This window comes from Abramis brama (assembly GCF_963993115.1).
Source record: "Abramis brama genome assembly, chromosome: 19".
Classification (NCBI taxonomy): domain Eukaryota; kingdom Metazoa; phylum Chordata; class Actinopteri; order Cypriniformes; family Leuciscidae; genus Abramis; species Abramis brama.
The window spans coordinates 2,425,952-2,570,130 of record NC_139981.1 but is presented as its reverse complement, the minus strand read 5'-3'; the positions used below and the strand labels follow the sequence as shown (position 1 = coordinate 2,570,130).

At 36.2% G+C, this 144,179-nt stretch overlaps 3 protein-coding genes across 6 annotated transcripts; 1 reads left to right on the top strand and 2 right to left on the bottom strand.

The window, feature by feature from the left end:
* Window positions 1–25,695: 25,695 nt before the first annotated feature.
* On the bottom strand, window positions 25,696–87,261 carry disc1 (DISC1 scaffold protein). Of its 3 annotated transcripts, none has more exons than XR_014603541.1 (14): window positions 86,708–87,261; window positions 73,103–73,905; window positions 72,423–72,492; window positions 69,258–69,411; window positions 67,782–67,878; window positions 66,306–66,511; window positions 61,794–61,848; window positions 56,896–56,998; window positions 55,539–55,727; window positions 47,046–47,106; window positions 35,697–38,030; window positions 34,564–34,608; window positions 31,192–31,309; window positions 25,696–26,999 (listed from the first exon to the last, which is right to left on the bottom strand). XR_014603541.1 is itself a non-coding variant. In XM_084092932.1 (14 exons), exons 1-14 carry the CDS (start codon window positions 86,799–86,801, stop codon window positions 26,815–26,817), a joined length of 2,424 nt encoding a protein of 807 aa, XP_083949058.1. In that variant the 5' UTR covers window positions 86,802–87,261; the 3' UTR covers window positions 25,696–26,814. The 3 variants fall into 3 exon arrangements, 2 of the variants coding, with proteins under 2 accessions (XP_083949058.1, XP_083949059.1); XM_084092932.1 differs by having other exon boundaries at window positions 25,696–26,990; window positions 31,174–31,309; window positions 37,796–38,030; XM_084092933.1 differs by having other exon boundaries at window positions 25,702–27,000; window positions 31,193–31,309; window positions 37,796–38,030.
* A 2,876-nt stretch (window positions 87,262–90,137) lies between these two features.
* tsnax (translin-associated factor X) lies at window positions 90,138–104,052 on the bottom strand. Its single transcript, XM_084092846.1, has 6 exons — window positions 103,724–104,052; window positions 103,502–103,594; window positions 103,295–103,409; window positions 101,650–101,780; window positions 92,611–92,720; window positions 90,138–90,772 (listed from the first exon to the last, which is right to left on the bottom strand). The coding sequence occupies exons 1-6, from the start codon at window positions 103,737–103,739 to the stop codon at window positions 90,395–90,397; spliced, it is 843 nt and encodes a 280-aa protein (XP_083948972.1). The 5' UTR covers window positions 103,740–104,052; the 3' UTR covers window positions 90,138–90,394.
* Window positions 104,053–106,619: 2,567 nt separating this feature from the next.
* On the top strand, window positions 106,620–130,475 carry egln1a (egl-9 family hypoxia-inducible factor 1a). 2 transcript variants are annotated; one of them, XM_084093977.1, is made up of 5 exons: window positions 106,620–107,515; window positions 122,242–122,361; window positions 127,086–127,222; window positions 127,317–127,384; window positions 129,835–130,475. In XM_084093977.1, the coding sequence occupies exons 1-5, from the start codon at window positions 106,901–106,903 to the stop codon at window positions 129,888–129,890; spliced, it is 996 nt and encodes a 331-aa protein (XP_083950103.1). In that variant the 5' UTR covers window positions 106,620–106,900; the 3' UTR covers window positions 129,891–130,475. The 2 variants fall into 2 exon arrangements, with proteins under 2 accessions (XP_083950103.1, XP_083950104.1); XM_084093978.1 differs by lacking the exon at window positions 122,242–122,361 and having other exon boundaries at window positions 106,651–107,515.
* The last annotated feature ends 13,704 nt before the right edge of the window (window positions 130,476–144,179 follow it).

Here is a 144,179-nt window from a genome sequence, read left to right as displayed (position 1 = left end):
TTCAGTGGATTCCTGCCAGAGTCGCTCCCATGTCGAGATTTAACACTCTCACATCATCTGAGGTACAAGACAGACAAATGAGAGGTTAAAAAAAATGATACAAGTAAACAACTAATTCAAATTAGACTAGTTTCACAATATATAATCCTGCTCTCAATGTGCATGAATCTCCAGCGCACATTTTTCCAAACACTGCACAAACAATAAAGATAACTAAATTGACAAGACAAACATATTAAGAAACGCATAATACAGTACAAACAAACATCCAAACATGCATTTTACTGCCAGGCCAAGTCGCTGTTTGGATTTAACCCACCAAATCAGTCACATGGGTCAATTTTTTGAAAATGAGATTTATACATCCTATGAAAGTTGAATAAATAAGCTTTCCACTGGTGTATGGTTAGTTAGGATAGGACAATATTTGGCCGAGATACAACTATCTGAGGGTGCAAAACAATCGAAACATTGAGAAAATCTCCTTTAAAGTTGTGTTTATGTTCATGATTGTGCTGCATTCAGACACAAAAATTAATGTTTATATATTTATGGTAGGAAATGTACAAAATATCTTCATTAAACATGATCTTTACTTAATATACTAATGATTTTTGGCATAAAAGAAAAATCGATAATTTTGACCCATACAATGTATTGTTGGCTATTGCCACAGATATACCAGTGCGACTTATGACTGGTTTTGTGATCCTGGGTCACAAATAGGCAAATGCTTTAGAGTCTATGATTGGCTCATTATTGCAGTGATTATTATGTTTCTGGCATGTTATATGTTTGGCAAAAGTTCTTCTAAGCCTGATTGATGGAGTGTGTAGCTTTTCATTTCTTAAACAACCATGTAGGAAGAAACATCATGACCATATTCCAGGATGACAATATCAAGATTCATATCAGGCTCAAACTAAGAATGGTTGAGAGGAGCATGAAGAATCATTTTCACACATGAATTGTGTCCAGACCTTAAATTCATTGACAGTCTTTGGGATGTACTGGAGGAGACTTTACAGAGTGCTGGACTCTTGCATTGTCAATACAAGATCTTTGAGCGTTAGGGTTTACAGTGTGGTAGCTCCAGAAGTAATGAAAAGATTTATCTTGAGCTCTGTCATGGAAACTAGCCTGTATAAACCTTAACTAAACAATTCAATAATCAATTAACACAGAATTTATGCCTGTATGATATTACGCTGTACCCACATTTGACCATTCGGATGTGGCGCCATCTTCTGGTCAGACGCAGGAATTCATTCGGCACACGGCTCTCACAGTGCATTATGGGTATTCTCTAGCCGTTGAGCGTAAATTGGTTGTACACTCGTTATTGCGGTGCATTGTGGGATTGAATGAGTGCACTCGATAACGTCCACTATGGTTTCAGACACCACTACAAATGTTTGTCCCCTCAATAATGCCCTGTTTAAGGGTATCGGGGGCAATTTCTGACATATTTGATATTTTGGCTCAGAAGACATTAGCTTTTGTTATTGTTGGTTCCTTAATGTATTCAGTACGAACGATGCTGAACACAATTTCTTCTCTCATCCTCTATTGTGCCTGCAGAGGAACCAGAGGAAACTGGAGATGAGCTCTTATGTCTGATTCCTCTGAGATTCCTCTCATTATCCCTCTATTTCTCTCTCTCTCTCTTCCCTCCAGCTATTTCACGTGACAATTGTGTTTTAGTGCAGCCGGAAGCACATGGCCACACCGATAAGACGTTGGCAAGAGGTGACCATGTGAAAGTGGAGCACCATCTGTCATTATCATGCTTTTTGCCTTAAAGTCACGATGAAATCAAAATTCACAAAAAAAAAGTCTAGTTTTTAATAAGATGTTTCATATAGCCTATATTTCTCATTGATTATCCTGATTCACTCAGAAAAAACATCACATTACAGACAAAAAAAGGTGCTGTGAATATTTTCATGTTGACTTTAAAAGGTAAAACAATGCACCACTAGCAGGGCCAAATGAAGCTGCAAACTATTCATCTATGTGTGTTATTTATATTTATTCACTCCATTATTGTCCCTGAACTGCATGCAAACACAAAGCAAACTTCATTTTATTGGTGAATCTTATCCAGAATAAGATGCATTCTGAATCAGACTTTATATTGTTAGTCAAAATGAATGTGAGACAAACTTATACACATTAAACTGTGATACAAGGTACTATTTCTCACAGAGAGAGATGCATTCATAATCTTTCCAATGAGCACAGGAACAATCATATAATTCATAAGACCATATTAAAGTCCAAGACCAGACCAAGAAGACTCTCAAATACATTAAAAGCATCTTCTAATGAGAGTGTGATGAGGTAAATTATACATAGCACCTTTTCTACCTCAAGACAGACCTTTAGGAAATTGAATAATTGAATAAAGCCGACACTAAGCAGTCCGTCCCTGTATACCTCTCAGAAGAATGAAAGAGCCTGGTTTGCAGTTTCCACCTTGCCATTTTCTGCTTTTAGAGGTTTTATTCTTGTCCAGTTAGTCTTTAAATAATGTGATGTGATAGAGTAACTGCGTTCATTCAGAACAGAGCAAAATTATTCTATTTATAGAGTTTAACCACAGCTGGAGCGATAGAACGAATACTGCAAAGAGACTTTTCATTTGTTCAGTATTAAATAAAGAAGAAAGTAAGCAGAAGATTCTGTTTATTTTTACTTTGAATTGAAATGTTACCAGAGTACCAAGTTATAATTACGTTTGTTTAAGCAATAATTCTTGCAAAATGAAAATTCTGTCATCATTTATCTTCAGACTTGTATGACCTTCTTTGGCTTGACTCACCAAAAAGGTTTTTTTTTAAAGCACTACAAAACACTAAATATTATTATTATTTTTTTTAATATGATAGCTTGTTTGAATTATCAATTGCATTTATGCATTTGGCAGACGCATTTATCTAAAGCAACTTACAATGCATTGAAGGTTTATGTTTTATCAGTTCATGCATATCCTGGGAATTGAACCCAAGACTTCAGCAGGAATTATACATTTTTGGGTGAAATATTCCGTTATTGTGTAAAATATAAAAAATAAATAATATAACAAACACACTAAAATAACACAGTTACGTTTATACCAAGCGGCAACTTTCCGGTCTCTGTCTTGAATCCGACACGGAAGTGACTTAAACTGCAATTCATCGACTGGCCACTAGAGACCGGCTGCAAAAGAGAGTCCCCCCATAGACCCCCATGTTAAAATGGCCAACTTTACAGCAGAAAAAAACATGTTTACAGTCTGGTGCAAAAAGTGGTTTTGGTCTATATAGCTAATTTTGCCCTTCATGAAAACTGTGAGGGGGTGAATTTTTTTAATAACTCATCCGTTTAAATTATATTAAACCTTAAAGTTCTGCATAATTAAGGGCGTGGCCACTTGAGTGACAGGTGGATTGCCGCTGATGTCACTACTAGCCGTTTGTCTGCTGTCTGTTGGCGTCACGTCACCTCAGATAATCCGCCTCTTTGCCCATTTTCATTTATCCGGGATTGACACACTGCCAAGATGGCGACGGCCGGCTCCGCCCACTTAGGGCTTCAAAAATGCTCTTCAGAAACCTAGGGGTGACGTCACAGACACTGCGTCCTTATTGTTTTACAGTCTATGGTTCACACAAACACACAATTTAACAGTCCAGAATCACCTTCTGAAGAATATGATCCCAGACAGCAACATAGAGTCAGATTCGGCCAACATCTGGTACGTGTGGAATCCATGTGTACAGATGCGGATCTGGGCCGACACTATGTTGCTGTCTGGGGTGCTTGTCCATTTTAAATTGTGAGATGAGAAACACAGAAGGCCAGTGTTTGAGGAACCACAGAGGGAATTCTGGGTCTCTTCAACATCTGAAAGCCCTTTCATGTGCCACGGACACTAGCCAGTGGGATTTACTAAATCAATCACAGTGACAGGAGTCTGTGCCGTACGGAGGAACACAACACTGCAGAACACTTACTTCGTTTCTGTACAAGCATATATCTTACACAATTGAACACCAGCAACAGTTCAACAAGTTAAGCAACAGTTCTTTGTTCTGCAGTTTATGGTAAGCAAGTTTTGTGGTTTTCAGTCCATGTCTGTAGCTTTGAGCTCAAATTTAGACATGTTTGGACACTTAAAATTTCCATTGCATTGTATACGAAATGTCAAACCAAGTTGCATCCGTACTCAAAGGATTCTAGTGCTTTTCTCAAAACTAACTTCACTTTTCTGAGCCACATTTTAAATATTTTTATCCAATTGGTCACCAAAGGTGACTTTTCATGGATGCATGAAATCAATTCTATTATATTTTCATGAATACGTTTTCACTTACAGAACAAAACTGAACATTTAAACCTCTTAACAGAAAAATACAGACCGGAAGCTAGTTAAATCACTTAATAGAACAATTTGAATCTCTTAAAGTCCCCCTGTGGTGTAAATCCAGCTTTTAATGTTGTTTATATGTCTGTGTGGTGTTTTTAATATGCTTTAAGACAAACCATGTGTAAATTCACAAGTCGACACCATTGCTGAGTATTTTCTCCTTAAAACTGCAGTGAACCAAAGACAGTCTCAAAAACACGCTTTGAAATCGCTGGTGTTTCTGACGTCACAAACTACCTTGTAACCAATCAGATCAACGTGTGATCGTCAACCAGTGGATCTCTGAGCTGAGTGAGTGAGTGGAGGCGGGGCTCATTTGCATATTCATAGAACCGCGTAAACTATTTTAAGGCATGAAGGAAATTATTCAAGGAGAAAACGTTTTTATATGTCATTTGGGTGATCAAAGATGAGTTTTAGAAGATAAAATGATTGACTACAGGGGGACTTTAACATAATACAGCCCAACATTTAAATATTTTAATTACTTTTTGAGAATTTTTTCTATCGCTTAGAACAAAACCGATCAGCATTTAAATATCTAAATTAAACAATACAGACAAATATTTAAATCTCTTCATTGCCTTGAATGCTCAGACTCAGCACTGATATATGTGCTAGACAACACTATAAATACAATATAGCTAGATCTAAATCTGGTGGATCACTTTTTATCAGCGTTATATATAGTCATATCAGCCAGCCCTAAAACTTAAAGCACACTATGACTTTCTGTAAAGCTGGTGGAACAAATTTCCAACCACAGTCTGAACATCAAACTCATCTTTCATTATTTGAACAGACCTCAAACACCCACTTGTCACACACACTCTCTAGTATATCAGGAAATGAAATGCTCATGGTCAGTTACATGAGATCGGTTCATGCGTTCTCAATCTCTGGTGTTTGGGTGGTCTATCCTCAAGAGTCGCACATTACACTTCATCTCCGCTTTGTAGTGTAAATCACTCTCACCGACCTGGGATTCTTCCCATCTCCTGATGAGGATCACAATCTAAACTGACCGACAGTCCCTCCGGTTACGGACTTCACAGACGTTGTTCTAGCGCTTTCTCAATATAACAAAGGCTGCCAGGATCTTCATCCGCCCACACTAATGAGAGTCTCTGCCTTTGAGCTCAACGCCTTTGTAGTGGGAGGAAAGATTCAGAGTTTAACTTTCAGACAGATGAATAAAACTCATTCTTCACAAGAGTACAGAGGGTCACCAGCAGTCTCAGTCTTTAAATACAGTGTTTTCTAGTGTTAGTCCTTGTTGTATCTATTGTGCATTTATCTCTTGAGGTTTAATGCTGATAAAACTACTCTAATTGCAAAAGATATATATAAAATAAATAAATTATATCATCTGGTGTAGGATTTACTTTGAACTTTCACTTAGAAATTGCTAGTACATTTAACAAATAATTACAAAGAAACGCATTGAATTAAATGTGAAATTTTGAAGTTAAAAGACATACTTAAATAATCTTTGTATGGAAGCTTGTTTCTTCCACTGAATAAAAAAAAAGAAAAGGTAATTGCAAATTTTTGCAAAATATTTTTTCTGGAAGAAAAAAAAAATTCTAGAAAAAAAGTCAGAATTGGGAGATAATATTTATATTATTTATATTATATGATTATATTGCAGTTTAACTAATTATTTGGAATATTTTGTACACTGTAAAAAATATAAATGATCAATAAATTATGACATGTTTTTACATTGCTTTATCTCATCAAAATAAGTTAAGAAGAAATTTTCTACCTTTTGTATAAGTTAAACAAGATTCAACTCATTGTTTAAGTCAGTTTAATGTAATTTAAGTTGAAATGACTTACATATCCAAGTTGATTGTACTTAATTTAAGGCAGCAACTTGTTTTCTTCTTACAGTGTAGGTTGGAAAAATATAATACATCTGTTTGCACATATTCAAGCTCAAAGCACAAGCACAGAGAGGCAGATAAACACACACGACTTTCCCTCCGGGCCAAATGTGTCTAGGGCGCATATATATTCAGTCCAGCTCACTCACAGATGTAGGTTCCCCTTTAACCCTGGAAAAAGTCAAAACATTTAAATACTTGAATGTCAAAACATACAGTTTCAAAAGTGCAGCTTTTTTAAATGAAATATAGTATGTTAAACAGTTATCTCTGAGAGATGGAGTCAGGAGCACAAAAGGTCAAAAGGAAAACGACTGCCTTTTCCCAGCTCACCCTGCAGGTCAGCGGCACAGAGACGCGTATAGCCTGAAGACAGGAGCTCTGTCTGTATTTAGGAGCCCGATGCTGAACGTACTGCACGATACGATAACTCATTAGATAATGCTTAAAGTGTGTAAAATAAACTTAAATTATCTTTAAAATATATTTAAAATTATATAACCTACATATGTGTTTCACATTCTTTTTGTGACGAGAAAACATCCCTACAACTTCTGAAAGTGAACATCAGTGTTTTACTGTAGCATAAGAAGTGTTATTTTAACATCAGTGTAAACCACGGGGTTCAGGTTATCATACATTAGGGTTATTAACAACAGAAACTGAATAATCAAATGTAAAAATAAAACTCTGCTTAGTTTTCACTGTATGAATTAAATATATACTGATTCTTATTAAAGCTACAAAAGTTATTCAGCCAAGAGCAGCGAGTGATTTTCTCTTCGTCTTTTGTTCATGACCCCAGTTATTGTAAGCTGTTGCGATATGCATTTGCGATATTCCGATAATTTCGATATATTGTGCAGCCCTAGAGCACACTGTACACACTGCTCAAACTGACATGTGGGACAGACTCTGGCAGGAAAATGAATGTGCATTGAAATGATAACAGAAACTGAAAGATATATTTAGCTCTGCTGAAAGTGCTTTGGGTGAATCTCACAAACAAGAACATGTCCCGGTGATATTTCACTACAAAAATCAAAAGAAAGCTTATTTGTATATGACCACTCATATGGTTTGCATTGTGACAGTTTTCATGACAATAAAGCACATACCTGTCCCTGTAGGCCCATTATCATCTTGCTATCTATATATAGAGTGTGGGCACGTGTGTGTGTGTGTGTGTGTGTGTGTGTGTGTGTAAATTGACCTGAACATGATTTCTAACATTCAAGTTATATTATCATATTCTTTTCCTGAAGCCAGTGTGTAACATTTCACCTGCTCCAGCTTTATAATAGACCATATCCCTGTATTATGTCCACTATTGTTCATGTACAATAGAAGGACATTCATAACTCTGTTCAACAACAGGAATCCACGGGTATAAAATTACCTCATATATCTCCATTTTACTGGATCACTTTAGAAAAGGCCATCAATTCCCGTTTTACACGAGTTCCCTCAAATGAACTGTATTTGTCTGGAGGGGTTGATCTGTAACAGTTTAACAGGACCAGCAAAACCAGCCTGACCTTTGTCAGCGGTCACTACCTGTCCTATCTATTCCTGTTTTATTTCATATCTCAGTGGATTGATGTTACATTCATCTGATTTCTCTTGGTTAAAACTCTTGGACTCCACAACTTTATTTATAGAGTGTCGGCCGGAGTGACTGCGGTCACACACACTGAGTGGCAGAAACACTGATTGGTTTTCAGAGCGAATGCCACGAAAAACACACAAAACACATCTAAAACGGGAAAGAGCTTTGAGATTGACTGTACAACTAGATTTGGCAAGAAATCAGAGGTGTATTTTTACAGACTGCCGAAAGCATCAGAACAGAGAAAAAAAATTGATCGCTGCAAACAACTGGACTGAATTATGCTGAATTTAGGGGTAAAATCATATCCTATATATTGCATTGTCATATATTGTATTGACATCTCATCAATTTAATATTTACCATTGTATATTCTGCATAATTGGATGTTTTTAAATCCAAAACTATACAAGTTTTAGGGCTGGACGATATGATGATATATATAACATCGATATAAGTGATCACCCAGATTTACACCTATATTGTATTTATTTAAAGCGTTCACAGGCAAATTGGCTTTATGTATTTCTCCGGCGTTTAAATCAGGCTCATATAAATGTCAGGAAACACGATTCCTGCTGCATGTTAATATACACGGATCACTGGATCTTTGGTAAGTTGTAAGGAACACTATATCGAGTCCAACCTTTAGTTTACACTGATAATCATTTGTTTTACTGGTGTTTTCACAGTTTTCCAGTCACACAGCAGCTCTTCTGCCACTCCGGCCGATGGGGCGTTCCTGCGGGAAAGTGACGTCAATGCATTCCCTCTATTACCAACATAGCAAATCAACAACCTTCGGATATTGTTACACAATAACAAAGTCTATCTCAGTAACTATATAACTTTAAGACAAAAGTCCAATTACACAAATGACTTGTAAAAAGCTGCGTGAATTTCTGCAAAACACATTTTGCATTTCATCTTTAGAGGGCGAGTGTGATCTTTGGGTGAACTATCATTTTAAGAGTCTTTGAGCTTAAAATAACTAAAGGGAACTTTATTTCTATGTAAATCAGCTGGAGTAAGAAACTTTGAGACAGACAGCAGAATCAGGGCACTTTGTACCATTTCCCATCTCGTATTCACCTGCTAGAAAACATCAGAGCTGGGGATGGAAATATCAATCAGCCGTCGAGTGTGTCAGGATACTCTGTCATGTGCCACCATCCGTGAGAGAGAGAGAGAGAGAGAGAGAGAGAGAGAGAGAGAGAGATGACAAATGAAAACAGATCACATTCACCAACCACTGATACAGCAAAGCAAAACCTCACCACTGCGACTGAGGAGCAACGGGAGAACACGCCATTTCAGGAAGAAAAATGGGTCTAAATGAAACTCAATAGTGCTTTAGATTCTTTAGTTAGCATTCAAAATAATCAGTTTGGTTGTTATATTATATATATAATATATATATATATATATATATATATATATGTGGAAAAAACTATTTACAGAGACTATTTACTTGTGGTTTGTGATGCTGCTGTTGTCGGATCTAACACCGCTGACTGCTTCATCTGTCAACAACAGTTTATTTGCGAACTCTCCTTTACACTGTGCCTTGTTCACAAAACAAAATGCTCTAAACATATAATCCTCCGACTCGATCCGGGACGCCATTATTAAATAAACCGTCCACTTGTTTCCGACACTGGGATCCTTCTGAAATCTGTACAGAGACGCAAACCTGCTGTTTAAACTGGACACGTCAAAGCTAACTTTCCTTTACTCTTCCATTTGTCCTGTTGTCAACAGACTAAGTATTTAGTGTAGACAGCATCAGTGATTATAATGGCTTTTATTTGCTTTTGATGCAACGTGACGCTTGCATCCAATGAAGGCCAGTGTCAGTGACTGAACGCAAGTGGGCGGGGCCTATATGCAATGATGTATAACCAAAGACTATAGAATAACATTAGACACGTTTCTTGTATTGTTTTGAATGGGGAAAAGTGCAATATGCTGAATATGGTGAAATAAGTCCCGCCTTCTAAATAAGAGCCAATCGCCGACTTGTAAAATCATCGCGTGTTAGAAACAGTCAGACACGCGAATTAGCTCATAGTCATATGCAAATGTATTTGCCCATGTGACATCACAGATTCCACAATATCCAAAGAGCCATTTTTGGAGCTTGATTAACTAAATGCTTTGTTTATAATGAGAAGGACGTTTTAAGACATTAAACTTGTAGGATGTTTTAATGGTACAAAGATGTGTCAATAGATCAAGACAAATCTGATTTCTCATGTCATGACCCCTTTAAAGAAATATTTAAAATCATTTTTAAATTGAAAAATAAATAAAACAATAAAATACTAAATTAGTAAACCATAGGCTAAATAAATAAAGGGCTCATATCATGATGTAAAAAGTAGATAGAAACTAAACCGCAGAAACGACTCATTCTAGAGGCCGAGGATGAATTTAGCATTCATAGATAATCCTTTTGGCTTTTGTTTTGCCAAAGTGCCCACTGAGAAAACCTGTGGACGGAAGGTGTATAAAAGATGAGGGGAAATGAGGGAATCCAGCGTGAATTGCCCTTCGGTTTCTCTCACACATGAACAGATGTTTCCTAACCCTCTCAGCACATTATTCTGCTGTTAATGAAGAGCAGAAATCATCCAGAAACAAACACAAACCTCCTCGCGCTTTCTGAAGATGATGTCATTCCCTGCGGAGTGATTCAGACAGACGGTCATTGATCGATGGGAAGTAATTCCTTTACTCGCAGCGAATCCCGAGGCTCGAGCCTCAGTGTGTGTGTGTGTGTGTGTGTGTGTGTCCTGCCGAGCAGCAGTAATAAGACATCTGTCCCACAGCACCTGATTTCCCCCGTTAGAATGCCAATAATGCTCTCATGACTCCCTCAGTCCGACCACTGATCTATATAGAATGACATTGTCATTATATAGATCAGTGAGTCCGACCCGTAATCGCACCTGACACACATCGCATACATATGCACATATTATATTTATAAACACAGATAAGAGCGCGGAGGGAAGTCAACATTCCTGTGTATGAAGGGCAAACGTGACGTCACAGCAGGCTAAACTCAATTCCAGAGAGATTCGAGAAAAACAACGCAACGCAAAGGATGATAACTGTAACGATAAAGTTTTAATCGTTCTGATTATACCATAAGAAAAGTGTAGTCCACACTAAAACTACACGTTTTCAGAACAATCTTTAAAGTCCACATGAAATCAAAATTGACCATATTTACTTTGTTTGCCTAAATTGATCATTTTGTGGTGAACAATTCATCCATGCAAGTCAATCCACGCAAAAAAAAAAATTGTCTTCATAATCTTTAATCAAAATCTGAAAATGCCCCTCCCCTCTGCATTGGAGGACCTTCTCTGATGACGTAGGTTTGAGGACTTGGGTTGGGAAACGCTTAACCACTCCCCTCAAACCTTAGATGGAGAGGAGGGACGCTAGAGTAAAACCCTGCCCTCTGTTCAATATTCCTTTTCACTGGGAAATACGTCACAACACTGGAGAAAAGTCGTTTGCAACTTCCGGTTCACGCGGACTTTAACTGCTGATGATGATAAAAACACTGACAGCCAATCAGAATTGTTGTTGGGAATATGTTTGATTGCATATGTCCACATGAAGTAAAGCCACTGTAAAACACTGAGTGAGTATGAGACTGTAACATGCACAGAATCATGACAGTAACAGCAGAATGAAGTGTCTGTGTGAGGATCTTCAGAAAGATCTGCTTCATGTCTCAATCACTGGGACAGATTGAGCCTGTTGACCTTTGACTTGGCAGTCTCTTGTAAGGAATAGACTTCAGTTAACTTCCTCTGACAGCAGGAAACTATTCTCACACGAGAATGACCCTGAGATTGGCTGTTATCTCTGCTCACTCAATTCAAGTGTCACATCAGGGTGAATCTCATGATAACTGGCAAAAAAAAAAAAAAAGGCCAAGTTGTATTTCTTATATATATATATATATACATATACATATACATATATATATATATATATATATATATATATATATATATACATATACATATATACATATATATATATATATATTATTATTATTATTATTTATTTATTTATTTTTTTGTATAAAGAAAATTAAACCTATTTTAAGGTTCATTTTAGGTTCATTGTGAAATTATTTTCATGCATTTGAAGCACATTTCATACATTCTTAAGAATAAAATGTAAAAAAATTTAAATAAATTGAATTTATACATCATGGTATTTTTGTTAAAACCATGCTGGTTTTAATAAAAAATCACCGTAATTTAGCAATTTTTTACTAAAACAAATTATAGTAATGAAGATTTTATGGGGGAATGTCATTCAAAATTGTCCTAAAAATGTGATCAAAAGTTTCTTATTTCAATGCAAAAAATTTAAATATATTGAAATAAGAAACTTTTGATGCAAAAAATATATTCAGTGATGCGATTCAAGATTATATTCTTGAAATAGTCTAAAATAATTAACCAATTTTTTATGCAAAATATTTTTTTCCTTTCCCTCAGTATTACTAATGCACATAGGCTACTGTAAGTGTGTATTGTGCAGTATTATATATATATATACAAAAATGGATGTTCTGTCAATCATTTCTGAGATTGGATCTTTCTTCTGTGACCAGCGGTCCGCACTAAAGTGTCTCTAAAGCCCACAGTCATGAGACAGGAGAGATGCATCAGCAGATTTCATCTCATTTCTACAAAAGAAGGTCAGTGAAAAAGCGAACAGACACTTCAGATTCATCCAGCATCTATAAACACGAGCAGAAGCGTGGAGGATCTCAACACTGATGCACAGACTGCCCTATGGGGACGCTGTCAACACTATTAAAGCACACATTACCTCATGTGTCATTCAGTGACAGCCTCACATCCTATTGTCTTCAGAGCCTTTAAAGAATAAACCAAATTTATTCTCACTCATAAGAGAAACAGAGAGAGAGAGAGGGTTACAGTGTTCAATTCACAAGCAATGCACTCTTCATTTTGCATAAAGAGCAAGCAATTATCAACCTTCTGTTATAATATCACATTACAACATGCACCAATGCACATCGTGTTTGTACCAACATTGTTATATTATGTTTAATAGTATATATTTTGTGTTATATAAAAGTTTACCAGCATATCATATACATGAGCAGAAGTTGGATATAACTTTATAAGGTTAGTGAGCAATTTTATCAGACATGATAATATTTACATCTTGATGCCATACTTTTGAAAATGTGTGTATGCTCATCTTTTGATACTGTGTACTTCCATAAGTGCACTAATGTAACCATCAAAATCATAATCCTTTAATATATTTTACTATTTTAAAATCCATTCTGTGTAAAACTTGAGTCTCATGAGTGAACGCATGTAAGCCTGGGGCACAAAAACCAGTCAAGAAGAGGTTAAAACAGGGTTAACATGGCAGATTAAGGTCATGTGTTGCAGATTAAAGATTTAATAGATGCAGCCTCTATATAACCTTTGGAAAGTGCGGCTTAAACCATACTTTAAATGTATAAATAGTGTATGCTTTTGTCTTTATAGGATTTGAATGAAATTGCAAAATATGTAAAGCAAATCCCGCAGGCTGATATCTAGAGTTTTATAACGGCATGATTTGATTTGATCTACATAGATGAGCATTTTAATCATTTCCAACGGGAAACTGGAGAAAACTAAATGAGGAGCCCAAATGAATGAAGTACAGAGTCATTATGCATTTAAGAGTAATCAGCCATTACAGCGGTCCCTATAGTGAGCGTCTGCTGAAGTGTGTTAGACTGAGCCACTGTTGAGAACAGTAATGAACTGCTGCAGGTTATTAACTGAACAAAAATTAATAAATGGAAACATATTTGTTGCTGCACATCAAGGCTACAAGACATTATGGGACACAGCATAGAAAACCAGTTAGAAAATGTGAAAACACGTTTCCTAATATCTTGAGACTGACGAGGTGGGTGGAATAAGGGTCAGTTCACACAACTGAGAACTATTGTAAGTTAAGGCAACCATTTAAAAGATGCCTTTATCCAAAGTGATATAATTACTGTCTGCGTGATGTAATTTTTGCCATCAGTCCGTGAACAATAGCGCATTTCCACCACAGAAGGAGAAAAAAATAATGCTTTTGTAAATCGAAATTATGACATACTAAGGGGACGTTTACACAACACTGTTAAAAAAAAACGTAAAACTATTATGCGTTTTGACCGTTCATTTACAAAACAATAGCGGTTTGAGGGCCTGAAAACAAACTTTTGAAATAGGTTTTAAAGTTTTTGAAAACGATTCCAGACGTTTATAGGTGCGCAGTGTTTCTTTACAAAGTGACATCGCCATCTACTGACCTGGAAGCAGAATACAGCGATTTTAGTCGTTTTCGCTGATCCATGTTAACGGGGATCGTTTTGACAATGTTGTAGTCTGTATGCAACACTTTTCAAAAACGCAAAAGGAAAAACATTTCCTTTTTTTTTTTTTTGGTACATCATTGTCATGAAAAAGTACCCTTAGTCAAAATTATGACTTATAGTCATAATTATTAATTAAAAAGTTTACCATAAAAAGTCGAAATTATGCTATTAAAAAGTCAAAATTATTACACTCTAAAATCATGAGATAAAAAGTCTAAATTTTCAAAGACTTTAACTTAAGTCATTTATTTATTTATTTTTATTACAGGGACAGTGCATATTAATAAATATTTCTGTCAATATGCCAGAATTAGCCAAAAGGCTATTTTTCATCTGCAGTCCCTAGACAGATAGTAAAAAGTCACCCTAAAAGGGAGTAAAATTACATATTTACATAACAATATTTTTGTTATGAAGTCATGATTTCAACTTTTTATCTCATAATTTTTATGTCATCATTATTAGTATACATCAAACCACGATCACACTATTCTTTGAGCATGTGCAATTTCTAGGACACTGCAATGGTCATGATACACGTCTTTTAAATTCATCAGTTTTATGTTCATTCAGATATTCAAAGTTTGACATCCATGGTTTGATTTTGATACTTTTGAAGTGAAAAGAGATTCCATGCTTACGAAAAGTTTACCCAATAGGGGCATCATTTACAAAGAAAACCAGATCGGGCCCAGAATAGACCCCTGTGGAACACCGCTATACTACAAGACAGATTGTGGATAACCTTGACCAACATTAACATTAACAAATCTGAAACAAAACATCTGGGCACATCAGTGATGGGTCATTCATGAACGATCCATTCATTGCGTCTGTCACGTGACAAATGAACGAAAGACTCGGAAGGTAAAGTAATTATTTATGTTCCCTGTAAATTATTTTTGACTGCATTACAGTATAATGATTTCTTAATTCAGAATATGATCAAGATTGCGCAGGTGGATGTGTTCAGGGAATTTGGCTGTTAAAAGTAGAACATTTAAAGCCCTTTGAATGAACGAAATGACTCGAAAAAAGATTAGTTCATTTTGATGAACGAGACCGAACAAGAGAGTCCCAAATAATAAATCCCAAAATGTATAAATATAAGATCTACTCTACTGCAAAAAGACGTCACGTTGTGATGTATTGTTATTCTATTGGTCACACGTCTTCACATGGTTCGAATGTACAGGTCAGAGTTCACCAAACTTGAACTTTGGAATGCAGAAAATTCCACAACTTATGAATGCAAGTCAATGGAACGAAACATGTTGTGAGCCTTTACAGTAGCCTACACTGAGTAACCTGGAAATCCAGAGTTCTTGCGAGAGCACAAGTTGAATTTGCTCAGCGAGTTACTCTGGTGTTGTCGAGTAATGATGCTCATTAAATATGCCCCTTTGGCCGGTACAATGAACGAGTTAGACTTGGCTTTTTATTTAAAACAGGAACAGAAGACGCCGCTCGAATGGTTGCTTTGCAAGAAGGGCGTTTTTGCTGTTTTGCCGACCAGATACGGCAAGAGTCTAATCTACCAGTGAGCTCCGCTGGTAGCTAAGCGTATGAGGCTTGTTGTTGTGATTGGTCGTAGTGTTATCCAATGGCGTGCAGTGAGATTTTCAAATGCATGCTTGGTGCCGCCCCTCGAGCCGGCCGAGTTTCATCAGTCGACGCCAGACCATTAATCTTTTAAATTTAGGTCTGGATTTCCAGGCTATACATTGAGTGCCTTAAGGGCAAAAAGGTGATAGTTCCCAACAGCTAAATGCACACTGTAAGTACATCACCACCTCCTCTACACAATGGACGATAGAATTGCAGACGGATGACTGTCCCTGGTTTCTGATGCAGCAGGTTTCAGCATCATCTCCTCCATCAAAGGCAAAGATCATTTCAGTTTTAGGTTCCATCCCTCCAGGAAGTGAATCACCATCTGTGGTTTTCCCACCCCTTCTTCACTGTCTCTCTCTCTTTCTCTCTCATCTTTCCTCCAGCTATGATCTGTCTGGCTGTGATGTGGTCACAGTGCGCCGTCTCTCACTGTCTATCCTACAAATTTTCTTGGGTGGAATCTCACGAAACCTGTCTTTTCCACATCATTTCACAGCAAAATATTATGCTTAAAGAATCCTATTAAGTTTTTGTGCATTTTGCATTTAATGCAGTTAAGCATTTTACCCATCAAACACCATAATGCAAAAAAACAAAAACAAAAAAACATTCCAAAAACAAACCTCATTCTCATTAATATAATGTGAAAAAAACAATGACTCATTGAAGGTGAAGTGCAAAAATAATGAACACGCCCCCTGCCTGCCATTGGTCAGCCAAACAGATAGTCCTGCCCAAAGCCAGAAGTTGACAGGTCTGAATGTTGAAACACAAATTATATTGTATTGTTTATTTATTAAGCACTATTTTAAACAACAGTCCGTTGACCAAAGTGCTGTACAATTTTACAAACCACATACAAAGTCAATCCCAGCCATAAAAGACAGAAATAAAAACCTACAAACAACATAAAATAAATAAATAAAACCCCTCATGTGCAATACACAGCCAGTTATGATTACCCTGCCTCTATATGCGAATGCGAGGAAATATTATTTTAACTTGCGCTTAAAACACTTAGCTTGGGTGCCAATCTGAGAAAAAGAGGAAAATCATTCCATAGTTAAGGAGCTGCTGCTGCAAATGCTCCATCTCCACCCGTTTTCTGTTTGGTCCTAGGAATCGTTAAAGCCAGCTGGTCAGCTGACCTTAAAGACCGTTTCGGCTCATATTTCTAAATCAATTCCTTCAAATACTGAGGAGCCAAATTAGCGATTCAACAAAAACTCTACTTGCTTCTTGTGCTTCTGCAGAGGGAAATACACCTGCATATCATCTGTGTAGAAGTGAAAAGAGATTATATGCATATGGAAAATTGACCCTAAGGGCAGCTTTTACAAAGAAAACAAAATCGGGCCCAGAATAGACCCCTGTGGTACCCAGCTAAACTGGTGCAAAAAATGTTTATTTCTTCATTAAATATGATAAAGGTGAGAATTTGAAAGATTAGTATAGTTGAACATATAATTTTGTGAACACAAACCAGCCTAAATATTGTTTGGATGGTGTATATTGCGTGTTTTCTTATGGCAACCTGCTGCACTTAAAAGCCTTTGCCTGTGAGCGATAGATTCAATATCACATCATGCAAAAAAGATTAACGCCGCAACGCTTCAGCGACTGAAGATTCACAAAAGCCAAGAGTCAACTCGAGCCCCTCTGGTGTTGACCAGGCCTGCCAGTCCCACTTATCGTCCCCGAGAGCGCTTGCACTGAGAGATTTTCTCGTTTTCTCCTGGTGCGCCTGTGAACATCTGCCCGGCACTTTAAAGCTCTTAAAGCGGAGCTTGTGATTTCACTCCCTCCTGACTGCGGTTATGGACCTGTGAGCTAGAAAATAGCTGAAGGTCAGCATGTCCTCAACACTTCAGCTTTAATGATGAGGATCACGGTACAGGGTCCAGACGTCCAGCTGAGGCGCAGGATTGAGTGGATGATGCTTCAGCAGATGGAGAGGTTGGGTGGTGTTGATCTAGGATGTAAAACAGCACAGTTAATTATTATCATCATTTGCTAACAATGAGCAAAAAATATCATCTTCTAGAATGAGACAAATGACAAATGGATAAATACTAACCTGAGATAATCAGAGATGAGAAGGCACAGCCCACTTGTTGAAAAAATTCACTTTGCTCTTTGGACATGGTCCCGTAGTAATTTTTGAAGTACTGCAGAGTACCATGCAACATGATGGTTTGCAAATGTTCAAAAGTTTGGGATCGGCAAGATTTTTAATGTTTTTGAAAGAAGTCTCTTTTGCTCAGCAAGGCTGCATTTATTTGATTAAAAATACTGTAAAAAAAAACAGTAATATTTTAAAATATTATTACAATTTAAATAACTGTTTTCTGTTTGAGTACACTGAAAAAAATTTGGAGTAGGATTTACTTGAAAAAAGCTAGGCAACTTTTTCCACTCAGAAAATGCTAGTAAATTTACAAAGATTTGCCAAGTAAAAACCTAAACATATTTATCAGTAGCTTTAATTAGAAATCTTTACGTTAAATTTACTTGGAATATGGAATTAAGTAAACTTTACTTAACCTAGTTAAGTGAAAGTAACAAAGAAAATAAGTAATTTTAACTTGGCTAGTTAAAGGTTGATTAATATCAATTTAGTTGAAATTTCCTTTGCATTACATTTGACTCAAACAATAATATTGAATTATACCAGTCATATATAGTATGTGCTTTACTTAGATTATCTAAGTAATTTATACTACATCATGTCAGATGTTAAGCATCATGTGAATGCAAAGACCTCAATACTTGGTAGACAATACACAATGACGGTAACATTTGATGGATCATTTTTGTGTTTGAATGTGTCATTTTGAGCAGAAAATTTACTCGAAATGTCACAAAATGGCAAGTTACTAATCCTGACAACAAAAGCAATGATAAAACAGTGTAAATACAGCTGGAAACCAGTGAAAAATGAACCTCATTCATTATTCAAGGTCCAGTGCATGATGGGAACCCCAGTATCAGAAAAGTTGAGTAATTTTTACTTAATTTTATTGAGTTGATATTTACGCTTTCATTTCTACTCGCTTGAATTAAGTACTGATATGGAATTTACTTAGTTTTTTTAATTCTTGCCTGAACTAACTTTTTCATGTAAATTACATTGTTTTTTTTTTCAGTAGTATTTACTTCACCAAAAAATCATTTTTTACAGTGTACATTTTAAAATGTAATGTATTCCTGCGATCAAAGCTTCTTTTTTTTTTGAAAAATTTTCAGCATCATTACTCCAGTCTTCAGTGTCACACGATCCATGAATATAGTTGAAAAGAGCAGAACATAATAAATTGTCACTTCTGATCAATTCAGTGTGTCCTTGCTAAATAAAGGTATTATTCTGCAGTTTTGCACAGGCTAGCACCACTCATTTTCTTCAGAAAATGTGAAAATCTATAAATGTAAGCTTTTTGAAATGTTTCGGACGTTCAGATTCTCTCATTCAGAAGATAAACATGCTTGACTGTTTCATCATTGAACCTGCCTGTTTTAAAAAGAGTTTCAGCATAATCCTGGAACAGAATTGAATGCTTGTGAATATTTGCTTTAATGCACCATAATACTTAAAAATCCTCTTCATTTAATCCATCTCACCTCCAGAGACAAAAGGCCTTGTGGAATCTCCCCGGGCCACACATGATGCTCAGCGTGAGACGGTGACGTGCGAATCCCCCTGTAGTTTATTCTCCTGCGGCTCGCACATCTGAGCTGTCAAAGGTCAGCGTCCTCATCCATCAGCCATCGATCGGCCTCCTCCGGTGCGTGTGATCCGGCCCTGTCGTGAGAGACGCTGATGTTTCAGACCAAACCCAAGGTGAGCTGAAGGCTGTTTGGGTTTTTGTTAGAGATAAAACTGAGTGAACGACTCAATGCTGACTGAAGAACTGTCAAAACAAAAGCTGTGTCTCTGTACAGCCAGATATTAATCATATGAGCAGGGCTGCCAACTTTTGAGTTTAGCTTGGAGTGAGATTTTTTCTTGGGGTGGTATGTAAAAACAAATATTGCATCACAATAAGTGTAATTGTGATTGTCAAAACATTTGGTAACTAAATGGAATTTTATGAAGTTTAGTGACAACATGTTACAATGACTGGTAGGATACAGTTTTTATTATTGCTTGACAAAAATTTCAAGATTTCAATTCCATTCTTGTGATTTGATTCCGATTTTGATTCAATATTGACTTATTTGGATACATGTTTATTTTAAATGTTATTTAAAAAAATAATCTCACCTAATGCTGTAAACAGAGGGCCCAATCTGCTGGTATTATTAAAGGTTAAAAATAACAAATTAAATTAAATATAATGCAGTTTTTGTTATAATAACAATTATTTAATGACATAAGTAAAAATATAATAAATATGTAATATAGTTCTCAGCAAAATCTCCTCTCTAGCTATTTTTTCTATTCAATTAACATGCTATGGTCATTAAATGGCTTTCCTGAGGTAAATGTAACGTTATGTGACATAATTGTTCTCCTGCTGTTATATTGACCTCTTTCCGTGGTTGAAAAACACTTATTGGTTGATATTATGTATACTTTCGGTAAGTTGTACTGCATCTTTAAATAAAAAAGTAACAGATGATCGGTTCACGTGCACTTGAACTGAGGCGCTCAGCGATCTGTCACGTCACATTTACAAGCGGCAAACGTATTTTTGTCTGAATTTCGTAATAAAATTGATGGAATCTAAGAGCTGAGAATTAGTTTAATATTAAAAGTACCTCTTTGCTCCGCAATTTTTCTGTGCGTGAGAAAATGGATGTGTGGCGTGAGAGCGTGGGAAAAGTGTCAATTGCGTGAGTCTCACGCTCAATGCGTGAGAGTTGGCAGCCCTGTATGAGTGTCTGAATCAAACCACTGCATCGGTTTCAAACTGCATACTAGCTACTAGTTTTAAAAGAAAGCAGTATGTATGCATACTGAAATTTCCATGTTCATTGAAAACTCAGATCATCTACATTTGCCAAAATGTGTGCAGTATACAACAATGCACACTGCATGAGATACGGTCTCCTGCAATGTAGTGCACTTATAAGTTGTTCTATATAACCTATATAGAAAAGTTTCTGTATAGAACCTTTTTTTCTAAGAGTGAATTGCATTGTAGAATACAGTTTCTCATGCATATAGTTTATAATTAAACTTTTAATTTTGTGCATTGAGTGTACTATTTTTCAAAAATAGCAGGCAGTATACAGTGGAAGTATTTATTTCTGAGCATAGCCATGTTTGACAGTGACTTCTTTGAATATATTATTCCTAACTCAACTTTTGCAGTCCAATCAAATCCTAAGGAACTTTCACACAAAAGTGGAATATAAAAACAAAATAACACATTATAATATAAGTCTGTAACCCGTTTATCTCTGAGATCAGAACTGGAGGCTTGCTTAAACGTGCAACATAATGAGGGCATGTGAGGAGGAATTATTGATTATTGATGCATATTTCATGTAATACAGCATACAGTGCATTATAAAACACATTAGGTCTATTAGTTCCGGTTAATACAGTGTTTAAGCCGAACTAAAATACACAACACACACATACCCACTCACCCACACACTCACCCACACACACACTTATACTGTCATGTGGTTCAAACTGATTCATAATGAAGTGCATGATGCTTCAGGAAACATGTTGCTTTAGCTTATTTTGATTAAGCATAAAAAAGCCTATAAATCACCTGAAAAAATCTCTTAAAACTACATTCCGTGACACAATATAATAGTATTTGCAAAATAATAGGGGTTTGCCAGAACTATCTGTTGTATGTATAGGCCTATGTATACACTATAAATATATGAACATGCATTATCAATCGATCTGTCTGTGCAGTGGAAAGAAGATCTTGAAACCATTGATATTCTCTGATATAAAATACACCAATAATCTCATCAGAGCAGTTTTATTATGAAGCAGTGAAGCTCTCGGCGTATTCATACCTCACACTCCTCACAGACAGCATTGCCAAGTCCATACAGCGATCAACAGCGCGGTAAAACATGTGACTGATCCATGACGACTCAACACAACAACATCTATGAATGTACAAGCATCTGCATCACGTCCTCTGACAAACATGTTAAGCGTTATCCTCAGCAGACGTCGAGACTGACTGTCACACACACTCAGTGTCACAGGTCATTCACACAGATCTGACCAAACACACCGGACATGTGATACTGACCTCATGGTTTTATGATTTAAAACACTTAAAATGGACTGAAACATCAAAAGGCCTTTGAAATAATACAGTTTAATGAATGCAAAGGATACATAAATTAAATAGTAGGCCTTAATATCACATTTATTTCACACAATATTTAGACGTAAAATTTAATATTTGAAACCTGAAAATGTGCATCGTTGACAAGGCTGCTGTTTGATTTAGGAAACATTTCAATCGTGGTTTAGACCTTATCTGTTTATGTGCTGAAATGGAGTCTATTGAAACTCTTAAAAACAGGGGCGAACTCATTTGGGAGCTCATATTAGTCAAATAAAAAAAGGTTTTGAAAAGGTTTGAATTTGTGATTGAAACTAAAAATATACATAAAATAAGTTCTTTCTTGTCTTCCCTCCATTTTGAAAGGGTTCCAATGATGTCACTTCCTGTGTGAAACAATTGGAATGTTTCATTTCTTTTTAAAAGGGGGCCATCAAGTGCTAACAGGAATACATGGAAAGTATGGATATATATATACACACACACACATTTTCATTTTTTTTTTTAAATGAATTGTGTTTCATAATTGTTAAACAATTATTAAATTGTGCATAAATAAATAAATAAATAAAAACGTTTTATTGCAGTTTCTATTATGGCAATGTACACTACCTTTCAAAAGTTTGGTGTCAGTAATATATAAATAAATATAAGTTTATTTACTATTATCACAGTTTCCATAAAAATCTGAAGCAGCACAACTGTTTTCAACATTGATAATAATCAGAAATGTTTCTTGAGCATTAAATCATATTAGAATGATTTCTGAAGGATCATGTGACACTGAAGACTGGAGTAATGATGCTGAAAATTCAGCTTTGATCACAGGAATAAATGACATTTTAACATATATTCACATAGAAAACAGTTATTTTAAATTGTAATAATATTTCACAATATTACTGTTTTTTCTGTGCTTTTGATCATAAATGCAGCCTTGGTGAGCAGAAAAACTTTCAAAAACATTGAAAAACCTTACAGACTTCAAACTTTTGAATGGCAGCCTAATGTATAGCCTGTGTGTATAGCTTAACAGCTGCACTGAGAGATAAATAAATCAGTTTTATTAACAGGAAGCAGCTGTAATGAGCCTTAAAAATCCACAGGATCCCAGAGATGTGAAGGTGAAAGGAAGTAAACGGTAAAACATCTAGTGGTGAAACAATGGCAGTGAAAGTCCTGCAGCTTTGAGCCATATTTACAGGCAGCCTGTCACATCTCATCCAGGCCTAAAGAGTGTGAGTGTGAGTGTGTGTGTGTGTGTGTGTGTGTGTGTGTGTGTGTGTGTGGCAGACAGCACTGCTCCCACCGGTATTGTGCTCATAATTAAGTGTGATTTCCACTGGCAGAATGACGGAATAAGAATGAGGGGAAACCATTAATGTTCTCTCGTTCATCACTCGCTCATGTCCTCTTTTCATCTCACACTTTCACTGACGGCTGTTTAAGACCTTCTGAACGCTCATTAAGCCCTCGGACACTTTCTCTTCAAATTAAATGGACATTTAAATGTTGTTTTTCCTTCAAATGTTTGATGAGTCACAACCAGGGCCTGTCAAGAAATTAATGTTTGTCCAGAAATGGACAATTTGACTAGTTCAATTCACTCCTAATAGAAAATCTAAATATTCTGGTTCCTAATTTTAAAGGTGAAGTGTGTCATTTATGAGCCACAGGGTTATTGTTATATAAAACTAAACCTAAAAAAAAAAATCATTAAATGAAATAAAGCTGAAATTAATATTAAATATTAGACAAAAAAAATGAACTTAAAACAAATGTTGCATTGTAACTGAATCAAGTTGAAGTACTAAATTACTAAAACTCAAATAAAAATAAAGCCAAATAGAAATACTTTAAAAAAAAAAAAAAAAAACTACTAAAAATGGCAAAAGCACATAGCACAACTTGAAATAAAATTAAAATGCAAACTAAATAAGAAAATATTTATAAATAATAGTATATAAATAATGATAAAATAACAATTCACAGCAAGTCACAGAATTGCAAATGTGTTCAAACAGGTTTTCCAAAGTCTTGATCTCCCATTGGTCGAACTAATGGGTAGCCCCGCCCCCAACTCACATCATTGGTAGAGACAATGTTGCTTGAGGTTCAGATTTTTTTATCAACTGATGGATTCCAGTGTAGTATTTGTATCCGCATATTAAACTGAAAATGTAAAATTGTATTTGCATATTAAATTTAGAATGCATTTTAACATTTACAAAAGTGATGCAGAATAGAAGGGAAACCTGTTTGGAAATAATGCTTTTAACGGCACTTTAAAACATCAGACGTAGCCTACATTTAGACATGAAATGATTCGATAAACACGTCAACTTTAAATCAATCATATAAGGTTTACAGACAGACACGTCAGAAGTATACTTTTCCTTCAGTGCATAAATGTAAAATAATAAGCAGCTCTTCACGTCTCCCACAAACCAGCCATTTCCATAGTGAAGGGCGAAACTAATCCACCTGAGCAGCGGCAACGTGAACAAAGATTCAATTAGGAGACAAGATTGTGCCCGTCCTGAACGCTAAAGATGAGCTGAAGCATGAGCTCCGCTGTCTGGATCATTATTCTGCTGGATCTCGCGCTCAGTGTTCAGCTTAAGACAAGCAGAGCAATGCGAGTGTGATCTGATCAAAATTAACATGCCAACGGAGTGCTAAACAGAGCTGTGCATCGTTCAGAACTCACCCGATTTGTTTGATTTCTTTTAATTGCAATTTATTAATTCTTCTTCCTGTCATTTCAATTCAACATCAACAACTCAACAGTGCCCTTATTATGCTATTTTAAAGGTTCATAATTTAGTTTTAGAGTCCTACTACAGGTTTACATACATTCAAACACATTAATTTTCTCATTATAAACACTGCAGCATCATCTCTTTACTCAAAGAGTGTGAAAACGGTTCGTTCGAAGATTCAGTCTCTCTAAACCCCTCCTTATGGCGAGCTCCTCTGCTCTGATTGGTCAGACGGCCCAGTCTGCTGTGATTGGTCGAATGCTTACAGCGTGAGTCGGAAACCAAATGCCCATTACTATATCTGAATTTGAGCTTTTCCTCACAGTGATATGAACTGTAAGTCTTTGAAGTGCAGCAATATGGATTTGCATATTGAAAGGTAATAATCAAAAAAGCATGATTGGGGCACTTTCAATTTTACCTGGTTTAAACCCTGTTTTATTGCTGTAATCTGACATTTCTGAATGAAACAGGACATGAGGAAAATTTTCAATGTCCAAAAAAATTCTCATGGATAAAATCAAGTCCCGCCCTCATTTTTGCACTAACTGAAGGGCTTTTTAGTCAGAAACTCATGTTATACAAATAGGCGGTACATGTCTTTTCAAGATGAATTTGTTTAAGATGACTTGTTTTCAAATTGTGCGGTCTGGTGTCCTATTTTACAAATAATAATAAAAAAAATACAAAAGCATTTTTGCAGAGGGTATATAATGTATTTAAAAAAAAAAAAATTTGAATATGACATGCAAACACATTCATGTGATTAGTACAAACAAACAAATGACATTTTCACAACAATGACAAAAACAGCTTACATCTGAAAAGTGCTTTGTTAAAAAACTTCAAGAAATTAAGTAAAAAAAAACTTAAAAAGCACCTGTTTCTTTTTTAAATAACGAGACAATATAAAATAGTCTAAAAAAGGCACTTGATGCCACATGACCCTCATAATTCACACAGAATCAGCAGGGCTGAAATACAGTCGTTGAACACGCCTGAAGTGAAGCTTCACACTTCAACAACAGCTCAAGTCAAAGCACCACATACTTCTGTCATGAACCTGAAAACACTCTTCAGAGTTCAATCGTACGCCACAAATGAGTTACTTAAACTCAGTCCTGCCTGGGAAGGTTACATTTCGCTCTTTCTGATTTTGCCTTTTGGTGTCTGTTGGTCTTTAAATCTACATTTGGTCCCACACAGATTTTCATGTATATGGTTGTTTTTGAAATAATAATGATATATCAAAGCAATTTAAATAAATAAATAAGATGCCATGCTTTTGAAATATACTGAAATAACTGGAAGCTCCAAAATCAGGCCTTTTTTTTTGGATGCAGAAGCAAAGAAACGGCTGAAATAGAGTACATTAAATAACTGCACTAACTCATTAGAATACAAATAAAATAGTGGTTGGCAACACTGACAGGAATTACATTTTGTATTTTAAGGCAACTGTGGAAACAAGATTCACATGGTTAGTGGTCCTAATAAAGAAAAAAAAAAAAGATTTTGTTAACATTTACGCACTCACATGTCATTCCAAATACATTTGCATGAAAAAAAAATCTAAGATTTTGCTTTCCAACAAAAGTGGATGGGACTAAAAATGCACCTTAGAGTAAACGTAAATGCTTTAGGAATGACGAGTAAATGAACCGATGATGTTTTAATTTTTAGATGATCTATTCCCTTTAAGTGCTAGAGCTCAGTGCAACATAATAGTATGGACAACAGACTTTCACAGGCAACATCAACATAAAATACACAAACCAAAGACACTGGACACAATATAAATATAATTCATGAGTGTGTTCAGATTTCCCAGCTGTCACTGAAGTAATGCTCCTCTTCTAGGGCTTCATCTTCAACCTGTTCTTCTTCTCCATCACTAAACTTCTCTTCATCCTCCTCCTCCTCCTCCTCCTCCTCCTCCTTCAGCTGTGACAGCATGGTTTGAAGAGTGGCCTTCACTTCTTGAACCTCTTTCTCTAAGGACAGTGGGCATTAGTTAAAGAAGACGTGACCAAACATCATCTACTCATTCACTAGTAGAATCACAAATGCTCAAACAGAATCCATAATACAGTTTCATTTGAAGTGTAAGAATGATAGACTGACCCTCGCATAAGCAATTCAAATGAAAGACATTTAACAGTCTGCAAAATAAAATAAAAGTCTCTCTGTACCATACATATACCATTATATAAAAAATTAAAAGATATAATTTTAATTTTGTATATAATGGTATATGTATGGTACAGGGTATATGCATTATCACAATATTTGTATTAAAATAATTTATTTGAAAAAATTATTTTACCCAAGATTAATAGGTGTGGGACAAAACCTAATTTTAGAGCCAGAGTTAGACAAAGCACAATCACGACCCATCTTAGAAAGACTTTCATTATGTTTGGCCCGACCACCCGACTCCGATATTACAATTATATGATCACGACGGTCGTCCCTCTCCACTTATAACTCAAAAGCTCAGTTCATCTCCTGACGGACCCGCTCACTTCAAGCAATCTCGCCTAAATAATTCATGCTCATTTTATGAGAACGAGGAGACCCTCATCAGCGCTGGATTGTTTAAGTCGTCGGAGTGGGACCGAGTGTCCGGTATAAGTGGCGAATCAAAGGGACTCTTGTGGCAGATGGGGCCTGACGGGCACGTTTTGCTCTCCAAATGGCCCCAGATTGTCCTCATTCATAATTAACCAGCCGTTAAAGAGCACTTCATGAATTATGAAAGAGGAACGGTAAGATCTCCCTCCGGCTGAAGGGACGGATCTAATGAAGTTCCTCAGGCTCAAACCTCGGCTTATTACGTGTTTATCTGCTCATCTGTCTGCTTAACCAGTGCAATCAAACAAGCTTCATGTGTTCCTCAAGTTACTGTTTTTGATCATGTTTACATGCACAGTACGCTGATAACTCACAAAAATCAGCTTATTGAAATAACCTGTTGTCTGGGTTTAAATGCAAATCAATAACCTGACAACACCAGTAAACCGCATTTACAAGACTTTATTAATAAATCAGGTTATTTCCCAGTAGTGATGTCAAAACTAGCGATTCACTGATATAAATATTTTGGCCGATACCGATAATTCTTTATATTTGAAAGCCGATAACCGATATATTGGCCGATAAATGTAAAACATTTTTGAGAGCCTGATTACAACAACAAATGTCTCACCATTAACCCTAAAACCGTATTCTGGACAAATGTGGGCAAAATAATTTTGATTTATTTTTAAAAAATACTTCCCTTGATCTGAGCGGTACAAGACTTGGCCACTTTTCCTAAGTTTGCCTCCTGAACACACACAATTTTTTTTGACTCAATTCTACAATGTTAAGTGGGTGAAAAAAAAAAATCCTTAATCTTGTATTTGGGTCAAAAATGGGCACCCATAGAAATGAATGGGAAAAACTGTAATTTAGAGCATTCTTCTTGTTTTTTTGTAAAAATAAATCAATAGATCCAATACAATGCATATCTAACATACACACAAATGAAGGGCTGATCCTGTACAACATTCTCATCATGGCAAAAACTCACACTCAAAAAAAATAAGCATAATTTACATAGAAAATATGGTACTTTTTGAAGTAAATAAATTCAAAAATACCCCCAAAATAAAAAAACACACCATAAATGGATAGACAAAATTTTATCGAAGACAGTGATATAACATTTATAATAAATAAAAAATAGGATCACATCTGAGTCCTCTGTGCCCACATTTGTCCACAATTACAGAATTAAGGGCTATAAAGTGAATACGGTTTGAGGGCTACACGCCATGTCCTAAACACAAAATTATAATGTTCTCATTATAATATTATATAGCTTTTATGACAGCACTTGTTGCACTTAACTATCTTTTCCTTTTTTGAAGTGATTCCAATCATATTTCAAGCAGTTCAAAACCATCATGTTGAACAGTGTGCATCGAAGTGTCTCAGCTGGAGGAAATAATCCATTATTTATCGACTTTAATATATCAGCCAAATTATCTTAAAGAGTGTGATCGAGAAAGATTGAGTTTGCAATATATCTCCTCCCTTACTGCAAAACACTCGCTCTGTCTGGATGCGCTTAAATCCACAGTAAGGACACGTTCCTGTCACATATCACACACGCGCACTTCAATAAACCGACAGAAAGCAGGCTTATGCGTTTACAAGCTAGGCGAAATCGGGTTTATCGACTATCGGTTTATGCTTGAGACGTTTATGACTTTACTCTGATAAGCATTTTCGGCTTATTAAGAACGTGCATGTAAACATCATATACATTAAGCATAAAATAACTAAAAGTAGTGCCCATTAATGTCTAATGTAAAACCTTGATCCTGAAGCAGAACGAGAAATGCTCAAATCAATCTCCTCTATATTGTTTCCTCAGTGAAAGAAAAAGCACGGATCCACTCGGCAGAAATATGAAGATGTCAGAGCGATGACAGCGCACTATGTCATAACCTTTCCCTTCATCTCACGCTTTAATCTCACTGGAGAGTGACGGGCGGACTAGGCTCTCTCCATTCCCCTTTTCCGTCTGTCGCTTCCTTTCAACCTTTGCTGAGCTCAGAATTTCTCTAATAACTAAAAGCAGTTCCTTTTCTTATCCCTCATATTCAATAGCTCTCAAAAAAGAAAAGAAATGGCCAGTGATGCATTCAGGATTATCCTTAATTCCCGTCCAGAGGGAGAGCATCGTGTGCTGTCAAACGAGACGAGTTTTAAAGCGTCACATTAAGGGCTCTAATGAGCGTATGAGACGTGTTCCTGTGGCTGTAAGTGACGGAGGAATGATGGAGTCGCTGAGAACATGAGAATGAAGCGCACAGATCATTTCATTCCAGTCTGACAACCAATAAGAGTGACCTGAAGAAACCCACAAAGACACATCTGTAATGAGTGCGGAATAATGAGTTCAGGTTTCTAGGGGCATTGCTAGATTGTTCAAGGTGGTTGCTAGGGCATTGCTAGAATGTTCTGAGTGGTTGCTAGGGCGTTACTAGGGTTTTTTGGGTGGATCCGATCGTGAAAAGACCAGGTGTAAATGCCTTCCAAAAACGCTTTCGAGAAATCCGATCACACAAACCACTTCAGGAGTTTTGTCTGAGACGCATTCCAGATATATATATATATATATATATATATATATATATATATATATATATATTTTTTTTTTTTTTTTTTTTGAAATTGAGATTTATACATAGCTTTCCATTGATGTATGGTTTGTTATGATAGGACAATATTTGGTCGAGATACAACTATTGAAAATCTGGAATCTGAGGGTGCAAAAAAATCGAAACATTGAGAAAATCTCCTTTAAAGTTGTTCATTTATGTTCACGATTGTGCTGCATTCACTCACAAAAATAAATGTTTTATATATTTACGGTAGGAAATTTACAAAATATCTTCATTAAACATGATCTTTACTTAATATCCTAATGATTTTTGGCATAAAAGAAAAATTGATAGTTTTGACCCATACAATGTATTAGAGGTATACAAATATACTCGTGCGACTTGTGACTGGTTTTGTGATCCAGGGTCACATATATAAATATTTACCTACCATTATAGTAATAAACGCAACTTTCACACGCATCTGATTGGCATATAAACTGTGCGCTCCTATCTCAGTGTTGCTGTTAAATTGAGGATGTTTTCAGCAAACAGTTTGCTTCGTACAATCAGATTAACGAGTTAAACGGCAAATGTTATTCAACTGAACTGTGTATATGCATTTACACACATTATGTTCTTCGTCTGTGCAATAAATGCACATTCTGAATGAGCGTGGTTTAATAGCGTATTCAACAGCTTGTGTAAAATTAATGTTATGAGCCATTACAGGGGTGGCCAAAATTATGATTTAAAATCTGTGAGAGCCAGAAATGTATCTTCACATTTACAGGAAAGTTGCATATTACAGGTAGACTACTTTCTTCACCCTGATGACAGCGCTACTGCAACACGCATGCTTTCATTGGCGTGTACATTAAATTTGAATATAGCGCGGGAATTGAAGATAGGGTTTATATTCGTTTTGCGGAGACACATTTATGAGGCCAAGTGTAAACAGAACCATTTTAACAAATCAGATATCTATCCTATCAGTAAAAATCCTATCATGCACGCACACCTAGCTTTGTAAGGATATGAGTGAGGTCCTTGTCATGGTTGTCTATGGCGGACTGAAGCTGGTCTTCCAGGTAATGCAGTCGATTACTGATGAGTTCACAGCGCTCCGTCAGCTCTGAAGTCTCTCCACACAGATCCTGAGACACAAAACACACCCACAATCAGCAGGAGATCATCAAACCTGCAATACACTGTTGCTCACACACATCTTTAGTTGGTCAAGTGTGGCCAAGGCCTAAAATTAACACTCGCCAAGAGCCAAATGCGAGTAAAAACTGTTGTTGGCGAATATATGAAACTGAGTCAATTCTAACAATTCTAACAATGCAAAGTTGTGAGAACTTAGGTTTATTTTTTTTTATTTCCAGTAAATCATTTTAGTGCTTCAACTTAAGATGATTTCAGTTGATTGCCAAGGCAAGCTTCTCAACTAATATTTGTTTATATTTTATTTTATTTGAGCTTTATTTCAGTTAACAGAAATGATTTTAATAGTTTTAGTTAATGATAATAACCCTGTTAAAGATATTAATAAATACCTTAAGAGTAAATCAATAATACTAAAATAACAATGATTTGTATGTTTTGGGTAACACTTTACAATAAGATTCATTAGTTAACTACCTTAGTTAACAAGAACTAAGAATGAACAATACTTCTACAGCATTTATTAATCTTAGTTAATATTGATTTCAACATTTACTAATACGTTATTAAAATCAAGGTTGTATTGGTTAACATTAGTTAATGCAGTGAACTAACAACGAACAGCTGTATTTTTATTAACTAACATTAACAAAGATTAATAAATACTGTAACATGTATTGACCATTGTTAGTTCATTGTTAGTTAATACATTAACTAATGTTAACTAATGAACCTTATTGTAAAGTGTTGCCATGTTTTGTAAACATACACAAGGGATAAAATAGATTGCGATGCTTTCCATATGATCTTTTTACAAGCAACTGAGAAAAGCATGCGCTAACGGGGTCAGCCATGAAAAATAGTGAAACTATCCTTAATCTCTATTTGCAAATCTCAAACAAAGTGAAGCATAAAATGATCATGTTAAAACCGTCAACGTCTGTCAGCTCCTCTTCCCCAGTTCCCCTCATAAGACTCCAGAACTGACAGGCTGTACCTCCGTGATGCTCTAATGACTTCACTCAACAGTTTAGCATGAGGCAGGTAACTGGGACAGGTCCACACGGCCGGGTCTGTCCCAATTCCATCAAACCGTGATTCACTGTTTTCCTCCCGCGCTCAGAGTCAGGGAGCGTCTTAAGGTGGTCGACTGACTCACGTCTGCTCATTTCCCTCAGGAATGGCCTCGTGTCGGCTGTAATGAGGTCTTCGTCTATTTTTAGACCCACCACACCAGCTAATGAAACACCTTTTATAGATGCTAACATCACACTGTGGGCGAATTAAAACACTTTTGAGTGAGGCTGGGCTGGAGTCTCCGGGGACAAATTCAAGAACAACATCCACAGAAAGCTGTGAGATACAGTTATTGAGACCTAATGGAAATCACGCTGGGCGTATGCGTTTTTAAAGGTCACCACGATCTCTTTATAGCGTCTAAAAGGACGGCGACACACTCGAATGCATATAGACTGCAAAAATTGCACCTTTGTGATAATCATGAGAGGCATATTACTCAGGAAATCGTTCACGAAGGGAAGATCAATATAATTCTGATCCTATCAAACGCACTATTCCTACTTACGAAGAGATTATTTAACACTGAGACGCTTAAAGGGATAGTTCATCCAAAAAATGAAAATTCTGTCATTATTTACTCACCCTCAAGCATGAAGTTCTTTCTTCTGCTGAACATAAAGGAAGATATTTTGAAGAATGTCGGCAACCAAACAGTCGCTGATCCGCATTGACTTCCATTGTGTAGAAGAAAAAAATAAAATACTATGGAAGTCAATGGGGACCAAACACTGTTTGGTTACTAACATTCCTCAAAATATCTTTGTAATATCTTCAGTATAAGATATTAATATAGGTTTTGTGATAGAAATATTTATTGTAATGGGTATTTTCAACACTAAATGTACGGAGAAATGCAGACTAAGGATGCTCAGGTCAAAGGCCATATATACACCAAAAAGTGCTTAACACGGTAGAACTAACAGTCGTATGATTAGCTTAGATCATTACAAACCAATCCCCAGAACAAATCACAGTGAAGAAGATTTGAGTGACATTGATTTTTACTCAACTGTATGATTTAAATGTACATGTATCTTTCTATTCAGGAAACTCACTTGTTTAGTTTAGTTTTGGTTTAGTATTGTATTTTAAGTATTCAGGTAATTCAGGGAATTACCTCAAGATACTGTAGTTATTATTTTTAACAACTGCAAGTTGTTTAAATTGTCCGTGGTGAAGAAGTCAGATTAAGTAGGTTGGTATTCGGTATAAAGAATTTCCACGACAGTTTGAAACAACTTGACGGTGAGTAAATTATGACAAAATGACACACAATTTGTTTTTGTTTTTAATCATTTAAAAAAAAAAAGACATTTTCGTTAACAAATGCATCCTGAATGTTCGATTTTGGGGAATCACTTGTTAATATGATTGTTTAGATCAGAGTTAAAGAATCATTCCAATTATAAATATATATGCATATATTATTGTGATTAGATAATTACATGTTCATTTGTATGTGGGCATTTATTATGCTTGTTTATTTTTTGCTCCCCCCCCCCCAATCAATCTGATTGTACTGTGCTTGAGATGCTTGTGCTTTTCTTTAAAGGAACACGCCGATTTTTTGGGGCTTCTCAGGCGCTGCGAGTAAATCACTCCGCCCAAGTAGCAGTGCTTCGCCTTCTGAGAATATAGTTCCCAGTATGTATACGGTTAGAAGATGGCTGAGTCTCATGTGATCTTGTTATTTGTACACGCTGTGACTATACAAATCACAACATGTAAATAGGAAAATGTTGGCGTTATTTTGTCACTTATTGGGAGCAGTATGCTAGCTGGAGCCATTTACCTCCAGTCTTTGTGCTAAGCTAGGCTAGCGGTGGGTGCGTCAGACAGAGTTACGGCACGCACGGAGATGAGAAGGGTATGTATGGACTAATCTAACTCTGGGGGATACGGTGAATAAGCTAAAGTCCCAAAAAGTCGGTGTGTTCCTTTAATAAAAAATAAAAAAAAACAGAAAAATCATTCCGAACCCTTATGAGCTTCTTTCTTACAAGTGATTAAAAAAAAAAAGGGGTCGTAAAGGTGGAAGATTGACTTAATGTACCATAAAAAGCCCACACTACTTATAAAGTTATATTCTGAAACAATTTGATAACATTGTGTGTCTTTAACACAGAGTAAACACTGAGATGACAGACTGAAGTCTTTCACTCACCTCAGGAGACTCGTCCTCCAAACAGAAGAGAAACTCCTCTAATTTCTGCAAGAGACAGGAGGACAAATGATTCACTTTAGCAGAAGATTAAAACAAAACAATAAACCTCATCTATTATTAAAAAGCACTCAGCGCACTGACATTACGGGAAGTGCGCAATAACTCGTCATTACGGCTGACAAGAAGAAAAATAATTGAATGGGTTCGGCCCATCTGTGTGGTAATGATTGCATTCAGGATTTGTGTGCTAAAGCAGAGACAATAATTAGCACAGTGGCAGATATATTAGTTCAACTCGAGCTGATGGGAGGCGACCTCAGTAAAACACATTACAGCTTCATTTCTCATAGATTTAGATTTAAATGACACAATATTAATTATCATCTCCTGTCAGCAGGGAGCAATATTAAAGTGGAGACCACTGCCTCTTATTAGAGTCTGACTTTTAAATCATATTTTGTTTGTCAGAAAGTCATTGGTATATTGCCAAATAAATATATTCATAAGAAACATAGCACTGAAAAAAAATTTATACAGACTTATATAAATATAAAAGTGTGTCCAATAGCACAAATACAATAATAAATGAAATTTGTAAATTATAGTAAATAGAAATAATTCATATTTATACATATTTAATATAATTTACTACTGGGCTGAGAAGAAGGAGAAGAAGAAGGAGAATTTTACAATATTTAATTATTATTACTTTATTATTATTATTATATTAAATTATATTTAATTACATTATTATTGAATCTTATTTACAGTAATACATATATGTGTCCAATAGATAATAGTCCAATAATAATAATATTAAATATTTAATTATGTAACATATTTATATATTTTACAATATTTAATAACAATACTTATACTATATTATAATTGTATATATTATATATTATTGTATTACATTACATTACATTAAATTATATTATTATTAATTGCAATTATTATTTGCAAGAGTGTCCAATAGATAATAGTCCAATAAATACAGTAATAATAATATACTGTTATTATATTCATATTTATTGGATTTTTACGTAAATAATATTGAAATAACATCAATAATATGCTGTGCAGGCGTTATGGAGGATGAAAGCGGAGAGGAAAACAGTGTGTCTCCTCACCTGGAGTCCTGGAGGAGTGTTAGGAGGAGTGGCTGATCTTCAACAGACAAAAGACAGAAAGAGAAAGAGAGACACAGCCATGCACTTACAGACAATAGAGCCCTGCTGAGCCGAAACATATCACAACCAGTTAGAGAAAGTTATGAACAAGAAGGGCAGAGAACGGAGGAGAAAAAGAAAAGAGTGGAAATTAGAGTCATTCAGAAAATGGATGGTTTTTATGGAAATGAAAGGAGTCGAAGGAACAGGGTTTCTATTTGTAGACGTTTCTCATTTTGTCTTTCATAAAGAACAGTCATTTTCCAGTGTGAGTTGGTGCTGTACTCTTCAGGTTAAAATCAGTCCAAGATGACGTGCATATATAAAACTGTCCAAACTACACAAATTATGTTCATTATAACACTAACTAAAAAAAAGTATGGTTTTAAATCACAGTACCATGCCATTATTATCAATACCATCACTGCTGGTTAACATTAACCCTATAACGCCTACTGTATTATATTTGATACGAATATTTCTAAGGCCTCTGAATTATCAATATTATCAAACAATCTACTGCATGCCTTCTGTCGGTTGATTGATAGTTTACACTTTTAGTATAATTGTACAAACGTCCGCCTTCAGCTCGTGCTTCACAGGTCTTTTTGCTGTGAAATCTTTACTGATTTTATCAAGTAAACGTAAGAATCACTATATGATAATGTTAGTAATATTTCAAGATGAACACTTACTGGACTGAATAACTTATTATCCATACATAATTTTTTTTTAGAAAAATGTAAGTATTAAATATGATCATAAGGCTTTTGAGGAAGGTTTATTTGTTAATCTCTCAATCATCGTTATATTGCATTGCATTGTGTTTTAAAACTACAGATCAAAAACCAACCATTTAAATATCATCTTACTAAGACATATTATTGTCAGATATAGTGATGACTGATTTTTCTATCATTTTACGCAAGTATTTTCTATGCTGTTATAAAGACCTCAATGATTTACATTACAGGCAATAGAATTTCATCTTATTTTGTGGCCAAAATAAATACCAGCATCTGCATATTCTTGCTCAGTTTGGGCCTCTGAATAAAATTGAGCCATTTTTTCATCCACATTATATCATACTATAGATATAGATTTTGTCTAAAGGTTCAACAAACGGTTCCATTAAAAATTGACTATTATTTCATATGTAAGACAACTGAAGCAGCCTATAGTGAAGTCAGTGACAGTCGATAAATACAAATAATTTCAGAGGTGGAGTAAGTTAAACATTTTGATGAAAGTTTACAAAGACAAACATTTTTAGACCATGAACATGTATTAAAGGGATGGTTGATTATGATTTCACTTTTTTAACTTTAGTTAGTGTGTAATGTTGCTGTTTGAGCATAAACAACATCTGCAAAGTTACGACGCTCAAAGTTCAAAGCAAAGGGAGATATTTTATTTGAAAGAAATTGTTTTTTAAGGACTACAACAAACGGCTGGTAGAGACTACATGACATTCCTCCCGGGTTAGTGACATCACCAACCCCAGAATTGACATAAACCCCGCCCCCTGAACACGATTTATAGATTATCAAGACAGAATATGCTAATCAATGACTGGAAGATACTACACAAACTACATAAATTCATCAACTAACCATTCAGAAATGTCCTGTTGCTTCTACATGTTGTCACTTCTTGAGTCTCTCCATCTTTCTGACTCCGGTTTGAACATAAAAGGCTGAACAGTTTCTGAAATTTTCAGTGCATGTCTGTGTGAGGTAATCGGAGTTGCAAACACACGAGCTCTTGAAGCTCCGCCCCCTGTGCTGGGAGCAGCAGCTCATTTGCATTTAAAGGGACAGACACAAAACGGTCCGTTTTTTCTCACCCTCAAAAAGTGACAAATTTAACATGCTATAGAAAATATCTGTGGGGTATTTTGAGCTAAAACTTCACACACACACTCTGGGGACATCAGAGACTTATTTTACATCTTGTGAAAGAGGCATTATACCACCCCTTTAAAGAAAGCAAATTTTGAAGTTTCATGTTTGATTGTTAAAAGCACAATGGGGTGTGTGTGTGTGTGTGTGTGGCTTTACCTTAGTGAACTCTGAGTGCTGTAGATCAGCCTCAGGACACCAGCGCCCCCCCAGAGCCGTCAGCATGGCACAGTCCGCCTCCTCTTCAGTGATCAACACAACATCTGGACCCGGTCCAGGCGTCGAGGGGAGATCCTCCGCTTCTGAGACGCTGGGCTGATCCAGGCCTTTCAGGAGAAGATGACAAGCCTCCAAATCTGCCTCCCAAATGTGTTCCAGCGCTGGACATCCACAGCTACAGTGAGAAATACAATAAATTACACTTGCTTTGATGCTTTACCTTTATATGCAACGACATTCACACACATCTAAGTCTGAATTAAGTGCACTAATACTTTTTGGGGGTGAGTGTAACTAAGGACAAATCTCTAAAACAGAGGAACTTAATTTATCTGAGCACCTGTCAAAGCTGATGTATCAAACTATTGGAGTCTTTCCATTTCCAAAAATAAGACTGAAAGTTCATGTATATTCATGAAATGAGACATTACTTCTTTGCCAATGGCTTTGCAGCGTCTTTTAACTATAAGTTTTTTTTTGACGCAAGGCAGAGAAGATGCTCCACTTTTAATATTAGATGTCCACTAAAGTTTGTTTGTTTTTTAAAAGAAATTAATACTTTTATTTAGCAAGGATACACTGAACTGATCAAAAGTGACAGTACAGACATTTATGTAATGTTACAAATATTTCTATTTCAAATAAATGTTGTTCTTTTGGACTTTCTATTAATCAAAGAATCCTGAAAAATAAAATGCATCACAGTTTCCACATAAATCTGAAGCAGCAACTGTTTTCAACATTGATAATAATCAGAAATGTTTCTTGAGCATCAAATCATCATATTACAGTGAGGAAAATAAGTATTTGAACACCCTGCTATTTTGCACGTTCTCCCGCTTAGAAATCATGGAGGGGTCTGAAATTGTCATCGTAGGTGCATGTCCACTGTGAGAGACATAATCTAAAAAAAAAAATCCAGAAATCACAATGTATGATTTTTTAACTATTTATTTGTATGATACAGCTGCAAATAAGTATTTGAACACCTGAGAAAATCAATGTTAATATTTGGTACAGTAGCCTTTGTTTGCAATTACAGAGGTCAAACGTTTCCTGTAGTTTTTCACCAGGTTTGCACACACTGCAGGAGGGATTTTGGCCCACTCCTCCACACAGATCTTCTCTAGATCAGTCAGGTGTCTGGGCTGTCGCTGAGAAACACGGAGTTTGAGCTCCCTCCAAAGATTCTCTATTGGGTTTAGGTCTGGAGACTGGCTAGGCCACGCCAGAACCTTGATATGCTTCTTACAGAGCCACTCCTTGGTTATCCTGGCTGTGTGCTTCGGGTCATTGTCATGTTGGAAGACCCAGCCTCGACCCATCTTCAATGCTCTAACTGAGGGAAGGAGGTTGTTCCCCAAAATCTCGCAATACATGGCCCCGGTCATCCTCTCCTTAATACAGTGCAGTCGCCCTGTCCCATGTGCAGAAAAACACCCCCAAAGCATGATGCTACCACCCCCATGCTTCACAGTAGGGATGGTGTTCTTGGGATGGTACTCATCATTCTTCTTCCTCCAAACACGTTTAGCGGAATTATGACCAAAAAGTTCTATTTTGGTCTCATCTGACCACATGACTTTCTCCCATGACTCCTCTGGATCATACAAATGGTCATTGGCAAACTTAAGACGGGCCTTGACATGTGCTGGTTTAAGCAGGGGAACCTTCCGTGCCATGCATGATTTCAAACCATGACGTCTTAGTTGCTCCAACAGTGGACCTTTTTTCACCAAGCTGCTTGGCAATTTCCCCGTAGCCCTTTCCAGCCTTGTGGAGGTGTACAATTTTATCTCTAGTGTCTTTGGACAGCTCTTTGGTCTTGGCCATGTTAGTAGTTGGATTCTTACTGATTGTATGGGGTGGACAGGTGTCTTTATGCAGCTAACGACCTCAAACAGGTGCATCTAATTTAGGATAATAAATGGAGTGGAGGTGGACATTTTAAAGGCAGACTAACAGGTCTTTGAGGGTCAGAATTCTAGCTGATAGACAGGTGTTCAAATACTTATTTGCAGCTGTATCATACAAATAAATAGTTAAAAAATCATATATTGTGATTTCTGGATTTTTTTTATTTAGATTATGTCTCTCACAGTGGACATGCACCTACGATGACAATTTCAGACCCCTCCATGATTTCCAAGTGGGAGAACTTGCAAAATAGCAGGGTGTTCAAATACTTATTTTCCTCACTGTAGAATGATTTCTGAAGGATCATGTGACACTGAAGACTGGAGTAATGATGCTGAAAATTCAGCTTTGATCACATGAATAAATTACACTTTAACATATATTCACACAGAAAACAGTTATTTTAAATTGTTTTTTTTTTTATCAAATAAATTCAGCCTTAATGAACACTTCTTTCAAAAACATTAAAAAACTCAAAATAGCAGTAGAGTATAAAAAACAAGATTGCATGAGCAACTATCCAATGAGGAAAAACCTGGGGCGAATAATCCCATTTGATAACATTTAAGAGAATTGTTCAGAGCTAGAAGGTTTCTAATTTAATGTCATGCTATAGTTTTCCCTTGTTCAGACTTGGCAGATAATAATAAAAAAAACATTTCATTAGCCCTTTTCGGACAGGACTAGTTTAACATGGAGAGGAGGGGTAACGTAATAATTACCAGAGCTTCTCAATGATTTTAGTCCCGTCCGAATGTGCATCTCAGTGATCATGTCGGACAATGTCAATGAAGATTACGGCGACTTTTACCTTCAGTAAAAAGGTCTGGAAAAATGACCTCAGGTAATACTAATCCCGTGCGAATAGACCCGCTGTAAAAATGTACGTAAATATTTCATCATTTCCTGTTTAAAAGTAGTTTTCCGCGGTTTTTCAAGTATGGAGACGCTTGAAGAAGCATCAGTTGCGTTCGAGACGCTGGGACGAGTCTGTGGCAAAACTCAAGTGTTTCACACACACTATTCACATCAGAAAGAAGATCGAAAGCACTTGTTAGAGGCACGAAACATCTTTTAGCGTTAGCTAAGTGCCTATTACCAACACAATCCAATCTGAAGTTAATTGATACATCGTTCGACCGGAAATAACTGTTTTATAAATATAGGTTATATGTGTTTGCGCACGTGATATCAGGAAGCAGCGTAATACACACATGACGACAGGAGAGACGGCAGTGAGTAAATGGAGTTACTCTCCCACTTCTGCTAGTTTTACTGAGATATCTTTTCCCGTGCGAATTGGCCATTCATATTACAGACGTCCTGTGGTAAAATTACATTACTCCATCTACCCTTGTAAAGTTAATCCCGTCCAAATAGGGCTATAGACTACCATATATCATGGTCCCTCATTATTTTCAGAGTGACTCTTTTGGCTTCAATGTCATATATGTCACTATATAAAGACACTAAAGCTCGCTGCCGTCTCCTATAATCCATGAAACTGGAGTTCGGCTCTTCTGTGGGCAAACTCATACGGAGAGAACAATAATTACAGTCTTCACACCCACTGTCTCCAGAGACAGACAGCTTCCTAAAGCGACAACAGACAACACTGTACTCTGTCCAGAAACCCCATCAAAACTCTTTGCTCCTCCCGGTGGCTTTATCACGCTGCCACACAAACCTACAGAGATTCATTTACGTGTTTGTGTTTGGTTTCATGCATCATGAAGGGCAGAGAAAGTAAAGTAAATGTGCATAAAGGATCTCTCCATGACTCACAATGGATTCCAGTAGAATTTGACATGTTAGAATGTTGTAAAAATGTTGGATTACAACAGAAATTGATGTTAGAATATTGATAAGGTTGGATCCCAATTGAAGCTGACGTTAGAATGTTGCTAAATGTTCAATGTCATTAGAATTTGATGTGTTAGAATGCTGTTAAAATGTTGGATTCCAACAGAATTTGACATGTTAGAATGTTGCTAAAATGTTGGATTCCAATAGAAATTGATGTCAGAATGTTGTTAATGTCGGGTTACAATAGAATTTGACGTTAGAATGTTGCCAAATGTTCAATGTCAATATAATTTGACGTGTTGGGCTGCTGTTAAAATGTTGGAACAGAATTTGATGTTAGAGCCTGCTGGATACAATTGTGAATTTAATAAAAACGGTATACTATTTTTAGTGATACTTTATCAAATGCTTTAGTAAAGCAGGCCCTTGATGGTTCTCACCAGATGATTTTTATTGTATTTATGTATTAAAGAAACGAAAATGTTGGCACCACAAAAAAAAACATCTATCATCTCTCTGCATTTTCCGACACCAGTCAGTGCTAAAAAAAGAGACAGATAACTTAATTTTAACACCTCAGGAAGAGACACGTGTGTGTGGGTGTGGGTGGGCCATGGAAGGAACAAGCAGGTAAGCAGCATATACTAGGGCTGTGCCGGTACACTTGGCACCAAAACTTGTGCCGGTAAACTTGATACACCAAACACTTCTTTTTTTTGCATGTGAACGCTGCTTTACGAGAACATTATGACACGAGTGAAGCACAAAGCTTTGATTACAAAAGAAGTAATAGGTTATCAACAATTAAATGTTAGATCGCAGCCATGAAAACATTTGGATTCATGCTGAATGAGAGAGGTACGCGAGTCCATAAATTTAAGCTTTGTATTCTGTTTTGCAATCAGGTCACCCGATCATCAGCGAATTTAACAGTATTGCATTAGTTATTCCACTGGACATGGGATCTCTTGTTTCTTTTCCCAAATCTTCACTCACGTCTCGCCCGTTTTCACAGGGAATTATAAACGTTTCTTCCTTTTGGTTCGCATTTAATTAGGGCTATTACATTCGCATTAATTCTTTCCTGTGGTAAAGTAGAAAAAAACCCCGCTGTGTGACAGATTCCTTTTTGCTTGCACGTCAAATTCTATTTAACACAGTTTGTGCTTGTGTATATATATATATAGTCAAAAGATTGGAATCATTACGATTTTTTTTTACGTTTTTGAAAGACACTTAATATTTTTGTGGAAACCGTGATGCATTTTTTCATGATTCTTTGACATACCCAAAGTTTTTACATGATAAATGTATCACGGTTTCCACAAAAATATAAAGCAGCAACTGTTTTCAACATTGATAATAATCATAAATGTTTCTTGAGCATCAAATCATCATATTAGAATGATTTCTGAAGGATCATGTGACACTGAAGACTGGAGTAATGATGCTGAAAATTCAGCTTTGATCACAGGAATAAATTACACTTTACAATATATTCACATAGAAGACAGTTATTTTAAATGGTAATATTATTTCACAATTTTACTGTTTTCAAATAAATGCAGCCATAAAATGAACAATCCTTCAACAAATTAATATAGTTCATAAACAACTTGCAGTATAGAATAGGTGTTAATCTGCAAACTAAGACGGCTTTGACTGTGGTTCATCCAATTCGAATTTTAAGTAAAAAATGTTGTTTTATAAGAAGAATTGCTCTTTTCATACATAGTGACCAGAGGCTCCAAAATGACAAAAAAAAGGGTACTTTTAGGTGTTTTTTTTTTTTTTTCTGAAAGCTTGACAGTGTCAATCCCCATGTACGTTCAATGAATGAAAACGAGCAGTCCCACCAGAAGAAAGAAAGTCATACAGGTTTGGAACGACATATGAGTGAGCAAATGGAATATTTTCATTTTTAGGCGAGCTATTCTTTTATTATTCCCATTTGTGCCACAGGAAAGAGAGAGAGAGAGAGCTAGTGAGTTTGGTCCATTTATTTGTAGCTGGGCGAACAAAAGAAACCCTCGTCGGGTTGAGTATGACCGGCGGCTAATGCCTGCCTGCTTTTTGGAGTCGGGTTTCCATGGTGAGTAACAAGGAGAACAATCACTCTGGGTAAAATAAAATTGAAGGAAAGCGAGAAGAGAGGGTTTTCTGGAGACAGTCCCGTGCCACAGCCCCTCCTCTTCAGCTCGTACAGTAATAACCTTGGCAAGAGACAGCGCTTCTGGCATCCGAGCATGTGCTATTCCAAAGGAGCGAACGGTAAACCATATGCCATGCTTCCCTCCAGATGGACGCCCATAGTGTTTTATTGAAATGTAATGAATGCTACATTTCTACGGTTGAGTACAGCAACTAATAACTCATTCAATTATGCCAATTTGTGTGGCATTTAGGTTGAGAGAGATGCTAAATAAAAGCTTTGCAGCTGGAGCATGGTCAGAGCGAAGGAAAGTCTAACCTTTTATTACTATGCGGTGGACAGTAACAAAGTACATTTACTTGAGTACTGTACTTTTTGAGTATCTGTACCTTACTTGAGTATTATTTTTAGTGATGTACCGAAATGAAAATTCTGGGCCGAAACCGAAAATTTAGGATGCTCTTGGCCGAAAACCGAAACTGAAGCCGAAAATGGCTTCTTATAAAAACGTATATATACTGCTTGAATTTAATGGATCTGAAATGAAAAATCACAATATAATAATCAAATTTTATTAACAGTTACATAACAAAACATAAAATATTTTTAACAATAAATATAAATAATAATACCAAATAATATTATTCTTCAAGTTTTATGTTCCATCAAATAAAAAATTTTTTTAAAGTTGTGCAAAAAAAATCCACAATTTTGGAGATTTTTGCAGAACAAATGTTACATATTGCAACTTTGGTGTCCTCTCGTATAGGGCTGTCACTTTTGTGAAAAATAAATCCTGTTCGATTTTTGAGACATAGGCAAAGTGTTCATTGAATCGTTAGTAAATTGCCTATATTTGGCGTTGATCCGTTTTCAACGCCAAATATAGGCAAATCCACGGACAACTAAACAGGCATTAGGACGACCGTAAAGAGGGCGCACAAGTCAGCAATGTGGACTGCCATAACATCAATGAAAAGCATTACTGAAGGCTACATATTATGCACTATATTATGCAGAAATAGGCTGTGTGTGTGTGTGTGTCAGAACCTGCAGTTGCTGAGTGACGCGCGTTCGCTGCGAGCGTATACTGTAGTGACGAGCTGGACGCGCTCCGAGAGAAGGCCGTTAAAATCGATTCCCTATTTTCGTTTTCGAAACTTGTGTTGGCTGGTCCGATCGATTGTGCAATAAGTGACAGCCCTTTGACATGCTTAATCTTTGATAGGCAGACGCGTGATAACAGCTCGACCGTGAGTGAAACCTAAGCGCTTGCGCACGGATGGGAGGGGCGAGTGACATTCATTTTCGGTTAAACGTTTTCGGCTGTTTTTTTTTTTATTTCGGCCCGAAACCGATAATGCCATTTCGGCCGAAAATTTTCGGCGGCCGAAATTTCGGTGCACCCCTAATTATTTTTTCTGGAAACTTTTTACTTTAACTTCACTACATTTGAAAGAGAAATATCGTACTTTTTACTCCACTACATTTCTGACAAGGTCATTGAGTAGAAAGAAGTAACGTCAGTCAGGGGATGATTTTGGTTTTAGGGGTTGCATTTTGGTTGGAAATGAAAGCCGGGTTGACGTTAGTACCCGACTGATGTTGGTATCTGACGTCAACACGATTTTTATTTTCAACCACAATTCAACGCCTGTCCAACATTGGAGATTAATGTCAATCTGACGTTGGATTCTGACAACCTGATTTTAATTTTCAACGTTGGGTTTGGTCTTCTACATGCAAATTTTGTCATTGTTTTGGAGCACACTAGCTTATAGATAACAGTAATGCTAACATTTTCATACTAAAAGCCAAAAAACTTTAAATGGGGCACTATTTGAGGGAACAGCCATTTGGGTGTCCGAAACCATTGTGGACGTTATTGAGTGACTTATTCAATCTCGCATTCAATCCCACTACTGGAAATACATTTGATATTAATATGAGGGTATGCAGGCATAGATTCAGGCATAAGGTACTGTAAGTATTACATACAGCAATGCAACAATAATAAAACAATGCATTGACATATACTTTTTACTTTCGATACTTAAGTACTTTTAAAAACGAGTACTTCTGTACTTTTACTTAAGTAAAAATCGGCCTTTACAACTTTTACTTGTAACAGAGTAATATTTGACTAGTAGTATCTGTACTTTCACTCAAGTAAGGAAGTTGTGTACTTTGTCCAGTATGCTTGAAATGTACAGCTTCTGGTCGCCACTTATGCAGACTTAATATTAAAAGGGCGAAAATAATAGGGCGGGATTGTGTTCCTATTTTCACATTAATTAAACCAGAGGTTCTCAAACGGCTTTGCTTCAGGTCGCAGATTTTACACTGGAAATCAAATGACGACCCAAAAAATGTTAACGTATCGAACTAAATGATAATGTACTTAAATTATTAATAATGCAGTTAAAGGATTAGTTCACTTCAGAATTAAAATTTCCTGATAATTTCCTGTAAATCCTAGAAAGTTTTCCTCAAAAACCTTAATTTCTTTTCAACTGAAGAAAGAAAGACATGAACATCTTGGATGAAAAGTAAATTATCAGGAAGTTTTCATTCTGAAGTGAACTACTCCTTTAAATGCATTAGTCCAGCAATATAGTATATTTAGCCTATATGTCTAAAAAAAAGTGGAAAATATTTGTAATATTATGTCTATATATAATAGAACTGTTAAATATCTATAAGTCTATAGAGTCTATTTATATAGTTTCAGTTGTTATTTGCATTTAGCATTATTTTTATAGATTTTTTGCATTATATATGTCAAGCACATCTTGGTTTATCTAAAACAACAGCAACAGCAACAACATTATTAATATTTCAGATAAACCCACCACGGAATGGAATGTAAAAAACTAAAAAGAAGAACTGTGATTGGTCGCTTCACATGTCAATTTCATTCTAAGTGGGCGGAGCTTGTTCAGAATCACCTGCAAGTGGCTCTAGAGCTCTAAACAAAATTATTAAAAACAGCAAAAAAGTGCTGACAACAAATACACATTTCTGTTAGACAATTTATTGAAGTGGCAGCTCACATCTCAATTTTTTCGTTTCATTTCATCTTAATTTGGAAATGTCACTTTGGACACATGAAGATGAGCTTATCAGGAACGGACTGATGCAGTCAGTGTGGACCTGAATGATTTAATACGCTGAAACATCCAGAGAGACAGGACTGAAATAAGGCCAGACAGTGTGAACTGTTGAAATAATAAGGAAAAATCACCCGAGGGACGAGACGAGGGGCTGTTTGTGTGAAAGAGTGTGAGAGATGGCGAGATGAGAAATATCCAGTACCTGTGAAGTCTGTCCTCCAGAAGCTCAATATACTTCAGAGTGTTTTCTCTTACACTGCGCTCTGTTGAGGGGAAAGAAAATAATGTACATCAAGGAGAGATGCTGGCAAATCATACATATTCATGTCCGGTCAAGACTCTTGAAAACTTATCCAGGTCACATTTCAATAACAACTAAACCTTTTCCCTTCAGATTCTCATCACTGTGAATGGTGTAGACATTGGATTTTTTATTTTGTTTGTGACATTTAAAAAAACAAGACAGAAGAACATATGCTATATATATATATATATATATATATATATATATATATATATATTTATATTTATAGGATATATAGCCTACTTTCGTCTATATATCCTAATGGCTAAAATTCAGGAGGAAAAAATTAATTTCATAGAGAAATCAGAAGCAATATTGGTATCGGTGATACTGGCCTTCATTCATTAAAAGATGCCATTAAACAAATATTTAAAGTATAGGCTACTATCTTTATGTTGTTTCTATGCTAATTTGGAGATTAAATGTTAAAATATTACAATATAAAAATATATAAAAAACTTTCATGTTAGGTTTTATTAATCACGATTAATTACAGAAAATATATATAAATATATATATACACACACAAACTTTCAAATAATAGAACAATTAGATTTTTTGTATCAAAGTTTAATAATTGGGTGCAAAAGTGCTTGCTTGATGAATGAAAATGCAAAATATCTTAATGGTCCTTAAAACAGGTTTTAGGCTTTCTTTCTTTATGCAAAATTGGGTTACACTTTATTTTAAGGTGTCATTGTTGCAGTGTAATTATATATTTAAGTACTGAGTAATATTAATTAACTACATGTACTTACTATAGGGTTAGTGTAGGATTAGGATTTGGTTGAGGGTTAGTTCCATGTAATTATGCATAATTTACTGTTATTACTATGATAAGTACATGTAACATATGCAACAAGGACACTGTAAAATAAAGTGTTACCCAAAATTGTATTTACGTTTGCTTTTTTGGATGAAATATCACACAATATCACACAATCATTAATCATCACTGTTAAAAATTAAATAAATAAATGTGCATGTTTAATGTCAACCACCGTCTCATTGACTCTACTGTTCCTGTTTGTGTCCTGATTTTAAAGCGTCGAGCACAATGTCCACTGGTGTGTGAACATTGATCCTGACAGTGTCTTATTCAAACTGCGTTATCTTCCTAATCCAAGTCCAACTCAAGACACAGCCAGAGAGAAAAATCTGTGAATTTTACCCCTGATTCAGTCTGAACCTGATCTGATGACAGACACGAATTCAGATTTAATCACTGAAATGTGCTCTAATGCCGCCACCGGTCCATATATACATCACCCTCGTGATAGAGCCTAGCTTTCCCACAGACGAGCCGGTCAACATCTTTACAGTGAGAGATCTAGCTTTCCCACAGACGAGCCGGTCAACATCTTTACAGTGAGAGATCTAGCTTTCCCACAGACGAGCCGGTCAACATCTTTACAGTGAGAGATCTAGCTTTCCCACAGACGAGCCGGTCAACATCTTTACTGTGAGAGATGCTGTGTGCAACATACTGTGAGGATCTTCAACAGCAGACCACAGGCAGATGGTGATAGTGGCACATAGTGAAGAAGTGTTGCATGCATTTAGTTTTTCTTGGATGGTAAATAATGCAGCAATCTGTTAAGAGTGGGAAATGGTGTGAGAATGAAAAATATAACAAGTCGAGGCCTAGCAGTTTGTGCACATGCATCAGCTTTGAGAAGATCCGCAGGTTCAGATTCAGCCTGAATGATCGAGACCTGATGATCCAGAGCTGAGGGAAAACCTCTAATCAACAGGGTCTCTGCAGAGATTTTAATATCAATTTAAGACCTACACAAGTACAATTCATTTAATGACAATTCATAAAATGTATTTAATTTTGAATCAGAATTATTTTAGTATAATTGTGATACTATTATAGTTTTTATTCATATTTTGAATGTTTTATTTTATGTTTTCCGATTTAATTTTAGCTAGTTTTAGTAATTTATTTTTTGTGTTTTTGTCTTTTTATAATATGTCTACACAGTTTTTATTTTAGTTTTAGTTATTTTAGTACTTCAAGTCAAACTAAATGAAAATGAGAAATGTTGTACTGATAACTAGCTGAAATAGAATAATTTGAAGACTTTTTTCATATTTTATTTTAGTTAACGTTTATTTATTTCAAGAAACAAAACTCAAGTTTACTGCTTTGGTTTTAGTCAACGATAACAACCCTGTACTGTATGTCCATCCAGAACAACTTATCTCAAAATAAATGTTGTATCTTAGCTTCTTTTACTTTATTAAACAGTCATCTGCAAAACAGGGTGATTGCAAGTATAAAATACTCGAGACATGTTTTATTCAATATACAAATGTGCATTAAAATGGTGTTTGGTTTATGTACTAATATAATAATACATATGAATAATAGACTCTTCCTGTAACGGGACGATCCAGAGAGAATCTATACAAGTTCTTGCTAAACTAAATGCCAGATTTAATTGTGTAACCAAAATACCAATAATATCCAGAATAAGAAAAAAGATTTTATACATAATGCAGGATTTTAATTATAAACAAGCCTGAAATATGCCAGGACTCTTATTTTGAAATGTCATTGATGCTCATTCAGAGATATAAACACTGTCATATTGGATCAACAGTAGATCATAATAAACAGCTTAGCATAAATAATTGCACACTATTAATTGTTTGCAAACTGTTCTGAAACCATAAGCCTGTGGAAAGTGCAACATCACCATGATCTGACTTTGAACATGCAGCGCTCAGTTATTTAACTGGTTCAGTTCACATTATCAGGCCGTATTGCACATTTTGCAAACATTATCCCATGCAAACAACATTTACATACTGTACACAATATGCATACTACACAAATAATATTAGTATGGTAGTATGCTATTCTGAACATCATCATCATTAATAAAAACATGCATAACTTCAACCAGAAGTAGAGCAACAGAAAGCTGCTACACCTTTCCTGCAATAAGAGCTAATTAAGCTGACAAACGGAAAACACCAGATCAGCGTGTCTCTTTTTCTTGCTTTCAGGAGCTGATCTTCTTGCATGATTAGGAAGGTATGCTCAGATGTGACAAAAAGCGAAACGACTTCATTAATTAGCACTTTTCTGACAACTTCACTATCATGCCGTGAACACAAACAGAAGCATTCTGCTAATGCATCTGAAGGACGCTCGTGAGCTAATGAACGCAAAAAGTGCATGCATTTATTCAGAGAAAGATGGTAATTGTTTGCCATGTGTAAAAGAACACAAAGCCTCTTTTACACCATTAATATGCCTCAAAAGCAGACGATACACCTGTTTCAATGCAGATGCGTGGGCATGAAATGCTAGTGCAATAGGGCATAAGAGGAATAGTCTGCTGTTTTAATTGAGTCAGAGACGGCTGTGATTAATGGGCCTCTGTCTGTGTTTCTGAGTCTCAGCACAACGGCACGGAGAGAGAGAAGCACAAAAGCATCTTAGTCAGCACTCGTAGAGTATCTAAACTTGACCTGCTGAGGGCAACTGCACTAACAGGGTATCTGCACAATTTTTAAAGTCAAATTTAAGGCTTTTTAAGACCTGAAGAAATCAAAATTAATACCGTACATTAGGGGTGCGCAATATTGACAAAAATGTGTCTAGATATTTTCAAAGTTTTGTTGATGATAATTAGATGATATTTTACTGATTGTGTTTTTGTACTGGTACCCTGGTTGGTTTAGGCCTGTTGTTGACAGCAGACCCACGAAGATATTCATATTTTTTATATTCTATGCAGTGGTCAGTTCACAGTAGTGACCGAAATTAACATTTTTATTAAGGGGCAATATTTGCCACCTTAAATTGATTTCCAGTGGCATTTTCACCTATATAGTATATTTATAAGTATATTTATGCATAGTGTGGCCTCTTTCCTACTTTATACATTCTAATTATCCAGGCTAGCACTCTTAAAGTTTAATAGTATATGTATTGAGTGAAGCCTGCTCCTATCCTCACTCACCTATATATGGTCTATTGTTTCTAAACGTATTTAGAGGTATGCATCACCTTTTATGTCAAATTCTAACATTCAAACTAAATTATATTAGAATAACACAGTACCAATGTCAAAATAAATCATTAAATTAAAATCCATCCTTGCAGTGCAGAGGTGGCACAGAAGCGGCATCAAAACTGGCATTAGCCTACTATATTTACACTTCATTTACAATTGAATAAATAAAGCTATTCAATATTTAAATATTGTAAACATTGTTCATTCGTGTTTATTTACTATTAGCTAGTAGAGATGATCGGGTCACGTGCCGCTAGGGATCAATTACAAACGCCAAAACGGTATTTATTGTTTGAATTTCGTAATAAAATTGACAGAATCTGAGAGCTGAGATTTTTTTTCATATCATAACTAACCTGCTCTGTCTAGTCTGTTGGTCTCCATGTCCTCTTTGCTTCGCGATTTTTCTGTGCGTGAGAAAATGGATGTGTGGCGTGAGAGCGTGTGAAAAGTGTCAATTGCGTGAGTCTCACGGTGAATGCGTGAGAGTTGGCAGCTCTGTTATTATATTTTGGCTTAATTCTATTTGTTATTCAGATTTTACCTCAAATATTACCTTTGAATTGGAACAACATAATGAGAAGTAATTGGGATGTTAATGCTACAGTAGAAGTTCTTGAATATGTGAACTTGCAAATGCAAGTTGCAATCGGCCTCAGCGATCTAACATCGCTTTTGTGTTGCATTATGAATTGCATTTGGACACATTTCGTAATGCACATCACATGAAATCTAGCGAGTGCAACATGCTTTTATCATTATACATAATGACCTTTTCAAACATAAAGCGTCTCATCAGCAATGCATTGGGTTTAGGTTTGTCTGTCATCTCTTGAAGTCATTTGTCTTGTGAGGTAGATGTTGGACGATCAGGTTTCTGTATATATTTACTGCACAAAGGTCTTCTCCTGTTGTTTATTTAGTTAAAGACTCATTTCCTCACTAGCTTCCAGAAAGAGGAAGACGACATGATCACAGCACACAGACAGACTGAGAAGAACAGACTTGGGGTCAGTTGCAGAAACACAGTCAATATGTTATGACTGTGTCTTAAGAACTATAGTTCTTTTCGGATTCAAATTAGACCAATCTATGTTTATTTATGCATCTGACATAAGTTGACAAATCTTTAAAAAAACAAGAAAAAAAAGATGACTAACTTTTCAGACTAGTCTTAAGCAGTTAAACCAACCAGCTACTGTCCTGAACTACTCGACTAGTCAGGCTTGTGTTAGTTTGGAAGCTTATTGTGTGTTGTGTATACATTTTAACTCTTAACTCATAATCTAAGTTTACGTAAATTCTAAGTTCCCCATCTTACACCCGGTGTTTTTTGCTATTTTCAGTCCGACGCAGTTATCATTTTCACGTCCTGAGCCACGTTGTTTAAATAGCAAATGCATTTGCGCCCATTTGTGCGCCCATGGGCATGCTGGTCTGAGAACGAGGTGTGTTCTGGTGCATTGTTGGCGCGTTGCTATTTTGAGGAACAGAAATAGACTTCTCCACTGACCAACTGAAACCTGGTCTAAAGTCAATGGCACAATATTTTTGTTATTTAAAGAGCGCGTTAGTAATGTGCGCCTATAGGTGGGTCCACAACGTGCGTACACTCTGCTTATTAAACACACAGGGACGCACAGCACGACAGCAGCACACAAAACATGCCAAATATTTAAAATAAAAGGATTACAATGTAAAAGATTATTATTGTGTCCATAAAGATATGATGGAATCCGGCTTGTCCCGTAGATTGTCTGCTTGCGCACTTTTACCTCGTGCACGAGCAGATCCGTTTGCGCTCTGGAGACGCATTCGGTCTTTCCACTATCAAATTCCGTCATGTGAATAGCGAATCTGCCATGGCGCGAGCGCAACTGGAATTTAAAGGGAATGGGAGATGAGACTCTGGTTTAACACACGCAAATCCCAAAACACACACATTACTCATTAAGAGAATAGGGACAACCCTTGTAGACCATGCGCTTGGCGCGCCGACCATTTTTCCCCATTATTAAACTAGCAAAAGTGGATTCGGACACGCCCTAAGTCAACTTGTGCCCTACGCTTTAGACCATGTGCTTAGATCGTTAAAATAGGGCTGCAATAATTTTACAGAAATGTCACCACAGGCACTTTTTCCCCCCAGTTAGCCTGAATTTTAGAGATGTATGACTAACATGCACTGATCACCATTGAATTTACAATGTGCACAAAGACAAATCTGCATACTAAAGTACAATTACAATTACAAGTACAATTCCCTTACTAAAAAGTACTGTGGTAGAGTGATGGTAATAAAATAGTACTTCGATATTCAAAAATTTGTATTTAAATTGAATTCCAGGATGCATGTGCAAGTCTGCAAATGTGCAAATGACCTTGGTACAACCAATGCCCAATAAGTCCAAAAAAATGAATCATATTTATCAAAAAGAAGTTTTATTTGAGCTTTTTCCGCTCCATTTAGGAATTCCTTTCTGAAAGTGAGATGAAAACAACATCTCTTTGTTTGTGCACAAGCTGGGACAAAGACTCATGTTTAAAAATACCATTTAATATGTGGAAATATATTCCTAATTACGCAAGTATACCAACCCAACCGCAAACTACAACCCCGACGTGACAGGTGACGCACGCAAACCCTTTTTCTTATGCCCAAAACAGTGATTTGATGGCAGGTATGTGGCAAATATGTGTGTCAGCATGTTATTACCCCGGTTGGAAGACAAGCTAATAAGACCCTATCAGGAGCAGCCCGTTCATGTCAAAGATCTTTTGTGTTCTGTATCATATTCAGCCGCTTTGCATATTTAGCATCAACGCTCAGCCTATCATTAGCTCACAGTCTCTCTCATCCCAGCACAAAGACACAGACCAGCCGAGCTCTTTGTTGAGCAAAATGTGTGTGTGTGTCAAATTAAGCAGACGAGTGTAATCCCTGTAACGGGCAGGGCGAGAGCTGGCGAGATTCCCGTTGGCTGTCAGCCGGCTTCTCCTACTGTTGTTGGACGTGTAGAGAACCGAATAAATGAAAGACCACCGCCCGCAATCTCCATCCTGCACAAATCCTCATGGGAGGACAGAACGTCACAGATCTGAATGTGCATCTGGTCATTATCGCAAACTATAGTTAGACGATACCGGAACAAGACCAGTGCGTTACCAGTGGATTTACACTAGTGACGGGAGCCAGACATTTAGACAGCTTTCCATTTTTTAACCATTAAACACTGGATGAATTTCACAAAACATGTCAACACTGAGTCTAGATCATATTGCACCTCAAAAAAAGAAAAGAAAAGGAAATTATAATTTGCATGAAGAAATTGAAGCCTATTTTAGGATAATTAACATATAAAAACATATAAATGAACTAATATAAGTATTCATACATTATTTATTCATGGGATATCTTGTACACTGAATTTAATTTATGCTGATTTTACATAAAAAGTCTGAATAGGATGATCTGCATTAATCTAAAAAAAGATGAAATTATATTTTGCATAATAAAAAAGAAGCCTCTAGCAGGATCATTAACATTATTGAACAAAGCTAAATAAATACATATATAAATTAATAAAAACAGTACATCAATATAAATTAAAATTATATGATTCATACATTATAGTAGTATTTATACACTGAATGTAATTTATGCTACTTTTTCAATAAAAAGGATGATTTTCATTAATATAAAAAATAATTTTATTCATTATTCATAATGAAAATAAAGCCTCTTACAGGATCATTAACATTATTTAGTATAAAGCTAAATAAATAAAGTACATAAATAAATGTTTCAATATAAGTAAAAAGAAATATATATATATACACACACAATAAAACTTAAAATTCTGTATAAATATCATACATTATAATAGTGTTTGTACACTAAAAATAATTTAAGCAGATTTTAAATAATACATTTATTGGATTTTTAGTGAAACATTTATAAAGATTTTCTTTATGAACATTAAACTATTATGTATATATTATAAATATTTCTATCCAATTAATTTTGTTTTGAAATATGATCAGTTTTTTGTGAGATTCACCCGGCTGTGTTTAATTCAACATAATCAATAACAAAAGAGCTGTTTTTTATTTTATACTCGCACAATATGGACTCAATGTCAAAGGATTTTGTTTGAAAACACAGTTCAGAGAGACACTGTGTGAGGAATAGAGATATCCACTCTATATAAATCAATAGTGAAACCTACAAAACTTGAACACGTTTTCAGCCGAAACACATGAAGAAATGGCTCCCCCCTGTGTCAGCGAATCTTCAAGGTCTGGGTTCTCATGAATAGAGTCTCTCCTTCGTGTGGTGTGTGTGAGTGTTGCTCACCGTACTGGGCTTCTCTCTCCTGCAGCTCCAGTTTGATGTGGTTGTGTTGCTCCTTCATGCGGGTCAGATCGAGTCCACTTCCAGTGCTCAGCGCCTGCAGTTTCTTCAGCAGCGCCTCCAGACGATCCCTCTCTCCGTACACACTCCTGATTTCTGCCTTCAGTTCTTTCGCACTGCTGAAGTCATTTCCTGCAGCAAGAACAAAACACAGATGCATCTACGTGAACATCATAACAGTTGGAAAAGTTCAGAACGCCACCAGAAAGTAATAGTGATTTCGATAGGCAACTTTGACGTCATATTGAGTGCACTATGATTTGGGACACTCATCACAAACTCACACACTATATAATACAGATAACATGCAAATCGGGATTGGATGGATGGATGGATGGATGGATGGATGGAACGATAGATAGAACGATAGAACGACAGATGGATAGGTAGATGGATGGATAAATGAATGGATAATTGGATGGATGGATGGATGGAACAATAGATGGATGGATGGACGGATGGAATGATGGATGGATGGAACGATAGATAGAACGATAGAACGATAGATAGATAGATAGATAGATAGATAGATAGATGGATAGATTGATGGATAGATAGATGGATAGATAGATAGATGGATAGATGGATGGATCGATGGATGGATAGAACGATGGATGGATGGATGGATGGATGGATGGATGGATGGATGGATGGATGGATGGATGGATGGATGGATGGATGGATGGATGGATGGATGGATGGATGGAATGATGGATGGATGGATGGATGGACGATAGATGGAACGATAGATAGATAGATGGATGGATGGATGGATAGATAGAACGATGGATGGATGAATGGATAGATGGATGGACAGAGTAATGATGGATGGATGGATGGAACGATAGATGGAACGATAGATAGATAGATAGATAGATAGATAGATAGATAGATAGATAGATAGATAGATAGATAGATAGATAGATGGATAATGGATAGATGGATGGATGGATGGATGGATGGATGGATGGATGGATGGATAATGGATAGATAGAATGATGGATGGATGGATGGATGATGGATGGATGGATAAATGGATGGATGGATGATAGAACGATGAATGGATGGAACGATAGATAGAACGATAGATAATAATAATAGGTAATAATATTTCACTGTTTTAACCGCATGTTTGCTCAAATAAGCGCTGGTGAGCAGAAGAGACTCTTGAACGGTATAAAGGCAGAGCGATCAGTCATGAGTCTGCAGAAACACCACAGCGCAGGACAGAGAGTTTGAGTCCGGTCATGACGAGCACAGAGTGACAGGGACAGTGAGTTCAGTGCAGGACAGGCTCTACCTGAGATGGCCGAGAGCTTCGCCTCATGCAGGACCAGCAGCTGCGCTTCACTCTCGCTGACCTTACGCCGCACACGACCCGACAACCTCTGACCCATCACCACCTGAACCAAGACAAACAGAAGACATCACACACCTGGAGGACAAGAGCAGCCACGCAAAGTTACGAATAACGCTAACACTTTACAACAAGATTCTTTAGCTAACATTAGTTAGCATGAGCTACACTTATACAGCATTTATTAATCTTTGTTCATGTTAATTTCAACATTTACTAATACTTTATTAAAATCCTGTTAACATTAGTTAATGCACTGTGAACTAACATGAACAAACAATGAACAGCTGGATTTTTATGAACTAATGTTAACAAAGATGAACAGATACAGTCACAAATGTATTGCTCATGGTTAGTTCATGTTAGTTAATACATTAACTAATGAACCTTATTGTAAAGTGTTACCCAAATAACATTAAATTACGTTGAAAATACGAAATATGACGCATTTTTCATTTAATTTCACATCATCAATACTGAATGATAATGTACGACAGCTGTTAATATTCCGATATTTAGATTTTAGGGTCTCAAATAATGTGTGACTCAGTCTTTCCTAAGAAGGATGAGAGTGTCTTGCCTCTAATTCATATTTATAATATCTAAAATAAAGTTGTATATAGGCCACATAAACTTTTTCTGTTAGGAGAATTTCTTGAATAAAATAAAAATAAAAATCTAAAATACAACATACAATTTGTTCCATATAAAGTTTATTTGTTAAGAGTAAAAGAAAAAGTAAAAAAAAAAAAATGTAAAAAAAAAAAATTAAAATCTTGAATACAACACATCTGTGCCACATAAATTATTTTGTTAGGAGAACATCTTGTGAAAAATAAATAATGATAATAAAATAACATCATAACATTCATTTGTGCCAAATAAAATGTTTTGTTAATAGAATATCTTATAAAATAAAATAAAAATATGTTGTATTTTATTTTATTTAAGATATTCTCTTAAAAAGTTTGTGGCACAAATTTATGTTGTATGTAGGATTTTTATTATTTTATTTATTTTTTTCATTTATGTTTTATTTGATTTAAGATACTCTTTAAAAAAAAAATGGCACAAATGTATGTATTGTATTTAATATATTTTAATTTAATTTAATTTATTTATTGTATTTTTTTATTTGACTTTACTTTTCGGTAATAAAATAAAATAAAAAACATTTGTGCCACATAAAATGTTTTGTTAAAAGAATATCTAATAAAATAAAATGTGACAAATGTATGTTGTATTTTATTTTATTTTGTTATTTTATTTTATTTAAGATATTCTCTTAAAGTTTATGTGGCACAGATTTATGTTCTATGTAGGATTTTTTGTTTTATTTATTTTTTCATTTATGTAAGGCACAAATGTATGTGTTGTATTTAATTTGTTTTATTTTATTTATTTTGTTTTTTATTTTATTTTACTTTTCGGTAAGCGACTAAATAAAAAAAAAATAAATAAAAATAAAAATAAATGGAAAAATAAAAATAAAAAAAATAAAAAATAAAATAGCATTCACCGAACATGCCACAGAACATTCTGGAAGTCTGTAATCATGGACCAGATGCCACACTAGAGACACAACGGACCTCCCGACGTGAGAGTGGTTGTGAGACGCAGCCAGACGTGCCGAAGCTGTGCATCAGATAATGGCAGACCAGAGGGCAAAGTCACACTGTGCCATTTTTCAGGCAGCTCAGATCCAACCCGCGGTGCCAACACACACTCTCTGAGCCCGAGGCTCACACTGCAGCCACACCGATCCCACTGACACCAGCTCACACACACACACACACTGAGAGCTAAATGACAATTTCCCATGCTGCTCACAGGAGGAAAGCAGCTAATTTTGTCTCAGATTGTGGTGGGAGAGCTGACAGAAGTTAACTAACCAAACTCTCACACATCACAATTTATTGCAACAGGAACTGACACCAGAACCATAGTAATGCGACTTGTATAATGCAATTAAAAGTGCACGCATTTGTATTTGTCCCGAATGAGAGTTTAGTTGTATACTGTATTTCACTTTAAACAGGATTGCCGTTTATAAAAAAATGTGTTTACAATGAATGCCTCAATAATTTATGTTTGTTTTATACTTTTTCATTTCTGTTCTGAAAACCATTACATTTAAAGGATTTGTTGTGGAGCAGGGGCGGCGCTAGGGCTGGGCTAAGGGGGCTTAAGCCCAGAATGTTTTTAGTAAAGCCCCAAATATTTTGTTACCTTGTCTTTCTCATAGAGCAAAACAATTAATCAGAAAAACAAATGTGAATAAGATTACAGCAGCCGCGATTACCTAATCATGAAAAGTGCATATTACAGTTTTATTTATATTTTTCCCTTTGCATTAAAGGTACTTACGACGTGCTTTTGCAGCGCTGAGCATTGTAGCCAATCACAGACATGTCTGTTGAACGCATCGGCCAATCAGAGGCGTTTAAATGAGTCGCTGTGCTGAAGATGTGTTTTGCGCGAGCTCACCGAGTTCTATACTTTTGCAAACCTGTCATTATTACTGGCAATAAACTTAAGATGCAAATAAGAGATTAACTGCAATATACTTGATATTCTTGATGCTGCTCTGATGCATTACGCACCGCTCTGTTTGTTGTTAGGAAGACTAAAAGTTCAGCGGTCTCGCTCATCAATGTCAAAATGATTAAAGAAGTGAACGAATGCCTGGTAAAATGTAAGTAGATAAACATTTAATATTTCACTGTTTTACAATAGAAATGTTCAACTACCGACAGTATCCGGTGACGCAAATTACTCAACTTATTTTATTTATTTATTAAATTGTGCCTTTTTGAATTGACAATATGCTATAATTTCCTTGATTCATTTAGAGAGAACGCATGCATAATTAAAAATAAAATATTATTTGCAAATAGTTACAATTATTTCACTAATACAATAAGCCTTTCTTTTTCTTTATTCCCTTAAATCACTAATTAATTCCTTTAAATTAAAATACCCAATTTTAGTTTGGGCTAAAGCCCCGAATATCCACTGACCTTAGAACCGCCCCTGTTGTGGAGTGAGGGGAACTAAAATGCATGTTTCTAGAGTTTATAATGCTTGTAACCATTTTGTTTATTTACATTATTTATGAATATGTAATAATAAAATGTGACTTATTCACCAATGCAATTTTCTCTCAAGAATGCATCTTATAGTCCGGATAATACAGTATATGCTGCAAAAAAGTTTTTTTTTAAATGCATTTTTACATTGTACTATGCTACATTGTTGTCATATGAACTTATTATGTTGCTTGTCCAATTATCAGAATGGTTATTTTGCATTTTTAATAAAATTTTATGAAAATAAAAAAAATAATGATCAATATAATCAAATATTGAGTCACTTGACAATCATGGCTGAGATAATTTACTGTTCTTTTAATCACACTGGAAATGAAAGGTGAAGTCGAGTGCATTGCGTTGTGAGATACAGTATATCATCTAAATCTAATGAGGTTTATGCTTAAAACAAGTGCATTAATCTGGCATTCGTGCATTATGAGGTTGTGAATGAAACATCTCACCCAAATTGCACACAATATCTGTAATATTTCATGCAACTAACAGGACTGTTCTTTATGACCTACTGTATAATTACGTGACATTGGCCTCGTTTACACTGTCAGTGAAATGTGACCCAATTCCGATTTTTTGCTCGTATGTGACACAGATCGGATATGTTCTATGACAGTGTAAACGGATAAAAAACGCATGCATTCGGATATTTCAAGATCGGTTTCAGGCCTCATGCATATGTGGAAATAAATCAGATATAAATCAGATATGTGCCAATGCGACTGTCATGTAAACAGGCAGATTGGATTTTCTGAGAAACACACCCAGATTAGCTTCGGTTAAACAGGCGTATGATAATTTGGGTAAATGTGTAATCTAGATTTATGCCTATTTTTTCACATCTTCATGGACACAACAATGATTTCCCTCGTGTGGTAATATTTTTCCTTGTAATTATGTATGGTTTGCAAAAATGGGAACTGCTGCGTCTGTGTAGATGAGAGAATCAAAGTGTATCCGCGTTGTGCACACGCTACATTATGGCCAAGCATGCGCCCTTAAAATAGCATCTGAATAACGCGCCGCTGACTTTAGACGAGGTTTCTCCTGGTCTGTGGTGGAATTGTTTTCTGAAACTGCAAAATAGCACCAGGGAACGTTTGCGCCGGAACACGCCTCCTCTTTGCGCTGAACCGCCCCCGGGAGCGCAAGTTCATTCCCTAATTTACCGACGTGCGTCTGTGGAGGGAAAAGTCCGCTGTGCGCGGGTGCAAAATAGGAATGATACATGCATCCGTGTACAAAGTCAATTGCGCTGGGTGCAAGATAGGGCCCAACATATCAAAGGTTGGCTTGCTCATCCTAAAATTTCAGACCCACTGCTTCTCATTAAAGCCCGCCACAATATGTTCCCACCAGTCCTGAGATCTCTCTCGCACACAATAACAGAAGCATGCGCAGACTGCAATGATGGCACTTTTCGTCCTCCTCCGCCTCATAATCATGGTGATTTTTGGCGAACTTCGCATATATCGCAGAGCTAGCATCAATCATATTTTGCGTTCGTCCATCTGTGCAAGATAATTTAACCCTTTAAGTATGTGCGATGTTTCAGATAGTATGGCAAGTGTAAACACATGAATCGGATATGGGTCACAATTGAAAGAACGTGTAAACGGACGGTCAAAAAAAAATCAGAATTGGGCATCAAGACCTGCAGTGTAAGCGAGGCCATTAACACTTATTAAAGATAGTGTTGACTGGTTCGATTAATATGTGATTAATATGTGGACTTACTTTAGCCGTTGCCTCTTTGATGGACAAACTCAGCGTTCGCTCCTGCTCCTGAAGTCTGAAAGGTAAATAAACCATGTAAATAATGCTGACAATAATGAGATGTGAACAATAAAGTCATACATTTTACCATAAAAAAATCATGCCAAACAGTAATAATGGTACTTCATTTATCAACACCACTAATAAATACAAGCAAGCAATATTGTATAACAGGTTGTGAGTGTTTAAATTGTGATTAAACAAATGCATAAAGCGCCCCCTGCTGGTTATATACAGATCCCTCTTTAGATTAATAAGTGGATATGATTTCAGTAACATCTCAGACTGAGAAAAGGTCTAAAATGTCAGCTTTTTCTCATCAGGAGCCTTGAGAGGTTCTTCTTAAACATTACGCACAGGTTTTGGATAGAAACCACACGAGGATCTGTAAAGCCTGAAAGCAATAAAAATTCATAACCACGCTGAAAAGTGCGTCTCATTTCCAGAAGGCACGGGTAAAAATACAATAAAAGAGAGATGAAGGGAGAGAGGATTGCACGAGCAAAAATAGCACTGAAGAGTCCATGTGGACTCAGCTGCTTCTCCTCAAAACTCACTTTAAATCGGCCCTCACTGCAGGAGAAAATAAATCAATCTCTCAGCAGGGTTTGTTTAGCTCAGCTCAATGTTATGACCTCAATCTGCACCGTACCTCCGATAAATCTACATACGCATCAAAATCAATCTGTGAGAGACCAAACAGAGTCAGGCAAACTAGAGTTCAATATTTCTCTGCTCAAAGGCAGAAGTTTTGATGCCCTTCATTTTTCACCAGAAACTGAACCCACTGAAGACGAGATTCAACTGAAGCACGTCGATCTCAAAGTGTCAGGGTGTCAGAGTGTCACATCTGATGCTGTGACGGGACTGTACACATTCATTTGCTTTAAAATATCAGCTTTCGGTTTCTGTTCTGCCCTGACCTGACGGACAGAAGACAGAAATGATACAAAAAGTTACAGAAAGAGGTCAATAAGAAGAGAGATTTTAATATTAATACAAACTGATGGCATTACAAAGGTATCAGATTATGTACTCGAACTTCCACTTATAATTATAATTAATTATATTAATAATAATAGTAAATCATGAAATCAATGGTAAATCATAAATAATCATTATTGTTATTATCATCATCACCATCATCATCATAATAATAAAAATAATACATCTAATAATACATTTAATACATAATAATCATAATTAAAATTTAAATATATTAAACATATTATAATATATTTTAATACATTATATTAGATATAATTATTATATATAATAATAATAAAAAATAATAGTAGAAGTAGTAGTAAATCAATAGTAAATCAGAGTAAATAATTATTTATTAGTGTTAAATGGTTAAAATGTCTAATAATAATAATAATAATAATAATAATATCTATAACAATAATAATAATAATAATAATAATAATAATAATAAATCAATTGTAAATCATAAATGATTATAAGTGATATTTTTATCATCATCATCATCAATAATAAATCATCATCAATAATAAAAAATAATCACCAATCAATTAAATCACTATAATAATAATAATAATAATAATAATAATAATAATAATAATAATATCTATAACAATAATAATAATAATAATAATAATAAATCAATTGTAAATCATAATAAATGATTAAGTGATATTATTATCATCATCATCAATAATAAATCATCATCAATAATAAAAAAGAATCACCAATCAATTAAATCACTATAATAATAATAATAATAATAATAATAATAATAATAAACAATAATGATTTTGTTGTTATCAATAACACCAAGAGTAATAAGTTTTATTATTGAAATTATTATTATTTCTGTTGTTGTTGCTGCTTTGTTATTATTAACATTAATAACAATATTAATAAAATAAATTATTATTATTATTATTATTATTATTATTAATTTATTTTCTAAACCTGTAAGATTTGCTGAAAATCATCACTCCCCTGTAGCTTGCAAACCTCATTTACATCTGCACTTTTTCAAACATGGTGCCTTCAAATGAATTGTGGTCTTGTCCGTTAGCGACGTGACAAGTTTGATAGTGTGTAAATGTTCATCCCATAATGACTCCAGACTCCAGTAAGTGAACGCTATGCTGAACTTCCAGAAGTGCGAGTAAATAAACGAATCCCTAAAAGAGGGTTTCATGCACACACATTACATTTTATGTAAATAGCTGTTCCTTGTGGAAGATATTTTATCTTTAAGATGTGTGTGACCATCATATAACAGTAAAAGAGCACACACAATCCTTATTCTATTATGGAATTGTATTTGAATGGTAAAGAGTGTTGGCACGTGACCGGAGGGCCTCCACTCAAGGACACAATATGATGAACAAGTCTAAAAATGTCCCACATATGGGTGAAAACACCATCATTGGCCTAGAAAGATAACATTCTGGGAGTCAAGGCTATAAAGGAGGAAGGATCACGGTCACACTCTGAAGCCAATCTGTGTGACTGTACGACTGCTGAACACTTCTTGCAAGAAAATAAACCTCATCAAAGACAATTGCTATATGTTTGTGTCTTATTCAGTGATATAATTTTGTTTGTCATCCACTTTTTACACATTTGGCAGGTCCCAGGGTTCCCACACCTTGGTTAACTTCAAATTCAAGGACCTTTCAAGGACTTTCCAGGTCCAAAACCCTCAAATTCAAGGACTTAATGTGGGAACACATTTGTTGTCCAACAACAAACGTTCAGGTTCCATCGTAGTAGTTTTGTGCGAGCATGAACGTCATGGCAACGTACAACTCACGCGGGAAACACTTAACGTAACGCGTAATTGTGCGTAACTAACGTGAATCAAGCAAGCTAGTGTGCATAGGCCACGAAGTGTTGACGAAATAACAGATTAGCGGACCAGAGGGAATAATATGGAATTTTTTTTCACTATGTATGTTTATCTTCAAAAACTTTCCAGGGCCTTGAATTCTTTTTTCTAGATTCACAAACTTTCAAGGACTAGTGATGCGCGGATCGCGGTTATGTTCGCGGATCGCGCGGGTCAAGTAATAAAAATAACATTCTGATTAATTTTGGTCGGGTCACGGGTGGATATGATAAATCATTATTAACGAAAATATTAACTACATTCTCTTAAATGTCTAAAATGTAATTTTTTTCCCGCCAGGCAGACAGGCACTAATTTGCACTCTCTTTAAGATCTACGCTGCGCGGGGTCCGCTTTTTTAAGCAGAAACAGCAGGTCTGTGAGTGAAGTAAAAAAGAAGAATTAAAAACAAAACAAAAGGAAGGAAAGAAAGAAAGAAAAGTACCGTGTGGGAGCGTTTTAGCGAAGTGGTTAACGAGGATGAATCAAGTGCTGGGTATGTAATATGCAACTAGGGCTGTCACTTTTGTGAAAAATCCTGTTCGATTTTTGAGACATAAGTGTTCATAGAATCAATTGTAAAATCGATTTTCCATGTCTAAAGACGTTTCTATTTTAAACGCCAAGTATGGGCAAATCCACAGACAACTAACAGGCATTAGGACGAACGTAAAGAGGGCGCTTGAGACGCGCACAAGTCAGCAATATTCCTGATGATTTACTGGCGTGAAGTTTCATGCACTCTCGAAAAACAATAAGCAGAGTAGACTGCCATAACATCAGTGAAAAACATTACCTCAGTCTTAAACATGCCTGCGTTTACAATTAGAAATGTCAAACAAATTTCGCCTACGTAGGCGATTGTAGACCGTAGCCCGAATCTGTATCTGTATGCACGAGACTGTCTGAATACCGGCAGAATTCACATTTTTGTAGTAAAAAGAGACACATTATGCAGAGGTATAATTTGCTGTTATGTGTGTGTGTCAGAGCCTGCAGTTGCTGTGTGACGTGCGCTCGCTGCGGGCGTATCGTGACGAGCTGGACGCGCTCCGAGAGAAGGCCGGTAAAATCGATTCCCTGTTTTCGTTTTCGAAACTTGTGTTGGTTGGTCCGAACGATTGTGCAATCGATTTTCGAACGTAAAGTGACAGCCCTATATGCAACGGCTGTGAAGTGTTTGTGTGCGGGCGCTTGTGTGTGTGTGTTCGCCTGTTCGCAGTGACAGATTCCGGTTTAAGTTTCAAGGGAGTAAAGTCTGTTTATGCCATTAAGAAAATGAAATTCTGTCAAATAAATGTTGTTTTAAAGAAATGTTCATTTACAGTAAAAGCAGTGCTCATTCATCAGTGTATTATGTTACCATTAGAGATGCGCGCATCAACCGTCGCAGAGTCCACTGTTGAAGGTGATGATCATCCATTTATCATCACGCGTGACAACAAAAAAGAATAATTGTAATTTGACCGTCGGGTGCGGATCGGGATACTTAAATCAGAGAGATTTATTGGTGCGGGTGGATGATTTGTTTTTGGCTGCGGATTGGGAGCTCATCCGCGCATCTCTATCAAGGACCTGTGGGAACCCTGAGGTCCGCTTCCCCTCACCTGATGATCGCTGCTGGTGGAGACAGGCTGATCTGCGGCCGATGTTCAGAGGTGATCATGTCCTCCAGCGCTCGAGCCATCAGACGCAGCTGAGCCGAATCACAGGCTCTCAGGACGGGCTCCTCCAGCTCCTCCAGCTCCTCCTCCACAGCTCTGCTCTGCTCCTGCAGCTCCTCCAGCCTCCGCTGAAGCTCACACATCTCCTTCTGTACACACACAACACACATATAAACTTACAACCGGTCTTTGTTGTCTACTGGATTAGGTTTTCATGCTTGAACGATCATTATTTTCCCCATATTCTCCATTGTTGCAGCTCCTCTCTTCCCAGTCTGTCAGTGACGCTCTGGGGTGTGTTTCCCAAAAGCATCGTTAGCCAACTATGGTCGCAAGTTCCGCCGTTATCAGCAGTTCAACAAGTCGGTGTTTCCCAAAACCATCGTTCTAACAAACATTCGCAAACAGCTTCGCAAAGTTGTGTGTTTGGAACGACAGCTCTCGACCTGCGGTTAGAAGCAGAGTTTCTTGTTTGCATGACATGTGGACTCAAAAATCCTTATCTTGAGCAAAATAATCAAGCTGATATTCAGTACAATCTGTGTCTTTTAGAATACATACAAATGTCATTTACGTCTTTTAGTTTGTCAAGAGATTTAAAGCACCGTTTTTGAAGAGTGCGCATGTGCGAATGTGCTCTACTATGTAAGAACGAGCCTATGATTGAATTTGGAAATAAAGCAAAATAACTTAACTAAAAAATAACTGAGAAAAATGAGAAATAGTCCTCAGATGCCATGTTCGTCATTTATAGCAAAACATCTAGCATTAATTAGATCTCAAACAGACTCATTAAAAGAAGTTATTACTCCATGACCTGCGTGACGTCATTAACCAACGTGGTTGAACGACCACTTTCCTGTCTCTATGAAGCCCCTCCTTCTGAAAGCACACTGTGCTCTGATTGGTCGGCTGGATCAGTGTGTTGTGATTGGTCGAGCCCTTCGAGCGTGTTTGGGAAATGTCCCGCCCCTTACCATAACCGGCAGTTTAACACACTACTAACTAACTCAACCAGGCCCCGCCCCTTTATTCTGCGCATTAATTATTTAAATGAGGAATATTGTGACGTGTTCGCTCCCGGAAGAAACTCAAGACTACAATGGAGGCGTTTCAGGGAGTTCAGAAACACTGACACTGATATAGAGAAGAACTGCTGGAGGAAACCTTTTTCAACATTACACACTAAAGTTGAACATGGAAAAAAAACACATAACAAATCCTCTTTAATAGTATGAGTCTAGATCCATAGTCCGACTAAAAGCACAGTAAACATTCAAGCAACAAAAGCTTATTAGTGCATATGTACTGCAATACGTTAAACAGCAATACAAACTTCTTATTCAAGCAATAAGTTAATATGCATATGTTATGCTCTTAATAATCATATATCAGTGATGATCATATATGTGTGTTCACCTGAATCCTCTGTTTTTTCTCTAACAGTTTCTCCCGTGTTTGAGGTCGGATCTGAGAGCTTCCTGATGCCTGATCGTCACTCGCTTCACCGTTTTGCCTGTTTGAAAAAATGCATTTATGATCACTCACGGAAAAACGTGACTAGAAATGTCTTGTTAACGTTAACTAAAACTATTTAAAATAATGTATGATAACTGAAATGAAGCTGAAATAAAATAAAATTGAAATATTACATGAAAAACAAACTTTAAAAACATAAAATTAGAAATAATTAGAAATGAGAAAATGGCAACTAACTGAAATAAAATAGACTGAAGTGCTGAAATTACTAAAACTTAATTAAAATATATTTTTTTAACTAATAAAAATGACAAAAGCACAACAAAATTGCTAAAATGTAAACTAAAATGAAATATACTGTAAATATATATACTGTCTAATTCAAAATGATACATTATAATATATTTAAATAATATATAAATATATTAAATATTATAATATATTTTAATTAGTTATATTTAATATGCATTAAATTATGAATAATAATAATACTAAATAATTCTTTATTATAAAACTGTATTATGAAAACTGTAAATATAAAAATAAAAGCAAACTGAAAATATGAATAATTACTATAATAGCATATAAATAATACTAAAATAACACTGAATCTGTGTCACTTCTAGTCAGTGTCTCATTGATTATAATTAAGTGTCTCTGAGCTACAGCCGCCAAACTATACAAAGATAAACATATGGAAACAATACGTAACAGGAAGTGCTTTTCAGACACTGACGCCACTCCTGTTTGCTTTCCTGTTTAAAAGGCTTATTTCTGGAGCTGAGATCATCTAACCAGCCTTCAAATACAATATACTGAAGCATACTGTAGTATTACAGAACATCTAGTCAGATTAGAAATCAGAATTTAACTGAGAAGAATGGATTACATTCATATCCGAGTGTAAATATATAGAAAATACTATGTTTAGATCTGATGGAATTAATACTTTTACTCAGCAAAGATGCATTAAATTGATCAAAAGAAACAGTAAACATTTATAATGTTACAAAATATATCTATTTCAGATAAATCTTTTCATCAAAGAATCCTGAAAAATAAAAATGTATCTGTTTTCACAAAAATTGTCAACATTAATAATAATAATAATCATAAATGTTTCTTGAGCATCAAATCATCACATTAATATGATTTCTGATGGATCATGTGACACTGAAGACTGGAGTAATGATGCTGAAAATTCAGCTTGAAATAATCAAGATTATTAATTAATTAAAGATTATTTAATTAATTTGAAATAATATTAAATTTTTTGATCAAGCAAATGCAGCCTTGATGAGCAGAAGAGACATTCAAAAACATTACCATTACTAAACATTTGAACAGTTAGGAAAGTTCTCAGAACAGATAAGCTCTCGATGAATGAAGGTATAATGTGTTTTGATGTGTCCAGACCTGCAGTGCGTGTGTGTCCTGTGGATGGCGCTGTGCACCGCTGTCCTGAGACGCTCCAGAAATCCAGTGACCTCAGGGTGTCTGGACGGGAGACCGGGCTTAAGTGTCGCTCTCTCTCTCCGCAGTTCCTCTAGTTTCTTCCCAAAACGCTCGGCTGAACACACAAACAAAAAAGCCTTTCAGAAATCTTTCTTTGATGGAGTAAAGCACGAGCCAGACACAAATGTACATCCGTTTCCAGTCCAGTTCCAGTTCAAACTCAAAACAAAAAATACGAAAATATCTTGCGTCAAAATAATTTATTCATAACAAACACAGAGGTATCTTAGAGTTCATATAAGTTATAAAAACTTTATTTCGGAATGTTCTCTGAACGTTTAAAATGTCCATTTTTTTTGTTTGGTTTTGTGAACATTAAGGAAACATTCCATTTTGTCATTTTCCAAACATTATTGGAATGTTACTTTTGAATGTTCTCTGAACATTCTGAAACAAATAGCAACATTTAAAAAAATGTTAGCCAAACTTTTTGTCTAAATACAAAATATATATGTTGCTTTATGTTATGTAATTTTACTTTGTAAAGCACTTAGCTTAGCCATGTTTAAATATCCTACATAAATAACTTTGACTTGCTATTTAATCTCAAAAACTAGCCAAATATCATAATTAAAATCGAGCTGTCAGATTTATTCATCTATTATTGATTACAACTCAATCTTCCACAAAAAAGAGCCACATTTAAGCACGTAAACCCTAATCTACAAGTAATACTCTGCAGGAAGTGTGTGTGTGTGTGTGTGTGTGTGTGTGTGTGTGTGTGTGTGTGTGTGTGTGTGTGTGTGTGTGTGTGTGTGTGTGTGTGTGTGTGTGTGTGTGTGTGTGTGTGTGTGTGTCAGTAGAAGCCAGCACAAAACAAAACAAACACAACTGACCCACTTTACACACACACACACACACACACACACACACACACACAGATCAGGGATCAGACCAGGTCTGGGAAAAGTCAGGGTTAGTTATGTAAGTCACAAGGTTTGTCAGGCTCTAAGGATGGGGAAAAGGCTTCCAGCTGACTAATGTAGGTCAATCATCTGATCTGATCAAATAGAAGTAGTTTTACAAGATCACACGCCGAAGACTATGGGACTCTTTTAAGTACAGTAACTAATGAAGCATAGTATACAGAAATTAAGACTAAAATAAGTCGTGACACACTGATTCTGCATGAAGACTGTGCTGATGATGACCAGAAGATGGCGCGGTTTCACAATGAATCGCAGAACTTATGAAGTTATGGACTATAAATAATGTATAATGTACAGTGCTGTCTAATACTGTTCAAAAATAGCCTGTGAAACAGCACACATGCAAAGATAAACATTTCAAATGTGATACTACTCAGAAAAAAATGCAGTGCACAATATAAAATACTTTAAATGATTTAAACAGATAAAAATATGCAGGATTATATTATGTACGTAAAAAACATTAGTAAAAAAGGGCTTTCACTGTAAGAGACATGAACAAAACAGAATTAAGTCGTTTATCGATATTATTTGAATGACAATTAATCGTAAGCACAAAATTCACGATTGTGACAGGCCTAAATATTCTTGCTAAATATAGTGAGCAATCACAAGTTAATGTTTTTGGTCTGGTTTGAGGTCACCATTGCTGAGTTATGACAATCAGCCGGGAGTGTTTGGTGTGTTTGCTCAACACATTAATGTGTTGAAACAGTTTTTGTCTTCTGTCATCAGCTGTGGACTTATTTGGACATACAGTAAATTCATAGATACAGTATGGAGTAGGATCGTCCTTTAAAATGTGAAGCAATGGCTTCAATTTCTTTTGATAGAGCATTAAAGGTGCAGTAAGTGATTTCTGAGAAACACTGCTGATATATTTGAAATCAACTCAAACAAACACACCCCTGCCTTCATTGCTCCGCCCCTAAAATGTACAAACACGCAATGCAAGAGTTGATGTCTCTTTATCATAGCAGAAGCAAAGCAAAATAAAGCTTCGCAAGGAAGAACAAAAAATTAACATACAGTCCACGAGTACAAGCCAGCAAGAGGTCGCTGTTAGTCCCCAGCAGCACACACTCAAAACCAATCTTACGTACTGAGCAGAAAAAAAACGTTTTCCATTTTCAGCTCTTGCCTGATCATTACCCTTCTTTTTCCAGTGATGTTCCTTTGACCTTTACCCTTTTGTGATGTCTCTCATACTTCTCTTTCTACAGCATTTCTTCAAATCTCCCTCTTGTTCACTCTCTCTCGCTCCTCCCCCATCATGAATGGACAAGCCCCTTACCGCTGACTGGCTCACTCTGTCCCTCCCCCATCATGAATGGACACGCCCCTTACTGTGTATTGGCTCACTCTGTCCCTCCCCATCATGAATGGACACGCCCCTTACCGCTGATTGGCTCCCTCTGTCCCTCCCCCATCATGAATGGACACGCCCCGTACTGCTGATTGGCTCACTCTGTCCCTCCCCATCATGAATGGACACGCCCCTTACCGCTGACTGGCTCACTCTGTCCCTCCCCAATCATGAATGGACACGCCCCCTACTGCTGACTGGCTCACTCTGTCCCTCCCCCATCATGAATGGACACGCCCCTTACTGTGTATTGGCTCACTCTGTCCCTCCCCATCATGAATGGACACGCCCCTTACCGCTGATTGGCTCCCTCTGTCCCTCCCCATCATGAATGGACACGCCCCTTGCCGCTGATTGGCTCCCTCTGTCCCTCCCCCATCATGAATGGACACACCCCCTACTGCTGATTGGCTCACTCTGTCCCTCCTCCATCATGAATGGACACGCCCCCTACTGCTGATTGGCACACTCTCTCTCCTCCCCCATTATGAGTGGACTCACCCTCTACTACTGATTGGCTTACTCTCTATCCTCCCAATCATTAATGGACACGCCCCCTACTGCTGATTAGCTAGTTCGTTGTGGCACTCTGTCCGATCTACTTACAACAGCATTTCACAGAAATCACTGCATCTTTAATTATATTTTAGAATAAGTATCAATTCTGTTTCAGTATTCACACTAAATATACACATACTATTAGCTAGAGAAACAAACTTTCATTATAATAATAATAAATCTAACAAGCACTGAGCATCTAAAATGTCTGACCTGTGTCATAGTCGTCGTCCAAAACCGCTTTGTGCTGTAATCTCTGAAGCTTCATCATTATGGACTCGATCTAAAGAGGGAAAACATTGTAAAACATTTAAAAAAAATTATAGATTGTAAGTGAAGACAGTTAAGTGTCACTTACAGTCAAATAAAAATGACTGTATCATATTTTTTATATATACAGAAATTAAAGCCTCTAAATGATCAGCATGATCAAAAACTGTTGCACTACATGCCTTGTGTCGTCTGACTTTTTTTTAGCAAGTAAAAGGCCTTTTTTGCAGTGTTATGAGCAATAGTTGATTTAGCAAACAATGAAATATTAATCCTCCTGTAAAATGTAGACATAATTATGGAGATATCTTTTTTTTTTAATAACAGTATTAGACATTTTATGTGTAACAATATTTGACTATTTATGTCCTAATTTATTACTAATTATTGCACTGTTTTTATTCCACTGCATTGTCTGTTCTAGTTTTTTATTGCTATTGTGCAATTTTTTGCCGAAGCTGCTTAGACATACACTCTAGTTTCTAATGTTTTATTGGTCAATGTTTTTATCTTGTGTTTTGACCGGGAACTTAGTACTTAAGTTTCGTTCCTTCATGTAAAAATGTGTTTGGAATGACAATAAAAGACCCTTGAACTCATACAGTGTTGTGTCGTACTGGTACCTTGGTGTTCGTGCGATTGTTCTGCAGACAGTCTTGCAGAACATCTTCGCACTTCTTTTTCAGGCCGTCCCGACTCTGTTCTGCGGACGCGGTGGCGCTCTCGTATCCAGAGGTGACCGACGAGGCCGAGGTCGAGTCTGACGAGTCAATCGAGAGCGAAGACGTGACTTCGGTGTCCAGAGAGCCAGAGTCTGAATCCTGGATGTTTTCTTTTGCGTAAGACGTCATGGAAGACGAGGTCTGCATGTCCAGGTCTGCTAGCCACAGATCTCGGTCCAATAACAGCCCTTTATATTGCACTGACTGACCAATCGAGCCCGGCAAATGTCTTAATGCGAAAACCTCAGGTCCTGATTGGCTAATTGGAACAGAGCTGATCTCTGATTGGCTGAAGTGAGCGTGAGGTTTTAAAACACCTGAGTTTGATGTTTCAGACTTCAGTTTGTCCACTGATGTCGATTCAGTTTGTTTGTTTGTGCTCGCATCTAAAAAATCACTGGTTTCTAATGACTGCTGAATGAAACTGAAGCTGGAATTGAAAATGTCGCATGATTGCGTTAGAGGACTTTCCTCTGTGTCACGCAAACGGTGAGTTTTGGAAGAATCCGAAGAGTTGTCTCCCTCGAAAGCATCTTTATGGCATTTAGAGGCGCTCTTTTGAGCGCTCTCATCAGTAGACGAGCTAATAGGAGTTTTTGAATGTCCTTGTTCAGAATCACATGGCGTTCTGGCAGCTTCGACCTGGCTAAGCGGCTCTGACCGTCTGAAACTCCACTTGTGACGGCTTCCTGACGCTGATGCACCTGTTGAGAACAGATTGCTGGTTAAACCTCTAAGTCTGGATAATAAACCATGAGAGGAACTTGGACATCTGACATGCAAAGTTTCACAATGGTATTTTTGTAAACAAATAATGACCCATGACAGCTGCTGTCACGTGGTTCAGCTGTAAAATCTCCCTGTGATCAGCGTGTCAAATGCAATACAGCTGCTGAAAAATGACTACTAATGGGCACATCAGGAGACGAATATATAGCATTAAATATTGAACTTTTTTACATTTAAATGTAATTTTTTGTGCATTTTACACTTTAATTTTACACAAAACTTTAATGTAATTTTAAAAAATATAAAAGTATTTTAATTTAAAACGGGCACATCAGGAAATGCACAATTAAAAACAAACTAAGAGTTTATTATATTGCATATCATTAAATATTGTACTTTTTTTACATTTAAATGTCATTTTTTGTGCATTTTACACTTTAATTTTACACAAAACTTTAATGTAATTTAAAAAAAATATAAAAATATTTTAATTTAAAACTAACGGGCACATCAGGAAATGCACAATTAAAAACAACAGAGTTTAATAAATTGCATATCAATAAATATTGTACTTTTTTATTATTTATTTATTTATTTTTAAATTGTACATTTTTGTACATTTTACACTTTAATTTTACACAAAACTTTAATGTATTTTTTTTTTAAATAGTTGAAATTAAAATTGAATGGAAATTAAAATAAAACTCTTAAAAATCAACTTTAAGAGTCTAATAAATTGCATTTAAATAAATATTGTAAATACTTTATTAATTAATTTACTTATTTATTTTTTAAAATTGTACATTTTTGTACAGTTTATTTACACTTTAATTTTACACATAAACTTAAATGTTTATTGTTTTTTAAATAGCACATCAGGTAATGCACAATAAAAAGTGTTAAGAGTTGAATAAATTCCATATCAGTAAATATTGTACCTTTTTACTTTTTTTCCATTTAAAATATATATATATTTTTTTTCCATTTTACACTTAAATTTTATACAAAACTACCATTGTAGCAGATGTTTACATCTGCCACAGATATATTAGTGCTGGACAACGATTAGTCGCGATTTAAAGTTTGTGTTTACATAATATAATATGTGTGTGTACGGTGTATAATTAATTTGTACATATAAATACACACATATGCATGTATATATTTAAGAAATATTTGCTTGTATATACTGTATATATATTTTTTTTGCTATGGAGTTTTAAAAAGAACCATAACTTTAAAATTAATATTAAATATAAATATTAAACCAATAATAAAAAATAAAAATAAAAATAATATATATATATATATATATATATATATATATATATATATATATATATATAAATTAAATTAGTATTATTTGCAGGAACCCTAAAGAGTTTTAGGAGTTTTATAATAAATTACACAATACATTAATAGTTTACACTTCTGAACAATGAAACATTCCTCTGGCTGAGTAAAACTGACTGCAAGATTAGCTGAAATGAGTTAATGAGTTCAAATGCATAAACAACAAGCCATCAGAAAATTACAAGCCCCAAAAACATCAAAGAGACACAAGTATAAAACCAAAACCTCCACACGTCAAGTCAATGAAACACACTGGTCTGTTGTTCTGGAAGGGGACGGATCAGTGGAAACACTCTCAAATGAACTCTTTGTCTGCAGCTCTGATTGGCTCTTCATTTAAACGCGTTTCCCACAATGCCTCTCTGCAACGAATGCAGGATCCGTCCCGTGTGTAGAGTGAGAACAGCTGCAGTGCCGTTAAACGAGTCTCTCGCTGATCTTTCAAACATAAACACACAAACTCACGAGGGAGAAATAACAGCGATTCACAGGAGTGTGAGAACCGAGAGCTCAGACTAGACCATCACTGAGACAAAACCTGACCTCCGAAAAAGAGGAGGAATAGAAAGTTTGTGTCACTGATTTCTATTTTTCATGTAAGATTTTATATTTGGCCACTTCTTAATGATAGAAATGCTACAACCACTGTAATTTCTTGAACAAGAAAATGTGGACATCAAAACATGCAAACTCAAAACGAGAGTTTAAACTTTTATTTTGAAATCGCGATAAATTAACAGATCGCATATTTAGAAACATATTGATGTATATTCTCCTGCATTGGTGTGTAGATTATTGTTAGAAATCTGATGAAATGGCGCACGTTGCGTTCAGCATTCGTATTTACTTCCGAGTTGCAAAATAAGGTGGATAGTCTGAACATGTGTGGAAGTCTTAAATATGTAAGGCAAGAAAAATTAAGCCGAATACTCTGTTTATCTTCTTTCTTTCACCATAAATTACGCTGAGCTAATGAAGAGCAGATGAAGAATGTTTTCTAGAGAGAAAAGAGGAGCTGCTCGAGTGACGTTATCAAGCAGTCGACCACAGCAGAGATTAACTAAGCCTTTGTGTCACCCGACCCCTTTTGACAAGGTATTTACTTGAAGCCCCCACAAGATCTTAAAGGGATATTTCACCGCTGGAAAGATGAGTGTGTATTTAAATTGGGTCATTTATTTAGTAGAAATGTGAAATTATTTTAGAAGTTGGTGTCTTCTAGACTGAGGAAAGCCAGAAAATGTATTTTTGCCTCATGTGGATGAAAGACAACAACTCCCAGAATGCACTTGCTTCGCTGCCCTATGAGGACACGCCCAAGCCACGCCTACCGGTTACAGAGGGCAGTATCAGGGGAAATAATACAACTAGGCGACTAGTTGTCACGAGAACAGATTTAGATCAGGCATAATACTGGGGTCCTAAGCTGGGACTCATCTCTATACACACCGACACTATGATGCTGTCTGGGACCCCAGTGCTAAAGTATTGGTTCACCTAAAAATGATTTCCCCTCATTCTGTGGAACATTAAAGATGATATTTAGAATGAAGAATAGCAGCATAAATGAAAAAATACAGTGGAAAACATCTTTGAAATGACCGTACAAATGCGAGCAAATCACTGTTCACAACCGCACTCCAATTGACCGTTCGCAAAGACCCGCCCCCTTTAGTTACTGTTGCTATGTCCAACAAGCCACGCCTCTCTCACGCCACACATGTTCTCACGCAGTGAAACACACATTGCGGAGCAGAGAGGACACTGACAACACACTGACACACAGGACAGACCAGGGTACTTTTGATATGAAACAAAGTCTCAAATTTGGTCATTTTTTAAAGGTCCCGTATTATGCCCCTTTTGTAAAAATAAGTCTCTGATGTCCCCAGAGTGTGTATGTGAAGTTTCAGCTCAAAATACCCAACAGATCATTTTTTACAGCATGTTTAAATTGTCATTTTTTGGGGCTCAGAAAAACGCGCTGTTTTAGTGTGTGCCCTTTAAATGCAAATGAGCTGCTGCTGGACGACCCAGGGGGCGGAGCTTCATGAGCTCACGCTCAGTCTCTCAGGACAATTTCATCTCACGGAAGATGATAATATCAGAAACTCTCAGTAACGGTGTTCATTTCGAGTCGGACAATAATGCCTACAGAGTCAGAGTGCTGTATAGAGATGGAACAGGTATAGTTTAGTAGTTTAATTACGGTTATTATAACGTATTTGTCATCTGCTTGTATGTATCCATTATTAATAGCCTACAAGTCTGCTGTTTCGGATCAGGTCCGAATGATGATCAAACATATACTGATGAGTTTAATAAAGTTTATTGTACATCACACAAAAGATGAAGCGTCAGTTTTACTTCAGAAAATCACCGTAAGAGCTGAATAAACACAGTAAGTTATAAGTGCGCAAGTACATAAACGAATTTCGGTAGAGTTGAGGGAGCATTCCTGTGGGCGGAGGTTAGTCAAAAAACGGTTCTAGTGACGTCATTAAAGAAGGCAGTAGAGGGATGTAGTCCAAACGGGCCATTCGATGTGGGCGACTTCTGTTAAATAAAATATCTCGCTTGGCATTGAACTTTGAGCTTTATAATTTTACAGATATTATTTATGCTCTAACAGCAACATTACACACTAACTAAAGTTTGAAACATGGGATCACGAAGAACAGGACCTTTAAAGAAATTTAAACAATAAATACAGTTTTGTGGCTCTTTAAAGTGTCTGACAGATCGCTGTAGAGCCTCAGTTAAAGCTGCTTGTGAACCGATCATCTCTTCCTTCTAGATAATTTATAGCATCAAATAAACATGAATGAACATCAGAAGGAATGTTGTTTTAAAGGGGAACTTGGCAACTATTTCAACTTAATAAAACCATTTAGAAATCATTTGGATGGTTAAATAACCTGTTCTGGTGAGAATGGTGACTTTCCCCGCTCCCCCCAGTGGAAAACCAACCTTGCAACAACATGGGGACTAACGTCCCGGTAAGTTGGAAATAGGAAGTCTCGTGAGAAGCGAGAACGAGCGAGAAACACAAACTGCTTTACGGCAATTCAACATAAACACACACGCCATATGATACTGTGTATGATGCATTACACACCTCGGTAGACATAGCTCCATGCGATAAAGTTGGCCGGCTCCTGTAATAACAAATGCACATGAGCAGCGGTAGAAAGGGGGAGGAGGCCGTCGCAAGTGTGATTATTTTACTACAGTATTGTGAAATATACGGCCCACAGCTGTAGGGGGAGCTCGCTGAGAAAACACGTGACAACAAAAGGGAAAATCAGTGAAGAAATGGCTAGAGTTGCCATGTTCCCCTTTAAAGGTGCCTTGTGTAATGTCCGCCAAAAAATCAATTCATACTCCACATTCCATACCAGATGGGGGCAGTATACCTCCAGAAAGTGAGTTGGTCTACTCTAGCCCTTGTATGGTGTTCGGGTCTGTTGGACCCGTTTTCATTTTTTATCAAAAGAAAAATGATACAATTAATTATTTTTTCAAGCTGAGACTCATTGGCCTTGGCTCATTTTCTGTGAGGAATATATATCAGAACACATTTTCAATGAAAACACACTGTACACCCCCCCTACACATTTATATTACACACAGGATGTTCGGGTCCACTGGATATAATCCTTGTGTATAATGACATGGGTATTACAACGTAAACATGGTTTATGACGACATCTGTGTCCTCATACTAAAACATACTAATTGGTGTTTTTTGAAATTCAAAAAATGCCAAAAGTTTTCTGTGATTGGTAGGTTTAGGGGTAGGGTTAGTGTAGGGGGATAGATTATACAGTTTGTACATTAGAAAAACCATTATGCCTATGGAGAGTCCCTGTAAACCACATATCCAAGTGAGTGTGTGTGCATGTGTGTGTGTGTGGGTGGGTGTGTGTTTTGTGTGTGTCTGTGTGTGTGTTGTGTGTGTGTTGTGGGTGTGTGTATGTGTGTGCATGAGTGTGTGTGTGTGTGCGTGTGAGAGAGAGATTGTGTGTAAGTGTGAAAGAGTGCAAGAGTGAGTTTTGTGTTTCTACTCCTGCCATTCCCACACGAGGTTGCAATTCTTAAATGTGATCTAACAAAGGTAAAGAGAAAATATTCACCATATATGCTGTTTATATTGCTTGTAATTGGGATGAAGTAAACATCTGTTGAGTATTTTAACATTACATTTTTGATTGTGTTGAATTAAAAACCCAAAAATGCAGCGGGTCCACCAGACCCACGAACACTGGCTGAGTAACAAAAATATGAACACCACACAAGGGCTAGAGTAACAACCGAGAAACGGCATAGTCTCTATGCTCCGCCCCTACCTTCACAACGACCCTAGAGCCATAGCCGAAGCCGAGCCAACTCCTAATACATACAACCGGCGTAGCGTCATAGAACGTCTCTGAAATGGTTCACGCCCACTTTTAGGGGAAAACAATCCGGCGAGCGCCATACACAGTAACGGATTGAGGACGTGTACTAACCCTTACAAACATGTAATTTGTATTTAAACATTTTTTTCACACAGTAGGCTACCCCTATTATGTATTTGTATTTATTTATTTTTTTTCCACATAATATTTTTTATTTTATTTTAAATACATTTCCATGTATTTATGCCCTCTGCCTGCCATCATCATCAATATCTTGCTGTTATGGAAATATCATGAATTACGGATGACGCTATCGAAAGCTAAATCAGGCTAGTTGTATAGCTGGACAGAAAAGTGCACTCAGTAGCTACTCTAAATATAAAGACACAATATTATACATTTAAAGATGTTTACTTCTTAAAACCGAAGTAAAATCATTCACTGGCTACCTGGTGACTCGATGAGGTACGAGTAAATGTCCTGGTAAACCACTTGGTGGGGTTGTTAGACCAATTTGACGCTGGTAGAATGAAACGGGATATGTTTTTAAGTTGCCCAAATGAAGTTTATAAATGTATCGTTCACGCTCTATGAAAGGCAGGGTGGACATATAATTACTCGACATATTTTATCTAAGTGATTTCTGAAGTTATACACGTCTGCCGGCTGTGTACGGACGTTGTTTTGTGCCGCTATTTTGTATTGAAGTCTATGGGAAGTCTGGCTTGTTTTCCCCTAAAAAGGGGCGGTTACAAAATTGACAGTTAAGTTCCCGGATGCGCCGGTTGTATGTATAGAGGACGTTTTGACTCCAGAGGAACGTTGGTTGATGTCAAGTGATTTTGAAATGACATCTTCAAGCTACTCCCCTTCACCTTTACCAGTGAATATGTTCATATTCGTTTTGTTCATATTACATTTTTATTGTTAGTTTGAATTACATTAATTTGACAGACAGCATTCGCTGATGTTGACCAAGCTAGCGCCAACGTAACCAGAGCTGCCAACTCTACGCATTCACCGTGAGACACGCAATTTACACTTTTCACACGCTCTCACGTCACACATCAATTTTCTCACGCACAGAAAAATCGTGAAGCAAAGAGGACACGGAGACCGACAGACTAGACAGAGCAGGTTAGTTATGATATAAAAAAATCTCAGCTCTCAGATTCTGTCAATTTTATTACGCAATTCAAACAATAAATACAGTTTTGGCGCTTGTAAATGCTTCAGCCTTTCTTCCGCTCTCTTCCCTGAACTGAAACGTAGTAGTGGGCTGTACTTTCCACATGATTGACATCAGGTTCAAGTACGCCCACAAGCCGTGCGAGTTATTCGTGTATTGCAGTTTGGCTGGTGGTTATGTTGCCCGCATACCGCCTCCCATGGCCGAAACTGGTATTACGACACCTGTCGGGCTGTGGCTAGTAATTTAGCATGCTAATTCAGGTTGATATCTCTGCAGCACTATAACTTATCATTTTTTTAATTACATCATCGCCTTATTTCTTCTCATTCTTTTGATGCGTGTAGCTCATTTTTTGGATATTTTTACCTCAATTCTTACACATGGCACCTTTAAGGTGAGACACAGCAGGCAAAAACATTGTTTGTTTTTTTTACTGGTCAATTTTGAGATTTTTGGATATTTGTCTTCAATAACATGTCTTCTTTCAGACTTGTGGTGAAAAAAAGTCTGAAATACACATTTAGGTCTTTATTTTACTACACTTTGTCTGTTTGCGTCTGTAGATTTCTCATAAATTCAACAAAAGTTGTCGTTGTAAATCCTCCCGCTGCTCCGCGATCGCTGTCTGCACCCTGTCATCACACGCAACGCTGGAAAGCTCTCTCTCTCCTGTACAATGCTGTCGGATCCAAATATGGTCATTTCCTTTTTATCAGCAACCAATCGTGAAAGTAAAAGGGCTGAATGCGTAATCTCATTGGCTGATGATAAATCTTTAAAGCCCGTTTTCTCAAAATGACTTTTCTCTCATTCTCCAAGTCAGAAATCTCCACTTCAGTAGCACCGATATACACCAAACTTCCCAGTCTTGTACCTAGTTATATTATGAAGACATTTACAGAGGGATTTGTAAATATATTATTCCTAGCCTGATTTACATAACATTTTATTCCAAAAAACATGGCGAAAATCATTTTTTAAGGCTATTGACAGTATTTTCTGATTTACAGGATAAAACTAGATATCCATAAATCCCTCTGTAATTTTTTTCCCATCTAATATGTGAGCACAATGAAAAAATAATTTTGAACCTTGCTTTATCCAATACTCAGATTTAGTTTTTTTTTTAATATATGCAAATTAGTGCATATTTAATTAGATAGTGCCTAATTTGCATATTTAAACATTAAATGACAGAAAACTTGTAATACATTTTTTTCTCATCTTAATGTAGGTAATCAACTGGGAAAGTTTCATGGTGATATCTGCTAGTTAAATTTTTTTACCCTATTCACCTGTAGTGTCTCGCCTTAACCGCGGAAAGACGTCAGTACACTCGTTTTTCAAGTTGAAATCCTCCGACATTAATCTACTAACTCTCCTGACCGCTTTGGCGGATTCAGCGGATGGCGGATAATGATTGGTCAGATCACCTGTCAATCAAACTCCCTGTGAAGGGTCAATTACAACCACAACTGAGACTCAGCATCCACCATCTGTCATGAACACTGTCTAGTTCAGCTCGTAGACGGCTAACAGTGATACACATGACAGAGAACACTAAAGGTCTGCTCTCCCCTCAAAAGGGAAGGAAACGGTCAAAAGTCTCTGTAAAGACACATGCTTGTTACAATTCCCTAAGAGAAAAGATGAAACAATCAAGAAGATGAAAAAAAAGGAAGTATATGGGAAATATCTGTGTGGTTTGTTTATAAAAGTGTCTACAAAAACAACTAGAATATCTGGTGCCCAAGCAAAAGTCAAAGGTACTTTACATCTTTGCTCAAGTAAAAAGAATTCAACTTGTGGTTAATTCGGGTCAAGTCAAAATTTATACAATACAGTTTCAAAGCAACTTCACATTAATAAAAAAATTATAATAATAACAGTGTTAATGTTGTAAAACTCATAAATTATGAAACATTCTATATCAGCTACACTGTAATAAAAAATAAAAAATGTATTTCAAACTTAAAAACTCTAGTTTAATCAAATTGGCTATACTTTACACTGACTTAAAAATATTTTAATTTCATGGTGGCACATCAGGAAATTCACAATAAAAACAACTAAGAGTTTAATAAATTGCATATCAATAAATATTGTACTTTATTATTATTTATTTATTTATTTTTAAATTGTACATTTTTGTACATTTTACACTTTAATTTTACACAAAACTTTAATGTATTTTTTTTAAATAGTTGAAATTAAAATTGAACGGAGATTAAAATAAAACTCTTAAAAATCAGCTTTAAGAGTCTAATAAATTCCATTTCAATAAATATTATAATACATTATTAATTAATTTACTTTTTTTTTTTAAATTGTACATTTTTTTACATTTTATTTACACTTTAATTTTACACATAAATGTTTTTTTTTTAATAGCACATCAGGAAATGCACAATAAAAAGAGTTGAATAAATTCCATATTAGTAAATATTGTACCTTTTTACTTTTTTCCATTTTAATTTAAATATATATGAATAGTTGAAATTGCTTAAATTATTTTGCCGAGTTAAAGTAATGTAAAAGCATGTCACCATGACTTACTGTTCATTTTACAGTGTAAATTAAGCTCAATATAAGTAAAATACATCTCAATTAAGTTCAGCGTTGTTTCAATTCAGTTCAATAACTCTCTTGATGTTGCAACATTTAACATCTCTGGTCTGGACGTTTTTCACCCGTTTTATGGTCAATCAGGTGAAAATGGTGCATCTAATCAGTTTTAATTAAGTAACAACACATCTTTTCTCAACTAGACACATGAACTGAGGAATCATTCGTGTCTGGAGCATAAAAAGGTTTGATCAGTTCCTCAAAGTATATGAAAAACACCAAGTATGTGCAACAGTAACAGATGTTTGACTTTACAAACACCATTAATAATTACTGACAAACAATTTAAACACCACACACAGCCTTCAATCAATATTGGCATAATAAAAAAGCCAGTTTTCAAGTGGCCCTGAGAGAAACATGTGTGTTTACCTTTGTCGATTAGAGAGTCTCTCTCCAAACACACTTCTGCTTTGCTCAGCCTCCCATTGGCCGCTCACGAGCGCTTCAAAGTTCACACACACAAACACACACACACACACACACACACGACTGAATGCTGAGGAGCTCGTAAAGAGGAAAAAGGAATGTGTGAGGAATCCGCTTCAGATCCTCGTCTGGAGACGCTTCACCACACTCACACACGCTTGTATATCGTGACTCTTCCAGTGACGGCAGAGCGTTTGAGGAAGTGAGAGTTCGATGGACAAGTCTTTTCCTCTCTGCCTTTTAACACCACAGTTAAGACGAGAGTGAGAGAAAGCTCAGCTCTCTGTGTGCCCACAACAACATGATGTTCACACCAGAGCTGTCATCAGGGAAGTGCTTTTGTGTCTATGTGGTGTTTTTAATATGCTTTAAGACAAATCATGTGTAAATTCATAAGTCGACAGCATTGCTGAGTATTTTCTCCTTAAAACTGCAGTGAACCAAAGACAGTCTCAAAAACACGCTTTGAAATCGCTGGTGTTTCTGACATCACAAACTACCTTGTAACCAATCAGATCAACGTGTGATCGTCAACCAGTGGATCTCTGAGCTGAGTGAGTGAGTGGAGGCGGGGCTCATTTGCATATTCATAGTACCGCGCATACTAAATGAGGCAAGGGTGTCGCGTTACATACTATATATTTTAAGAAGAAAAAAAACATTTGGGCTAAATATGTCATTTTGGTGATCAAAGATTAGTTTTACTTTTAAGGGATACAATTATTGACTTACAGGGGGACTTTAAGGTCAAATGAAAATTAGAAATGTTGCCTTTGCCACTAAGTGAAATAGTTGAAATCTGAAGTACTAAAATTACTAACCGAAATAAAAATAAAACTGAAATTAAAATACAGTTATACTAAAATAACACTGGTTCACACCTCTGCAGAAATGTTGGCGGATCTTATGGATGATGGATGGATGGAGATAGGAATGTTTTCTGGTGTAGTTTGTTAAGTTAGGGACTCGAGCTCAGGGGAATTTGACAAACAAAAGAAACCCTTCGTATTGCATTTAAATTTAGCAGCTGCAGTTCTGCTGAAGTTCTGGCAAAGGTTTCGACGCACTTCCTGTTCACTCAGAGAGACACAAGCCAGCTGAAAATGACTACACACACACACACACACACTAGACTATGTGGACTAAGGAAACTATTTGAACAGAGACAGATCTGATGATAAAGGAGCACAAGAACTATGAAAATGTATCTAAACAACAGTTATTCTGTCATCATTCACCTTCATGTCGTTCCAAACCCATATTATGTGTGAAATGAATGATGCCAAATGCCATTGTTTTTCACTAATCTCATAACCAATTCCGTTACAGCAAGAATTAAACCTTTTCTGCTTTCGTTCAATGGAAAAGAGCAGCGGGAACTTCTACTAAATACTTTCTTTTGTGTTTCACGGAAGAAGAAAAATCACTCTGGAATGACATGAGGAAGTGAAAAATGAAAAAATGATAATATTTTTATTTTTGGATGCACTTTTCTTTAAAAATCTTCCATGCAACTTAATGTTTCACTCCGATGAACAGATAAAGATGCTCAAACTGGCCTGAATCATGCATGTAAGAACAGAACAGAGATTTTGACAGATTGACAACATCCATAAGTAGCTTCACACTGACTCTAATAACGATGGATATTACAAACGCTCATGCTCAGTCTTGTAAGTATTTATTACTATCCAGATTGTGACATTGCAAAGCTGATAGTACAAGTCTAGAATCTTTTAAACGTCTTTTAGGCGTTTGCTCAGGTTTCTCTCCCACATCTTGATCTTGTATTCTGCGAGTTTCGAGTTTCTCTAGAGCCGCCTGCCTGTGGGTCCCATCAATATTACGTCTGAAAGCGAGATCTGAATTGCAAAGGGCTGTTATGATTGGAGGGGATCTCCTGAAAACCCTTCTAGCCTTTTGATGGATGTCTAAAAATAATTCAACCACTAAACCACCGGCTGCTCCATCCTAATGCATTCTGACACTGTTTGTTGAACTTTGATGTGGGAAGAGATTGTGGCTAGAAGAATAAAAGAAAATAATGTGTTCCCAAAAGATCATATTGCACATTAGAAATATCAATACATAAAGTTTGTACAGTTACTGTATCAGATGATAACAGCATGGTGTTTTATATATACCATGGTGTTTAATGAATTACCATGGTATATGTCAAACAGCAACAATATGGCGTTCAAAAACATGGTATAATCATCATGGGACATAATACACCATCACAACATGCACATTACACATGCTACTTAAAGCAAACATTTACATCATATCATGTCCAATAAAACTTAAAAAAAAATGCTGGGTTGTTTCAACTAATGTTTGGGTCAAATATGGACAAATCCAACTGTTGGGTTTAAAAATGTAATTTAAATATTTAGACCAAAGGTTGGGTTTAAAAATTGTATTTAAATATTTAAACCAATTGAGTTTGTCTATATTTGACCCAACCATGGGTTAAAACCCCCAGCTTTGTAGAGTGTAATATAATGATACTTTTTTGTCAGTGTTTCAATTTATTACATGTTATTAGATGAATGATTACCATGTACTGATTCACACCGAAATTACTAGTAAATTTCACTAATTATTACAAAGATATGACAGTAACACAACACGAATTAAACGTGAAATTTTGAAGTAGACAGACTAAAATACTATTTTCTTGTAAAACTTACTCCAATAACCATTGTTTTATTTTTACCAAGCTGTTTTCGTGCAGTGCCGATGTACATCAAGAAATACCATGGTATTTTGTCTTACCTGCTCTCACATCGCACTGGTAACAAGTGGATTCAGTGTCCGTAATGTGTGTTTTTGAGTTGTTATCCACTCTTATCATTCCTGCGAACATCATGTTGGTTTAAACCCGGTAAATCCACGGCACTAGTGCGATAAGTTAAACTCCCAACGCCGCGCGCGCGCGTGTCATCCTCCGGTGCGCGGCGCGTGCGCTTTTGCGCGTGAACCCGACGCCGTTCACTTTCCCAGAGAAATACGAAATTTTACTTCACACTTTCCACATAACAATAGTCCGCAGATAGCAGGGTTGTCAAATATGAAATCTCAATCGATGCTTGAAGAGAAACAGATCCACACAAAAAAATGGCGAGTTTCCTGTGAGAGGAAAACGCCGAAGGGAAGCCTGAAGAAAGTTCGCGGTTGTGTCCCTCTGATTAATGCGTATCAAATACCTCAAGGTTCTTTATTTTATTTCCCTTTTCCGGGTGAAAAACAGAGCCACGGCACATGGTTGTCAACAATCAGACGAGAGCCGGATAACAGCCGCACTTTGTGCCGTTATGTGGCGCGTGAAGGAGTTCCAGTGACGTCAGCTGGAATTTGACTCCTCTGATTCACACTAAAGCAAAACTCCCATCAACTTCATGAACTGGACGGGCTTCAAATGCCTGAATAATGTCATTACAAAACATCAAACAGGCATTTATTGTCCTGCAAAACAAAACAGAAGTGTGAACAAACAATATACAATATCTGAAATGCACCTGATCCTCTGTTAGGACACGTGTGAACTTGACTAAAAAAACAAGATGAAGAAAAATGAAGTTAGTGAAGAGAAAAGATCCTGCAAACACTTGATTTGATATTTTATCAATGACATTCACGCACTGTAAAACGTGTAAAATCCTGCTGAAACTGTACACCGTTTAGATTTAACAGGACAATAAATGTCAAATCTATGCTATATATATATTCAACAAGACAATACATACTAAAATATTGTTTGTCAAAAGACATTTCCGGAAAGTCCCTGTGTTATTATGTTGGTTGTCAGTGGGCCTAAACATTCTCAAAGCAGATTTTAATCAACAGTTCAAGCTGTGTCTGGGTTGAACATGTTCTCTTAAAGGGATAGTTCATCCAAAAATCATCATTTACTCACCAAGTTGTTCTAAAACTTTTAGGTAATTGAATAATCAAACGTAAAATAACATTGCATATTTTAATTTATATTTCACTGTATGCATTAAATATAAATTAATAATCTGTGTTAAAGCTACTAAAGTTATTAAGTCAAGATCAGTGAGTGCATGATTTTTTTCTTTTGTTCTTTGATTGACTTAACAGTCATGTATAGGCCATTTTAGGCTGCTGTCACTTTAGTAAACGTACTAATATATAATTTACGAACTGGAATAATAAGCAGTCTGGAATAATAAGCCATCTGATCCGTTTCCCAGGCGTAATGCGGACACACAGAGTGCTCCTGTTGTGTGTCTTTCTCTCTCTCAGCTGAACTGGGCTGTGTTAGTCTCGGTCAGATGAACAGAGCCGCTCTTTGTGTTGTGCTGTATAGACGGTGGAAAGGCCTGTGCTTGTCTCATAATGGTTTAATTGAGCTAAACCCATCAGAGTGTCAGAATCAAAGTCTCTTACAGACGCAGCTAAATCAAATTAACATCTGATCTTGTGACTTTAAGTCCCAATGTGAACCAGTGAACCAGCAAACGACGGCTCTTCTGTGGTCAGTGTGAGTGATGTACTGTAAAGGAGAATATCTGACATTTTCCAGATTACAATAAACACTAAACACACAGAATAAGATTTTGAGGTGCAAGATTAAGGATTTTCATGACTTTCACCTTTGACTTTTGCTGACACTTAGACTTAGACAGACTTTATTGTCATTCAACTGCACATTTTACACTATACAGTTGAGCGAAATTTCGTTGCAAGGCTCCGAGCATAAAAAAGGCAATATAAATATAAGTATGAACAATATAAAAATATATGCAATATAAAATTAACAATTCGGAAACAATTATGACTAGTACAAATATCTATAGCAGCAGGATGTATTGCAGTAAAAAAGACAGATAAATGGACAATATAACATACACTATCAGTAAAAAAATTTTTTTTTTTATAATGACTATTTTGCACATTTTATAACTTTTATTCTGAAGTCATTGAAACTATGAAGTATGGTATAGGCCTGCCGTATATGAACTACCCATCTAAAAGGGAACAAAACATTATTTATACATAATTCATGGAACTTTATTTTTCTGAAATGCTTTAGTTCATCTAACATTTATTAAATGCTTGTTTCAGAGAACCTTCAAAAGTATTTTTTTTTTTTTTTTTGCAAAATTCTAAAATGAAATGTTCCCTTGCATAACCAAGAAACATTATTTATTTATTTTTAAACTGGACGTTTTGAACGTTCAAAGAACATTCAGAAATAGCGTTTTCAGAACTTAATAAGAAAGTTAGCGAAACAGTGTTTTAGATCATGTTTTTGTTTTGTATAGTGTCAAAAATGTAAAGCTTTTTTATATTTACATTGTCTATATTCCAGCTCCAGGACTGCTTATTTAAAAAAAATCATCTTGACTTGAGACCTGAACATGTATTTACCTGTCATACTTTGATATTTGCATCCCTGCATCTCTTCTGAACTGTAGTCGTCCCTGTAATCGCTTGATGTAGCCACTGTGTGTCAGTGTTGTACAGCTTCATAAATCTCGAGCTCTCATGTGGGAGTCGAGTCGAAATGTTCAGAGAGAAAACACTAAAGCCTGAGAGAATATTATAGAGATCAACGATGTTAACAGCTGAATGACTTTTTTTTTAATGAGATTTTCTTTTTCATTCATTAATGTCCATTCATTTCAGAGGCTCAATTTGGAAATCAATTTGTGTCCTCAATATCAAACTAACATTTTAGTAGGAAAACTGTTAGTAAAAAACTGTTTCTCGAGTAAAAATTAGTGCCGTGAATGCCGTCAAATCGATTAATTGCGATTAATCGCACCTAACATAAAAGTTTGTTTATATATTATATGTGTGTATGCATATAAATATATATTGTGGATTGATTTATATGTGTATTCCACATGTACCAGATGTGGGCCGGATCTGGGCCAACACTATGTTGCTTGGGTGTATATATGTGTGTGTGTGTGTATATACACATATATATATATATATATATATATATATATATATATATATATATATATATATACACACACACACACACACACACACACACACACACACACACATATTATATAAACAAACTCGATTTGATCGATTTGACAGCTCTAGTAAAAATCAATAAAAAAAACCTAAGTGCAGATTGTATTTGAGAAATAAATAACTAACCCCTTATAAAATGGTCACCCTGATGTGATCAGTTGAGATGTAGTTAAACATAAGGGCTGAGTTTGTACGAAAAACAAGTTTTATTGACAACCGTGATAAACATGTTTATAGCTTTCAGGTTGAAATGAAAGAACAACAGAACAATCATCTTGCAATTAATATGAAAGATGACAGCTCAAAATTGAGGAACAAGGCATGATAACAACATGCAACCATTGAAACAAATACAGATTGACAGAGAGAGATATGACCTTAAACTAAAAATACTCTCACAATATGCCCAGTCTATAGTGCAACATGCACATTCATCTCCATATCTCACGGCATCGCATCATCCGGGTCCAAGTGCGCCGCCCTGCTGGAGAAGACGTCGGCTAGCATGTGTTTGGGAATCTCTGATCCGCGCACGCGCAGGGTGTAGCACGCGTCCTCCACCTTTCCCAGGCTCTGCCGAAGCGTGTGCAGTTTCTTGGACACCTCGTAGGGCCCCGTGTTCCCGATGAAGGAGAAGCCGTCGTGGATTTCCCTCAGGAATCCGCTGAGGAGGAACGGCGTGTCCATGTCTCCGTTGCCCACACTGCTAATGCACATGCGCATCAGCTCGCCCGTCAGGTCCGCGATGCCCAGCAGGTAATCGGTCGGCGTTATCTGGAAGGTCAGAACGCACGGACCGGGACACGTGACCTCATCTACAGCCTTCAGCAAAGAGACGAGGAAACAGTGAATATCTACTGTCAAATATGCCATAGGAGACTGATCAATCTAGCAAAGAAACAACAGTACACTCAAACCATAGACGAGGCTTAAAGGGTTAGTTTACCCAAAAATGAAAGTTCTGTCAGTAATTACTCTCCCTCATGTTGTTCCAACCCCGTAAGACTTTCGTTCATCTTCAGAACACAAATTAAGATATTTTTGATTAAATCTGAGAGCTGTCTCACTCCTCCGCAGCGCTTCTGGGTTGTACATCAGAACGGAGGCTCACTATTGGCCAGCATCACACACATGACCAGCGTCGGCCAATAGTGAGCCTCCGTTCTGACGTACAACCCAGAAGCGCTGCGCTGTTACACTACGTGAACTCACTCAGAGAAACACAGAAGAAAATGAAGAGTTGAACAAAGTCGTTATTTTTGTTTGTTTTTTGCACACTAAAAGTATTCTCGTTGCTTGATAAACTTAAGGTTGAGCCACTGTAGACACTTGGACTATTTTAAACATTGTCTTTACTAACTTTCTGGGCCGGCAAGTTTCAATAAGAGAGAAGCCTATGGAGGAGTGAGACAGCTCTCAGATTTAATCAAAAATATCTTAATTTGTGTTCTGAAGATGAACGAGAGTCTTACGGGGTTGGAACAACATGAGGGAGAGTAATTACTGACAGAACTTTCATTTTTGGGTGAACTAACCCTTTAAGTCTAAAATGCATGTTTGAGCTGTTTTAACTGAAAGCAACATATCTTAAAATATATCAGTGCCATTGTTTGTCTCCAGATGTCACCACAGTCATGTGTGTTTTTTTCTACGGCACGTTTATAAAAGCCACTTAAATGCCCTAATTGAACTAAGGCCTAATCCTGGCTTAATCTAATCCCTGTGTGTGAAAACAGGCCAAAAAGATTTATGTATTGAATTACATATACAATATTTCCATCCATTTGGATTACATAATCCATAACACATTAAACTAATACGTTTAATGTGATGCATATTTGTCAATCATACATAAATTAAACAGATAAGATTTCTGAAGTTGTGCTTATAAACTGAATGTATTTTAAATACACAATAACCAGGTTTTGTATAATCAATAAATCCATTCAGTTTTAATCCCATTCATTTGAACTAACTGAATATTGCTTGATCCACAGCTACTCATATATTAACCATATTAATACTTTTTTTTAACTGAATAAATGTAGTTGTTTTCACAATGAACATATGCTGATTTGAAGCAATTTGAGTACATGCGTTTTGAAAATATGATTATTTATTAATAATAAACTATGCCATGATTTTTTTAGTGCAGAAATCTGACCTGTTTTATTTAGGCATGACTGACAAATATGCATGACATTTTGTGCATTAGTTTATGTTAAAACTGTGTAATCCAAAAGGATCGAAATTTTATATGCAAATACATCTAATACATTTTAAATTTAGGACAAAATATGTTTTGAGTGTAGCGATGCTTGCCGTAGCAAACACCATTATATAAAAGAGTTTATTCACAAACTAAATACCTAAAAACTATAAATGCACAGGCCACACATTTTCCCTCAAACTAAACCAATGCATCTAAAAATACCTCCGAGAATTATTTACAGAGAGACGTGCAAAGCAGTCAGCCCTCATGACTTTCTAAAAATAACAGCAAAAGATGGAGTGATTGTCACCGATCTGATAAACCTGCTGAATGTGCTCTTGAAAACGTAGCCCGTCTATTCGAGCAAGACAACATTAAGGAGGTCATGTTTATATAAGGAGAGATGCGTAAAAGTGTTTCAGGTTGACTTTAGGGTGCGATATCATACCTTGTTTTCCCTCATGAAGACCAGCCGAGCGTTGATCTCCTCCAGGCTGATCAGTGTGCGATGCCGGATGAAGTGATGGAAGGACACGGCCTCCACATACTCCTGAATCCCTGAAAATACAGAAAACAAAGACGCTCTGTCCATTACTGCGCTCCTTCAACTCAAAGCTTTCATTTGATCATTTCACAACATCATTACACTTCAAAAAGCCAGAGCCCTGATCTTGTACCTCACAATAGTCTAGTAAATCTCTGTGTATCTTCTACATTTTGTTTCATAATCTTAAAGGCACACTGTGAAGGAATTGTGTTTTTGTCAAACAGCGACCCCTAGAGTCGCTATGGAATACTTGCACTGTCGTAAATACCGTAAATACGTAAATTTACTGGCCACTTCATGCGTTTTCTCAGATCGGATTTCTGATTTATCAAAACAATTCCATTTACACCTGGTCACATAAATGTGACCGCAATAAGAGAGAGCGGCAACAGCCCTGGTAAGATCACTTCATTTCTTTACTTTTAATGATGATGATTGTGTGTTAAGCGTCTGCGATTTACTTTCACTTTGATTTGCGATAGTTTGCACGTTGTCTTGATGAATATGCTCAGTTGCTCATCTGCGGTGATGCGTGTTCCAGTAGCGTCGTCATATCTGGCAATAACATATAGCCTATAACACGCTCTCACACGTTTTTATTTTTAGCATTTTTGGGAGGAGTACAATTTACATATGTGGTTTCAACAACCGGATGCATTTACACTTGTCCAGTTTCGTCTGGAATGCGTCTCAGACCTCCTCCTGAAGTGGTTTGAGCGGTCGGATTCAAATCCGTCTTGAATGCGTTTCGGAGGACATTTACACCTGGTCTTTTCACGATCAGATAGCTATCCGATCTGAGAAAACGCATGAAGTGGCCAGGTGTAAACAGCCCCCATGACAAAAACATACGCACGAAAGCCGAAAACAAACGCTGGTTGGCCTCTCACGTCCATAGACAGTATATAAACGCTCACGTCCAAATTTGAGGAAGTGATGGGGGAAGTGACGTATGCCGTAAAGCAGTCGAATTTCGTAGTTTTTTTTGTGCTCGGGTTACTACCCGAACCCCGCAGTTACGTAGTGCCAGTAAAAGCGATACAGACCCCGTCAGGCTATGGCAGACCTGTCATTCAACCTATTGTAAGTCAATGTACCATCACAAGGGTCTTGGAAATATATTATGAAGGTTGAAAAGTTTCACAGTGTGCCTTTAAATAAGTACAGAGATTTACACTGCAGGTCAACAAATTGGCATCAGTTTTGTTTTGTTTTTGAAAGAAGTCTCTTATACTCACCAAGGCTGCATTTATTTGATCCAAAATAGAGTCAAAAGTTGTGAAATATTATTATAATTTAAAACAGCTGAATTTATAGTAAAGTGTAATTTATTCCTGTGATCAAAGCTGAATTTTCAGCATCATTACTCCAGTCTTCAGTGTCACATGATCCTTCAGAAATCATTCTAATATGATGATTTGATGCTCAAGAAACATTTCTGATTATTATCAATGTAATATTTTTGTAGAAATGTCGATCATTTTTTTAAGGATTCTTTGATGAATAGAGTTCAGAAGAACAGCGAAATCTTTTGTAACATTATAAATGTCTTAATTGTTCATTTTAATGTATCCTTGCTGAATAAAAGTATTAGTTTCTTTGGTTTTTGCTGAAGCTCAAACATGCTGCGAAACATGAGAATGAACACGTCAAGCGAACATGCTTGAACTGATGTGTGAGTTGATGAATGTTTGTATGTGAATAAAAGCCTAAATTAAACCTGTTCATCATATAAAGCGATCGACTCTTCAGAAAATTTGGACTGAACCGCTCAATTCATATGGATTAGTTTTACGATCTCTTTATGAACTTTTTGAAGCGTCAGTGTCAGTTGCGTAGCTGTCAAAAGAGGGACAGAAAACAATCAGATTTCATCAAAAAGATCTTCATTTGTGTTCCAAAGATGAACAAAAGTCTTACAGGTTTGGATTATTTAAGGTTTTGGAGTAAATAATGATAGAATTTTCATTTTTGGGTGAACTATCCCTTTAAGACACTGTTAGTGTATATTTATTTTCCAACTATGGGCTGTTCACACTGAACTGCGCCCCTTTTCCATTGTTTTTCAATGTAAACATGTTTGACCGTATGACCCGTTTGGCGTTCCATAGACGGTCGCACTCAACGGGTCTCTAGACCTCCAGCTTTTATTTCATTCCACCAGAGAATGTCTAATAAAGGGAGAACTTCCACTCTCAGTAAACTTCCGGCTTCTGAACTGGTTGCAGTTACACTCTGACTCCATATGAGGGCGCTGAGGTCTATGGCGCTATACCCCTCAAAATCCACTTTTCTCAAGATATAATTTTTTGTCTAGTAAGTTGAATGTTGTATTCGAAAGGAGATGCAAAGAAATTACACACTGCAGGGTGTTAGATTTTTTTAGAGTCACTTATTTGCTTTAAAAAGTCTTTTAAAATGTCAATGATGTCATACACATCGTACGACCAGAGATACTGCTTTACGGCAATCCTTCAGTCACTCTGGTGCTTTCGCGCTCTGCACCTTCTTTTCTTTCGAGGCATCGACAACACAGCTGACACAGGCAAACACACGTGCTAGAAGAGTTTTTGTTTTGTTGTTTTAAAAGACCACGCCGAAAATACACACACACACACACTATGCCATCAAGCGGTATCTCTGGTCGTAATCAGTCCTTCACTGACCAATCAGCGTTCATTAGCAGAATGCTAGCGTGTTATGGGCAACAACAACTCAACCTGTAAGAAATCGAAAGGACATAAGTACTCGTTCATTCAACTTTCGACCTATAACCCATGTTGAACTTGCAAAACCTACAATCAAATCTGAGATTTCTCAATGGCAATCGGGTGAAAGAGACAAATTTAGCCGTCTAGCACCATAGACTCCCATTCATTCTGCACTCATGGGCGATCGCCCCCAGTGGAACTCTGGTGGAACTACAACCAAAATTCGGTACAATAGGACTTAATAGGGAGTGGCCAGGCTCTCCGTAGACGGGCTCTGGTTAAACTGACCTGAGTCTCGCGTTTTTAACAGCAAAACGTGTTGAACCCTAAGATGTCGTAATGTGAAGTTATTTTCAGGCATTTAAACAGCCTCAGTCAGTAGATGATGTTTAACTGGGCTGAGCGACTGACCGCTGTATTTGTGTCCAGATCTTGTGTAAACACCAGGACAATAATGACAGGACGGAAGACTTTGTGATTAAGCTTTACTTTCGGAGTGGCAATTAACATCAAAGACGTTCTTATCTGTCGCTCCCCGGGCACCGATTTGCATGCAGTGTGACAATTTTCAACATAAAAATGAAAACAAAAACCTAATTTGAGTCTCGCCCGAAAACGCACAGTTCTTCATGATGCAGTGCGCGTGAACGAGAGCAGTGCTCGCGGTTCCCAGACAAGCTGAAATCCTGAAGGTTTTGTTGTCTTCTCTCAGGCTCAGAAGGAAGTGAGATAGCGTTATCAAGCATGAGATTGGAGACTCCCTCTGCAAGACATTTCTTTGGAGGTTAATTTGACAGAACTGTCACCTTACTGGATGTAAACACACTGAGGCTAAAAGTCAAAATCACTAACTAGAGCAAGACTTAAAGTTGCAACACTTGTTCATCTGTTAGAATCTCAAACGTAGGGGATTTCTGACTCCTGGGTTTATTATAATTAATATTATATTATTATATATATTATTATATATATATACAGTGAGGAAAATAAGTATTTGAACACCCTGCTATTTTGCAAGTTCTCCCACTTGGAAATCATGGAGGGGTCTGAAATTGTCATCGTAGGTGCATGTCCACTGTGAGAGACATAATCTAAATAAAAAAAATGCAGATATCACAATGTATGATTTTTTAACTATTTATTTGTATGATACAGCTGCAAATAAGTATTTGAACACCTGTCTATCAGCTAGAATTCTGACCCTCAAAGACCTGTTAGTCTGCCTTTAAAATGTCCACCTCCACTCCATTTATTATCCTAAATTAGATGCACCTGTTTGAGGTCGTTAGCTGCATAAAGACACCTGTCCACCCCATACAATCAGTAAGAATCCAACTACTAACATGGCCAAGACCAAAGAGCTGTCCAAAGACACTAGAGACAAAATTGTACACCTCCACAAGGCTGGAAAGGGCTACGGGGAAATTGCCAAGCAGCTTGGTGAAAAAAGGTCCACTGTTGGAGCAATCATTAGAAAATGGAAGAAGCTAAACATGACTGTCAATCTCCCTCGGACTGGGGCTCCATGCAAGATCTCACCTCGTGGGGTCTCAATGATCCTAAGAAAGGTGAGAAATCAGCCCAGAACTACACGGGAGGAGCTGGTCAATGACCTGAATAGAGCTGGGACCACCGTTTCCAAGGTTACTGTTGGTAATACACTAAGACGTCATGGTTTGAAATCATGCATGGCACGGAAGGTTCCCCTGCTTAAACCAGCACATATCAAGGCCCGTCTTAAGTTTGCCAATGACCATTTGGATGATCCAGAGGAGTCATGGGAGAAAGTCATGTGGTCAGATGAGACCAAAATAGAACTTTTTGGTCATAATTCCACTAAACGTGTTTGGAGGAAGAAGAATGATGAGTACCATCCCAAGAACACCATCCCTACTGTGAAGCATGGGGGTGGTAGCATCATGCTTTGGGGGTGTTTTTCTGCACATGGGACAGGGCGACTGCACTGTATTAAGGAGAGGATGACCGGGGCCATGTATTGCGAGATTTTGGGGAACAACCTCCTTCCCTCAGTTAGAGCATTGAAGATGGGTCGAGGCTGGGTCTTCCAACATGACAATGACCCGAAGCACACAGCCAGGATAACCAAGGAGTGGCTCTGTAAGAAGCATATCAAGGTTCTGGCGTGGCCTAGCCAGTCTCCAGACCTAAACCCAATAGAGAATCTTTGGAGGGAGCTCAAACTCCGTGTTTCTCAGCGACAGCCCAGACACCTGACTGATCTAGAGAAGATCTGTGTGGAGGAGTGGGCCAAAATCCCTCCTGCAGTGTGTGCAAACCTGGTGAAAAACTACAGGAAACGTTTGACCTCTGTAATTGCAAACAAAGGCTACTGTACCAAATATTAACATTGATTTTCTCAGGTGTTCAAATACTTATTTGCAGCTGTATCATACAAATAAATAGTTAAAAAAATCATACATTGTGATTTCTTGTTTGTTTTTTTTAGATTATGTCTCTCACAGTGGACATGCACCTACGATGACAATTTCAGACCCCTCCATGATTTCTAAGTGGGAGAACTTGCAAAATAGCAGGGTGTTCAAATATTTTCCTCACTGTATATATATATATATATATATATATTACAAATCAGGGTTATTATAGTTAACTAAAACTAAAAGCATAAAAAAATGTTGCTTGAAATAAAAAGAAATGGAAAAACTTTTGGAGCCAAGGCAACATTTCTCATTTTTATTTTCAGATTTAGTAAAATAACTAAAACTCGAAATTAAGTTTTAGTTTTTAAAAATGAATAAAAACTACACTTTTTTTTAAAACTAATAAAAGTTACAAAACCCGAAATATAAACATAAAAATATTAATAAAAACTATAATAGTATCTGAATGATACTGAATGACACTACTGTTCAAAAGTTTTGTGTATTTTATTACATTATGGCATCTTATTTTAGAAAGCTGTACAAACTCACAGTAGTAGAAGTGTATTTTTTGGGAGTAGAGGAAAAGAGATCGTGTTAATCTGTTAATCATCCAAGAAGATGAGGACAATCTCAAAATGTTGGACTAAGTGATCAGTTAATCAATAGCATCCGACTTATCTTTCATCCTTTGATTTTTAGCTATCATACTTATGTTTTGTTTTGGAAAGCACAAAGCAATTCACATACACAACCGTTAAAAAATAGATTTATAGGAGAAGCTTATATACAGTATGTATATTAAGTATAAGTGTAAATAATTTATTAATTAATAAAAGGCAAAAATTGGAAGAAACAAAAACAACAACATACACAACAAGCAACAGAAAAAAAAAGTTAATAGCTTTATAAGATCTCAAAATTCAAAATATCGTTTAAACTGAATATTTGCAAATATTGTATTGTGAGATGGACGTGATTAACAGACGGACGCTGACAAAACTACTACACCATCAAACAAGACCTTAAGATAATAACCCAACCAGAAACCATCTCTGTCCAGGTTTAACACCACTGACCTCTTCATCTCTGACGGTCAAGAATTAAACGCTCAAGGCCTTTTGCCACAATAACAGAGCTGCATTATATATGGTCCATCTCTGAACCCAGATCAGACGCTGATGAACTGTGCCAGTGTGTCTTGTGTACCCTTCACCAAGCTTTCTGAGCCAAGAGGAAACAGATAATTAGGCTTTCAGTGAGCCAAACACTGGAGACATAGAGTGTGTTTGTGTGTGTCAGTGAATGGAGATGACGGTCTAAACGCTGTGCTATGCAGGAGTTTGATGCCAGGCATGAAAGAAAAGCGCCGTTTCTAATACGGGCATTGGGTTATCTTCATTTCTATCAGGTACAGTGTGTGGAGAAACACTCGTAATCGAGCAGAAAAGACACGGTTCACATGCTGAATAAAATGTGCATTTGTAGAAGAGAAAAAAGACAGGAAATTCTTCATGCAAACATGCCGTCATCAAAAAAAATATATAATAATATTGCTGCTTAAATAGACAGTACCAAGACTATAGGAGAAATAAAATAAGCGAATGATTTAATGGTGCCTCTCTATGATGCTGATAATTTGGTCCAACTTATAAGTCCTAATTATGCATTATGATTATATTGAGCACATTTATTTTAGCACATTTTAAGTATTTTGGTATAGTAGTAGCAACTGAGTCTATTTTTTTTGCATCAAATAAAAACCAGACAAAATATAGAAAGAAATTCAGATGTTTTACATGTACACAAAAATTCTAAAGCTTTTTTTTTTTGGTCAAATCTTCCTAAACAAGTCCTTAAGTGATCTTACTAAATAAAACGCTGTGTTACTTGCATTAAAATTAGGACAGTCCAGTCCAAAAAAATTGTTTAATAGAAAGAGGGATCTTGCAGAACATGCAAAAAATCTTTGCCTTTTCAGCAGAAATGCATGTGCAAGTCTTAAAAGTGTATTTTTTGGTTGTAATAAAACAGATGCATTTGAAAAAAAAAACTTTAATGTAATATTTCTTTCCATTTTCACAAAAAAGGATGGATTTACATTTCTAGGAAGTAGGATTTACATTGAAACAATTTTCACTTTTCAAATTGCTAGTAAATTTCACTAATAATTACAAAGAAAGGGCAAGTAACACACTGAAATGAAGTAGAAAGCCTGAAATAGTATTTTCTATTTCATTTTCATATCTAAATCATTGTTCTCGGTGTAAATCCTAACAAAAATACTATGTTGCTTAATGCTACTACAACAAAAAGAAAGAGAAAATGTGCATTATTTGTGCTTTATTTATGGGAAAATATTAATTATAGTTCCCAGAATGCAAACAAACTAACCAGCATTCACAATTAAAATTGAACTATGGGCAATACCAGTTTATTTCCACTATTATTCTTAAATCAACACATGAAATCTGTGCTTAAAGTTAATGCTGATTACAGTATTTATAGTGTCATTTGAGTGCACTCGACTCATAAATCTGATGATTGACATGACTTTGAAGCAGCTTATGTAACAATTAATTGAGTATTCAGTTGATTACAGAAGGTCATGTTATTATCATATTACCTGTTCATGCACAGCGTGAACTTACTGGATGCAATTAGTGTCAAATTTACCCCCAAGTAGCTTTAATGGGTTTTGTGCAAAAACAAGCCCATTAAACACGACCACAGACTCTCTCAACGCTTGGACCCGAGGTCGAGCGACGTCTGCTTGCCCCTCACAAACCAATAAAGCTCTTCAAACAAAAAGAAAAATAGAAACCTAATTGACAGGATCTGACCTCGGTCACGTCGCTAGAAAGACCCCGATGATTTCTCTGCGACCATAATCTAAAAATGACTTCCCCTTACCGTTAGATAACCGCAGAATTTGGTAGGTCCCCTCCCTCCCTTATCCACACTTTCCTCAGAAGTTTGCAGACATTGTGTCTGCCCTCGCTCCTCTTATGAAAGACAAAAATAATAATGGCTGGAAAAGCATGGTGACCTTTTTTGGAAAGATTTTTGGATCATGTTGACCATGAATATGTAACAAATAGATATAAATGTAACAAATTAGTATTATTATTACTAATTATTAAGCAAGATGAGATATTACGTAATACGTAGTGGCGTAAAGTGCAGACCAACAACACAGGTTTGAGCAGAGAGACCCAAAAGTCTTCAACACTGTGATGATGATGATGGCAAGATTTGCATATAAAAACGCATGTTAAACTCATGAAAGTATCATAAGAACCAGATATTAGACTAAATGTTGTCATTTTATGATCCACATCAGGTCTTATAAGACTAGCACAGAATTACTTAATCTAAATTATATAATAATAGTCCTGTCAAATTGATTAATCGCAGTTAGTCGCATCTAACATAAAAGTTTGTGTAACGTTTATATAATATATGTATGCATACATATATGTGCACACACACATATTATATAAACACTTATAAAAACTTTTATGTTAGATACAACTAATTGCGAGTAATCGATTTGACAGGACTATATAATATATATATATTAGTGTTCAAAAAATAATTGAGAGGTACAATCAGGGTTATTATCATTACCACCACTTATGTTAACTGAAATAAAGCTGAAATAAAATAAAATATAAATATTAGTTTTAAATAAAAAAAACTTTAAACAAAAATTTTGAAATGTTGCCTTGGCAATAAACTGAAGTAAGTTGAAGTTGAAGCACTAAAACTAAATGGAATTAAATAAAAACTAAAACTGAGATGAACGTTCGGCTGTCCACTGACAGTACCTGGTGTAATTGCTCGGTGGAACTGGTGTAAATCTTCTCCTCTCAGTTCTTCTGCGATCTGTCCGATCTTCTGCCTCACGCTGTCCAGTTTCACATCTGCCTCGTTCAGGATCTCCTCCACATCTGGAACACTGTAAATAAGCATGAGTGTGTGTTTCGTTTTCAGTTAAGGCACTTCGCAGATGCTCTTATCCGTGAAAAACTCACAGTATAAGTCACATACAAAATCTAAAGTTACTTTGTACTATGATGAAGGCTTTCCTTTGGCTTATTTTCCTTTTTATCAATTATCAGATTCTAAGTCAACCAATTTATTAAAACACAAACAATTCTATCTATCTATCTATCTATCTATCTATCTATCTATCTATCTATCTATCTATCTGTCTATCTATCTGTCTGTCTATCTATCTATCTATCTATCTATCTATCTATCTATCTATCTATCTATCTATCTATCCTTCTGTCCATCTATCTATCTATCCATCTATCCTTCTGTCTATCTATCTATCTATCTATCTATCTATCTATCTATCTATCTATCTATCTATCTATCTATCTATCTATCCTTCTGTCTATCTATCTATCTATCCTTCTGTCTATCTATCCATCTATCCTTCTATCCATCTATCCTTCTGTCTATCTATCTATCTATCTATCTATCTATCTATCTATCTATCTATCCTTCTGTCTATCTATCTATCTGTCTATCTATCTATCTATCCATCTATCCTTCTGTCTATCTATCTATCTATCTATCTATCTATCTATCTTTCTGTCTATCTATCTATCTATCTTTCTATCTATCTATCTATCCATCTATCCTTCTGTCTATCTATCTATCTATCTATCTATCTATCCTTCTGTCTATCTATCTATCTATCTATCTATCTATCTATCTATCTATCTATCCTTCTGTCCATCTATCTATCTATCCATCTATCCTTCTGTCTATCTATCTATCTATCTATCTATCTATCTATCTATCTGTCTATCTATCTATCTATCCATCTATCCTTCTGTCTATCTATCTATCTATCTATCTATCTATCTATCCTTCTGTCTATCTATCTATCTATCTATCTATCTATCTATCTATCTATCTATTCATTCCTACTAACTGTAAAGTATTTCACTACCTATTCACTTTATTTGACTATTTTCTCAAATATATGTGACCCAGGATCACAAAACCAGTCATGGGTATATCTGTGGCAATAGCCAACAATACATTGTATGGGTCAAAATTATTGATTTTTCTTTTATGCCAAAAATCATTAGGATATTAAGTAAAGATCATGTTCCATGAAGATAATTTATAAATTTCCTACCGTAAATATATGAAACATTTATTTTTGTGAGTGAATCGCGAACATAAATGCACAACTTTAAAGGAGATTTTCTCAATATTTTGATTTTTTTGCACCCTCAGATTCCAGATTTTCAATAGTTGTATCTCGGCCAAATATTGTCCTATCCTAACAAACCATACATCAATGTAAAGCTTATTTATAGCTTTCAGGTGATGTATACATCTCAATTTAAGAAAATTGACCCATGTGACTGGTTTTGTGGTCCAGGATCACATAATTATGTATAAAGAATATATATCATGTACATAAGCAAGCTCTTGAATGGATCTCACCTGGTCACCCTGTGCAGGAGGAATATGGTCCGTTTGCTCTCAATGGTGATATCTCGACTGCTTTTCACCAAACGCTCATATTTATCATGCTTGGTGTCCAGTTCTTGCTGGAATACTGTCGGAGAAACCAGTAAATAAATCAGATTCATTAATCTGGTGTCGTTAACACATGATGCTGCGCACACACACACACACACACACACTCACCTTTGAAAGCAGCAATGACAGCTGAATCTGGGTTCACACAGTCCTCGGACTTCTGTCCGACTTCTGTCCTTCGTCTTCGGCCGCATCCCTCGTCTAAGACGAACATTAAAAACATATATTTACATAAATGAGAACATAACTCACCGTCACGGCAATCTATGAGCAAACGAATCTTAGTACGAGGATTTCTGCATGAAAATCAAAGACGTCGTCAGGCTTTACCTTCTCGTTTACTCATCTCTGTAGTAACGTGTTTTTCACTGGACACGTGAACTGTTCAGTTATGTACAGTAAACTCTTTTATTTTACCAGCTGATTGTGATTTTAGTGCGTGTAAATCCAGCTGAACGCCTTTATCGTGGGTTTACACGTGTGCCTGTGTGATTACGTACTTCCGCAAATATTAAACCTAGAAACAACTTATTTTATAAATGTGTAATCAAACCGTGCATTCGTTATAAAAACAGCGATTTACGTCCGACTCGGTTTAATTTGAACGCTGGCACGCACACGGACTTCCATTGTTTACACGGGACCTGCGCGTGTTGATTGCGTGTTGCCGCAAGACATTCTGGGTAATGTAGTTTAACCTGGTCCATTGACTTCCGAGGTTATTTTTAGTCCAGTAGTAAAAGTGATCTTCTTTAAATGATTTAGGTGCTCAAATTTCGTTTAAATCATTTAGAAAGCGTATATTTTCATAACTGTTTTTATGTCAAAGTAATTTTTATATTATTTTCTTATAAACGACATTAAAATAAATTAAAATAATTGAAAGTAAACTAAATGAAATGAAAATAAATTGAATTAAATGAAAAGAAAATAAATTAAATTTAAGAAATTAAATGAAAAATGAAAAGAAATTAAATGAAAAAAGAGTGAATGAATGAACGAACGAATGAACAAACAAACAAACAAACTAGTGAATAAAAATGAATGAATGAATGAATGAATGACAAGGTGTAGATTTTTACAAAAAAGTATTGTAGTGGTACAATTGTACATTGTTTCATATTCATATACAATGATATTTACATAATGTTTCCTTTACTATCACTACTCTCATGGTCATGGCACAGGATAAAACAAATTGAGAGAGAGAGGGAGAGGGAGAGAGAGAGAGAGAGAGAAAGAGAGAGAGAGAGAAAGAGAGAGAGAGCTCCTTTGATTGCACATATACAGTATATCAGATTACAGTTCTTCCTCCTGAACTTCAGCCTGGAGGATTGATGCCAACTGTGTACGTGCCACCTAGAGCCTCCTCACTGTCTGAACGAGTGCCAGCGAGCTCCTATAGGGGGCAGTGGACAACAAAATAAACATCATGATACTACATTTATGTGCATTTTATTGAAATCCCATATATTTGCTTGGTTAGCAACTTGAACAAATGTGACGTGGTCATTTAGATCACAGGTTTTCAGTCTGTTAGATGCCACGGACCCCCAAATATTATAGCCTAATATCATAAATATGTGTAAAATATGCTATTTATTTTCTATTTTGTTGTGTTTTTTCTTCTATAGTGCTGTGTTGTTAGATGTAGACCTATTATTTATTTGTTTAAATATTTAATTTATTATTTAATATTGTAATCAAAGTTTTTATCTATTTAGCCTACTTTAATTTTATTATTATTATTATTATTATATTTTTTTATCTGTTTTTCTCTAAAGTTTTCCACGGACCCCCAGCACTTGGCCGGACCCCAGTTTGAAACCCCTGATTTAGACCGATTTCTTTTTGCCCAGAACTGAGAATATGCACTTAATACTACAACCAATTTACATGAATGACACTGCAAAACAATGCATTGAAAATAGATCCGCTGTCTCTAAAAAACCAATTAGTTTTTCATTAACTCTGCTTTTTTGAGTGTTATAGTAACTTGTTTACTAACTAGTAAGAGTATCTAGTATGAAATAGGCTTACCACTTACCACTATATGCTGATTAAATGGATAGTTCACCCAAAAATAAAAATTCTGTCACTAATTACTCCCCCTAATGTTGTTCCAAACCCGTAAGAAATCTTCAGAACACAAATGAAGATATTTTTGATGAAATCTGAGAGCTTTCTGTCCCTCCATTGACAGCTACGCAACTACCACTTTGACGCTTCATAAAGTTCATAAAAAGATCGTAAAACGAATCCATATGAATTGAGCGGTTCAGTCCAAATCTTCTGAAGAGATTCTATCGCTTTATATGATGAACAGATTTCATTAAGACTTTTATTCACATATAAAAATTGATCAGGGAACATAAAAAGAAGCTCAACCGAACCTGCTTGACACACGAGAATGAATCTCATTGGCTCTTGCAGAAGCTCAAACGTGATGCGTAACACGAGAATGAATCTCATTGGTTCTCACACTCAATCGACCATGCTTGAGCTTGTGTTTACCACAACTGATGTGAGTTGATGAATGTTGCCTGTTCATCACTTAAGCGATCGAGTATCTTCAGAAAATTGTGACTAAACCGTTCAATTCATATGGATTCGTTTTACAATCTCTTTATTATCTTTTTGAAGCTCAAAGTGGTAGTTGCGTAGCTGTCAATGGAGGGACAGAAAGCTCTCAGATTTCATCAAAAAGATCTTCATTTGTCTTCCGAAGATGAACGAAAGTCTTACGGGTTTGGAACAACATGAGGGTGTGTAATAAATGACAGAATTTTATAATATAATAATATATAATAAATATATTTCAGATTATGTTTATTAATTAATTTCAGCAGGTCGAGTTAAATTCAGTTCATTTAAATGCAAAAGCAATAAAAGTAATTGTCATTTTGGCATCTCATTTTAGTGACGGCACAGATAAAACTGAATTCGCTTCATTTAAACGAATCGGCTCATGCGGACCCCCGTCGAGCAGAACTAAAACCCGAAGCCTTTGTCTTAGTAGACTCAAAGCCTTGCTAATTAGGCCACCTATACTACTAACAAAGACATTAACATTTTAAAATCCTTCTGAATGCGACAGATGTTGAGCGAACACAGTAATTCAATTTCCAACTTATCCCGCTTTCAGCGTGTGTGAATGTGAATGAAACAAGGCGGGGCATATTTATCAGGTCTGTACCCCTTGACCACGCCCCTCCTGTCTGACGTCAGAGGTTTGGTTTGTACTGGCGACGTGCAGCAGAACGCACACCAATACAACCACGCGCATGAGGAGCGCGCCTGCGGGATGGAGCGCGCGCGGCACGATCCCAAACCCATCCGTTTATTTAACGGAGAAAGGGTGAAAATACTTGTATGATGAAACGGATACGATTGTTGGTTTGCGTTTGTTGAGGCTGACACGTTGTGCGTGGATCAACGTGAAAGTTATCCGCAGGAACGCGTGGGGAAGGACACGATTTAAAGGGCCAGCAGCGCGCAAACGAGAACATGGAGCGATGCCCTACTGTTTTGGATCCAGACCGGGATAAACAGTATTGCGAGCTGTGTGGCAAGATGGAAAACCTTTTAAAGTGCGGTCGGTGCCGGATCTCCTTCTACTGCAGCAAAGAACATCAGAAACAGCACTGGAAAAAACATAAACTCACCTGCAGAGAGGCTGAAAAGACCCAGATTGAGGCACAAACTCCACAGCTGCAGGAGAAACCAGCTGATCCAACACTGTTCACCAGAAGTGAAAGCTCAGAAACTGACAGCAGCAACACACAACACAAACCCCAAACACTAAAACTGGCCACTGAGTACATAATCCCGTGTATGAACAAACATGGCATTTGTGTCGTGGACAACTTTCTGGGTGAAGACATCGGACTGTCCATTTTAGATGATGTGAAAGCTCTCCATCAGGCTGGTAAATTCACTAACGGACAGCTGGTGAGTCAGAAAAGTGACTCTTCTAAGGACATAAGGGGGGATAAAATCACTTGGATCGAGGGGAAGGAGCCTGGATGCGAGAAGATCTGCTTCTTAATGAGTCGCATGGATGACCTGGTCAGGAATTGCAATGGAAATCTGGGAAACTACACTATTAATGGAAGGACTAAAGTAAGTATGTGTCAAGGATGCTTTACTAACACGGCTCCTCATGTCATCGTGGTTTTGAAGGCTTCACGCATCGTCCGTTCAATCTGCTAATAGCCGGTTTTGTTGAAACTTATGCATTTGGATTTTTATTATTTTGTATTGGTGTTTTTTCAGTGGATGATGCAGGGTGGCCAATGGCTGATATAAGATGAAGATGCATCTGCTCCATCTTAATTATGTCCAGGTTTTCCAGTTACTAGCCACTCAGCATTTTCACTGGCCACAATTTTGACATCGATATACCATGGGGAAAAACTGCCATATATATATATTTATTAATATCTCATAATTTGGGCGCAGGTTTATTAACCTGACGCACTGATCCATTATACATGCATTTTCTTTCTCAACTGTTTACGTTCACTTAAAACATAACTGAGTGTGTTGAATACTCACCAACTCAGCATTTTGACATTATTTTGTGTGCATTTGAATGTTTAAGCGCAATAAGCAGCGAAAAAGACTCAATTTAGTGCTGAGAGGCTTTATATGCGCGCGAACTTTCGGTGTGTGAGCACAAAATCTGCAGGAATAAGTAAAATTATGCACAATACGTGCAATCCCTTGCCGAAATTCAAGCCCTGTAACACCAACAATATTCATCCAGAGCAAATGCAACGAGTGAGTGAGGAGAGGCGGGTTTGTGTGTCACTCGCATTCGGAGAGATGAGAGAGAGAGAGAGAGAGAGAGAGAGAGAGAGCGAGAGAGAGAGAGAGAGAGAAAGTGAAGCAAGTGCAGCGTTTCAGATATTTCAGTATTGATATTGAAAAATCTATATTTTTGACAACACTACATTGCACTTAGTTTATTATTTTAGATGCCTTAAATATATTATATTTTATATATATATATATATATATAATATCGAAACTATAAAACAACACAAATGGAAGGATGGGGACTGTGCAAATATTTATGGTGAAAACACTTTCCAGTTCCAGCTCGACACACCGTGAACATGTTCTCAACCGACTTCATGAGGTGCATTCTGGGAAGTTGATGTGTGCTGCACATATATGATGATTTTCCTTCTCTTGCACACGCTTGCTTGATTAACAAAAGCCAGAATTTCAATATCATCTGATAAATGCTTAAATATTGGCTTGTTCAATCAGTCTGTTACCATTTCGTATGGATACTTTTTGACTTATACTGTTGGATGTCTTATTACTGAGTAATTATAGTGAAAACGACATGTGAGCTGGAATTATTTTGGTTAAATTCAGTGCGTCATTTCCAGAGTAACTGCATCCTTGCAATTTCTTTTTGGCAAGTGATTTATTCCTTTATTTTTGGGTTGGGTAGGAAAATGATACTTTCAGCACAGAAAATTACAGTGAATATTTATATTCAGATTTTTATGTTACCCTCGTACAGTGGTGTAGTTGAGCAGTTTGCACACTTTAAAGATGATCACTGCAACATAAGCAGTGATGGCAGTTACCTAACCTGAAAAACCTTTGTGCATTAGCTGGAATATTGTGGTGCATGTGGCATTTGTTGTGCCTTTTAGAGTAACACTTTCGCTTTTTCTTTGTCATTTGAAAAACTGCCTGTAACATTAATAACAAGGTCGTAGATTTGATTGCAGGGAGTGCATGATTTGATATAATAAACGCAGAACAGAAACAGAAAGTCTAAATCAGTCCCCGTTTCTGTGTATGTTCTACCTCCGAACTTGCCATGACAGTCGATGCAACAAAAAAAAGAACAAAAAAACCCAAACGATTATTTCTCAGATAAAGCAGTTTGGAAGTCAAACTTGTGCAAGTCTTTTATTTTTTCTATGCTCTCATGATGATATTCTAACACTCTAAAGTCTAAACACACTTGACTGAATTTGTTTTTCACGGTCATAAAAAAATTCATACATGATTGTGCTTAAATACCTCAATATTATCACATCTAACATATATATATATATATATGAAGAGTTCATCTGAAATTTTCTTCTAGAATGATAATTTTTATCAAGCTTATATTTAAGTTCAGCAATTTCACTTAAATGGCAGTGAAAATGACCTATTAATTGTCATTTAAGTGAAATATACCTAACTTAAATATACAAGCTTGATAAAAATTATAATTCTAGAAGAAAATTTCAGATGGCACTTAGAGGCTTTTGCATCTGAACTCTTCATATATATATATATATATATGCATACACACACACACACACACACACATACTGTATATGCATACACACGTACATACATACACAAACTTTTATGTTAGATGCATTTGAAAGCACTAATATAAACATGTTTTTTAATGCATGAGTTGGAGAGGATAGTAAAGAAAAAGCAACACCTTCAGCAGTTTAAAAGCATGTTTTGATCACCACATGATTACATTTCTGTAAGAGTTTGATGACTTCACTTTTATTGTAAACTGTGGCAAAGAGCAAGAATAAAGTGAGTGGGTGTTAAGGCCACATTTGCATTAGTATGTCGCTGTTTTTAGTGCATCTGAGCCTCTTGCTGGCCTCAGTTTAGCTTTGGCCTTGCGTGTGACCTCAGATCTCACTGTCCCTGAGCATATCAGAGCGACTGACCCGTAAGACCCACAGACACGGAGTAAACCCCGCTAAACCCTCCCTCTCTTTCATATTCAACCGTTACATCAAGTTACCTTGATGTTTAGTGTCTCTGCTTACTACAGTTTCCTTTGCGCTGCTGTGAAGTCCCTCGAAGTAAACACACAATTAAGTTTTGCTGCTGTACCGAGCTCTTTCATAGATCTGGTGATGCTGTCTTTTTCTCTGTAATTTAACATTTACTTAATAAAGTCAGGTTTCCATGACACATTTTTTATGCACATTTATAATATGTGACCCTGGATCACAAAAGTAGTCACGAGTCGCACGGGTTTATCTGTGGCAATAGCCAACAATACATTGTATGGGTCAAAATGATAGATTTTTCTTTTATGGCAAAAATCATTAGGATATTAAGTAAAGATCATGTTCCATGAAGATATTTTGTAAATTTCCTACCGTAAATATATAAAACATTTATTTTTGTGAGTGAATGCAGCACAATCGCCAACATAAATGAACAACTTTAAAGGAGATTTTCTCAATGTTTCGATTTTTTTGCACCCTCAGATTCCAGATTTTCAATAGTTGTATCTCGACCAAATATTGTCCTATCATAACAAACCATACATCAGTGGAAAGCTTATTTATAGCTTTCAGATGATGTATAAATCTCAATTTAAGAAAATTGACCCATGTGACTGGTTTTGTGGTCCAGGGTCACAAACAGACAAACCCAACAGTTTTAAACCCAATGATTGGGTTTGTCCATTTTTGACTCAAACAAGTGTTGAAACAACCCAGCATTTTTTGTAGAAATGTTTTCTTTTTTCTTTTCTTTTTTACAATGCATATAGTTTTAAAGCAGCTTTGAAAATGCCTGTTTCAACGTTACAAGTGCATGTTCTTTAACTTGGCAAAGTAAAGAGATTAAAACATCTGTCATCTTTAGCTTTGCCAAATCACAGTTTTCTAATCCGTTTAAGTGTAAAATATTACGTGCTAATGTTGTTCTCATGCTTTGCCTTGTTTTCCAAGGACGGCACAACTATTTGTGTCTTCTCGCTCTCTGCTCTTTGACCATGAATGTCTCATCATTCATGAGTCTGATCTTACACTGCACGTCTTAGCCAACTTCATGCATTTTGTTACAGAAATATCAACCCTGCAATGACTTACAAGTAGCTTCATCAATGAAGCATTATTTTTCCATGCTTATGAACATATAGCACTCATTTCTCAAAAATATATACCGATAAGTGATAGATGGACATTTTTTACAGTGTAGTCGTCCAAATGATTTGTTCGCTGAAGTATTTTTGTGTGAGAAACATATTGATTTTTAGGTCATTATTCACTGATAGTCAAATCTCTTTTAAACTTGAATGACCCTTTGAGTACGAGACACACGAGAACCAGCGGTGTTGGACGTTATTGACTTCATAACTGAAGCAAACGTTCATTAAAACTTCTCCTTTTGAATTCCACAGAAGAAAGAATGCATACGGGGTTAAAACGTCATGAGCTTATAGTTAATGTTGCCGACAGCCAGTCCTTTACTGTAACGTGACCTGCTTTAATGGTATGCAGCTTTACAATAGCCTCTCTGTGTACACACTTCATTGTGTGTGTGTGTGTGTGTGTGTGTGTGTGTGTGTGTGTGTATGTGTGTGTGTGTGTGTGTGGATCTATGCAAACAATGCTTATGGAGAGAGTCCTGCTTTTACCGACTTTTGACCCAATTTTGCAACAAGTCATGTGGATTTGGCTTTTTTCTGTGTGTGGCTGCATTAAGACCAATCTAACAACAGTCAATGAAGGAAAAAAAAAAGAGGAAGACTTTTAATCACGCAATCCTCTTTAGTGACACTGATGGTCGAAGAACCTTTAAAGGCACACTATGTAAGATTTTTGGATCAAAATATTCAAAAACCACTTGAACAATGCTATATATTTATTTTGTTGATTTGTGTACTTACATTATCCCAAATGTTTCTAAGAATGTTTAAATACAGAGAAATAAGCGGTTTTAACATATCAATGACATCATACCCACGTTACCCTCGATTTACGGTTATATTTGGTAGAAACCTTGGAAACACCAAAGACGCTTAAATATGTTTTATCAGATGGGTGAGCAACTATTACATTCATCGACAGAAAACAAATCATTGTGTTATACAGCTCAACACAGTTTGTTTGAATCTCGTTTTCTTGATTTACCGCGAGTACCATGTTTTACCATACACTCAACCCAAATTTGGGTCAAATATGTAATATGTATATATAATTTTTAAGTTAAAGTTTTTAACCCAATGGTTGGGTTTGTCCATATTTGAGCCAAATTTTGGTTAAAACACTGCATTTTTTAGAGGGTACCTAATATTGCTCTAGCTCACTGTAGTGTGTAACAAGTGTAGACAGAGTAACAGAGTAGCATTATAACATCTTTCAACACACTCAGATTCATCTAATGATAAATGATAAAACAGTGCTGCGTTATCCAACATACGTATGACTGGAAGAAGCAGAAGTCTGTGGTGTAATAAAAGCTCAACTGTGTGTCGCACTCGTCTCTCATTAGCAATCGCTCCAGCGGCCTCGTTCCTCTCCAACGATTTTCGTAACGTTAATAAATCTTTAATACATTACCGGTCATCCATGAATATAATTTCATCCCCGAGTCCATCGTATTCTCCACCGGCTGTAGAGGCGAAGACAAAAACTCAGAAGATTCTGCAAGGCGTCATCAAGCTACACCTTTGTTTTGAGTGAGCGACCTCTAGTGGTGAAAAGTTACATAATGTGCTTTTAACATCCACGGAATCTTTACATTCCACAAAAGGTTCTTTATAGTGATGATGACAGTTTGAAATGTTCTTCGGAATCTTTGGGGAACCAAAAATGGTTCTTCTATGGAGAATCCATTACTTCAACAAGCTCTTTATATCTGCATTAAATTATTACATTGTTTAATATATTTTTAGCTAACTGTGATTTTGTATATGTACATTTCTGAAATGCATAACTTAGAAAGTTTCCTCTGATAACAGATCACTCTAAATTGTAATTTGAACTCATGCATTTTCTGTAAAGCTGCTTTGAAACGATGTGTATTGTGAAAAGCGCTATACAAATAAATGTGAATTGAATTGAACTGCTGCGCAAACCTGCTTTAGGAACCTTTATTTTTAAGAGTGTGGGTTTGGTGATCTAATGCATTGTTTAAATGTCTTTTGCATGTTAAGCTGTTTGGTTGTGAGTTCCCGAGGCAGAGATCCAAGATCCGTCTTGAGAAAAGAGTGTGTTGTTCTGGCAGTTTGCAGCTGTAGAGGCGAATAGGAAAAGAGGATGCCGGAGGTGCTGGTGTCATGGGAATGCCAAACATCTTAAAGCATAATCACTCAACTTTCTCCAGTTAATAAAAAGGTAGAGCCAAAGCCCTTCTGACTTAATGTCTAGACGTCTGCGAAATGCTTATCACAAGATCACATACATGTGCGGTTAACAGAACCAAGGGTTTCTGAGAGAAATGGCATGCTTACAGTTGTTGCTGGTGTCTTATGGTTGATTAAATATGAGCAGTATTCAGTGTTGGAGTCTCAAGAGCCAACATTATCATTGCCTGGGTCTCAAAATATTACTTTATTTGTCTAGGTCTGGGGTTATGATCTCAGACAGCACATTTCCTGAGTGTTAGAGGAGTTAATTATGTTGGCAAGAATTCATTGGCTCTGAACTGATCAGTGGCTCAGATTTGGCTCATTTCATTTCTTCTACCCTTTTTTCTGTTTTTTTCTTTCTTTCTAGAACACACATAGACGATCATTATTTGTATATGCACCACCACTGTGATGCACATCAGTGTAATATTGTTTTCATTTTTTCATGACAACTAATGAAATTAAGTTCAAATGTTCAAATTTGTAGCATAAACACCAATTTTTAAGTTCATTACTCAAAAACTGAAACAAATTTGGTGTAGAAACAACTTTCGCTCAGAAATTGCTAATAAATGTCAACAAACAATAACAAAGACATTTAAGTTAAATGTGAAATTTGACATAGAAAAACTTAAATAATATTAACTTGTAAAATGTTTTATTTTTCAAGGTTCTAAATTTTATGGTACTAAATCTTTGTGCACAGACCTGAAAATGAAATTTCCAACTTAAACTGTCATAAATCTTGAATTGTTGGTCTCTTTTTTTTTTTTTATGACGACACTTGTTTTTGGAAAAAAAAAGTTTTAAAATGTGAACTTTTTACGTTTATTGTTATAAAAACATTTTGAAAAGGTTTTTGTATGAAATATATATTTTCCAAAACACGTTTACTCTAAAACTGCGTGAAAATCAAAACCATAAATCTAAACAAGTTGTGTTCCAAATTTGTGATTGATATCTTAAAAAATGAGCTTTCAGTCAGATTTTGTTTGGGCGCAGTACCGAACGCTTCCACTAGATGAAATGTTCCCCATTTCCAATGCACTTATTTTTGAATGTGACGATTTGTTTCTTTCAGGGCCATTTAACCTTTTCGAATAATGTCCATGATTTTTTGTGTGTGTTCACATAAAGTGCCAAAACCTTTACCAAGTTTCAAACCAATGCATAAGTTCCATGCATTAGTCAAAAATGACAAAGAGCACCCGAGGGTTAAAAGGTTATTAACCAGTCATATTTTGGGGTTAGGACTGTGTTCAGGGTCTTGACCAACAATTTTCCCTCTGATTTCCGGGATAGATGACGGTTAGGGATTGTATGATACTAAAGTTGTTCCAGGATTATGGGTTATTCTCACTTTGAATCTCTGGTGTTTGCTTTCTTCATCCTCCTTTTCCTCCTGCTTTGGACAATATTCTGTCCCGAGGGTCTGTGTATTTGATATCATCACTCTAAAATATATCTAACACATATATCTATCAATCATTAAAGGGATAGAGATAGTTAACCCAAAAATGAATTCTTCAAAATATCTTTCAGTTCAGCAGAAGAAAATAAGTTAAAGTAAGACAGATTTTCCATTTTTAGGTGAACTATCCCTTCAAGCCCTAAGGCTCAGTTTCTTTTCCTCAAGCCTCCAAGTTTTGTCCAAAAAAAAAAAAAAAATGATGCAAATAATATGCATAAGTTTTTATGCATCATTTAACTAAATAAATAAACTAATAAAGTTACTGTTATTTGTTTTATACAAGGAAATTTACAAGATTCTGAAAATGTATGCAGTGCCCTCGCTGACTTTTGAGTGCTAAGGTTCTCAGTTTATTTGTGCATTTATTATTATTACGTTTACATGATTTATTTTTGGAGTTTTGTTTGAGTCAGCGAAGGTTACTGAGCGTGTGCTTCGTATCGGACACAAAAATAAACAGTGGCGCGAGTCTCCGACTCTGTCAAACTTCTCTTATCAAACAATCAAACAAAATATTATTGTTTCAATAATCAGTTGTTTTGGAGGAGCCTAAAAGCTTTGATTGTCCATAAAATGGTTTATTGGCAAAACAAATGCCCTTTTTCATCTGGCAGCTGTTTTTCAGATTAATAATGTCGAGTCATATTCGTTTCATTTGTTGAACAGTGACACGTCCTCATTTATTTGCTGGTAGAGTTTGGTTCAACCAATGCGTGTAACAAGTCGAGTTTGAATGTGGCTTTGAGTTTAACAAGTCTTCCAAATGCATATATCATATATGTGAAGGATTTGTGCAGACTTGATAATGATGAGTTGTTGTTGTTTTTTCTTTTTACATTAAGTAAGTCAGTGTTTGTTCAATAAGATATTTTCCTATAACATTTCAAGGCTGTCAGAGACGTCAATGACAGCGTTTCCCGCAGAACTGCACCATGCAACAATTTTAACTCTAACCACATTTGCTATGAAAATTAATGCAATTTGGAATAAAACTATGCATGTCTAGATACACTTTAAGGCGTATCATGACTTGGAAACAAAGGATATGCTGAGAAAAAAGTATTTTTTCTGCAATGCAATTAAATGTAACTTGACACCCTTGCCTCATTTAGTATACGTGGTTCTATGAATATGCAAATGAGCCCCGCCTCCACTCACTCACTCAGCTCAGAGATCCACTGGTTGACGATCACACGTTGATCTGATTGGTTACAAGGTAGTTTGTGACGTCAGAAACACCAGCGATTTCAAAGCGTGTTTTTGAGACTGTCTTTGGTTCACTGCAGTTTTAAGGAGAAAATACTCAGCAATGGTGTCGACTTATGAATTTACACATGGTTTGTCTTAAAGCATATTAAAAACGCCACATAAACAACATTGAAAGCTTGATTGTTTTACCACAGGGTTATTTGGGGAACCAAAAATGGCCGCTCTACATAGATCTGTCCGTGTGAACACGCTTCAGTAATGAGGGATCCTGCTGTTGGGGTTTTTATGGATCGTAGGGCAGGAACTCTGTTAATATTCGGACATAGTTCTGAAGCGGCTGGAATGTAAACAAAAGCCCTCAGCGTCCGGATCGCCTGTTAATGAGGCCGTCGAGGAACGCGGAAGAATGACAGCGCTAGTATACAGCAACGGCCTCTACACACACACAAACACACTTACAGTAAGGCTGAGGCGTACGCTATCTCACACACACATCTACTGTACGAGAGCCAGCTGCTGAAAAGCTCCGGCACGCTCACCAGCGTGAGTCAGAACTCAAGCATTGAAGACGAGGAAGCCTGATCTGAAGAGCATGAAGCCCGTGGACATGCATTGGCATTTCATGAGGGGCAAAAGAACCTCGTTTGTAGAGTAAAATTGCTTTCTTATTGAATGCATTACTTGGAAAAATAAGTACCTTACCAAATGCATAATTAATGCATGTTGAATGAATGAAATATTGATTTGAGCTGCAGTATAAAATGTAGTCTAGGGGAGACCAGGGGCAGATGTAACATTTGACTTCTAAATTGTATCCGAATATTTCAAAAGGTTTTTGTGTAATAACAACATGACCAAAATTTGTTACAATTGTTTGACCAATCAGAATCAAGTATTTCAGACTTTAATGCGAGTTTAGAAAAAGCACACTGAATTTGTTGATTAAGCTATTCTTTTTTAGTCATTTAAAAAGTATTAAACTCGTAAAAAGTATTTTTTTAAAAAAGTTGCATCAACTTGGATGTTTAAGTCATTTCAACTTAAATTAGGCTTAAACTGACTGATAAGCGAAATGTCTTGTATTTGTTGATTTAGGTTTTTATATATATATATATATTCACCCGATTTATGTATATGTTAATACTTTCTAAATAATTAAAAATACATCTTTTTAAAAAAATCATTAAGTAAAAATGGTATTTGTTGATTTGGTGTTTTTTATATTAACTCCAAAAAATAAAATCTTGTTTTGTGTAAATTTAAACTAATTAAGGGAAAAAAATGGAATTGTAAATTAAGCTATTATTTTTAATCACTTACTGAAATTTGGTGATTTTCTTTTTTAAATTTAGCCTAAGTCCATATTTAAATTATTAAATATACCCAAGTAATTAATATCATATTTTTAAAAAATGCATATTTTAAATCATTTTAAAGTGATGATGATTCATGAAGTGTGTATCCGTTCACACACACACTATCTGCTGAACTTGTCTTCGGCTCCTTTTGTTTTCAGGAGTTTTTACGGGAAGTGTGTGTGGAAAGACATGATGGTCCGTGTGTTTTTGTTTAGTCATTTGGTTTTGAAGTGAAACCCCTCCCACACACACTCGCCCCGTAACTGACCCACGCCGAGAAGAATAGATTTCAGCAACACTGACCTAAAGCTGGGATTTATGAGCACTGTTTCTTTAGCACTAGTGTCCTGTTCTTCTGTGTGCCGGACCGCACACTTTCTTACGCAGTGACAAATACAGTCAAACCAAAATGTATTCAGACACATCTCTCACATTATCACAGTTTATTCACTATAGTTTAGAAAATGGTAATAAAACGCCAAGAATCAGTTGATATTTCACTGGTTTTGTCCATCCTTCTGTTAGATTGTCTCACACATGAATTATGTTGAATATCTGTCAGCTGTTAAATTTAACTACACAATTAGATAATACCAGTTTAGCTCAACCAATTACCAAGCAATGCTTCATTTTGTTCAGTCTGTGTGTAAAAAGAGCATTAGCAATTAAAGAAAAAACACACAAGCAAAACATGATCAGCTCAAAGTGTCGGAATCATTTTTGGTCCCAAATTTTTATACATTTTACTGGTAGTCACTGTATGAAGAATTTTTGGGTATAATATGTCACAGTTTACTTTATTTTGCTATCCTCACTTACATAAATGAACTATAGAGTCCTGCACACACTAGTAAAAAAATATTTGAAAAAAATATCTGGTGTCTGAATATTTTTTGGTTTGACTGTGTGTTTACCCATCTTGAGCCCATCTCGAGACGGGGGGGGGGGGGGGGGGGGGGGGGGGACAAAGAGAAAGAGAAAGAGAGAGCGAGAGGGTGGGGGAGAGAGTGAGTGAGAGAAAGAGAGAGAGAGAGAGCGAGAGAGAGTCCCTCACGCACTGCACGTAGCAGGATCATTAAAACACAGCTTCCTCTGGCTTCAGGCCAACAGCATCCGGGGTTCACATCAGTTCATCTCTGTTTCTCTCACACATGAGGTGGAGGTTTGGCCTCAGATCGAGTCTTCCGTGAGGGTTGAAGCACGACATGTTGTGACGCTCAGGAAAGGATTGCCAGGGTCCAGCCCTCAGACCTCCTGCAGTGTGTGAGACTCGATCTGCACCCATGCTATCCAAACCTATAGGCCAATGCAGTTACTTCTTTACTGACTTAAAATGATTGAATTAAAAAACATATTGTATAACAAAATATATATTTTTATATTTAAGTAAAATGATTTCCTCTAATTAGTAACAAAAATTTGTAAAAAAAAGTATTTATTAATTAATCATTAAAAAGTGAAATGTTATGAAATTAAATTAAACTTGACTTATACATTCAAAAAGTAAATTAAATAGATAGATTTTTCTTGATAAAATTGTATATATTGTACACATTATTTTACTTTTTTATTTATTTTTGCATAATCACCTAAATAATTAAAATCTATAAAAATAACATGTATTTTTAATCATTTAAAAATAATTAAATTTTTTATTGAATATTTATTTATTTTAATAAAAAAATGTTTAAAGTGTATTTTTAATTATTTAAAATTCAATAAACTAATTACATTTTTTTTTAAATATATCAAAATTGTAAAGTATTTTTACATTTTGGTAGTATTTGAACAGGCTTAAATTTATTTATTTATTTATTTTATTATATTTTAGTGTTAAATATTTGTATTGAATTTAGTTTTTTTTTTATTCACCCGAATAATTAAAATAATAATAATAATTTAAAATATTTTTTAATTGTAAAATATTTATACATTTTGGTAATATTTGTATATGGGCTTAAATTTATTAAATTAAAAAAGTTTATTATAATTATTATTTTAGGGGAAATTATTCACCCAAATAACTGAAAAGTAAAAAAGTAAGGACTTTCTAAGTCTGGTTTGTAATAGTGAGATCAACTGATAACATGTAAGCCAAGATAACGTAAAAAAAAATGTTTTGTTAAGAAGCAATTCTTGTGTTTTTACTCAAGCAAATCTGATCAAATGCCTTCATGGGTTCAGAAGAAAAGCGTTTTATTAATGTTCACTCAATCTTAAATCCTTCCATATTGTAAACAAGGGACATAAGAGCAGAAGTGAAGGAAACTGAGATGGATGTTTTCATTCTGCAGGACTGGGATGTTTGTTGCTATAATAATGTGTAGAATGTGGAAAACTTGCGTCATTTCTGTTGTGAGACTTTGACAATGCTGGTTTGGGCTGAAAACATCCCTCTCAACACGTTCACATCATCACATCTGTCCCAGTATTTGAACTGAACGCCACATCCCTCCATATGACCATATGAAGCTTTGCTTTTAACCTAAACCACTTCATCTGAAGTCCACATCTTGAAGGGATAGTTCACCCAAAAATGAAAATTAGCTCATGATTTAAAAAAACTCCTACTTTAATCTGTGGACTCAGTTATTTAACCCACACTTCAAACGCAGGCGCCATCCTGCAATCCAGTCTGCAACCGAGCACAACACTGACTCAGTATCAGCGCTATTCCTGAGTTAAAACTCTTCACAAAACTACAAAACAGTGATGCACATCCTGTGCTCTTGAGTTTAAAGGGATCGTTCACCCAAAAATGAAAATTATCTCATGATTTACTCATCCTCAAGACATCCTAGGTGTATATGACTTTCTTCTTATATTAAAACATGTCCTGGCTCTTCCAAGCTTTATAATGGCTGTTTCTGTTTTGAAGTCCATAAAAGTGACTCTATCCATGATAAAAGTGCATCTATCCATCATAAAAGTGCATCTATCCATCATAAAAGTGCATTCATCCATCATAAAAGTGCATTCATCCATCATAAAAGTGCATCTATCCATCATAACATAAAAGTGCATCTATCCATTATAAAAGTGCATCTATCCATCATAAAAGTGACTCTATCCATGATAAAAGTGCATCTATCCATGATAAAAGTGCATCTATCCATGATAAAAGTGCATCTATCCATTATAAAAGTGCATCTATCCATCATAAAAGTGACTCTATCCATGATAAAAGTGCATCTATCCATGATAAAAGTGCATCTATCCATTATAAAAGTGCATCTATCCATGATAAAAGTGCATCTATCCATGATAAAAGTGCATCTATCCATGATAAAAGTGCATCTATCCATCATAAAAGTGCATTCATCCATCATAAAAGTGCATCTATCCATCATAACATAAAAGTGCATCTATCCATTATAAAAGTGCATCTATCCATCATAAAAGTGCATCTATCCATCATAAAAGTGACTCTATCCATGATAAAAGTGCATCTATCCATCATAAAAGTGCATCTATCCATCATAAAAGTGCATCTATCCATCATAAAAGTGCATCTATCCATCATGACATAAAAGTGCATCTATCCATCATAAAAGTGCATTCATCCATCATAAAAGTGACTCTATCCATCATACTATCCATCATAAAAGTGACTCTATCCATGATAAAAGTGCATCTATCCATGATAAAAGTGCATCTATCCATGATAAAAGTGACTCTATCCATGATAAAAGTGCATCTATCCATCATAAAAGTGCATTCATCCATCATAAAAGTGCATCTATCCATCATAACATAAAAGTGCATCTATCCATCATAAAAGTGCATCTATCCATTATAAAAGTGCATCTATCCATCATAAAAGTGCATCTATCCATCATAAAAGTGACTCTATCCATGATAAAAGTGCATCTATCCATGATAAAAGTGCATCTATCCATCATAAAAGTGCATCTATCCATCATAAAAGTGCATTCATCCATCATAAAAGTGCATCTATCCATCATAACATAAAAGTGCATCTATCCATCATAAAAGTGCATTCATCCATCATAAAAGTGACTCTATCCATAATAAAAGTGCATCTATCCATGATAAAAGTGTATCTATTCATCATAAAAGTGCATATATCCATCATAAAAGTGCATCTATCCATCATAAAAGTGCATCTATCATCATAAAAGTGCATCTGTCCATCATCATAAAAGTGCATCTGTCCATCATAAAAGTGCATCTGTCCATCATAAAAGTGCTTCTATCCATCCATGGATATATGTTATGATGGATAGATGCACTTTTATGTTATGACGGACAGATGCACTTTTATCATGGATAGATGCACTTGTATATTATGACGGACAGATGCACTTTTATGATGGATAGATGCACTTTTATTATGAATAGATGCACTTGTATGGACTTCAAAACAGAAACAGCCATTCACTGCCATTATAAAGCTTGGAAGAGCCAGGACATTTTTGAATATAACTCTGATTGTATTCGTCTGAAAGAAGAAAGTCATATACACCTAGGATGGCTTCAGGGTGAGTAAATCATTTTTTTGGTGAACTATCCCTTTAAGAGTTTGTGTCATTAGGGGCGCACAATCTATTGTAACTATTTTCATTAATGTTGCATTTATGATATTTCAGATCTCAATACTGATGCTTGCATATCAAAATTCTGACTATTTACTCTGTTTTGTTGACAGGCAATGGTGGCGTGTTACCCGGCTAAAGGCACTGGATACGTGCGCCATGTGGACAACCCAAATGGCGATGGGAGATGCGTCACATGCATATATTACCTTAATAAGAATTGGGATGCCAAGGTAAGTGAATCATCTGTAATTCATTGCATCCTATTCTTTTTTTATGATACATAAAATATAACAAAAAATTATACAAAAGGAATACATTGATAGAGCGTGGGTTACAATACAGATAACAATAATCAAAACAGAGAAAAAATAAATTAATAATAATCATTTTTTTAAACAATTATGAAAATAATGAGGTATATACAAATGCAAGTGCACAGAAGACCAGAAAGACGCATATACCTAAGGTGTGTGTATTCATCCATCCCAATACCATTGCATCCTATTCTGAAGAGTTTGATATGAAAGATTGTCTGGCTTTGCCATGTTTAAAGCATGCTTTATCTGTATAAGCGCTACAGAAAGTTGACATGACTCTGACAGTCGGCATGAATGGCGAGCGACTGCATACGTGCCAGTAGGCCTGCTTCATTTCGGCCTAATCCCATTAACCTCAGAGATTGTAATCTCCAGAGAAAACCAGGAGGAGAGTTACTGAAACCGCTTACCGAGTCAGGGAAATGAGGCACGAGACTCATTACACTGGAAAACGACTCGCACATGAACCGTGCAATTAATGCATTATACCTTTTAAATGTGCTTTTTAAAGATTGCATAAATGTCCTGTCGCACAATGCTTTTGTATACCATGCTCGTTGACTATAGTTCGATTTCATACATAAAATCCACCATATTTACCTTTAGTTGCTTGGTTTTGACTCTAACCTGCTGCCTTGGTCCTGTTTTCCTCTGATGGTCTTTTTCAAGAATAGATTTTCAGAAAGCACAAATTATGTTGCATAGCAAAGATAATACTTATAGTTAGTTGCTCCTATACAACTACAGATATTATGGATCTTGAATTTGCTTTAAAATATTTTTTCCCCTTTTCCTCCTTTAAATTACATATACTCATTTCCAGTTTATGTAATTTAATAAGTTAATATTTTATTTGTGAAATACTTGAAATATTCTAAATCTTGTAACAGCTTCTGGGTTGTATGTCAGAACGGAGGCTCACTATTGGCCAGCATCACACACATGACCAAGCGTCGGCCAATAGTAAGCCTCCGTTCTGACGTACAACCCAGAAGCGCTGCGCTGTTACACTACGTGAACTCACTCAGAGAAACACAGAAGAAAATGAAGAGTTGAATAAAGTCGTTATTTTTGCACACTAAAAGTATTCTCGTCGCTTGATAAACTTAAGGTTGAGCCACTGTAGTCACTTGGACTATTTTAAACATTGTCTTTACTAACTTTCTGGGCCGGCAAGTTTCAATAACAGAGAAGCCTATGGAGGAGTGAGACAGCTCTCAGATTTCATCAGAAATATCTTAATTTGTGTTCTGAAGATGAATGAGAGTCTTACGGGGTTGGAACAACATGAGGGCGAGTAATTACTGACAGAACTTTCATTTTTGGGTGAACTAACCCTTTAATAAGCTTCTTCAGCCTTTTGGCATCTCCAGCTTTAACCCCGGCACACTACGGCGTAAAACAGGGCACTATCAACGACACACTGATAGAACATGTGAAGCATCTTGCTACACACTTTGAAGGACCTGAGTCTTCTCAAGAAGTAGAGTCTCTGGCCATTTTTATAGATTGTTCCGGTGATTTTTGTCCAGTCAAGTCTGTCATCGATGTGGATCCCCAAATACCGATAGGACTCCACTGTCTCAATAGCCCTATTCGGACTGGACTAGTTTAACATGGAGAGGAAGGGTAAAGCAATTATTACCAGAGCTTCTCTGTGATTTTAGTAAATAAACTCCTGATGTACTTACAGACTTTCCAATGCCTCGTTTTATGAGTACAGAACCTATTTGTACTACTGTAGAAGTTTGGTGCCAATCTGGGCATTATTAGTGGGGTAATTTACGAAATACATCCTTGGATCCATTAGCGCCTGCACTAAGCCATCCGGCTGATCTCTCTAAATAAGCTCTAACTTTAATAATGTTCAACCAAGGGAATAAAGGCTTCTGGGGGTGTTTGGCTCGAGGTCATGGTGCAAAGGACCCTAGGTTGATTTTACTCCGAACCATCCCTTTAATGCTCTGTGAACTAACATGAACAATCAATGAACAGCTGTATTTTTATTAACTAACATTAACAAAGATAAACAAATACTGTAACAAATGTATTGCTCATGGTTAGTTCATGTTAGTTAATACATTAACTAAATGTTAACTAATGAATCTTATTGTAAAGATCTTACTGACCCCAAACTTTTAAACTTGTAGTGTACGTTGGTTAAGTGACGTTAAATAATGTTTTTGACTTGAATAAAACCAGTTCATTTAGATGTTACCACTTTTTTCAGTGTAGAAAAAATAGCTGACATCACAGCATTTTAAAGTGTACTTCCCTGATGATTTTGCACTTTTGTGCTTGAATGCGCATGCATTGGTGAGCAGTGTGAAGCGTGTGCTCAGCTCCCTGGAGAGAGAGAGAGTGTGTGCATGTGAGCAGTGTGTCGTTCGTGTGAAAGGTTCATATTCTCGCACCCTCGGCGTACAGGTCTTTATCCAGCATCTGGTCTTTTCCTCTCATCCCTGTTCAGGAAGGCCTCGCTCCGCTGTGTTTCCTATCCTAGCCTCCTCCAGACCTGGCCTCTCATTGTTTGTGTCGCTCTGGTATTTTCGCTAATGGAATTTATCATTATCACTAAAAAAGCTCCAGTCACGCACTGCTGAGTCGACTTTATTGTCAGTAGTCACGTTAGCATGATATTATGCGAGTTTATGATTCATAACGGCATCAGAGGAAAATCACATTTATATGGAAAGGGATGATTTATTGTTTCAGAGGGAACATTTTACACCCTAGCAACCACCCAGAACACCCTAGCAAACGCCTAGCAACCAGAAAACAATAGCAACTGATTAGCAACACGCTTGCAACTGCATAGTAACACCCTAGCAATCATCTATCTTCAAGCTCTTAAAACTAACTCAAACTTTCTGGTCGGGCTTTCTTAAACCAAAATACAGTTAGTTGAGATTGTATTTTTTAACCACCCAGAACACCCTAGCAACCATCCAGAAAACCATAGCAACATTGTAGCAACCACCTAGAATACCATAGTAACCACAGAGCAACACCTTAGCAACTGCATAGTAACACCCTAGCAATCATCTATCTTCAAGCTCTTACAAACAAACTCAGGTCAGGCTTTCTTAAACCAAAATACAGTTAGTTGAGATTGTATTTTTTAACCACCCAGAACACCCTAGCAACCATCCAGAAAACCATAGCAACACTGTGGCAACCACCTAGAATACCATAGTAACCACAGAGCAACACCCTAGCAACTGCATAGTAACACCCTAGCAATCTATCTTCAAGCTCTTAAAACTAACTCAAACTTTCTGGTCAGGCTTTCTTAAACCAAAATAAAGTTAGTTGATATTGTATTTTTTAACCACCCAGAACACAGTAGCAACCATCCAGAAAACCATAGCATCTGAATAGCAACACTGCAGCAACCACCTAGAACACCACAGTAACCACAGAGCAACACCCTAGCAACCACCCAGAACACCCTAGCAAACGCCTAGCAACTATCCAGAAAACCATAGCAATTGCATAGCAACACTGTAGCAACCACCTAGAACACCATAGTAACCACAGAGCAACACCCTAGCAACCACCCAGAACACCCTAGCAAACGCCTAGCAACCATCCAGAAAACCATAGCAATTGCATAGCAACACTGTAGCAACCACCTAGAATACCATAGTAACCACTGAGCAACACCCTAGCAACTGCATAGTAACACCCCTAGCAATCATGTATCTTCAAGCTCTTACAAACGAACTCAAACTTTCTGGTCAGGCTTTCTCGAGCCAAAATACAGTTAGTTGAGATTGTATTTCTTCAGAGGTGGACAAAGTACACAACTTCCTTACTTGAGTGAAAGTACAGATACTACTGGTCAAATATTACTCCGTTACAAGTAAAAGTTGTAAAGACCGATTCTTACTTAAGTAAAAGTACAGAAGTACTCGTTTTTAAAAGTACTTAAGTATCAAAAGTAAAAAGTAAATGTCAATGCATTGTTTTATTATTGTTGCATTGTTGAATGTAATACTTACAGTCCCTTATGCCTCTGAATCTATGCCTGCCTACCCTCATATCAATATCACATTTACCGTATTTCTAGAACACAGTTCCAGTAGTGGGATTGAATGTGAGATTGAATAAGTGCACTCAATAACGTCTACAATGGTTTTGGACACCCAAATGGCTGTCCCCTCAAATAGTGCCCTTGGCTTAGTTTTTTGGCTTTGACGTCAACCCGACTTACATTTCCAACCAAAATCCAACGTCTGTCCGGCGTCGGGTTCTGACGTAAATCTGATGTCGGGTTTTGGCGTAAATCTGATGTCGGGTTTTGGCGTAAATCTGACGTCGGGTTCTGACGTCAACCCGACTTTCATTTCCAAACCACAATCATCCCCTGACTGATGTTACTACTTTCTACTCAAGGACCTTGACAGAAATGTAGTGGAGTAAAAAGTATGATATTTGTCTTTCAAATGTAGTGAAGTTAAAGTAAAAAGTTTCCAAAAAAGATAATACTCAAGTAAAGTACAGATACTCAAAAAGTGTACTTAAGTACAGTACTCAAGTAAATGTACTTTGTTACTGTCCACCTCTGTATTTCTTATGTACCTTTTGTCTATAACTAAAGCTCATAAGTGATTGATGTTATTCTGTGTCTTTAGGATCACGGAGGCATACTGCGGATATTTCCAGAGGGAAAAGCCCAGTTTGCGGACATCGAACCCAAATTTGACCGCTTGCTTTTATTCTGGTCTGACAGACGAAACCCTCACGAGGTCCAGCCTGCGTACGCTACAAGGTATTCATGCACAAACACACACACACATGCATTTTCATCTTTGTCTAGTCATTTTTTCCCCTTTATAACTCATAAACTTCTCCTGTGTTTATAGATATGCCATTACCGTGTGGTATTTTGATGCTGATGAGCGGGCGAGAGCTAAAGAGAAGTACCTCACAGGTAATTTCACCCAAAAATAAAACCTGTAATTATTCGCTCACCCTGAAGTCGTTCCAAACCTGTATGCTGTTATTAAAGAGGATGTATGAGCAGCATATCTTTTAAATATAACAACAGTTCAGAGTCAGCACGTCTGTCGAGCTCCAAAAAGGACCATATTGTTTTTGTACTATGAGTCTGTACAGTTGTAAAGTCTTCTGAAGTCATATGATAGATTTGTGTGAGGAACAGACTGAAATTGAATTCGTTATTCTCACAATATCTTCCTCTCTGCCTTCAAATCTTGTTCTCTATCCTGAATATTCAAACTGAGAACATGATTTGGTGTGAAAATCAATTTCAAGTGCCATAAGTCTTTAATATTATTAACCCTCTGGTGCTCTTCGGTAATTTTTGACTGAAAAATTCAACTTTTTTTGTATTTTTTACTTTATCAGAATGGTATGAAACTTGGTAAAGGCTTTGGCGCTTGCTGTTTGATCACACACACAAAAATCATGGTCATGATTCAAAAAGGTTAAATATTCCTGAAAAAAATAGTCACACTTGTATTGTTCGCGGTCAAAAATAAGCGCATTTCATCTAGTGGAAGCGTTTGGTACTGCGGCCAAACAAATGGCTTTGATTTTCTCGCAGTTTTAGAGTAAAACATGTTTTGGAAAATATATATTTAATATAAAAATTTAAAATAGTATGCATTTTTCATCACAAACATAAAATGATATAACTTTAAGTTCTCTTTATTTCACTTCAGCAATAATCTGTCAAGTGTCGTCTTTAAAAAGAGACCAAACTTCAGTCTGTGATCCAAAGAATTCAAGATTTACGACAGTTTACGACATTATAACTACTGCATAAATATAATTTAGTACGATAAAATCCCCTAAAAATACAAAATATTAAATAAAAAGATTATAGCATGACCATATTCTACATCCCTTAATCATCCAATATCTAAACTTAACAACTACCTTCCTAACTATTAATAAGCAGTAATTAGGAGTTTATTGAGGTAAAAGTCGTAGTTAATAGTGAGAATTGGACCCTAATCTAAAGTGTGACCAGAAATGTTTTCAGTGATTTTTGACCGCCAAGCGAAGAGCACCAGAGGGTTAAAAATGTGTTGAATATTTTTTAAGTGTATTGCGTAGTTGTGCTTGGAGTCAGTTGTTTTATTTGCAATAATAGTGCAATGAAACATGCCAAATTGTGTCGATATCATTTTTGGCCAGGCTGTCATTCAAAGAAATTATGAACACATGCAACAACAAGGGAGAACCAACGAAATATTAATATCTAATTATGTTGTAGTCAATGTATGCTTTTTCCAGTGAGCTTTTTTTTTTTTTTATCTACATTATTTTTCTTCTTCTTTTTCTTCTTCTTCTTCTTCTTATTATTATTATTGCATAGTAAAATAAAACCTGTAGCTCTACCTGGCTTCTTTGCCAAATAATTTTGTCAGATAAATACCGTAACCAAGTTTAGTGTTTTGTTCTTCCCTCATTTAAAATAATTTGCTCATATTTTGATGGTTTAATCAAACTTGTAAAGTCATTAAAAACAAATATCCCCTCCGGACGCCCTTTTAGCCTCTACTGTATGTTATTTGAGAGCTTTGAGGATAGAAGATTATCAGGAAATAATTACTTAAATTTCCTCACAGAAAGCATCATGTGCTCATTTAGTTAGAAGATAAAAGAGTGGTATAATGCCCTTTTCACAAGATGTAAAATAAGTCTCTGATGTCCCCAGAGTGTGTGTGAAGTTTTAGCTCAAAATACCCCGCAGATATTTTTATATAGCATGTTAAAGTTGTCACTTATTGAGGGTGAGCAAAAACGCACCATTTTTGTGTCTGTTCCTTTAAATGCAAATGAGCTGCTGCTCCCGGTACAGGGGGCGGAGCTACAAGAGCCTGTGTCCTTTTACCTCACACACACATGCACTGAAAATTTCAATGTTTATGTTGAAACCTAAGTCAGACAATGATGGAGAGACTCAAGAAGAAGTGACAACATGTAGAAGCAACAGGACATTTCTGAATGGTTAGTTGATGAATTTATGTAGTTTATGTGTAGTATCTTCTAGTCATTGATTAGCATATTCTGTCTTGATAATCTATAAATCGCGTTCAGGGGGCGGGGTTTATGTAAATTCTAGGGTTGGTGATGTCACTAACCCGGGAGGAATGTGGTGTAGTCTCTACCAGCCGTTTGTTGTCGTCCTTAAAAAGCGATTTCTTTAAAAGCAAATATCTCCCTTTGCTTTGAACTTTGAGCGTCGTAACTTTGCAGATGTTGTTTATGCTCAAACAGCAACATTACACACTAACTATAGTTAAAAAAGTATAATCATAATCAACCATCCCTTTAAAATAGAAATTGTGTCAAACTCTGAGGGTAAATGTAAAGGGTAAATTCTTTCCTCCTGGTTTTCTTTTTGTAAAGGTGCTGGTGAAAAAGGAGTGAAGGTGGAGCTAAACAAGCCGTCTGAACCAAGCTAATCAAAGTGCCATTAATCCAGACTTTTCCTGGTTACATGCTGCGTGGAAAAAGAAGAAGAGGGATTCGGAAAAGGCAGCGGGTGTCCGTGACGAAGCAAGAGAAGGAGAGGAGGATTGAATTAATAGAGATTAAAGCTCTGCAGAATTCAACCACAGTTCCTGGAAAACCAGCTAACTTTGAATATGACGACTGAATTTTACTTTTAAAAAGGTACAGTATTCTGGATTTCATTCTCATGTGACTGGAGTCACAGTGCTTCGGAGGAATGTTTCAAATGTTAAAAGGAGAAATCAATTTTTTTTGGCTTTTGGATCTGGGACGAGTTTCTGCATTTCGACCTGATCTTTATGAATCAAGTCGCACATCTATGCATGATCTTTCTCATAACCACTGATCAGATTGTCTGTTCGTACTGAAATGCACCCAGTGCCAGCGAGGTAGTGGACTTTCGGCATGTGTATTCTGGCAGATGCATCATGGGAATGTCATCTGCAATCCTACAGCTTAACTTTGTTACATGCACAGGGCCATGACCTGCAAGTTATTGTTTAAATTCATCAAAATAAAAGCCTGTTTGCATTTTACACATTGTTGCATTTGTAAATATTAATTTTGTAATATGTGATTTTGCTTATTTTTCCTGCTGTCGGTTATACTCGTGTGCTTGAACGCTTAAATATTTGATATTTCACCATCTGCTGCTGCACAATAACAGCTCTTTACTAATCAAAATACAAAATATTAATTTCAGATCAAAATCAACAAAGTTGGTGTTTTAAATATGGAATAAATGACAGAATATTAACTGGCCAGATTTTTGTAACCATCTTCAGCATTTAATAGGCTGATGTACACAAAAACGTGAGATTCACTGAGACTTTATATGCCTCATCTTATCTCGGCTCTTTTACGGGTCTTTAGGGAAATGAGGAACAACAGATGGAAATGGCCAAACTCTGCCGCCTTGTGGCAAACACAGTATGTACATTCATAAATCAGGTGAGAAAATCTACAGCCATGGTAAAATACCCCGTGATAACAGATATCTAGGTTTTAATTTGTATTTTTAGTTATAAAAGATAGTAAGTAATTTAAGAATTCCTAAACATTGAACAAATGCAGTCTATCTAAAAGTAATATTCAGGTAAAAATATTACATGAATAAAGTAATCGATTGTAAAACAAATCATTCCATCACAATTGGATATCTGAAAAATAATTTATTTTCTTTTTTGACAATTCAGATTAAAGCTATAATATGTAAGATTTTTGTAATAAAATATCCCCAAAATCACTTGCACAGTGTGATATATTTTCTGCAGTTGTGTACTTACAATATCCCAAAAGTTCCCAAAGATTTTTAATTTCAGAGAAATTCCAATTTTAAATAAAGGCCCGTCCCTGTTCACTTGTCGCCTGTCAATGACGTAATATCTGTGTTATCCCTGGTTTCCGCTCGTACTGCCATAGTAACCATGGCGACAGACGTGGACAACTGCGTTACGTCACTCTTGCATGTACTTTATTAGACAGGTGAGCAAATTTACATAAAACTAATCAATGTTATACAGCTCAACATGATGAAATGTTAGAATATGATCAGTATGTTATTCTAATGTTGATCTCGCTCACTGCTAGTCTCATACAGACAAACTAACACATAGAATAACATTATAACTTTCAACACACTCAAATGCAGTTTAGTGTGATAGTGTAGAGCAAGTTAAACAGCGCTGCGTTACCTCACAAGTTTAATTCGTCTAATAAACTGACCTGTGTGAGTATTATTCAGCACTAGCGGGTAAGTTAGTTCGGTAGAATGAAATGTCCTCATTCCTTTATATCCGCGGGACTCGCGTGTGGCGCTGATATCAGTCTTTCATTAGCACTCGCGCCCTGCTTCACACCAGTCATGTTAAAAACATCAATCCATTCACTCATCCATAAACTACGGAAGAGGATTAGGGCCAGGCAATAATAAAAAAAATAAAACCATCTCGAGATTAAAGTCATTATAATGCGAGATTAAACTCGTTAAATTTCGAGAAAAAAAGTCGAAATACAATCTTGAGAATAAACTCATTAAATATTGAGAATAAAGTCGTTGTGTTTCGAGAAAAAAATCGTTAAATTTCGAGAAAAAAGTCGAAATACAATCTTGAGAATAAACTCATTACATTTCGAGAATAAAGTCGTTGTGTTTCAAGAAAAAAACTCGTTAAATTTCGAGAAAAAAACTCGAAATACAATATTGAGAATAAACTCATTACATTTCGAGAATAAAGTCGTTGTGTTTCAAGAAAAAAACTCGTTAAATTTCGAGAAAAAAGTCGAAGTAATTGTGAGAATAAACTCCATAGAGGACATGGCAGAGTTAGATCACTTAGTCAATCTATATTTTTGACTTTCTTTCAGTAACAAAGAATAGAACATGGTCTAGGTCGGCTAGGTGTTTTTAGAAGAAAGAATCAGTCCAATTTGCGCGATGTACTCGCTTTTGTCCAACATGAAATTCATCGAGGTTTCGTGGTTTCCCAGGATACCATAAGACGCATTATTAAACTGTTGATCCTCAAGGTGTGGAATTTTGACGAAGGAGACGCTTGAGAAGACGCCAGTACACTTGCGCTGGCCCAAATACACTCTGGCATATGGACAGCTATGATAAATTAAAACCGTACAGCATTGCCATTTATGGCTGTATAGATGGTTACAGTCATTACATTCTGTGGATGGAGGCGTACACAACCAACAACGATTAATAATGCGTCTTATGGTATCCTGGGAAACCACGAAACCTCGATGAGGTTGATATCAGTAGGCTATGCAATGAACACTGATCGAATGCGTTATTCTTTACATTTCATTTCGACTTTTTTTCTCGAAACACAATGACTTTATTCTCGAAATTTAATGAGTTTATTCTCAAGATTGTATTTCGAGTTTTTTTCTCGAAATTTAACGAGTTTTTTCTTGCAACACAACGACTTTATTCTCGATATTTAATGAGTTTATTCTCGAGATTGTATTTCAACTTTTTTTCTCGAAATTTAACGAGTTTTTTCTCGAAACACAACGACTTTATTCTCGATATTTAATGAGTTTATTCTCAAGATTGTATTTCGACTTTTTTTCTCGAAATTTAACGAGTTTAATCTCGCATTATAATGACTTTAATCTCGAGATGGTTTTATTTTTTTATTATTGCCTGGCCCTAATCCTCTTCCGTAATAAACATTATTAGATCCATCGGCATGAGGACAACTTCCATAATTCCGCTTATGCGTCATCAACCGACGCCTTTGTTATTGTAAGAGGTTAGCGACCCCTAGCGACGAAAAAAAACCTAACATATTGTAGCTTTAATGAGCTCTGCCAGGAAGAAAACTGTAATTTATCTATTATATTTCTTCAGTTTAGATTCAGATACAGAGAGTTTAGTGATAAAACAGAAATAATCTTGGACAGTACATTATTATGTAGGCTATTCATTTACCAATTATTTCCATAACTATCCATAATAAACCATAATTATCAATATGGTTTTCAGGCATAAATTAAACATCTGTAAATACAAATTTAGTTTAAGTGAAACGATAGAGCCTTTCTATATAAGTCTATCCCTCACAACCTCGTTTTCATCCCTGTTAAATCTATAAAAGACCTGGTATAAAACAAAATTGTATATTTATGTAAAAATCCCAGTTACATTTGCAGCGATAATTATCAGTTCTCTTACTCTATACAGAGAGCTTATATTTGGCAGTATTTTCCTGAATCTCTGAGGTGACACAATTTCACTGTATCTGTGTATTTACTTAGAGAGTAAATAGAGAGGTTGAGTGAATGTAGTGTGGACTCATGTGAGGATCATTGAGAAGGACAGAATCCCTGCACTGTGACCCACACACACTCCTATTCTAGAGCTGGACACTCCCGGGAGTTTCATCTCCACGCTTTTGTTCCTGAATAAACATCTGGAGGGAGAGCAGAATCATGTCCAGGACTGATCAGACTCCTCAGCGTGTTTCTTCCGGAGATACGGACACACCAGCACCTTCACTACGACCCCAGTCCACCTCCCAGTAACACTCTCTCTACCAGAGGTGGACAGTAACAAAGTACATTTACTTGAGTACACTCTTTGAGTATCTGTACTTTACTTGAGTATTATTTTTTACTTTAACTTCACTACAAATACCGTACTTTTACTCCACTACAATTCTGTCAAGGTCCTTGAGTGGAAAGTAGTAACGTCAGTCAGGGGATGATTTTGGTTGGAAATGAAAGTCGGATTGACGTTAATCCGACGTTGGATTCTGACATCAACCTGATTATCATTTTCAACGTTGGGTTTGGTCTTCTACATGCGAATTTTGTCATTGTTTTGGAGCACACTAGCTTATAGATAACAGTAAGGCTAACATTTTCATACTAAAAGCCAAAAAACTTTAAATAGGGCAATATTTGAGGGAACAGCCATTTGGGTGTCCGAAACCATTGTGGACGTTATTGAGTGATTTATTCAATCTCACATTCAATCCCACTACTGGAAATACATTTGATATTGATAGATTGGCATAGATTCAGAGGCATAAGGTACTGTAAGTATTACATACAACAATACAACAATAATAAAACAATGCATTGACATTTACTTTTTACTTTTGATACTTAAACGTACAGTATGGGATTTTTTCTCCACTAGGGGTCGCTAACCTATTTACAATAACAAAGGCGTAGTTTGATGACGCAACATTTGCTAAGAATTATGGATCTTGTCGTCAACGTCAAGCCGACCGATCTAATAATGTTTATGGATGACTGAATACATCGATGTTTTTATCATGACTGTGATATGAAGCAGTTCGGGATTGCTAAGAGACAGCTATCAGCTCCACACGCGACGCGAGTCCCGCGGATATAAAAGGAATATGGACATTTCATTCTACCGAACTACACGCAGAATTACTACTCACAGGTCAGTTTATTAGACAAATTAAACTTGTGAGGTAACGCAGCGCTGTTTCACTTGGTCTAACATTACACTATCACACTAAACTGCATTTGAATGTGTTGAAATGTATGTGTTAGTCTGTCTGTATGAGACTAGCAGTAAGCTAGATCAACATTAGAATAACATACAGATCATATTCTGACATTTTATCATTGTTGAACTATATAACATTGATTAGTTTTATGTAAATGTGCTCACCTGTTTAATAAAGTACATGTAGGAGCGGTCGAAGTCTCGGACGTGGAGCTCTCGTTTATATACTGTCTATGGGAGCTCTCGGCATCTCGAAAACACCGCGCTGATATTGATTCTCGTTTTAGTTCTCTTTTTTATCCAAAGTCTGCTTGCCATGGTCCATAATGTTTGAACGAAACAACAACAGCGTGTAAATAGACATTGCGACCTACAGTGGTCCACGTCTGTCGTCTTGGTTACTATCAGAGGGCTCTGGTTCATAGCTCTGGTTGCTATGGCAGCACGAGCGGAAACCAGGGACAACGCGGATATGACACCACTGACTGCGACAAAACGGAAATAAAGAAACGGTCCGTGTCTTCGAAATAAATTAAAATTTCTCCTGGTTTGAAAGTTGTTGGAAACAGTTGGGATAATGTAAGTACACAACAAAAAAAAATATATAACATAGATATAGTGATTTTTGCTATTTTTAAAGCAAAAAAGTTACATATTGTGCCTTTAAGTACTTTTAAAAATGAATACTTCTGTACTTTCACTTAAGTAAAAATCGGTCTTTACAACTTTTACTTGTAACGGAGTAATATTTGACTAGTAGTATCTGTACTTTCACTCAAGTAAGGAAGTTGTGTACTTTGTCCACCTCTGCTCTCTACACAACACCTGAACCCACCGATCCAATCTGTGCGGATGATCGGGATCCGGCGGTCCCGTACGAGTGCTGGTAATCGCTGTGTTCCCATCAGACAGAAGGAGGGCGTTTAATGCGTCGGGTTTGGATCCAGAGTGAACCGACGGAAATCTAAAGAACAAATGCATTCACTGTAAATACAATTTTTGTCTTTTAGTAACTTGGAGGCTTGAGGAAATGAAACTGAGCCTTAGTGCTTGAAGGGATAGTTCACCTAAAAATGGAAAATCTGTCAAAAAATTATTTTCTTCTGCTGAACTGAAAGAAGAAATTTTGAAGAATTAATTTTTGTCTATCCCTTTAATGATTGATAGATATAGTACATATATGTGTGTTAGATATATTTTAGAGTGATGATATCAAATACACAGACCCTCTGGACAGAATATTGTCCAAAGCAGGAGGAAAACGAGCATTTACGAAAAAAGCTCCTGATTGGAGCAACTTCCATTTTTATTACAGATATTTTTGCGTCAGTTTCCCATGAAGTGTTGATTTTCTTCTCTTGAACACATGCGATGGAAACACTGCTTTATTCGCTGATGTTTTATGTGATATTCCAAGTTAAATTTGCAACCTTTGATGGAAACAGCTAATGATAGAGTCGTATGTTTAATCTTATTGCGTCATGCCCCATTTTGTTGGTGATATAGGCTAATAGAATGACAGCATGTTCTACATATTTTTTGTGCACAAATTTTCCTCAAAATGTATTAAACGTATTTGGAACATTGTTATTTCAGTAACACTGTTAGTCTGTTAAGTGAATGTAAAGAGTTGAGAAAGAAACCGGATGTGTATCATTATATTGGATCCGTGCATTCGCTCTTAAAGTGACAGTAGCCTATAAATCCCTGCTGCCGTCTCTGTCATTAACGTTAATCAAACAACAAAACACAGCTTTAACAAAGACTAATCTGTACAGTGAACGCTATAATGTTATTTAATTTCACTAAAAAGTCTAATATTAATACAATTATACACTGCTTTTTCTCAAGGCGAACCGGGAGCTTCTTCAGATCCTTCAACAGACGAAAGATCGTAGATTAATCTAAGAGACTTAGACGCTCTCCTGAGAACAACTTCCATGAGAATACTAGAGCTATGTTTCCATCCACCTATTTTCATGCAAATAGAAAACACTGGATGCTCTTGAACACATGCGATGTTTTATGCGATATTCCAATATTGCATACAAGTTAAATTTGCAACCTTAGATGAAAACAGCTAATGATAGGCTAGTATGTTTTATCTTGATGTTTATTTGGTCGTGCCCCATTTTGCTGGTGTTCCTACTGTGAGTGGAGTCACATTTATTAATCAGTTATTATATACTTCCCATTTAATGTTGTAAAATTTAGTTTCAGCTGTGCAAGAAATGCAGGAGTTAGAATTGAAGATTAAAACATGCTAATTCGTGCTAGCAATGCGTTAAATCATGTTCGCAATCTGTTAGCAAAATGATAATTCATCTTAACAAATTGTTAAGACACAGGACAGATGAATTGGTCCTCAAACACTGAAATACTGAAATCTGCCATTTTACAGAACAGTTTAGTTTCTATTTCTCTCTGCTGGAAGGTTTATATCTTCTCGAATGCAGGGTGTGGCTTATTCACAGTTTTATTGTATGATGATATACTGTCAGAGTTTATAGTAACATTATCTTATCTTCTCTAACAGTATCATAAGGAAGCGGAGTAAGAAAAGAAAAGCATAATAAATAGAAATCTGTCATTTTAATGTATTAACAAGCCAGATCTGTGTCCCTTATGACAAATTCAACAAAGCTAACAATTGTGATGATGAACATGGAAGAAAAATAATGTCAAATGTTCCCCCTAAAAATGCAAGCACTGTAAATGCAATGGGCTTTTTTGTTGTTTTTGTTTCAAATACATTTGTCATTATTTTACTTCCATATGCATCATGAAAATTTTGAGTATTTAACATTATCTTCTATTGTACTAGTAATAAAAGAATCATCAAAGAGTCATCAAAGAATGTTATCAGTCATGCAACTGAGGGTTAAGAGGTAAAAGTATTTATAGATGATGAAAACATTATTTGTGTGTTTATTTTCATAACCACTGCATGTTTGTCGTGTCACCAGCAGGTGGCGCTGCTGAACTGCAGATCAACCTGAAACCTTTTAAATAACCTCATTCCTCCATTAGAAAACCTTGTGAACCTCTCAGACAGGATTTTGGATTAGTCAATGAGATGCACATAAACTAACATAACAAACAAGAATATTTTCATTGAAACTCACACAAATATATAAAGGCTATATGTTGACTTCATTTATAAATGTTGAATAATAAAAAACCCAATAGATACAATGGAATAGTTGTCTACATACCTTTAGTGCTTGGCCTCTAATTATACAATACATTTTATTAGAAAATGAGCTTCATTTGCAATGCATTGTATTGTTGGGTTCTGTTGTGTCACATCAGTAATTTATGCCTTTATGCTAATATACGGTAACAAGGAGAATGCAATTCTTTATGAATTCCGTTTCTAACCCAGTGACGTAAATCACAATAATATATGTTATTTTTTGATTAAGTAATTGAGAGAAAATGATCTGTATTCATATTTGTTGTCTGTGAGATTTTAGGCGACAAGCGCTGTTTACAAGCTCCTAAATAAGTCAAAAATGTGTCACTGGAATCATCTCTGAGTCACAGGTTTGGTTTATTCTCTTCAGAACGGTTACAAAACAGCATTTTGTGAACGATTTTCAAAGTGAAAACCTCAAAGATCTTCTTTTTTTTCAGCCTTTTATGTTCATCACTCTAATTGTGTTCTATAAGAAAAACGCAGAGATGACTGTGAACATTTGAGCAATGATGCATTCACATTACATTTGCATAATAATGCATATTATTATTATAGCAACATGTATTAGCAAAAGCACTTAACGCCAAATAGAAAGTAACAGCAGATTTACTGCTTCTTTAATATTGCCAGCAGAATCAAAAATCATTGCAAACACATTGTTAATATTTAATACATCTATAGATTCAAGTGCTTTAATTAAATCACAATAATAGGAATTATTCGACATAGAATTGTCAGTATTTATATTTGCTTTTGAAGCATCACGAACCTGTGTGTGAAGTTTGAGTGTGTGTAGAAGAGAATCACTGATGATGATGATCACATCCGCTTCAGACCTCAGACGCCACTATTGATTTTCATTGTTCACAGACCGAGAGCTGTCCATTATGTCTGAAAGCTCTAGAAGAAAATCAATGTCAAAGTGAGTTTCACACAGGAATGAGTGAGGAGGGTTAACAACATTACTGTATCTCAAAAGAACTGACCCATAAAAGGTAAAGATGTAAAACTGCAAAAAATGTCCATCAATTCAATAGTGTTAGTTTAGAAATATGAGGTCAAATCCAGATGTCACTGGGCAGGTTTTCTATAAAAGTATTTTGTGCACATTAATTTTCAAGACCATTCAGACATATATTTTCCTCTCCACGTGTTAATATGCATAAATATCTTTATGCAAAACATATCCAATTTCAGGATGAGATGTGACTTCACCCTAGTTTGCTGCAACAGCCTAAACTGACATTTAATGTTGGGTTGCACAGTCAGCTTTTTATTTCAAGCACACCAGAATTGGACACAGGAGGGCAATGTTGATCTAGCGTTTAAAATCAATATCAGACCTGGGAAATAGTGACATCAAGTAAATCCTCTTTCAGTTTCAGTTAGATTTGGAATATTTTCTCGTAGCCTATATATCATTTAGATGTCTGACCAACTCAAGAAACCCTGAATTTAAGATGTTAGTACAGATAGCTTATGCTACAAATGTCCTCTAAACCAAAACACAATGAAAAAGTTGATGCGTTTCACTGAGTTTCACTCATATGTGCAGCGTTGAACTCTTGAATGCATCTGGGTGACAGACGTTAAGGTGTTTATCATGAGCGAGCATTTTCCATAATTCATTGGGCTGTGGTCAATTATTGCTTGCATGGTGGTCAGAATCCAGTGATCAGCAGTTGTAATTGCCTCTGACGGCTTTAGAAGAGGTGATGATGGAAACGGGCTCCGTGATGCATTACTCTGGTCTGAAGGTTGCAACGCACACCAGTAAGACATGAATGAACGATCGCGCTCTGTTCCCGCGATCTGCCTTGTGAAAAAGAAGTAAATATTAATGGAAATAATATACTTTAAAAGAATAACCTTTAGTGCAAACTGAATCTAATGTTTTCAGACACTTTATTGCATGTTAGTTGCAATTAAAGGTGCTCTAAGCGATGTTGGGTGACGTCACTTATTGTTGATGTTCGAAGTATTGTCAAACAAAACGGAGGCTAGCTCGACCCTCCCTCCTCCTCATCCCGTCCCCTCTCCCTCGCTTCCGTGCTTCCTGAAACAGTCATGAACCATTTAGAAAAAAACAAACTGGATTTACCCTGTCCAGCAAAAACAGAGCCTCCTGAATGTCAGATTGGAAGCCCTACTGATGGCGGAGTTCTCGCCACCTTTTGAACGCTTTTCCGATGTAAATTCGGGACTTCGCATTCCTTCTCTTTTTTTCCCTATTCTTTGTTATTTGTTCATCGGAACGTCGTCTCTTTGGTCATGTGTCGGCCATATAAAAATTCTCAAGAATATACCATTTTAACGTTAGTCGTTGTTAGGACATCTCTCCTCTAGCTAACTTCCCTCTTCATGCTCCTCTCTCCTCCACCCCCCACACCCCCCTTCATGTGCACACGCACTAACCCTCCACCCCACCCCCACCCCCACCCCCACCCCCAAATCATTCTTGTCGGTTATTGGCTGAAACACTGTTTGTTATGTTTCGTGGTCCAGGCTGGGCCAGTTTGGTTTTGTTGCCGTTTGTGGAGCCTGGGCTGTCTACAGAGACCACGTTTTTTTACAGTGTGTTCAGGGGGCAGGCAGCTAGCGGATAGTGAGGAGATTTTTGCTGGATGTGTAGGATTTTGCCCCCTGTAGTTTTATCCTAAAATAATTTTATCCCTTAAAACTCATCTTTGATCACCAAAATGACATATTTAAATGTTTTTTCATTTAATTTTATACAATTATTGTTCAAAAATAATTTTACAATTATTGGGGGACTTTCAGTGGTGTTTTAGTTAATAAATACCATATTATCTGTAACTTTGGCATGGATTTTAGCATACGCACGTTATAAATCAGGCCCATAGTGTTTTGTAAGAGAGCTTTGACCTGTTTGAACCCACAGTGACAAATGTGAAGGACAACCGTGTGCAAATATTGAGCAGATTCCTGTGTTTCAGGCACACTGAGTTCCTCTGCTTGAACTGCTCTGAAGTAACAGACAGATCCTAAACACACACACACCGGCGTGCTCATAAAGCAGCACATTCACTGGAAATGCCGTGTAAGTGAGAACTTCTCCTCACCGGGTCAGCGGCTTCCATCAGTCCTCACTGAGCGTTCATGGGAAATCTGCTTAATGTGTTAATAAGTACTTTTCTAAAAATACCCTGCCGGCTGACAGAACCAATGATTCATGCATATTAAACTGCCACTGTGAATCTGAACTGGCGGGTCGCAGGTCTGTTCTGATGCCTCACAGAAACAATACTATACAAATAATACATGCAACTAAACCACATACAGATGTGTCTTTGATTTAAATGAATGATTGATGCTGTTCCAAAAATCTTGTTATTGCATGCTTGATAATCTAAATGAGTGAAATATTTCAGCGTTTGCATATACAGTCAAACCAAAATGTATTCAGACACCTTCAACCTTTCTCACATTATCACAGTTTATTCGCTATAGTTTAGAAAATGGTAATAATATGACAAGAACTCAGTCGATATTTCATTGGTTTTGTCCATCCTTCTGTTAGATTGTCTCACACATGAATTATGTTGAATATCTGTCAGCTGTTAAATTTAACTACACAATTAGATAATACCAGTTTAGCTCAACCAATTACCAAGCAATGCTTCATTTTGTTCAGTCTGTGTGTAAAAAGGTCGCATTAGCAATTAAAGAAAAAACACACAAGCAAAACATAATTTTTGGTCCCAAATTTTTATAAATTTTACTGGTAGTCCACTGTGTATGAAGAATTTTTGGGTATTATGTCAGAGTTTAGTTTATTTTGCTATCCGCACTTACATAAATGAACTATAGTGTCCTGCACCCACTAGTAAAAAAATATAAAACATTATATCTGTTTTTGGTTTGATTTTTAGATGCATTACATCATGGGCATCTTTTTTTCTTTTTCTTTTTTTTAAATATTTTGCCTCTAATAGTTAAACGAATATTATGCACGATCCTAGCTTTAAAATGAATCTTAGCAAAACAGAGTCGTCGTTGGCCTTTTCATAAATGTCTAAAAGTGTAATTTTTTGTGAGATAGATTTAATGTCATTATAAACATGTATAACGAAATTAAGTTTGTGTTGTTGTATGTTCCGGCACTAAGGGAAGCAGTTCCTAATTTCGTTATGCATGTTTATAATGACAATAAAGGTAATCTATCTGTCTATTTGAGACAAAAGAAGGGCTTTATACATCTGTTCCATTTCAGCACATGTTCTTCTGAACGACCCATAGCCAGAATCAGCCGTGAACACTGGAGTCTGTGCTTCATGCGTTGGTTTCTGCCATGGAAACACATGACATTTCACAGGAGGGTCTGATTGTGCGAGCCGGTCTCCAGGATCAGCAAAGGTCTTTGTGCTTGGGAATGTTCTCCGGTCTGACGGATGAAAGAATTGGGAAAGCTGAAAGGTGAAGGATCTGCCTTTCACCGCCCTCCTTTAATTACCTCAGTAACCTCCCGCAGACTGAGGAATGACTTCAGAGGGATTGATTCCTGGAAACACATGATACGAACATTCCCACTCTGTCCTGTGGATACACCTGGAATCTTCTGTTTTCATGTTAAATGGTTTACTTAATTCCATTAAATGGGAATGATCGTAATTTGGATCCAGAAGAATATAATCCTGCTACTGGATATAGTGCATTGGGAACACTTTACAATAAGGTTAAACATTAGTAAATACAGTAGTCAACATTTGAAGTGGATCAAAAAAGGATCTTTTCCTAAGACATGAACGGGGTATTGTTCAAAATTCATGTATAATTTTGATGAAAGGTTTTGATCCGCTTCAAATGTTGACTACTGTACATTAACCTAATGGAACCTTTAAGTGATACTGTAACATTCACAATTTTATTATTTTACGATTGGATCGTATGATAATAAATGACAGAAAATCAGTCATTTAGGATTGTAACATGATCAAGACGTTTTAAAGATCCCTTAAAATAAGCTAAAAAGTGCTTTATATCTTTTGCTCTGATGTGCTTCACAAATGCATCTAAATATAAAGTGATGAGTTCTGCTCCACCTTAAACCAGTTTCGGAGATCAGCTGAAGAGGCCAGAGTGAAACCCAAATCCATGTGAAAGTGATAATGAGCTTCATAATTATTTAATTAATGCTCTTCACGCTGTTTTTTTTCCTCTTCCTTTTCTTCCAGCAGGATAGAGCAATACTGATATTACGAGCCGCTATGACTCATCAGTTTTCGCCTCTGGATGAAAGTCACCGAATGATTCCAGTCATTTACACAGAGAAGATGTTGGAACTCAAAAGGTCATTGGCATAATAATAGTATTTCCTGTAGGCATGATATTTGTTACTTTAACTCAACACCGGCCTGAGAAGAATGGTTATACTGATTTCTAATATCTGCAAGTGAATTCAGTGAATTATGACGATTGGTAGTTCTTATGAGCTTGAAAGTGATTTTCACCAGAAGAAAATTAGCACATCAGAAAATTTCTGATTTTTTTTGTTGTTGGTGCAAATCGGTGTTATTATCCCAGACAGCAACATAGTGTCGGCCCAGATCCGGCCCACATCATGCGTGGGATCCACATGTACCAGATGTGGCCCGGATCCGGGCCGACACTATGTTGCTGTTTGTGATAGAAAATTAAAACCACCAATTACAATCATAAAGGCCTTCAAATGGAGTTTGTGCACATGTGAACATATTCAGTGGTTAAACTAGGTTAGTTTAAGGGTGCATGTATGTTTATATGACAACAATGTACTAAAAACTGATTTATTTATTTATTTTTTATTTTTTTTGCTGTATTATACATGCCAGGCCAGTAGTTGGCGATGTCACTTTATAAAGAAATATTAAACCCCTATAGACTGAACACGTGGTGTCACCACTTTTTTTGTAGTTTTCACAGAGTCGTTTTCAAAAACTTGCACTTTGAAACCCGTTTTCAAACGTTTGCGTTTTGTTTAAAAAGTGCATGAAATGCAGGAGTCGCAGAAGTGAAGACTCAAAGATCTCGAAACTCAAC

Bases quoted from the DNA above. Each gene is read 5' to 3' on its own strand.
- disc1 (XM_084092932.1), bottom strand. From the start codon at position 86,801: ATGATGTTCGCAGGAATGATAAGAGTGGATAACAACTCAAAAACACAC. The intron at 69,412-72,422 runs GTCAGACATTTT...TTGTGTGTTCAG, and splicing joins GGACGACGACTATGACACAG to CCGAGCGTTTTGGGAAGAAA. The intron at 67,879-69,257 runs GTCTGGACACAT...TTTTTCAAACAG, and splicing joins AGGACACACACGCACTGCAG to GCAAAACGGTGAAGCGAGTG.
- tsnax (XM_084092846.1), bottom strand. The intron at 101,781-103,294 runs GTGAGATCCATT...GCTTATTTACAG, and splicing joins CTCCTGCACAGGGTGACCAG to TGTTCCAGATGTGGAGGAGA. The intron at 92,721-101,649 runs GTACTGTCAGTG...CTGTATTTTCAG, and splicing joins CCACCGAGCAATTACACCAG to GGATTCAGGAGTATGTGGAG.
- egln1a (XM_084093977.1), top strand. From the start codon at position 106,901: ATGGAGCGATGCCCTACTGTTTTGGATCCAGACCGGGATAAACAGTAT. The intron at 107,516-122,241 runs GTAAGTATGTGT...TTTTGTTGACAG, and splicing joins CTATTAATGGAAGGACTAAA to GCAATGGTGGCGTGTTACCC. The intron at 122,362-127,085 runs GTAAGTGAATCA...CTGTGTCTTTAG, and splicing joins ATAAGAATTGGGATGCCAAG to GATCACGGAGGCATACTGCG.